Raw genomic sequence first — 144,179 nt, 5'->3', positions numbered from 1 at the left:
ATTGCAAACCTTAAATCTCTCCTGCTTGTTAAACCCAGACCTTTGATGGCATGTATTTTTGTGAAAGATGACATCTGTCTAGTATACATTTTAAGAAAGAATCGATCTGCATGTTGCTAGTAATCAGATGGACATCAGGGCTGAAATCAGAAGTGGTGGACATTACCTCTAGGTATTTTTCTTCTTCTTTATCCTGATTCTCAAGTGGTTCGTTTATCCTCCGTGTTACAGATACTTTTTTTTATCTCTTGCTGTATTTGTGATGTGGGACAGCGAGTTCAAACAGGCTCCGTCGTAGCACTCTTTTTCCATAAACACCAGGCAAACAGGCTTGTTTGACTAATAATGTTAACATTGAATAACATCTGTTTATGGGATGTTGAGAAATTATGGAAAGTTAAAACGACACGAACTTTAATAGATGCTTAAAAACAGTCCTGCAGGGAGCTTTACCGCTCTTTTGAAATATCTGTTTGACAATCCGTTGATTAAATCTGCTTTCGCATCTGCTGCATGGCTGGTAATGTACACAATAAGAGCAATATGTCAGAGACCGGGCTAACAAAAAAAGTAATAAACATGAAATCATTCTTATTTCAGCTAATATCTTACCAGTATATGCTTTACGTCCATGTCAAGGTGAGAGAGCAAGCAACCAACAAATTTTTTAAATGTGTATTTTTATTCCTTACTGATTCTCTTTATACAAAAGTAATAATGCAGATAATCAGAAATGCAGTCCAGATCATTATACAAAACTCAGTAATATATTCCAATTTAATTACCATCTATTTAAAAGCCACTTACTGAAGTATAAAATGATGTACTGACAGCATTTTTTGGAAAATAAAATCCTCCCAGCAGAGGCCATTGCTTACTGTCAGCTTATCGGCTTCTGCTGTTATTTATCCACTTATTTATTCATTCATTTACATTTTCTCTCCTGCTCCGGCAAAGCACGCTGCTTAAAAACGTCTGATTTTCATGAACAATAAGTTCAAGAGAATCTCTTGCGAAACTGATGGTGCTTGCCTTTGCAAAAGGTATTTAAAATGTTCCAAAGTGTAAGAACTGTTTGTGCAAATACACAATCACTTAATTCTCTGAATTACTTCTACTGAAATACTGACCTTTTCTGAAAGATGGACCGTGTCTATGACCATCAACAAAACACAGAATGAGAAGAGGAAGATTGTGTTCATCAAGATCATGCTAAATCTATACCAGCGTGTGCTGTGGCTCAGGCGATTAAAGCTCTGGGTTGTAGAGTCAAGGATTGGGGTTCAAGCCCTAGCATTGCTAAGCCTCCACTGTTGGGCCATTGATCAAGTCCCTTAACCATCACTGCTGTCCACCAACTTCTGAAGTTGGGATATGCAAAAAACAAAAGAATTTCACTTTGCTGTAATCTATATGTGACAAAATGAAGGCTTCTATTATTAAACCGAATTTGTTCAGATGGTATAAAGTTACATTCTGTTGTTTTTTCCTTTAATTTGCCACCCATCTCGATTGGACAGTTTGATACAAGACAAAAAAAGTTTGTCTGGTGATTCACTTCTGATGAAATGGTACACATAGATGGCTGTGGGTCAAGATGGGGAATTGTTATAACACAGCAACAGTAACACAAAGAGAAAATCAACTAGATATTTCACTGCTGTGTTAATGACTACGCTGTTCATATTAACTTTGACCAGCTCATTCAGGTCATATATAAAACTTGAAATGACTAACATCTATATTTTGTGGAAGACACGCAAAAACACGCCTCAGGTTGCTGCAGCTCCACGTTTCAGTGATATATTCTTAAATAGTTAAATACCTAATTCAGGCCTGTGTTTGATTCATTGAGGAAATAAAAGTAGTTCCTGGTAAGTACTGAGGTATTGGGTGCTTCTGTATGTGACCAGCTCTCTGTGAGTGCCTGAGAAAACCAGAAAGACGTCACATGCTGTGACAGTATCACTCACTCTGGGCTGCGTCACGTCATGTCACGTCACACCAAACCACACAGTGCTTTCTCAACAAAAAAGAACTTTTATCACACATCAGTTTGCACATATGATTACAATGCTGTCATCTATTAACGAACAGCATCTCATGCTTTTTATCCATTTCTAGTTACCTCTTCAGGACCTCATTCCTCTTCTTACTTACATTACAGCAGTTAGAAACCGTAGATTTTTTTTTCTCTCTCCTGAAGTTAATAAATCAAACATATCGATGCAAATGTTGTAAATAATGGCAGCACGAGCGTTTAGGATCAGCTCTGTGAGCTCGGAAGATCTCCTCGCTGTTGAAGAGCGCAGAAGCTTTTCCAAGCAAACAGTGTAGCAATGGCGTCCTCATCTGGCTGCTCAGCCTCAGGCCATCTCTGGTTTTACTTTTCACTAGAGTCTGCCTGAAAATACAAAAAAATTCAACAATTTTAAATTTCTAAAATTCAAGAAATCACAAATACAAAAAGCTTTAAAATTTTTATGAAAAATTCTAGTTTTATTGGTCACTTTCATAACCATACAACGGCATGCAGTGATGGGTTTTTTTCTGTCTGTGTCATAAAAAATAGAATAAAATAAATTTAAAAAATAGACTAAGAAATGGACTACAGTAAAATAGAATTTAACTGTGCAGGTAGAATGTATAAACATATAGTTTATGAATGCAGATACAGTCTGACTGATGTGATAAGAATATGATGATATGAATACAGTATAAATATGAATTTTTTATATATGAAATATATAAAAAAAAAGTGCAAATATGTGAAAAGTTAGCAATGTCTGCAACATACAATATGATAAAATCTGGTTTAGGTAGTGTTGTGGTGACAGATTCATCTTCTTCTCCTTTATATTTATTATCCAATCAATCTATCCATTTTCTGACCTTCTTATCCTACACCTGGAGCCTATCCCAATGGAGTCATGTCTTTTTACTGGGGGAAGAAACTGGAGAACCCAGACAAAACCCTGAATCACAGGGAGAACATCCAGATTATTATTATTATTATAATTATTATTATTATTATTATTACTTTTACTTACATTCTATTTCAAGTCTGTAATTAAAATCGGCTGCTGTAGGCCTGATTACTGAGATGCTCCGTGACAGCCCAGGTCCATTAAGCAGCCGTGGCACAGTTGGCAAACTCACCCAGGCTAAAACAAAGTGACAGGACCTGTGTCCTCTGTATTGTACTCCTACTATCACTGGGGAATAAAAAAAAAGTTTTATTCCTTTTTAGTGTTTAATAGATGTGTTTTTAAAGAGGCATTAAATTTACATATTGAATAAAGTGCAGTCTAAGATTATTATTAATATTGATAGTACTAGTACTAGTACTATTATTAATAGTAGGCATATTAATAGTAGTAGTACTAGAAGTAGTACTAGTAGTAATTATTATTATTAATAGTAATAATACTCGAATCATTATTATTATCATTATTGTTATTATCAGTAGTAGATACTTTATTATAATATACTGTATTAGTAATAGTAGTAGCAGTAATAAAATCATTATTGTAGTATGTGCATCATTAATAGTAATAGTAGTAGTAGTAGTACTAGTAGTAGTAGTAGTAGTAGTACTAGTAGTAGTAGTAGTAGTAGTAATAGCAGTAGCATTAGTAGTATGTGCATCATTATTATTATTATTATAAGTAGTAGTAGTATCATTGCTGTAGTAGCAGCAGTAGTAGTAGTAGTAATATGATTATAATTATTTTTATTGTTGTTGTTGGTAGTAGTAGTAGTAGTAGTAGTAATAGTAGTAGTAGTAGCAGTAATAGTAATAGTACACATTGCAAACAAAGAAGAGCAAGAGAGAAACAGTCTCGTGACACTGCTTACAATGGCCTGATCGCATGAACAACCTCAAGATACATGAGATTACTGTAGATGGTGCCAGTTAGAAACCATGAAAATGGCTCTGGACTGCAATTTGCTATGATAGCTTCAAGACTGCAATTGCCAAAAAAAACAGTTCCTGCACTCAAGAACAGTTCAACCAAATAGACATCATGTTAAACCTGGAATGAATTTTCCTCTTACACAAATGGCACATTTTGACCACAGCACAGTACACAGTTATAGAAAGAAATGATTTATAATCGCACTATACGCTGTCTCCCAGATGATATGATCCTTATTGCCACCATCTTCTCTGGCTTACTCATTAGAGGTTATGTTATAAATTCATATCCTGAATTTATATATTTCTGTAAAGCTGCTTTGTGCCCATGTTGTGCAAATAAAATAGAATTGAATTTAAATAAAATCAGAAATGAACACATTGATGCTTGAAGATTTGAAGATATCTTGTAGCTGGTGTGATGTCATGCTATTTGCAATAACAGCAGTGTTTTAGTCCTCTTATATCGCACCAACTACCAACTATTACAATTTGCTGTTGAATAACATCATCGTTTTCTTTAATCCATTTACACAGCGGTTGAATTTAACGTCCTCAAAACAAGTTAGTTCCTGTTATCACTTCTATTATCAGAACTTCATGCAGATATTCCCTCCCTTTTTTATTCTAATGATTTAATATATTTATATAGCAAGTTGTTGATGATGTGAGAAACACTACGTCCTCTATCCTGAAGATTTTCTGCTGGCAGCAACCTAAAGGAACAACCTCAGCACTGATACTGGAGACTCCTTACAGAGATTTTCATCATATCAAACAGTGAGACATGTCCCCTGTTTTCCTTTCCTTTTTCTAACAGGTTTCTTAACCTGTTTTTATTTGGCTTATTAGTCTTATTTGGAAAATTCTCCATATATTGGCCTGTGAAAACCTGCGATGTGCTTGCAGCTGGCATCACTGTCAGAGCTGGTATTATAGGACACCTTCAGACTAATCAGATTACATATAATAACTAATCATTACACTATTTTCTAGGACGTCGTATACATATATAGGTGAATTTTTGCAAAGAGTCATAATTTTAGATTAATTTTGCAGACTAAATCTCTTGCATATCTTTCTTTTTTTTTTCCTGGCGTGATTTTTTAATTGCTTAATTTAATTAAAGGAATAAATAAACACTGTATTCAGCTACTTTGGGTACAAAGAGTACTTCTGTTGATGAATTGATTGACAAAGTGTATTCATCTTCATCAGTATTAAATCTTTAAATTGATCATTAGTAAATATTACTGTTGCAATTCTACAGATACAGACAATATATTTAAATATGCAATTGGAAACTATTTTAAACACACACACACACACACACACAAAACTTTAAACATGTAAACAAATGTAGTGTAAATGTGCTGCTGCTTGTTTCAGTATCTAATCGAATCCTCCGGAACACCAGAGGGCAGCACGTGCACTTGAGTCGTTTGTTTAATCAAGCGAACAAAAGTGCTGTATTTCAAATCCCCTCATGTTGAATAAATAGTGCACTATGTACCGTGTGGAAGCCTTTGTTTTTATCCCTTTAGTTAGTGCGCGTATATAGCGAGTAGTTAGCTATTTAGTCTTTGGCCGAGATTTGTCGGAAAAGTTGTCGCGTTGTCGTAAAGTTTCCGTCTATGTAAACATGCGATACTTCAAAATGGGGAGAAGAGTTAATATGTGCAAAATCCAAATGTTTTTAATGTATTAACTTCACACTTTTAGCTATGGTGTAGAAGTGACAAATGGCATCCTTCAGCCGAGAAGGTAATCTTGTTTTTCCTTGTTAATGAAACCGTTATAGCTGAGATGTATACACATCTGAGTTAAAATATTTGGTCACGTGGTTAAGCGTGGATCACATTTATATAGATGTAGTGTGATGCGCCTTTACAATGTGCACGTGACTGATGACTTTTTAAATTACTGTTATTAAGTTTTCTCTCTCTCCCCCCCAGCGATGAACCATTTGCTGATGGAGGTGAGCCCTGACATCCACATCTGTGGCTTCTGCAAGCAGCAGTACAACAATTTTGAAGTGTTTCTTGCACACAAGCAGAATGGCTGTCAGCTTCCTACCACAGACATCTCAGTCACAAGTACTGGAGCTTCTGGTATGATAAATACACTGTGTGTGTGTGTGTGTTGTGCTTGTTCAGTCCTTTACTGTGTTCTTTATATCAGGTGCCTGAAATACTAGATGCTATGATGTATTTCATGCTGTGAGATTATGCACAATGACCCAGAGCACAATTTGTCAGGAAGGTTGTATTGTATCAGTATTGGTTGATCTCAATATCTCTACTACCCCAAAGTATTAACAGTTGCATTCCTGTGATAGATGTACTCATGCTCGACGCATGTGAATTAAAGAGGTCTTTGCGTGTTGTGATGACGCACGTCTTGGCACAAACCTGCAGAAAATCTGTGGCAAATTTTTACAAAAATCTCCTAGATTCTACAAAACTCCTCCGAATATCACGGCTTTGTGTTAACTTGTGCGATCGCAAAATCACTGAGGGACTGATAAAGAAGTAATCTATTTAATACTGTGGAGGCAAAACTTTAGTTCTAATTTCTTGAAGCTCCTAGAATTTCTTTATTCCTGTATTGCACAGAAACTGTGCAAGAGTTTCATTTGGAGGAGACGTTACAGACTTGTGTGTCAAAGGCAGTGAAGAAGACGGTAAAAACCCAGAAACCTGCCTCCAAGAAGTTGAAACCTGCACTCACTCAAAAGCGTCGCATTTGCAGCTTCTCAGGTGCGTGTGTAGTGTTAGCTAACGCAATACACACCATGAGATCTTGTTACTTTTTTTTAATGCATCACTTTCTCGTAGGTTGTACATTCAAAACGCAGTACGGCCAAAAGGACATGGAAAGGCACATGCTGACTCATACTGGTAAGAAATCAGTTCATCATCCATCATGTGAATAACAAGCTTAACAGTATGAGTGAAAATTCTTCTGGGTCTTGTCCAGGCGACAGACCATTTGAGTGTGAGCTGTGTCACAAGCGCTTCAGTCGGCGGGACAAGCTGAACCTGCACAGCCGCTCACACACCGGGGAAAAGCCGCACAAGTGCAAGCACTGCCCGTACGCCGCCGCAGACAGCAGCAGCCTGAAAAAACACCTGCGTGTGCATTACGACGAGAGGCCCTTCAAGTGCCAGATCTGTCCATACGCCAGCCGCAATTCCAGCCAACTCACTGTGCACCTGCGCTCACACACGGGTCAGTACACACACACACACACACACAGCTCCTGGGAATACTTTCTTTCATACACTAAAGAACTACTGTAATTATACTGGATTATCTTTTAAGATGATGCACTAAAAAGTATGGCCAAAAGTATGTCAATGCTTGACACCTTGACACACCCCATTCCAGAGGCATGACACTAATATGGACTTTGCTGTTATAATAAACTCCACTCCTCTGGAACGGTTTTGTGATCATTCAGCCACACCAGCATTAGTGAGATCAGAGACTGATGTCGGGTGAGGAGTTCTGGGGTGCAGTCAGTGTTCCAGTTCATCCCGAAGGTCTTTAGTTGGGTTGAGTAAGAGTCAGGGCTCTGTGCTGGGCACTCAGGAATGAGCAGGAATTATAATGCCAAGTATACATTGTAGACACTCATGTGCCTCCTTTGGGGCAGAGGTCAGTGCATTGCTTGATGTGTTTGGTCATTTGATGTCAGTCATTATTTTAAAGGCTTGTTATGACTTGACATGTTTTTGAAGCCCTTTTAAACAGAAGTCTGCAACCAGAGTTTCAAACCATTCAGTTTTCTCCTTGTCTTTATTTAAGCCAGTAAAAACACACTGAAACCTTGAAATACTTTCACTTGATTGTGTAGCTGTGTGTGAAATCAAAATACAGACAAAATAAGAAGTTTATTCAGTGTCCCAATGTCATTTGCCATGTTTTGAAGTAAATACATCTGAAAGAATGTTGGTTGTCCACACCCCTAATGTTTCCCCAGACATTTTGGGTGTTGGTTTCCTTTATTTAAAAAAAAAAGTGGATTGGACAGAGATGACATTTATGCAGCTATGAATCTTTTCACACAGTTCTGGACTTTCAGAGAGATTTTTTGCAAGTTTTGTCCATAATTATACATAATAATCCATATAAAACATAACCATAATCCATATAACATAATAAAACAGTGGTCCATAATTTAACCATATAAAATGAGTCAAGGTTAATTTATGTGAGCTTTTTAGTCCTTGTTTGCTTCAGTTGTTCTTAATGCATAAAGAGTAAAGTGTGTTTAGTCAGTGATTTGGGTGAGTGTGTCTAAAATAAGAGTCACGGCATTAGTATTTGAAGTTTTTTGGTTATTCTGCCTTTCAGGTGATGCTCCATTCCAGTGTGGTGAGTGCGGTGCTAAATTCAAAATCAACTCAGACTTGAAGCGTCACACACGTGTGCACTCGGGCGAGAAGCCGTATGCGTGTGAGCTGTGTGATTACCGCTGTGCCATGAAAGCCAACCTGAAGTCACATGCCCGGCTGCGCCACGGTGCCTACTCCTGCACAGAGTGTGACTTCCGGTGCACAGCCAAGGCAGCACTGCGTGCACACTCCCGGCAGCACGCGCCCGCCCGCCCACTCCGCTGCACCTGCTGCCCGTACTCCTGCACCAGCAAGGGGGCGCTCAAGAGGCACGAGCGTGTGCACTCGGACGAGCGACCGTTCACCTGCCACCGCTGCACCTTCGCCAGCAAGCAGCGTGCCAACCTGCTCGTCCACATGAGGAAGTGCCACGGTGAGAAAGTTGTCGAGGGGCACAGCAAGCGTTCTAAACGAGGAAAAGCAGAAGATGAGTCTCCCAGTCCTGCAGGTTCACGGTACCGTGTTAAGCTCGAAGCAGCCCGGGCGTTTCGCTGTAACCTGTGTGATGCATCATTTGTGAGAGAAGATTCCTTGCGAAGTCATAAGAGGCAACATAATTACATGGAAAAACAGCTCAGAATCACAGAGTCACACACTCAGAATAGTACCGCAAAACAAACAGATAAAGAGCCAGAGCAGGTTTCACTGACTCTCACAAACGGGTCCGTTCAGTCCTATGGAAACACGCAGCTGAAGATTTTTGTTGCACCCCCTTTAGGTCAGGAAGGATCATTCATCCAGGCAGCAGTGGACATCCCATCTTCTAAACCTGGAACGGTTCTACTTAGTTCAGAAGGGCAGAATGTTATTCTCAACCCTATAATACAGCAGGTCAGTCTGTTAACCCCAGTGCAGCATATGACCCCACCAGAGGGCAGCCTCGAGCACCAGACTGTCTTACTAACTCACATCAGTGGCAGTGATGAAGACCCTCTTCTGCAGAGAAATGTTTCTTCTCAGGCCCCAATAGAGCCTCAGACCTTCATCAGTTCCACTTCATCTTCAGAAAGCAGCCACGCGTTTATCACAGCATGCTCGGACCTCGACAGCCTGCACGCACTCATCCAGCAGGGTGGCGCTGAGGTCACTGTGGTCACCGAGGGTCACACTTCCATCACTACATCCACAACAGCAAACTCGAACTTCGAATCTCCACTGGACGTTGTTGAAAGACCAGCTTCTGAGGATGAGATGAAGCAGTCAGAGGAGGGAAATCCAGATCTGGACGATGCTTTAGTCGTGCCTGATATAAACGTTGAGCCATCTAGCTCCCTTCTTGTGCACAATGTTACTTTGTCAATCTCGGAGCAGGATCAACAGGCTCCCATCTACCAGCTCTCACCCCATCAGATCTTCTCTGACTCTAATCCTCCAGACAGGATTGAGGACTGAGCATGTTTCTGGTTCCTAATTCCTTTAATTTGTTTGATTATGTTTGTTAAAGAGATATTTTTATACACATTCATGGCATGCTGCTGATCTAGAGCTCTTGTAAGTAACATATAAAGTCGGATCGTGGAACGTAGAAATTTTGGAAAGAAAATTTTTCTAAAGAGTAAAATTGTTTAATCTTTACTTTTGTAGTTTTTACTGATCTGAACTGTCTAAATAGCTTCAACAGATACTGGATATTCCTGACCAGCAGATATGGATAAAGATATATAAATATATACAAATATACTCAGTCTCTGGACATTTTAATAGAAACACCTACAGACCTGCTCATTTATACTATTATCCAATCGACAAATCATTTGGCTGCATGCAGATTAAAAGTATTCACGGCAGACATCGGAATGGGATGTACGTCTGGTCTTTGTCCAGTATTGAACAGTCCAGATTTCTTAAGTCTGTGCCCACTATAGCCTCAGATTCCTGTTCTTGGCTGACAGAAGTGGAACCTGATCTTTTGGTCTTCTGCTGTTGAAGCACATCCACCTTGAGATTTAATGTCCAGCTCCAACTATTCTGGACATTCTCCACATCTACCCACAGAACTGCTGGATTTTTTACATTTTTCATTGTTTCTCCCACCAGTATGTGTAATGTCTATAGACTGTTGTGTATGAAAATCACAGTAGATCAGCACTTTTTGTACTAATCAAACCACTCCTTTTGGCACCAGCTACCAAGATCACTTTTTTTCTACTGTAATATTTGATGTGAACATTAGAGGAAGCTCTTGATATGGTGCAGTGTCTGCATAGTGCTGATACCACATGATTATCTGATTTAATAATTACATGAATGAGCAGGTGTAAAAATGTTCCTGTTAAAGTGGCTAGTGAGGGTACATTACAATCATACACATTATACGTATAAAAAAAAAACCCCGAAGAATTCTTAAAGATGAATGTTATGGTTGCATTTTTAACATTAACATAGACACATAGGATATACTCACAGTCAATTATGTTAGCATGACTAAGCGAAGTCTCCAGTGGTAGCTTAGTTGTCCACTCAGCTGCCACTGCTAGGCCCTTGAGCAAGGCCCTTAACCCTCACTTACTCGGTTGTATAAAATGAGGCAAAATGTGCCAAATTCCAGATATGATGATTAACTCCACAGGAAACAAGATGTATGGATTTGCACAGACACTGAGGATGAGGATAAAGTAAGCCTGCGATATGATATTCCTACCTGTATATCTTTCTCTGTGAGTCCTCTGTGAGACCAAGGTGGTACAGATCAGTGATGATGGTTTGTCCTGTGACAGAGGTGGGTTTCTAGGGGGTCAGTTGTTTTGAGTTTCTTTACTTTTCTTTCTCGTGAAGCTGATTGATCTGTCTTCAGTAGTTAATTAAGGTTCGGTATTCTGAGGTGATGTTTTTTTCCTTACTGGGCACGGCTATAATCAGTACAACGTGTAGTGAAATGCTTTTTAGCCTGCCTTCGTTAGAAAAATAGGATTACAATAAAAAATATAAAAAATATATATATAGTAATGCAGATCAGTGGCAAAAACAGCATGAATTATGTGCAAATTTAGTAGAATATATGCTGTGCAATTTCAGGTTGAGGTAGAGACTGACATCCAAAAAAGTCCTAACTCTAAGTGTTGTTCAGGTTGAGGCACTGAATGTCTTACAGGAAGAAGCTCCTCCTCATTCTCTCAGTGTCTGACTTGTGGGAGAAAAAGGAGTCCATTGTTTGGCAGAAGTTAATGCCGTCTGAAGTGTTTCTAGACCAGTTCAGTCGACACATTTGACACATGTCAGATCAAGAACCTGTATGATCTGACCAGCTCCTATTTGATAAACACTGAAATACATTAATCAGGGATGTAATCCAGGACTGGCTGCTTCATCTTAGAGACATTCAGGACAAGTTGTTTTTTTTTTTTCGTTTACAGCTTTAGGTTACTGAGCAGTCAACAGGAGCAGCATCAATTCAATTCAATGTATTTTTACAATGGACATTGTCTCAAAGCCCCTTTACAAAAGTAGAGAAACAGATCCCTTTATCCCTAAATTTATCTCTATTTTATCCCTAATGAGCAAGTCTGTGGCGACGGTGGCAAGGAAAAGCCTCCTGTGATGATATGAGGAAGAAACCTCGAGAGGAACCAGGCTCAGAAGGAAACCCATCTTCATTTGGGTGACACTGGACAGTAAATAATGTAACCATAACTAAATAAATCAGGTAAAACCTGGGCTGACGATCTGTAAATGTTTGTATCTAGGTGCAATCTTTGACCACACACTTTAGTTTGAATTCCATATTACACTTTCAGGTACTAAACTCCACCTTTCTCATTGAAATATTCATTCATTCATTCATTCATTCATTCATTCATTTATTTATATATATATATATATATATATATTTATTTATATATATATATATATATATATATATATATATATTTACATATATACATTGATAGCTACTATGCTCTGATAAACAAGCTATTCAAGCAGCCTAATTCATGATAACTTTTTATTTTAGTTGATAATCATTACTCAGTATTGGCTCAAATCGTGCAGCTCAAATGTTAATTCAAGAAATCCCCTGTAGATGGCAGTAAAAAAGACTTTAATCCACTAATAAAAGCTGTCGCAACTGATTCCAGCTGTTTCAACTGAAATGAAAGATCAGTGCTGAAGCTTTAGTACCTTTGTACATCAGTATTTTATAATGCTGAAGCCATGAGATTTTAACCAGATGAAGAACGTTCCTGTCCTGAGGTTTTAACAAAGAAATGACGGCTAGCAGCCAACAAACAATTCATCTTTTGTCAGAGATGTATCATTAAAGACATAACATAGCTCTTGATCTGGTACAGTGATAAAAGTCCACATCTGAACAGTTGCTCTGCGTGTCTGCGCTCAGGAACATGTGTGTATCTATTTTCCTGTGTGTTGTGCAGTGACAGTTATAAGATAAGATCTCTGAGGCAGTTGCATAGATGCTGAAACAAACACATGAAATATGACTGCCATATGTCTGTGCATCGTCCTGACCACCAGACTTCATATCAGACCTGTTTTCCTGCACCACAAGCGCAAGCACACTCCGAGCAAATCCACCTTCGATAATATTCGCGGCCTCTTCCTCTGTCTGACTGCGTGACAGTCAAGTGCCAGAAAACATTGTGGTTTGATGAGACAAAATTCAGAAACTGTAAACAATTTTTTTTTCCTTTTAAGTTTAGTAGGTTGATATTACTGCAATAAGATACCTCATCTGTGTAAAACAGCATGCTCTCAGGGGACAAATTAAAAGAATTTAAAATCCAGTGCTTAGAAGTCTCTAGAACAGAGACGATGATGATAGTTATGGTGAAAGCTCTGTCTAAAATTTATCCAAGAATGATATTCAGCATTACAGATATAGCCATGATTTCTGTTGTTCTGTATTAATGTTTAAGAATCCTTTATCAGTTTATTACTTCAGGGTCACCATAAAATTTTTGGTCTTTATTGTTCATTGCCTCAGTGAATCATGTGACAGCAGCACGATCCACAAAACCAATGCATACAAGTCAAGCTTCAGTTAATGTTCAGATCAAACACTGGAATCAGGGAAAAATGTGTCATGGTTGTTGTTGCCAGATGTGCTGATATGAGTATCTTGGAAACTGGTGCAGCTCTGCAGGGAGAAATGGTTTCGAGCTGACAGGAGGGCTACGGTAACACAAATAACCACTCTTTACAACCATGGTGAACAGAATAGCATGTCAGAACAATACAGAACAGAGGTGTTTGGGCTACAAGTGCAGAAGAACAGCCAAGAACAAGTTATTACACTGGACAAAAGATTGGAAACTGGACATCTGAGCATTAGAAAAATGTCACCAGGTCTTTAATAAAGTTGACATTGATTCTGTAACATTGAATCAAAATAAGACTACTCCAAGACACATCACTCACTAAAAAACACAAATGTTAAATTAGACTCTAATTTAATTTCTAATGAATATTGAAATGATTATTTGCAACATATTATTCACAAATGAAACCTACAGCTCTTTCGATTAAGATATATCAAATCAAGAATTATTCCCAGTACATAGAGTTTTGTTCATAGAGTTTTTAGCATCACTCTGTTCTTACTTCTGTAGAACTTTTAGCACATGATAGAAAATGGACATGTTCTTTAGGACATCAGCAACTCAAAAGAAGTTCATTATATTTCTAAAAGCTCTATATTGAAAAAGGTCAATATTTGGTGACCTTGATGTCACTTTCTACAGAACTACAGAACAATCATTCAGGATCTTGTTAGGAAACAGAGGCTCCATCTGAGTGGGACTCATAGGGGACAAGTGTGCATTGATTTTTCCACCACGTCTTAGCAGCTCAGTTTGACCTCTCTCTCTCTCTCTCTCTCTCTCGCTCTCTGTCTCTCTCTCTCAGGACATATGTTATGCCTCTATACCTCTATACAGCAAAAGTAAGGGACCTATGTTAGCATATCTTTGATCAAGTGAATAAATGTAACAGCGAATGTAGATGATATAATGCAACATATTTTACCTGACATGCTCATGGGTATCATTTACATTATATAGTACGAACATCTGACACGACATAATATACACCGACTAGTTTTAGGAGTTAGGGATGAAAATATGATGGGGGCTATGCTGTTAGGAATATCAGCATCAACTGGCTGGTTTGACGTGGCACAAAGTTGATTATTCTTCCATCTAAGTTACGTTTTATGTTTTGGAATGTCAGCGAAAAGTTTTGTTTCACTTATATTAGCAGCTACTCACAATTATTGGCATCAGTGTCTCTTGAAGTTAATTAGGAAAAAATGCAGCTCATCATTTTACTAAGAAATAATAATAATTGTTATTATTATTAATATTAATAATAATAATAATAATAATAATAATAATAATAATAATAATTATTATTATTATTATTATTATTATTATTATTATTATTGTTGTTGTTGTTGTTGTTGTTATTATTACTATGGAAGAGTGTCAGTGCTTTGTAACAGTCTGGACATTTTATTATTTTTATTGAAATATGTTCAGTACAGATGACTTTTTATACATATTTAATGATTAAGCTGTATTAAGAATTCAACAGCACTGTGATACAAGTCATAAGAATTATGATTCATCTAGTGTCTTGTGAGATCTGTCTCGCTTTATTATTACAAGAAGGTCTGTGGAGTATTATTTTAAATAGAGAACCTTGGGGACGCTGTAAAGTCTGTATCATTTAATTACACTGCTTTATTATACAGATTTCTACTGAGTGACATGACTCCAATCTGCCTATAGGTGTCAGTAAGTCTCCACTGTGAACACATTCCTCACCCAATCACACTGATCAGCTCTGAGTAGAGGGAAATGTTGGAATGTGACCTATCATAATCTTTCATTTTTAGATTGCTGGCTTTTTTTTCCTCCATATTTTCTGGAGTCCTGCAGCTGTTTACTGTGTTCACAATTCCTCTAATTCGTAACAGACAACCGAAAAAGTACTAAGTGAGCTTTAAGACAGGCTTATTGATTGATTTTGAGTGGCCATTTGCTACGTATTCATACAAAATGGACTTTTTTTTTTTTTATCATCCTGTGGCTTATTGATCCATGTGAAACTTTTTTCTGCTTTATTGTCCCAGATGAATGGCTTGTTGCCCCCGCAGTAAAGCACTCAGCCCTGAGCCCTTGTAAAACACTATTAAGCGTAAAGATGATTGCTCCATGAAGGGAAAAAAACAAGAAGTTCTCTCAGCTGCATCTCTTTGATCTATTATCTTGTAGACTTCCAGCACCTAATCCCAGGCATCCATAAGGAAGAGGAGTTTTTCTTTTTCCCCCATCTCTCCTTTTCTCTCTCATGTTTCTCTTCAACTCTTTATATATTTATGGTAATGATTTTTTTTAAGTAGGCTTGGGAAAAGTGAAAAAAAAAAGTTCTCACACTCATGCATTGTTTTTACACCTTTAATGAGTTCCATCTTTGGTTCTTCTTGACTGAACTTAAGTGTTCTTGCAAACTACAGTCCATAGGATGACTAAATACAAAGCATTGTGAGACTCTCCAGCTCCCAGGAATTAGGAACAGGAATTCTTGGTCTCAATATAACCTCTTTGATTATCTCCAGCAGGAAATATCGGATGTGAAATATATATTGTCAGCATGTGCTCTTTGGGTGTTTTAAGTCTGGTTGAAAAAAAGGATACAGGAAGCAGAAAAAAAAAAACACCATGGCCCTCTTGATACTGTAAGGCCCCTTCTCTTGGTTCCTTCCTTCCTGTGTGTGGAACAGTAGAGCTTGAATGGGGCCGTAAACAGTTTCGGAAAAGAACCCAAGTCTCTTCACAGCTGTCCAGAGCTGTGTTTTTTTTTTTTTTTTTTTTGCTGCGTGTTCACGCCTGACGTCAAAAAAAAACTTGAAGATATCCTGGAAAAGGAATGACAGGAATGACAGGAACTGTTAAAGCTTTGCAGGATGAAAGGGAAACCACTTGTTTGTTCTTCATTCTATGGATGTTGTCATAGCTTTTTGTATTGTTCTGTATGTGTTATCTCTATTTTTTGTTTGTAATGAGTTTTTTTTTTTCAGCAGGGCTTTTTGGAATCAGTGGGAAAGAGGGAGTTCTGCTTATCAGGCATTATGCAACAACATGGGCCCTGCTCTTTTCACAGCTTGATAACAATATGCTTTTGACCTTTGTTTTGTTTGCATGCAATTTGGTGGCCCATTACCAAAAGGTACTGAATGGCTTCTAATGTAATTAACTGGTCTGGTCAATGTTAATATGGATTTTTTCTTCCGTCCCTCTTGCTCTCTCTCTCTCTCTCTCTCTCTCTCTCTCTCTCTCACTTCATATAAATGCCTTTCTGTGCTGGAAAATTGGGAAATTGAAGTATTGATATGTTCCAAGAGGTTTTTCAAATCATTGGCTTTTAAAAGAAAAAGGTTAAGGAAAACATTCTGGACTGTTCCCAAAAGCATGCCGCGCTTCACCATGCAATCAGCGGCCTACACACGTTTATTCCACTGCAGATCCTGTTGTAATGGGATGCTTTCCATTTACATTTATATTACGTTTATATATCCGGAAAATTCCAGACTTTTTTATTCATGTGTGAGTTTTTTTTGTTTGTTTTTTTCCCTCGCATATAAAGGCCAGGTGTGTTCTTTATTAGTCTCTATTACGTTAATAATTTTTCATGAATTTATACGTTCACTGATATGATTTAAAAAGCTTTTTTTTTCAGCTTTTTAACCTGAGGTCATCTTCCTGGGAATTAGCCACAGATTGTTTTATGACATTGAAATGTAAAATCGCAGAAATATTCTCTTTGCCATGTTAATTAGATTTGCTATTTGGAAAATTCTTTGCACCTATTGTGTGCCGGTGTATTCATTGCGCTATTGTTTCACACTCATCCTGGGCTTTCAGGATGTGACCGACTCTGTTGTGGTCTTTCAAGATGGGGAGCAGTGTTTTAAAACAGTTGCTCAGGGGGTAGAAAAATAAGTATGGTTTTTGGGACAATGAATAGGGCCTGACTGTGCTGGTTAAACCCCTATAAAAGTCCTTTCATGGACAAAGGAATGCTATTCCACACTCCAGCATAGCAATGGCATTCAGAATGGCCTGGGCTCTGTTTAGATTTGAAAGCCCATTTTAGTGGGATACAGTGCTCCATACCTCTAGTAGTGTCAATTATTTAAAAGAATATATCAAGCTTACCATTATTACACAGATATTATTACCAGAGTTGGTGGTTTATTATATCAATAGTACAGATATAGGAAAATGCATACAGAGAAATTGTTTGTGAGAAACTATGCCAACAGAAATACAAACAACATATCCCAGAGGAATCTGATATGTCTATATAGACTCTTTTTTATATTTTCTGAGAAAATCTGAATGATCTTCAACAAAATATATAAAATCTGCACTAATATTCCCAACAGAAATCAAAAGTGATTTCTAAAGAGAAATCTTGTACAGGACTGAGTGTATTGCCTAGATCATGTAATTATTAAAAAAAGTAATTAATTAAATTATTATTATTATTATTAATAATAATAATAATAATAATAATAATAATAATAATAATAATAATAATAATAATAATGTTTGAGTAGAAACACTCAATTAAGTTGATAGTCAGTTTTGCCTTTTATGTTGAAGGGGTGCCAATGGTTCTGGTGGTTCTATGGTTCTATTGTGTTAATAATAATAATAATAATAATAATAATAATAATAATAATAATAATAATAATAATAATAATAATAATAATATTGGTGGTGCTGGTTGTTCTTTGTTTGTGGTGATGTTTTTATAACATTCAGAAAATATTTCAGAGCATTAGCTGTGAATGTATTTGGCTCAAAGTCCATACTTTTGAATATACAACAGTTTGGTGCTTTTTATTTATTTATTTATTTTATTTTTTATTTATTTTTTTTTATTTCCCATTACCATATCCATGTCATATCCATTGAGATACAAATTCATGTATTGTGTTTGCAGGTTTGTATGCCTGTATTACATTCTGTGTCCCAGTTTGCCTTTACTTTTGACGTATTTCTTCCAGTCAGCAGCTTTTTTGTGAGTTTGCTAAGCAAAAAAGCTTTTCTTATAAAACACAGCACCTTTGTTATCACTACAAAACACACAAAGAGAAAGAAAGTGACACAGAGAGAATCAGTGGCAAGTTCATTGTAGAGAAATTTGGAAAAAAAAAAAGTTTTGCTGTGTCAATCACTCAGTATTAATTGATTATTATTAGCATCAATTACGATTATTATTGCTGTTTGGCTTCTTAACATCCAGCAGCTGTGTGAAGGTAAACATCAGGCTTCAACTGATACCTTATATCCACATTAATGGAAGGTCAAGTTTACTGGGAAACGTTTGCAGTTTATTTTCATAAACAAAACTAATATCTGTATGCAAAACTAAACTGCACACTGAGACATGTGGTCAGCCTCTCAGACCTGGAGCTTGGCCAGTTTGGTGAAGCATGCAGGAGATGCTGGTAAGCAAACAAATTAACATTAGGCTTTTTTGAAGATTCCATTGCAGTTGACAGATGGCAGTGGTGAAGGCCAATATTTTCTTTGCCTGCTCATACCTTATCCAAGAAAAACAAACACAATGGAAATATGATCTAGACGCATCTCAGGCCTATTGTCCAACTGTGTCGCTAGCTGACTCGCAGCTGTGCCGTGGTTCGAAAGGCACATTTGCTTTTATCCAACTATTCCACAGAACTGATTTGAGATGAAACACAAGCCTACTATCTGCAATATGGGACTTGTTTCGATGAATGAATTCCAGTTAAAGGAAGAAAAGTTGAAACACCGCAATTGACCCTCAGAAGATTTCTGGCTGAGATTTTAGAATGGGAGAAAATGAGAGATTGCTTTTATTCAAGGAAAGCACTTCAGCTTGTTGTGCAGGAGTGCAATTAGTCTGCGACTAAAACTGCATTTTGTATATCCATGTACTTAAGAGTATTTTCTATAGAGTAAAGATTTTTTTTTTTTTTATTTATCGATCAAGTATATTGTACAATTGTACCAAGTGCCAACAAAAATTGGAGAAAGAAATATGCGCATTTATATACAACTTCTTTGTATTGAAAAAATTGGAAAGATTTCATATAATCAGTTTTGCCCTTTATGTTGAAGGGGTGCTATATATATATAATAGATAGATAGATAGATAGATAGATAGATAGATAGATAGATAGATAGATAGATAGATAGATAGATAGATAGATAGATAGATAGATAGATAGATAGATAGATAGATAGATAGATAGATAGATAGATAGATAGATAGACTTTAGTAATCAATATGATCTCTAAGGGCAAAATGCATTAATATATAAGCAGTCTTCTAAGGACACAAAATTCACCCATCCAACCCCCAACCTCCACCCAATACATCATGAAGGCAAACATCGCCTTGGCCTGAGGGATCAAATTGCTGTAAAGGTTTGGAAGTAAGTTATAACAACTGCAACTACTAGTCTACAACTATTGTATGTTTTTAAAATTAGAAAATCAAGTCAATATTTTAACCAATGTTAAAGTACTCTATAAATAAAAACGCTCAGTGGATAACAAACATGGATTTGAATGTACTAACAAATTGACTGATTATTCACAATATAATATAATCAATATAATCATTATAATCCTTGTGTAGTTGCTGTATGTGATCCATTGGACGTCTTTGTAGACCTTTGAGTGGACGGTCATAAGCTGCCTTCCAAAAGAAGGGCAACAATTTGTTTTTATAAGCTGCCTGGAATGTGTCCAGCACTGCAGACATCTGCCAGATTAGCATATGAGATCCCTGGTCCTCATCCCCCACACCGTTTTGTTCAAATTTGTTGGTGGTCTGATGAACTCATGTGACCAAATGACATTGCTGTAGGAAAAAAAATGAAAGAAACAATGGCAAATTTGAACAATTTCATATTAATGGGGTGGAGTTGCTATTATTGCTTAACCCCGCTTCCTTGTCCAACGCTTTTAAGACGAGTCAGTTCATATGTTTACTTATACATTCATACATACACAAAACCCAGCTTTTCTTTCTATGAGTTCCATCACTCAAAGTATTTAGATTACAAGATGAAGTTCATGGCATCTCCACCAGCTGCAAGGCCACAACACTCTTTATGTCCAGCTCAATTAATGTCTCCTTTTCCGGGGGGTCCCTGGGCCTCCTTCCTGTTTGCACAGCTTTAATTGCACCGAGCCAATTAGCTTATGAAGAATGTACTGTTTTTTGTGACACTGATAAGGATCACGCTGAGACACTCACTCCTGGTCAGATATCGTCTATTAAAAACGAGCGGTGTAACCCAACACCCATGAAGGAATGCACTCAATCACTCCTATTGTTTCTGGTTACATACAGTTCCCTTTTGTGTGATAAGTACGCCTTGGCCTGAGAGATAACAGCGTCGCTTTAAAAGCTCTGAGGAGACAGCGGAGTGTCAACAGCTCAGTGCACAGAATTCCACAGTAGATTAATGCCGTGTGGTCTATGTAAGGTCTATGTAGGATGGTTATAATGAGGACAGATTCATTGTATACACATGTTTAGTTCATGTGTGTTAATGTGTGCATCATGGTTTGAGTGGCTCAGTCTTGTGATGTCTGGCCTTCCAATTTTTTTTCAGTGGTATTTATATTTCAGACATTTTGAAAATCATGCTCTAGGGGACATTTTGAAAACATCTATGGTTTGTCCTTTTACTATGTACTGAACAAATAACAGTCACAAATCATTCTCCTCTAGACTTTGCCTAATGGTCAGTAAAAACCTTTTTAAATTGCTGAGTTTTCCCTTCACATCCATTAACAGGTAAATCCACCATAATCCATGTGCACCCTCAGCTTCCTTCCACTACCTAAATCTCAGCTAAGGACTTCACCTGACACATTGCAACACACTTCCTCGGAGAGTAAAAACTAATTAGCGGCTCTGAGATGGAAGGCTCCTACCTCCCACCTGGCAAAATGAGCAAAGCAGTGTTTATTCCCGGAGTGAGCGTGCCCCCTCAGGTTCACTCTAATAGCACAAAAAAAAAAACCTTCAGACCCTCCCATATTTAGACTGCCTAAATGAGTGCTATAAAGTGACTCAAACATGCAGTCAAAATGGCCCATGTTTGAAGAGGCAACATCAATTTAATGCCTGAGTTGTTGTGCCTCAGGATGTGAAACCTCTAGGCTTTTAGGGTAGCTGTTTCGGATGAAAACAGCAGGAGGAAGCTGAAAGAGGATCTGTTTACATGTGTGCTTATTGAAGAAAAATAATGGGACAGTAATTGTGCTACTTGTTGCTCCTTGTTGTGGATCTGAGATTATTGTCTAGCTCAGTGAGAATCAACCAAATAAAGTTTTGATAAAAAGATACGTCCCAGCATTTGCGGGAAAAAAAAGTTCATGACTTTGTTGTAGACACGTGCACTCTTTTCAGTTTATGAGGAATAATTCCTCCCATATGCAGGATCTTATGCGCATTTAACAAGGTGTTAATTGCACGGTTTGTGAAGGGAAGTGCTTCTTACTTCCGTCTTGTTCTCTTTGTAGTGACACATTTTGTGCTAAAGTTCACACAGGAGCAGGTAATAATTCTAAATTATTCGGATTACTGCTGAACTGACCATCAGAAGAAGGGTGGGATCGCTACTGCTCCCACAAGAAGAATGGAAGTGAAAAGAACTGATTTTACTGTCGATTATGTTTAACAGTATGGAGACTGAAATTTTAGATTTCAAACTTAATGCCATGGTTCTAAATGTGGGGCCCAGGGACCAGCAGGCAGAGAAACATAGCCAATTAAGCTTGTAAATAATGTCAATTTGAATTAAATGAATATTTTAATAAAAATAAATTTAAAACATATTGAATAATATGAATATTATTATTCAGAAATGTATATTTTATATACTTTAGATATAGACATTTAAATAGTAAATCTTTACTGAAGGGGGTTGCATTATTATTATTATTATTATTATTATTATTATTATTATTATTATTATTATTATTAAATGTTTGACAACCCCCGACCAAAAGGACTCAGCTAATTCATTGGCAGAGGAAGAATTTTTGATGTCTGAATCAACCATGGGTCAAACAGGTCAACTATCCATCATCCACACCAGCTGTCCATAAGGCAGTGTGTAGTAAGAGCAATAAGGGGTCTGTGTGTGTGTATGTGTGTGTGTGTGTGTGTGTGTGTGTGGGTGGGTGCATGTGTTGGTTAGAGGAAGGTGGGGGTCTAATCCTGAGCAACTGCAACCCTCTGGCAGCAAGACAGTGGTACGGTTTAGCTGGGGGGAGGTGAGAATCCTCTCCATTGTCTTCGATTGTTTTAATTATCCCCCGAGTGGGAGTGTGAGCTGAACGATGCAGCCTTTCAATAGGGCCGTCAGATTCATAGGCGCGTAACACTACACAATGCAAAGGTAGGGAACTATGGGTGAATACAAAGAAGCCAGGTCATGACCTTAGAGCAAACTTTTAAAAATAATAATTATTTAAAAACTGGGTCATTTATTGAATAGTATGCAAAAATATCTGTGTAAGTTACATGTTTTAAGAAGATGTAGAAGATCTACACTGAAGAAAACAAATGTTGGTAACTAGATCACATCTACTTTATCATAATTCATCAGATAATTAATCATATATAAGTGTGTTCATGTGGTTTCAGTACACAAACCTGTAGTTCTGGCCTACTTAAATCAGCAATATTAATAATTTAAGAAAGAATAGTTAATGATAAACATTCATTGGATAAACATTCATTGGATAAACATTCATGAGGTATTCGTGGATGTTTAGATAAAGTATTAATGCTGATATTACATCTTACATAAACCTTCATGATAAATATTAATAAAGTATTGAATTTTAGTTTTTTATTAAATTTTATTTATTAAATTTTATTTATTTATTTATTTATTTACTTACTTACTTACTTACTTACTTACTTATGGATTTGTTTTTTAATGATGTTTTTCTTTATTTGCTTGCTTGCTTCATTTATATATTTATTTGTTTTATACTAGGGCAATGTACGTCATGTGAACTTTCATGGCTTGATCTGCCTGTAGCCTACTCAAGCATACACTCTTGCGACAGATGGTAATTGTTGTATGTTAAGCTTTGTAGTTCATTGGGGTTTATTTTAACAGAGAAAGGAAGGGTCTTCCCCGAACTGCTGCCTGTGCCAGCAAGGGAGGTGACAAGAGGGCAAGTGCCTAAAGAAAGCTGCTGCACTGCCTGGAGTCTGGAGTCTGGAGATGAGATACTGAGTTAGTGAATTTAAGGTAGTGATTTTTTTTTGTGCAATATTTTGAATATTCTTCATAAATGGTTGCTTTAGCATTAATGTAGACTAATTCAAACCTCTTACTAATCTTTAAATCATTATTATTAATCACAGGAAAAGAACAAAATCAGCTTTGAAGGGTGTATATATTTTATAACATGCTGATCCATCAAGGTCTTCTGTAGAGCTTGTGTAATCATGGAATGATTACACAATAAACTAATAAACACTTTCACAAATTCTTAAATATAAATATGTCATTGCATCAGATTGAACACTGATATGTCTCTGAAATAAAGGAGTATGGACTCTGAAAGCACTCCCTGTGGCCACTCTGAAGTGCTATCCAAAACCAAAGAACATAGCTGCATATTTTCTCCATAACACTGACCTCTTGGAACAAGAGCACATCATTAAAATCTGAAGTTTGACCCCTATACTCTGCTAGCCATAGAAATTCCAACCCAGTGACTCAATGACAAATAAATTGAGATACTGAGATACTTTTATGTAAAGACAGTGGCTTGAAAAGCACTTGATATGAACCTTCATTAACAGATCATTGAAAATAAGAGAGGTGAAATAATCAATAGAGCATTTATGGGATTTTTTTTATGTTTGTTGGTGCACCAAACCCCCCTCCCAATATTTACCTCCCAAGTCAAACACACCCTTCCCCCTGTCACCCCCCTGCCCCTTCTTCATAGGAGGAGGGGTGGTGTAGAGAGATCACAAACCATCTGAAACTCTTTTAACTGAGTGCCCATAGAGAGCTGAGAGCAATTATTCCTCCATGATGCATTCCTTCCCAAAAGAGGATTCCATCACTTTGCGAGATGGGGAATGCAGACTTCCAAAGTATGGCTACTTTCTGATAATGCCAGTTCTGTAGATAGTGACCCTAAGATCATATCTTGAAGTGATATTCGAGCATTTCTCACCATTTGCATCAATTTGCAGGAGATTTCGGTCTAATTTCAGAAGCAATGTCCTTTCATGTGCCCGAGTATGTTTTTTTTATGGGAAGGGGGCATTATTACTGTCATGGCATGACTTTTGCCAAACTATGCATGGACTTCTGTAAAGTTAGCCCCTTGATAAAAATGGCATTGCTCTCATTTAGTGGAAACAGAAACCTACAATTAGGAAAGATTAATAACCACTTGTTCTAATGATGCCTCCACCCTGACTAGTCCCCTGAGGCAAAGTTCTGTGAGAAAAGTGTTTGTTTGTTTTCTTTTTTTTTCTCGAGTCATGCTGATTATGAGAAACTAGATCCACATGGAACCTGGACACATGGAATTTCCATTATTTTTATTTAATTACCCATGCATTACTTGGTTGCAGAAAATACCGGGATTTGTGCATTCCTTACATTTCCATGTCAAACTGTTATTTTTAAAGCAGCATTGCTTGATGCTGGGTATGTGAATGATATCTTGTCTGAATATATTTTCCCTGTGTGTGCTTGTGTTTATTTTTAAGAATTTCAATGTCAATGTGAGTCAATCCTACTTAATCACATAAGTGGGACTAGCAATTTATTTATTTTGTTTTAAATCAGCTCTACTTGATGTGTGTGACATATCTATTCTGAATATATTTTCCCTGCTTGTGCTTCTATTGAATATTTTGTTTAATAATTTCACCAGCAGTCAAAACAATGTGAAAAAATCCTACTCGATCACGTAAATGGGGTTCGCAGTTAGTATTTGGCTCTAGGTGGTGTGTAAGGATGTGTGAGATTCTACTCAGCTGTGTACATCTGCGGTGCTAAATTAACCAGAACCCATCCTGATTGCTTCAGCATATTTTTTCCCCTCAAACATGACACCCTTGGGTATGTATCATTCACTGTCACCTCTATAGTGTAAGTGCTCCTACTGAGCCATGGAGGACAACCCTTACTAGTTAAATACAAAAAAAAAATGATATGGATGATACTTGTTTTTGTCTCATATGTCTGGGATTTTATCACAGCATGTGTTTTAAGTTACATTTTTAAGATGATGTCACAAGAAGCTATAAGCCCAAATGAAAATCTCATTCAGGTTTTCAACAGGAAGAGGAACTGGACTGATTAAGAGGCCTTAGGGAACATCTACAGTGGACTGGCAGAAGAAAGAAAGAACCTTTTAGTTATGACGCAAGCTCAGACTACTACTATATGATTGTCGGCATCACTGTATGAGGCTACCTGTATTTATTAAAATGTCTACCCAAGTGTTGTTGAATTCTCTAATCTGAGTGGTCAAAAGTTGTGCTATAACAACTACAATATAACAGTATGACTCTGACAATATTCTAGTGTTTCTATAGTAACAAATAATTTGCGTGTTGCGCATTAGTCCATAAATAATCATAACATTCAATATTCAATTCTTGCTGTTTAGCTGATCAGCTGTTTTTATAGGTTTTATTTATTTTTATGTTTAATTAACCTAAAGGTCATGGTATCAACTTGAAGTCTATGTTTTGCACTTTAGGTATTACTTTTGTTCATTCATATATAGTGATCATTAAAACAATCTTTGCAAATAACTAGGGAAAAAAATAATAAACATTACTTTTTTAACATACACTTCATCAATAATATCTTGAGACCTACAAGTCCTGAAGAAAATCTGAGAAAGGCATCTTAGTAATGAAGACAATAATGGATAGATTTAAGATGTGCTAATTTGATGTGGTCATTTCTATTGCCGTTTCGCTTGCATTCTTATGATTATAGTGTAATTACATGTTGTAATATAAAAATCTTCATTAGACCAAATCATCGCCCTAAATGTTTTATCTACGCCTAAAGCAAATGGAATTTATTCCCTTTTTTTGGAGATGTGTTGTTCTTACCAAATTTTCTTTATCCAGCCACTGTGTACAAGCATGTTTGGAGAACGTTTTCTACGTTAAAATAATCTGTATGTAAATTATGTATTTGTATCCATTGGAACAGCAGGTGCCATGAGCTTAGACTATAATGTAAGAAATGTTTATAAGACAAAAATTCACATTTGACACACGTGACAACATCATGGCTGACAACTTTAGTAAAGTCTACTATAACAATCTTCAAGGGTCTCCTGTCCCTGGGAGGGCCCCTTTTATGAGTTTTTTTTTCTTGGCCCTGACCAGATGGCTAAGCTATCAAAGACTTTTTATGAGAAAAATCTGCAGCCAAGAGAGGAGTGCTATATTTTTTTTTTCCGTTGTGTGGATCGATCTGACAGCTCAAACTGGAACCTAAAGTAAAACTTCAAATATTGCTTGCAAGAAAATTTGCATGTCCTTTAACATAGTGATATCCAGCAAAAATTGTGTTGACACCACCCACATTCAATTGACCAAGATGAACAGAAATATATCCTTCTATACAGATCAATGTGCAGATTTCTTTTCTGATGAAAACAAAAGTTTTTTGGTCTCAGCAAATGATAGTCATGTCTTGATCTTTTTGTCCATATAGGGAATAGAGTCAGTTAACTTTGAGGACATAATAATCTATGGAACGTTTGTCATGATGGGTATTTTTTTCTCTCTCTCTCTTACATAGTACCTCACACAGAGAGGGCTACAAGGAAAGACCTGACAATACTCTTAACCAGGAAACATGCAAAAGTATTGGGTCATTAGCAAATGGGCATAAACTAGGCAGAACCAAATGAAACACGAGTCAACACCAAAGAACCATACATGCAAAGCAACAGCTTAGTAAAGTCACAAATGCCAAAGTGAGACTTGTTAACTAATGTTGGACAGTGCAGAGTATTTAAACAGATTGTGCTGATCAAAAACAGTTGTATGTATCTAGAAAGCAGGGATAGGTTGTGTGCATTGATCATGTGACTGAGGATGGTGTTCGTCAGTTGACATAGAGGTTGGTCGTGTTAAAGGCCTAGGAGTTTCTCTTAGAGCAAGCCCTGGGTCATGGAGCGGGATGGTTCAAGTGGAATTCTCAGGTTAGTGCAGGGACCAAGTTGTCCTGTGAGGGGAACCAGCTTCGTTCTTCAGGACCATAGTCCTCCTTGACTTACTGATGTTTCTGTGGCAGCAAGAGTCCAGGATGACCGTGTGTAAGCTGGGAGCCCGTCAAAGTCCAGTAGTGGTGGTAATGGTGCAGCTGGGGTTGCCACATCCAACATCCTGAAAAACTACCGGTTAGAGAAGAGATTTATTGAGAGATTATATTGACATGGCAAATGCAGTTTATACATCACTTTATTTATCAGACAAGAGGATCTGTCAATGGAGACATCAGCTTTCATCCAGTGCAGAAGAAATTGGATATCTATACATGATCCTCTGTTTTTTATAGGTTGTTGTTTTTGTGGTTTACTGGTCAACAAACACTTTATGCAAATGAATAGCATGTTCTTGACATCTGTGGGCCTACTCCCAGGCCTCTTCACTTTCAAGCAAACACTGAAAAGTGTCATCAGTCTCGCTGAGTGGCGGAGTTAATTCTGTGCAGATTCTGTCTCCAGAATCTTGCTGTATGCTGATCGGCTCATTCTACTTGGCCATTGGCTTCCCAATTTCTCCATAAATGTCCTTAGTCCTTTCACATTAATTGCAGAACTCTCTCTAACACAATGTCTTTGGGTATGCCAGAATATCTTGCACCTAATTTGAATGAGCTGATTTCAATTATTCAAGGGTTGGCACCAGCTTGGCAATAACACTCTACTTTACATCACATCACATCACACCGTTTTTAATCAGTGCACCCTGCCTTGTTTCATTCCTTACATATTTCATATCAAATGGTGTCTTATTATATCATAAGCACATACATATTAGGCAGATATTAGAACACTATTCATACAATATTTTGATGAACTAGAACATTTACATTTATTTAATCCTTTATTTGTAATATTCTTGTTTTCCAAGCCAGATCATTTAAAGGCAAATGCAAAGTGATAAGCAGCCTCAAGATAATACTGATATTCAATTCAATTCAATTAGAGGAAAGTAAAAATTTAGACTAAAAATTACATAGTTTAAAATTTAAATTGATATCGGTTCCTAATGAGCAAGTCAGAGGCAACAATGACAAGGAAAAACTTCCTGAGACTTTCTATAAGTTTACTTTCTATAACTGTATGTAGTCAAGGAACAGGGAACTTTTGGGCAAGTATGAGCATCAGCATAATTTCTGAATACTTTATAGTTTTAACATGAATTCTTTCCTGCTGAAGCCATCAAATTTTCACTGTCTTTAGTCTGTGGAGACTTGTCTACAGAAGCAGGTGTAGCAGAGCCCACAGAGTACACATGTTACAACCTATGTCTTCCTAAATGTAAAATTCATTCGAAATACTTAGTAGAAGTACCACTTATTAAGTGACAAATAGTCTAAAACGTTGCTCTTTGACAGATATAAGCTATAACATGTAAGGTTGCTCCGTAAACATGGAGACCTAATTCTGTCCAGTTCTGTCCTCTTTTAAAGTATCATGTTCTCACATGCTGAGGTTGAGCAAGCAGTTAAAATAATAGCAGTTAACCACGTAATGGAGGTTATAAAAAGTGTTACCACCATGACGGATACAAAAACCCCATCATAACCAACACGTCTATGGCTGCATATTTTTTTCCATTGCTTATGCAGTTGCTTATGTGTGAATGAGATTGTAAAAGTGCCTAATGAAGGCCCTTTGTTCACGTCCTATTTTCCTTTCCCCACAGAGGGGCTCTCACTTTTGTATGCACACACACACACTCCCAAACACCTGAGTGCATTGAGCACTAAAAACGGGATGGAGGGCAAGGGGTGGGTTCAGGGTGGAGCAAATTTATGACCCAAATTGGTGAGGGTCATTGCAACAGCACACCAAGCCTCTGTTTCTGCTGCCAGAGAAAGCCAATGGTCAATAATGATGTTATTCTCCAAAATTATGCTGCTTTCCTTCTGGTCCTAAGAATGAGACATCAACTCTATCATTGATTTTAAATAAACAAACATCTTAAATTATGTGCATTTTAGAATTTTCTGCAACTTTTACATTTGTTAGTATTATGTTTTGCATGCTCCACCACGAATCATATGTTGTTGTTGTTGTTGTTGTTGTTTGATCTTCTATAGAGGTTTTTTATGTATTACTCCTGGCTGATTTTTAGTGTTAAGGATGTTGTTGATATTTTTTAAGGAAAACTACATTGTTACTGCAAACTTTTCCCCCACCAAGCAGCTGTAAACTTATATGCAATGAGATTAATGATTAATAAAGTCACCAGTGGTGGCTATGCACATAGGCCAAGGCCTTTGTCAGTTACTTCTGGCTGTGCATTTGTGACCCTGCACTCTACTTACAACATTCACAGGTCTCAAGTATCTCCAGCTGCAGTTTGTTCAGCAAGTGGAGGCTACACCTGTTAAACTATGCAGCCAAATCCTTATGACTTGAACCAATCAAAATAAGTTTAACTAACAGTTTAATTGACAGGGTACATCTTGTGATAAATCTTAAAGATTGGAATCACAAATGCATTAAAAAAATTGTGTCATGTTATTTTGTCCTGCAAGTAACAAGGTCCTAAACTGACTTGTATTTTGAAAGAAAGAAAGAAAGAAAGAAAGAAAGAAAGAAAGAAAGAAAGAAAGAAAGAAAGAAAGAAAGAAAGAAAGAAACCTCAACCTTCCATGTCTTGTTTGCATGCAAAGACACTCAGTAGGAGAATCTTCAATCATATGAGTTTCGTTTAAGTCCACGTGGATTATTTGCCTATTAATTAATATGAAAATTCAGTATACCATATTTGTTTATACAGTGAAAAAAAAAAGAATTATCGGATGATTTTAAGAAGTGAAGAAGTGTAGATTTATAACAGTGTATATTTAATATTAAAGCAGTAGAGAAAGGTTCTAGTGTTATAGTAATATATAAGAAAATCCCTTGACTTAGAAGTCGCTGTTGTTGAACTCGAAGCACCTGCCAGCTTTTCTTCTTTGATTCCTGGTTTGCTTTCTAATTTTTTTTGTTACTTCTGAAGGAGCATAAAGAGCTTATAAGCGCAGGCCAGCCCACCCCACAGATGGCCGAATGATCAGAGGCTGTCAATCCACTGAAATGAACCAGGCACTGGGTCTGCCTCTCCACAGGGGCACAGGCGGGCTGAATGGGGCACTTCCACTGGCTTCTATAGCCCCCCACTGGGCATTTGTGAAATGATTTGTGGCAAATTTGTTGGATCAATATAGACAGCAGAGGGTGGACACCCTCCGTGCAAAGTTGGGCTCGGCTTTGCATGACTAGGCACATCTAAAGTCAAAAGCGCTAGGCTAAGATGCATAAATGTGTGGTGACAAAACTGGATCTTCGAACCCGTACTACACGTTTTATGGGCAGAGATGGATTGAGAGCCATGTTGGGTTATATCAGTGTCTGAGCTTCATTGTGGGGGGAGAGACAAGGTTTTTGACGGATTGTATTTAAGGTGACTCGTGTTTGCTTAAGGAGTTCATGAACCTTGTGAGAGATCACATGGCAAAATGAAAGATAATTCAGAGCAGATGAAAAGCCACTTTGCAACCTTTTTTACATAGTTTTTAAAAGTAAAATGTACTTAACCTCTGTACTTATTCCAAAAAGAAAAAATTGCCAAGGTATAAACACACCATTATTTTGAACCACTTCATCTTTCTGCATTTGAATTTGTGTAATGTTTAAGAGAAGAAAGCAGGTGGCTTGTATACCTTCATTCTTCCCCTGCCCACCACACTCAGATGGAATTAAGCACAATGGATAGATGCATGCGATTTGGTACAACTCTTAAATATCTTTTTGTCTCCCCTTTCAAGCAATCTCTTTCTCTCTCTTTCCTCTCTCTGTCCATAAGCTGCTGGCCAGCTGAGAAGTACAAGGACAAAGGCCTGAGCCATTCGCTCTGAATTGACCATGGCCACAGGCCATTGTTCCTGCGGTTCAGTGGGGACAGTACACTCATCTCATATATACTGACATCAAAAACCTGTTGCTGGAAAAGTCACATTCACGATCCTTCATTTACACATGAAAAGGTGCAGATAACGCACAGACACCTGATCCATTTGTCTGCCCTACCGCGTATAACTTTTTGTGAATAGGGACATCTGTTTGGGGAGCTGAAAGCACTAGTCATGCCTCGGCCACAGATTTTATTATTTTTAGCAAGATTATTATCAAGTTTGTATGACAAATCAAAATAATATTTTTTTTTTATCGTTATGAAAACTGTAACAAAGTCACAAATGGTTTTTTTTCTAGTTTTACATGGACCTGACTCATTCATGGTGCTCTCAGTTAATCTGAGGTGAAAATGTTGCCACAAGCCACAGTGTTTGCATGCCGGCATTCCCCCCTCCTTGTCTTCTCAGCATGTGGTTGCCCAGTACCACAGTCATTTATAACTTCTATATTGAGTTATGGCGGGGTTGTAACAGATAATCCCAGGGCTTGTGTGTGTAAAAACAAGTCCTCCCGCAAAAAAAGAAACATTGAGTCAACTCAGGCTTTATTGTTGTGCATGTATTCAATGGACGAAACAACATGCCTTTAGTTCGCTCGGTACACAAACTGACTAAAAAGTGTAAATAGTGTGACATGTTAGACAAGATCAATGAAACTCAGACAATCTATGTGCCATTTCATAAAATCATTTCAATTCAGCTCTGTAAACAAAAAAAAAAAACATAATTCTATGCTTTCTGCTTTGTTTCCTATACCTCAAAAGAGTTCCAGGCCAAAACGGTCATTACCTTTAGTTCTAGGGCTTGAATCAATCATTCAATGCACTGAAACAGAAGTTGGCTTCTGTCCAAAGTGCACCCATTTTTCGCCGCCTGTCTGTATTTGAAGGGGCTTGGAAGCACAAAAAATAATCAGCAGAACATCCCATAAGTGTGAATGCAGAGTGGCAGATGTGGCCAAGAGAGAAAAAGGCTCTCGGGCCATTGTTTGGCCCCCGGGTGCCATTTATTTGGTTGCCGTGACAACAGTATGCAACCTTTATCCATTTCCCCATGCTGGACGCATGCTAATGGGAGATCATAGCTTGTATTGACAAAGATGAGAGAAGCTGAACAACAAACAGAACGGTGTGGATGAAAGCCAGTAATATTCAGCAAGCTTTCATGGCCGAGGTGCAAAATAGAGAGCTTTTATTATTTATCATCACTGAATATGCTTGATTATCATTTCATGTTTTTAATGTTGAACAGAGAAAAGGATTCTGAGGTTGCTTAATGCTTAAAGATGCCCGTCCGCCTCATTCCATCAACCTCATTAATTACGAGAGCGCACTAATAGTAAGAGCAGTAATATTTCATGGAAGGCTTTAGAAAAAATAATGATAATGATGAACCTCGATTTCATGAATAATTTTCTCATCCAGGATCATCCAGAGATTCTGGTAAACCATCAAATCTCTGTCTTGGTCTCTCTCTATAGATAGATATCTGCGTGGGTGCTCATAAATAACTTGGTTTTCTTTCTGGCAATGATGCCATGATGAATGCCAGTGTCTTTGTTGCAACCCACCACCTTTCAAATAACTTGATTTACTGCCATCTGTGCAAACAACACCCATACAGCTCACAATAAGGGACAGCCTCACTGCGACCACATTATAATTCTTACATTTATATTCAACAATGAGCAGAATTCCATCAGCCAGATAGCTGCAGAGAAAGAACAAGCCCAGAAAGTGCTACTACAAATAATACATTCAATACTCTGGTGCAGTCAGTTCAACTACACCATTCCTCTATTTAATAACACACACTACTAATAACGATAGAGTAATAAATGCAACTGCAACGAGCACAGATTTATCGGGGAAAAAAAAAACCTAACTGCCTATCAAGAATGAGCACATTAGAGCACACAATAGACCGAGGCAGCGGACCTGAAGAAGGTTCTCCATCAATATTCAAGTGCACTTAGAAGATCTGAGCCTCCATGAGTTTCTTGAAGGCTGTGCACGAATCTGCAGCACGGACCAAGTAATTTAGTGCACTATTGTGAGCGTTAATTAAAATGAGTCTATTTGGCTGTAACGATTGATGTAGGCGTCTCATCCTATAACAGCACACAGAAGGTGATAGAATATGCATATGTATGTCTCAGATTAGTTTAAATTTATGAATATTAGGAAAGCTCCTTCACAAAAAGTTTCATCACTCAAGCATGAACGCTCTCAGAGTCCAGAGCAACTTATTGGACAATACTGTATAGATGTCTAGGCAATCTGCGGTATATTTACTTTGTATGAAACGTTTGCTTTCTGTTTACTTGGCATTCTTAAGCGGACTGATGCAGTTCTAAAGTAAAGAGTGCTCACGCTGGTCCAAGTACGTTGCATTCATTTGTTTTTCATTTTGAAATGATATGCAAATAAGATGCTCAGAAGAGCTTCCAACCATAAATTTTAAAGAAAGCTCTCGTTTCCCTGCTTGGCTTGTTTTTCATCATTTTACGTTCAATTAACAAACGCTCATGACTGTCCTGGAAATGTATCATCGATTATTTTGTAGCACAAAGGATAGAATAAAAATATTAATTGGGTTTTTATATCATCTTTTCTGAAAACAAAGGATCTGGAGTTCACATAGTCCGTAAAACAGCCTGCTTGTACTTTTTGGGGTTGGTTGTGTACACAATGTCAAGCAGTAAGAGTTTTTTTCATATTTGGATTCATGAATATTTGCTTTCTAGGATTTATGTAGTGAAAGAATAAGAAACTTGTACAGACCTGCCGCCAATTTGGGTTTGATTTTTTTTGTTTGTTTGTTTGTTTGTATTTGTCTGTATGGACATGATGTTATATGTAAAAAGTTCTCTAAGCATCTTTGCTGTCAAGATTTTCCAAACATGTGACTACTGTATAGTTTTGGATAAATTTGGCTTCAAATCCTCTTTGTTTAGTCAGCGTCGTGTGTGGCATGTCTTAAACTGACCATAAGCAGGTGTTTAAAAGACAATGGTTCGATTCATTTTCATCACTTCAGGTTCATCGGCATAGGTGATGTGTCACAACACCCTCACCCAGGCCACACCTGCAATATTCAAAGCCACAATACATATTTGCCTGTTGATTAATGCACACCAGCTCATATACTGGTCACTGTGTTTTGCATGAAATGTATGAAATGCCATGGATTCTCTTTCTGGAAGTAAGACTCATGAAACAGTAGTAAATATGCACCAGGTAGAATGAGCTGGATTTTTATTTTATTTTTTATTTTGGTAGAAATAAATGTAGCTACTGCAGTTTTTATCGTTGTGTCCACATGGAATTATCAAACTTGACATTTTGTTCTCAGTAAACTGATTATCTGGACACACATGTAGTGTGTATACAACAACTTATTACGAATGATGATGCTTGCTTGTTGATGACTCAGTTAAGTGATTTTGTTTGCATATTTAAAGACTTAAATTACTAGTATAAGTATAAATATATAAATAATGTTTTAACCAAAGTATATTTCATTTTCATACATATTACTGTCTGATATTATCAGCTAAACATTAACCCTTTTTACCAGTACAGTAGTGTTTTATATTGACCGAAAAATAGAAATCAACTTATCAGGCATTTTCAATCAGGAATCAGTAATGAAGAAATGATTTTATCGGTGCAAGTCTGATATAAAATGAATCAGGACACTGCTGGCTTTCAGTGTGAGATGTTTTTACCTCTGTTGGATAACCTTACACAGAATTTTAGTGGTTGAAGATAATGCCTTCACATTTTAGATGATTATGAAAAAGAATTCCCAATCCCACAAATGAGTTTGATATAGAAATACTTAATAAAATCTATGAAGAATCACGAAGAAACCACACAAAGACAATTAGTGTGTATGGATATGAGTTTGCATATGCAGCAATAGCATGCATATGTGCCTCACCTAAACTCTTGCAAGACAGAATAAACATAACGAAAATGCCAAAATATGTATAAAATTCAATAGGAAAAATATTAGAAGCAATATTTCGTAATCAAAATTTGGATGTGAATTAGTGTTTCTGTGTTATAGCCAGTAAACCATGTGCACTCATGACACCAGAGTAGGAAGAAGCCTGCTTAGTTCTAGTAATATTTTATCAAAAAATTTCATCATTGATGTATAAATAATAAAACACACTTGGTGTATGTTGTAACTATCCTCAAGTAGATTATTTTCCAACAATAGCATGTCACAAAGTGGATTATTTCTCTTTGCAATTCAACAACAATTAAAAGTTTCATTAATAAAGTCGACTCTCGTTATGTACTTATATACGTTATATATTTGTAATTATATTTAATGTTGTAGAACGTCTGTTATAATCAGTTGTTCCTTCACCAGGCTCTCTTTTTTTTCTCTGACTTAGAAATAAATGCAGCCCATCATGAGAAACCCATGAACTCATCCATTCTGGAGACCTTCCAGTGTCAGAAAGCTTAAAGATACAGCTTTATCGCTGACTGGTAAATAAACACCTTTTCACAGATAAAACACCCCCATATTAACAATTAACAATTAAATTAACGTTTTCTTTTTATTTCTTCACGTCTGTGTTTTCTGTTGCTACAGAAACAATAATGTACTAGGATGATTTGCCTTAGCAATGATACTTAGCGCGATATTTATTCCAAACGTCAAAGGCTCCTCCTAAATATTTGCCTAATTGTTAACAGCTAAAGCTGAATGTATTCCTGTGTGCTCATTGCCATTTTTTTTTTCTATCAAATTGTTTTAGTATCGAATCATACTATATGTAAATAAAGCAGTTTCTCTGTGCTGATAGTGGCAGTAAAATTGTCTCACTGTAAAATAAGCAGAGATTATGATCAGTCCAGATCGAAAAAATCAAAGAAGCTGTCTGCTAGAGATTCACACTGAGTCTCATGGAAAGTCTGTGACATCTTCTTAATTAAATCATGGGACTTTTTAGAGTGGGATTTAATGCAATTATGGCTAAAACTTTGTTTTTTTGTGTGGTAATAAGCTGATTTTCTGTGCACTACAGCCAACACTATCCATCATGACCATGAAAATTGACATTTTGCTATTCATTATTAATCTGTCCAGTCTATATATATATGAGGATCTTTTCAAATCAAATAGCATTCCAGTAACCCAGACACTGCTTTTTTTTCACTTGACAAATGCAAAATCACAGAACAGCATGTTTGTATACTATGGATAATGTATATGTAATGCCTTGAATAAGTATTCACCTCCTTTGAACTCTTCTATCTTGTATCACACATTGCCTACTTGTGCACTGACAACTTTTGTAAATTATTTGTAAACTATTTTGCTGTGACATCATGGGCAATTTGATGCAGATTCATGACATATAATCCCAACTGAGTCCACTTTAGTTTCAGGTTATAACACTACCAAATGGGAAAAGGATCAAGGGGGTGAATACTTATGCAAATGTACGATTTGCATGGTGTATGATGTGAAATCTTGTTTCTGATCAGCTACTCTATATCACTTCTAATGTATAGTAAGGCTAAAATTATCCGGTGTCCCTCGGACGAAGAGGAGTTTCCTTTTGAGTCCTTCTTCCTCATGTTATCTCAGGAAGATTTTTTATTGCCAGCATTTAAAAATTGACACCCGGAATTTATATATTTCTATAAAGCCCATTGTCCATTGTTAAAAATGCTATTCGAATAAAATTAGACACAATAATCTATATAATCTATATAGGGGTATAATCTTACCCCTACTTTGTATACATTTTTAAAAGCAAAAGTTTAGTTCTTTTGCTATAACATCTCTATCGATTCCTCCCCAGTCAGTAAGTGTTTACGGCCACTCTCCTGAGATCATGGATCAGATTTGAAGGATTGGCCCCCCATTGGCTCACAGCTTGATGGTGACTGCCTGACTGTGTTGTGTGTGTGTGTGTGTTGTGACTCAATTTCTCAACTTATCCTGTTCACACCATTCCTACTTATCCAAGAACATAAAAGCGGCATCAATCCTTTTTTTTATCAGTGCTTCTCAAAGTGTTGCCCAGGGACTTCCAGCAGTGTATGGAGCATAGGCAAGGGGTCTGTGACTTTCTTTTCCTTTATTTAATTTACTTTAAGGAATGCCAGAACCAACTGTTATTACTTGTGAATTAACATGTTACATTAATCAGGTTTAATCCAAAACTCATTAACACAAAAAGTAGGTCTATAAAAGACAAGTAAACTTGAGCCTAATGTGTGAAAATGAAAATATCTATAGCTCTATATGTCCAGGTTATTATTATTATTATTATTATTATTATTATTATTATTATTATTATTATTATTATTATTATTATTATTACATACTGTATGTACATTTAAAATAATAAGTCAGCATTTTAACAGTTGTACTCAATACTGTATCATGGGTCTATAGAATTTATTTTACAATCAAAAGGAGTTTGAAAACTTCTGCATTATAGCACAGTCAGTCCACTTCAGTAATCTTGCATTGTTTACATGCTGATAAGAAGCAGTGATGTGCTGTGTTGACTTCTTTTGGCTGGCCATAGTTCCTTATGAATTTAGGATTATCAGGGAATGTGTAAACACATTCTGATTTGCCTTCTGTACTTTTTATTTACTCAGCAGTTTTTTTTGTATCCTTCCCTCTGTCTGTGTGTGTGTTGTTTGTGTGTGGGTGTATGATGGCTCATGGTGAGAAGGCCTCTCCATGGGGGGCAGGGGCTCTACTCACACATTTATTGTTTGTTGATGGAGGCAGTTGTCATACTCCAGGAATGACAAAAGAAGCGCTATTGTCCCCACGTTTCCCTCTGTACAGGAACCAATGGGCAATTCACTCATTCATTTACAGCCATGTCTGTCTTTATGTACACAGGTGAAAAGTACTCATGTACTTTGTTATACATAAGTATAATTTTTAGGGGAACTGGATCTTTCGAAATCAACCCAGTTACATTTCAGTGAATGAAAGAAAATGTTTTTATTCCTGACATTCACATTTAGCTCTTCTAAGTACCTCTAGATCATTATTCAAGTCATTTATAGCCTCATTTTCTGTCCCTTGTAATTTCATCTTTTTTTTAACTGAATTCAACACACACACACACACACCAACCAATAATTTTTGCTTGCTCGCTCGGTTCTTCATTAATTAAAGTTATTTCAATTAAACAGGAACATTGACAATGCATATATTAAATATATATATTAAATCAATTATAAAATAATAAAACAAATAAAATAATATATTTAAAAAACAACTGACATTAAATCCAACTTACGGGGAAACTGTTAAATAAAAAAAAAAACTCAAACCCTAACCTGTTTTCAACCTTAAATTTGCCCTGACTTCTAATATCCTTTAAAATAATTTACTTTATACTTCTGTGTATAAATATAAGTGTAATTTCGACTCATACTTCCACATAAGTGTATTTATTTTATTTATTTATATATTCACTTCTGTTTCTTTGACTGTATTGCAGATCATTAAAAAAAATACAGGAAAGAAAAATATAGATTTGTGAGTAACATTATGAGTCTATGATAGTTATGGTACTTATTGTAACTTAAGTAATAATTGTGTGTTTTAGAGGGTCGAACATTACAGCCTCCAGTTTAGCTTTTGTATTAATAAAGAAAGAGATGCTGAGGTTTTTTTTGTTGTTGATTTTTTTTAAATAAAGTCAATCTGGTATCTAGAATTCTTTTACGCTTAACCAGTGCAGATAAAATGAAGAAAGGAACTGATTAAATGCATGTGGACTAATTTAAACATTGCTTTATAGCAGAATTTCTGTTATGTGCGTGACATAATAATATAATTATAAATGTGTTACAGACATTTCTAGACTTTTATGCAATGTTCACACATTCAGTGGTTTTCACTGCAAGTCACCAGGCGCTGTACTGTGACGTCACCAGTAGGCTTGTGAACATGTGTGAACACACACACACACATCAACCAATAATTTTTTTCACAAGCACTTATTAGTCTCACTTGCTCTGTTTTTTAATAAATAAAGTCATTTTAATTTAAAAAAGGAAACCTTCCAATGTATAAAAAGTATGGCAATGGCAATAAACAAATTATAATCAATAAACACATTTATATAAAATATTAATTACATTAAAACTCACTTAAATTGCAAATGCTCTCATGAGATATTCATATAAACAGGGCAAGGTCATTGACTTTACTTTATACTTTGACTGAATTACTTGACTAAATTTTATACAAATTTATACTTATAAATTATAAATACTAACCTTGATCCTTGACCACTTTTTAACCTTAAATTAGCCCTGACTTCTAACATCCATTAAAATAATTTACTTTGTCTTTTTAATTCATTTAATACTTTTTATTTCATTCATTGGTGGACACATTTTGACTTCTTTTCTGATTTTTATTATTTTTTAAGTTTTGTGAATAAACATGAGTATTTGGTCATACGGGGAATACGCTTTGTCATCGATAATAATGTCCTTGCGTCTGGCAGGCAACATGCTGACCAGTCATTAATTATCAAAGTTAAACAAAACAGTGCCATTAATTAAGCATCAGTGGCTTCATCGTGTAAGATGTTGTAAAGTCAAGTCGAGTCAAGAAGCTTGTATTGTCATTTCAGCCGTATATAGCTAGTGATGTACACAATGAAATGAAGCAACGTTCCTCCAGGACCTTGGTGCTACATAAAATACAGAACTACAGGAGACAATACAGAACTAAGTGCACTGTACTACATAAAGTGTACAATAACTGACAAGGGACAGAGAAGTAGTACACAGTTTTGTAATGAATAAACTGCAATACATATGAATATATAGTCGACATGAATACAAAAGACAGATAGCAGCAAAAAAAAAAAGATGCAAGTTGGTTTTGTGTGATACATTTGCTGTAAGCTGTCCTTATCCAGAGCGTCTTAATGTATACAAATGAGCAATTGAGGTTTAAGGGCCTTGCTCAAGGGCCCAGCAGGGGCACTTTGTTGGTCTTGGGAAACAAACTCATAACCTTCTGATTAGTAGCCCAACATCTTAACCACTTCCATGCTGTAGCAGGGTTGTGTCCAAACTCTATGTGCAGGATACATCGACTCTTTTTATTAAAGAGTATGTATGATGTATGAAAGCAGTATGGTGCTGTTGAAATGCTCTAATACACTTCAGAAATATGAAAAGAAACAGCAGTGATGGATATGTTTAGATGTACACACACACACGTTCCTGGTGGAATAACAAACTGTTTGTTCTGTTCAATCCGTTTTATTCTATTTCTATACTTTCGATACTTAAATAGATAATTTAATCAGTTCAGAGCCATTCTTCAAACGACTGACAACAAATCAAGAGACGTCCAATGAAGTAATTTGATTTAAACCCTTCTGATCCATTATAATCAGGTGAATCGTATGAACGAGTGACTTGCGCTGGTTTAGCTTCCTCTTGCCATGGCCTTGATGACAGACTGGAATGCCATTAATGCAGAGGAGCTTCAGTCGAAGACCAAAGGTGTCACAAAAGCATGTTTGTTTGAATTTGCATGAGTTAACGTATATGAATGATTAAGTAACCACAGAATACTGGATTATCTGTCATAGCTTCATGTGAAAACGGAAGTAGTAGCTCACAGGTTAAGCTGGTCCGTAGGTTGTGAGTCCAAGTCCTGGGATCACCACGCTGGCACTGTTGGGCCCTTGAGAAAGGCCCTTAACCCTCAGTTGTATAAAAAATGTGATAAATTTAAGTCACTCTGGATAAGGGTGTCTGATAGATGGAATGAAATTACATAGATGCCTTACATTGCAAATATTCTCAGAGATGTTTACACAGTTTTAGGTTTATTTTCATTCACAATCTAATATAAAACCGTTCCTTCAAATCTTTCTGGTCTTGTACTACAGTACATTATTGACCTTCCCCACCTCCAGAAAGCTAAAATCTTGTAACTATTTGCCACATTGTCATACAAATACAAAGGGTGATCAAATCTTTGTACTGTGGGTGGTCCTAAACTCTGGAACCATTTTCCGTCTTTTGAAACGTATTGTTATTCTTTGTCTTTTCATGCTATTTAATTTGATGTTATGTAAATTGAATTTGTGTTAGAAATAAAATTTGACTTGATCTGACTTAATAGCAAACAGCTTTTGCTATTATGGCAGGTTTACTTTTAAGCTTCCTTTATGTGTGTGAGAGTGTGTGTGTGTGTGTGTGTGTGGTAGCAAAGTAGAAGTGTAAAGTGACATTTCTCATTGTCGAATACAATGTGAGAAAGTGGAAACCATGCCAGAATGCTAAAAGAATCCAGGCTGACATGTTGATGTGAAAAATCCCAGCGGCCTTTGGATTGCTCTTCGCCTTTCATGTTTTACACCGACTCCAGGAACACATGTTCAATTTACAAGTGCACTCCAAGTGTCGCACCGTTATTGTCCAGTTGCTATTAGTCATAACCTTTTAGGACCCTGGTAAAAGAAAAAAAAAAGGAAAAGGCAAGACCATCTGAGATAAAAAAAAAAAGGCTTTTCATAGTTTAATTAGACATAGCTAAAAACCCAGAATGTGTTTCTGAAATGAGGGTAAAACATGTTTATCTAAACGCTTTCATTAAGCAATGAGCAATATGAAATGATTTATATCAAAAACAGGATTACGAATTTGTGTGAATTTACATAACAGCAGGTCTTATTATCAGCTTGATCTGTATTTCACCAGAATTAAACTAAATTAAGCATTTGTTATTAAGCTGATTGTTTTTATCCACATCAAATCATTATTATTTTACTTATTATTATTTGACTATTTTGCTCATACAAACACAGTCTTGGTGAATGCTCCCCTTCTACATCCCTTCAACTGAGCAACTTTTCTGAGGTAGATGGGCAAAAGTTACAATATTGTGGTGAACAAACAACTAACAAATATCCTTCCTATCCACAGAAATAAAAGTGCAATGAAACAATGGAATATTTTAGCGAACATGGAATTAAAAGGCCCTTACTTATATCTTCCCTACATTCTACAAACATACAACCTGTTTTTGTATTTGTTTTATTTCGTTTCTGAGCTAAAATTGGTGCACTCGAACAACATTTGCATGGCATAACCTCTCAAACCTAATAATCATTTCCGAAACAGATTTGTTTAAAAGTAAAACTATGAGCAATCTTGCTTTTTTTTGGATAGATTCCATGGTGAAATCTTTGCATGAACATGTTTTTCAGACAGGTACATGAAACTAAACTGATACAGTCAAACATTCATGTAATTAGACCCAATGGATTAGACACAATTAGACATTTTTACACATGCAGACACAATTTAATTTTTATCTCGCTTTCTAAAAGTGTTCTTGAGCTTGTGAGAAAGGACAGAGATAATGAGATCCTCTAGGTTTAAAACCACTCCCCTCTGGAAAAAAAAAATGTGAAAGAAAGCATCTGTCCATTCTGAAAGAGGACGAGTGAGGAGATGAAACCTCTTTTCGCCCACTACTTTGGGTTTATTACTCAAGCTGTGAGAATTGTTTAGCTTGAGCGCAATCAAGGCACAGGTTGTAATTGACGGCCATAAACTGTCTAGACTGCGCTGCTTCTCTTTCCTACCTTTGGTCACATCAGCCTGGACGTGATGGACGTCTGTTTTTATATGTTTTATAAGCGATGTCCTTCTGTGCCATGGCATTTTAATGACTCGGTTTTATCTCAGTGTAATATCCGAAGAAACAGTGGGCTAGGTGGCTAGTTTTTACATGGATGTTGGCCCTTTTTTTTTAAATATCTTTTATGTTGATAAAATATCTAGAAATATTATAGAGGAAATTTACATAAAGTATGTATATATATATATATATATATATATATATATATATATATATATATATATATCTATATATATATATATATATATATATATATATATATATATATATATATATATGTATATAAAACAACTTCAGTAAATCTTATCAGCCCAGTCTATCAATCATTCAAACAGAAATAGACAAGCCATATATTATTAATGAATACAATCAATATATCAGGATTCCAAGGATCTTTGATATTGACAGCCAGAGGTCACTCATATACATGTATAAACAAAATTCTTGGCTGCAGTTTACAGGTGGTGGTTATTTTGTGTATTTATGTTACTCCATAGAGATGAATGAGTTTTTTTGGCTCCTCCTAGATGGCACAAAGAGCAGATAATAAACATGATTGTTTTAGAAAACAAATGTATTGGGAGATTTAAAATATCAAATATATACTCATTTTAATTAACTATCTGTTTGCACTTATATATGAGATGAAACAAACATGAGCTCTGTACACAGACACACAATGTAAGCCAGTAATAATGTTTATATTTATAACAAAACCTACTCTTATGCCATTTTTTTAATTTCATTTCAAACTGCCAAATTATACCCTAACAAATAAATACACTGATTCCTTTTAACACACAAAGATCTATATCACATTCTCATATCAGATTTATTTTTGCCAGATGCAGGCTGGTGAAACGGCCCATTCCTATTTCCTATCTCAATAGGCTTCAGAGCCATCAATCTACTTTGTGATAGTGTAAGACATAAACAATTGACAGAGAGAGATGTATTGGTAATGGCTGGGCCATCTATTGAGGAAGGCAGTAAATTCCTTCTCACTCCCTGAGCACTTACCACTCTCTCTCGCATTATGCAAACGTGAGCGGGGGTTCGAGGATTAAAATCCCTGTCCATTTTGAAAAGACATACTAGTGATAGATTGAGAGCCATTTGCTGGGCTATGCCATCTATGGTTTTTGTAGACCTTAATATAATGGATAGAGCAATTTACTGTTTTTTTTTATATTTTTTTATTAAAAACAAACATATATCACAAAAAAATATATACCTACATCTAAAAACAAACATATATCACAAAAACTATATATAGCTACATCTTGTATCTTGAAGACTTTGGCCAAAGTCCAGTGTTGCCTGTGTGTTTGATATAGAGCACTATGAACTAAACATCAACCTCCATATTTGATCTTGTTGGGACATGTGATAAGGATACTGTGATGATCAATGCACCACTCCTAGATTATTTTAACCATTTTACACTATAAGCTGTGTATGCTAGACGTATGTATACACAATATAGTCTTTGTGATCAGCAAAAATATACTTTCACATGTCTTCATGTTATCTGTAGGTTATGGTTTTCTTCCTTTAAATGAGATATTACACACACACACACAAAAAGACCTTGAATCCAGTATCACCTTACATGTTGAAGTGATGACAAGAACTTTGATTTTCATATTTAAATCAAAGGACGATGACGCACAAAAAGATTTGACTTCAACCTGAGACTGTAAAAACAAACTGGTGACTTTTTTTATGATCATTATTTTAAATGAATTGCACCTACTTTTTCTCCTAGAAGTGTGTTTTCTTCTATTGCATATGCAAACATGGGGTCAGCTAATGTCAATCTGGCTTGATTGTGTAAAAAACAAAACAAAAGAAAACACATATCTGTGTAGTTTCAGATCAGATTTCAGTTCTTTAAAAAAAAAAAAAGAAGTCTGTGTGTGGTCTAAATCTGATGGGATCCGAGTTTGAACCTTTCTATATGTAATGAGAGAGAGAGAGAGAGCGAGAGAGATAGAGAGATTAATGAAGGGTGCATGCATTATAAAATACAAATTTCAGTAGCCTGTAAAAATAATGTTTAATTTTTAAATCCAGACGTTTTGGGAAAACACACTTGATATACAAAGCTCTAAATTGTTTAATTAATATACATAATTGGTTACTTTAATTCAATATATGTTTAGTTATTTTATTATTTCTATTATGAATCTTTTATGTACCCTAATGGATCACTCACTGTTGTGTATACACTGAAGTTGAGCGTGCTGGAAAAGTTTATATACAAGATCGCTTAATAATTATAAAGTAACACTGACCTCTTTCTGATTTCTGATCCACGCCTTGCATGCCTTTCTCTCCCCGCCCTCTGAACACGCCCCCGCATTTTGATTGGCTCTTGCGAGGTTCTACTCCCGCCTCCTTATCGCGTTCTGCTTTCCTCATCAATGAAGCCTATTTGAATAATGTGCAAGCACTTGGACTGGAGCCAATCAGCTGTCAGGGCACCATGATAAATCGCAATGCATTATTGATAATAATAATTACTTTGACATGCGCATTTCTACTTGAAGGGCTAATTTCGGCCGACCTGGAGAATTTACTAAGGCGAAGGAGTAAAGCGTGTTACTCTTTGCCCCAGATGGTGGTGTAGCCTGCCATGTCGCGACGCAAGCAGTCCAAACCGCAGCACATCAACTCCGAAGAACCCAATTCAACAGAAAATGGTAAGAGCTGGTCAAAAAAAAAAAATTATTATGTTTATGAAATTAATTTTTTTTTATTATATTAGTGTTTATGTCGAACTTGAAGCCCGTTCTAAAGGCTTAAAGTTTTTTTTTTGGTGCTGGTGATACTAGGTAGTAGTAATTGGGATTCATTTCAGTTCAGTTGTTTGATTAGAAAAGGGCTATTTATTATTATTTTAATTAAAAATTTCATCCATGTTTGGATGCCGCTCTGTTGTTTAGTGTTCTAACGTGTTCTGTGTTGGCGCACACTAAAAACACACTTTTTTACATTTTAGAGTTAATAATTTATTTTCACCTCTTATTTGTCGAAATATTGTTCCTAACAATATATTTTGCAGTTTGTAACTGATCTAAAAATTATTTATATATATATATATAATAATCTCATCTCCTCGGGTGATCCTCGAGTGAATTTCGCGTTAATCTGCGGTATTTATTTTTTTTTATTATTATTTTTTTTTAAATCCTCATTTCTGAATGAAATCTTTTCTCCTAACTTTTAACCGAGGCGATGAACTGATGCTCATGCGGTCAACTGAGGGGAAAGTTCTAGCGTACTAATTTCTCCTTAGGTTATTATGAGTATTTCGCTTTTGAGATGCAGTTAGGGGGTTGTTCCAATTATAAATACATAGGCGATGATCAATACAAAGGCGATCAACAGGTTTCTGCACGAAACTTGATTCCAGGGACAAACTGGCCACAAAAGCAATAAACCCCCCACCTCAGTTGAAATGCATGAGTTTCTTTAAGCTTCATATGGAGTTTGGGGGATGGGGGAAGAGTATTTGTGAAGGTGGGGGGTCAATGGCTGTTCACATATGTAAACTGTAGCACCACTGCATGATCTCTGGCCAGGTTGACCCCTTTACATGCGCATTTGCCTGGCTATTAATTACCACAACAAAACAGAAAAAAAACCCAAATGTAATCTGAACGATTAACTTGCATTTAACTCCATAAAATCATAGTTCCTTTTTAATCACCATGAAAAACTTTGAGTATTATTATGTAATTTGAGTAAATGTGACCCAAAAGGACTCCTCATATTCCCCTTCTTGGTCAACGCGCCCCCTTGTGGCGATTCGGTTCTTATCTGATTTATCTTCACCCACTTGAGGATTTATTCATTTTAAGCGTTGTTTATTACTTTTCGTGGTGATTCTATTCCACTAAATATTTCTATATGAACGACCTAACACAATATTTTGTACTTCGTTATCTTGTATATTGCATTCGGCCCATAAGTTGATCCAAACTTGATCAATTTCTCAAGTTTTTTTTTTCCTCTCACAAGTTAGTTAAGTTTGTTTACATAAATCACAGTTTTGTGCTTCGTCACCTTATTTCAGAGTCCCCATATAACACGAGCTGCAACTTGTGTGGTATCTGGTTTTTATGAACAATAAAAAACAGGATGCCTGGTGAGCAATTAATGAGCCTTTCTCAGTTTCGTTGCTGGAATGTTAATGGCCTTCTCTCTTTTTTTTTCATGCAAAACGGCAACATTTGGACGACAAGGTGGCTGAAAAACGTAAAGGCTAGACTGCTTGTTTATTCTGACAAACTTTTTGGAAAAACTGGCTCAAAGAGTGAGATCAGTCAACATAGTTTTTTATTTATTTATTTTTTTTATTGTCCATATTTGGGACTTTGGTAATGTGGATGGGCCTTTACAAAATATGGTACTTTTATACAGTGATAAGGCAAAGTAATGACATCCTTTATAGACATAGCCTCAATTAAGATACCGGTATCCTATCTGAAGTTATCAGCTGAACCTTTCAATATGATCAAAGTGTTATGTACAGTGTCTTGTAACCAATACCCCTTTGGTCAGTCCTGTAACAGTGCAGAAGCTGCTATTATTAATATTATGTATGTTGATGCATCAGATCTATTTGGTACATGCACTGCTAAAATTTTTCACTGATATCCACATCCATTCAATCATCTCTCTCTTTTTGGATTGCTGTTTGTTTATTGCTGCAGGGGTTCTACAAGATGTCCGTACAGAGGATGGGAATGAAATCAAGAGGTGTCGATTGGAGGAGACAAGAGTCTGTGAAAAATGCTGTGCCGAGTTCTTTGATGAAATGGAGTTTCTTGAACATGAGAGAAACTGCACCAAGAGTCAACAGGTTGTCATTATGAAGGATGGGGAGGGGGGTGAAATACCGCTCGAGTTCTCACAACGCTCTCCTGAATTCCAAAGTGACCACAGCGATGGGCGGTCCAGCAGTCATTCTCAGTCAAAGCACAGCATTGACTCAGCTGACACTACTGAGGATGCATTGAACCTAAACGGAGACGGAGACTCAAAACAATCCCAGGACGATATGTCCAACAGCCTTGACATTGGCTACATAACTGCTTCCAAATTGCAAGACTCTAATGTTACTCTTGAAGCCATGCCTGCCACCAGAGTAGCTGTAACACAGCATTCATCTAGTTTAGCTTCTCAGAAGTCTCCCTCATCTCAAGATGCCCTTCACGCAATACCCATGATCCTCGAGCAACTGGTTAGTCTTCAGCAACAGCAACTGCAGCAGATTCAATTGACTGAACAAATTCGGATACAAGTGGCCATGATGACACCCCAGAGCATCCAATCTGCAATGGGAGCCACAGTGGATCCACTGAAGGCACTTGGTGCACACCTTTCTCAGCAGCTCTCAGCTGCCGCAGCTCTAATTGGAAAACGTACAGGCACGCAGAGTTTGTCTTTGGAAACTATGAAGCAAGGTAAATTAACCCAGTCTAATGGCATTCCCACAACACATGCTGGAAGCATTGGCTCCATACCCCTGAAGACCGATACAAACAAAGGGCTCCCAGATCTAGCAAACAGACTTCCAGCTTTACTTCCTCAATCACCAGCAGTTATGGCATTCCAGAGCCCATTTACCAACATTGCTGCAAACTTGGACCCCTCCAAAAAAGGCAAAAACAAGATGCATGGCATAACAGAGTTGAAGAATGGTGGTGGTGAGCAGATGTACAAGCATAAATGCAAGTTTTGTGGAAAGACCTTTGGGAATGACAGTGCCTTGCAGATTCATTTACGCTCACACACCGGTGAAAGACCATTTAAATGTAACATTTGTGGAAACCGTTTCACAACTAAAGGAAACCTTAAAGTGCATTTCCAGAGGCACAAAGAAAAGTACCCACACATTAAAATGAATCCACATCCTGTACCAGAGCACCTAGATAACATTCCTACAAACAACGGCATTCCCTATGGCATGTCTGTGCCCATTGAGGAGTCCAATATGGTAGACAGCAAACCAGTGCTTGGGCTCCCTTCCACAGGCATCCACTCATCAGTTCTCCAGGGATTCAAGCCTACTTTTGATGTTCCACTGACTGGGGAACTGTACACACAAAGACCCTCCTCATCTGGCAGTGATGGTGCGTCCATTTCGTCAGGCATGTTCAATAGTGAGGTAGGACTGGACCAAAACAAAGAAGCCTCGGATTCACTAGGAAGCCTGCATCAAATAAATGGTAACAGTGTGCTTGGTGAGAACGGGTCTGGCACAGCTAAGCTTCAGCAAATGGTGGATGGCCTGGAGAAGAGGACCAATGACCCCAATGAATGTCTGATCTGCCACAGAATCCTGAGCTGCCAAAGTTCCCTTAAGATGCATTACCGTACCCACACAGGTGAGCGGCCCTACAAGTGCAAGATATGTGGTAGGGCCTTTTCTACTAAGGGCAACCTTAAGGCCCACTATGGTGTCCACAGGTCAAACACTCCTCTTAAAATGCAACACTCCTGCCCAATCTGCCAAAAAAAGTTTACCAATGCTGTTGTGCTACAGCAGCATATTCGAATGCATATGGGTGGCCAAATTCCCAACACTCCATTCCCTGAGAACCAATATGAGGGCCCTGAAGCAATGGATTCCAGTTTGACCGAGAAGAACATTGACGGAAGTGGGCTTGAGGAGAGCATGGAGGAACAAGATGTGGATTTTGACAATCAAGAGAATCCAAACTGCTCTGAGCCTACTCCTGCACATGCTGCCAAAGGCGATCAGCCGTTCAGTGGCTCAGCTGCCATGTTCACTGGCATTACGGCCCTAGAAAACCAAATGAAAAGCCTCACATCTACCCTGAACTTGCAGCGACCGAGCAGCACTGCTTCCGAGAGTGATGGTGGGCCCAAAGAGTCACCGTCCACAGCTGGAGAGCTGGAGTACAAGAATGGGCGCAGTCCAGTTGCATCAGATTCTGCTTCATTTCACTCTTCATCTCCAGTAGATGGACAATTGGAGAATGGACAGGCAAAATCTCCAGAACCTGTAAACCCAGATGATTTGAACGGAGGAACCGTCAGAGCGGAGTCTGATGGAAGTCAGGATTTCAGTGAAACAAATGGAGCCCTGGATTTGACTTCCAGTTTCAGTACAAAGGCCATCAAAGAAGAGCCTGGTCTGTCATTGTCCAATGGAGAATATTGTGAGTAGACTTTATTTATTTTAGCTCAAATTCTATTAAAATGCAATAACTATATGGAATTGGTTTGTTAAATAAGCCTTTATGCTTTACAGCTGCTGGTCACATGCCATTCCTGAGGGTGCCTCCAAGCCTGGTTAAATTGGAAATGCAAATTCCCTCTGAGAATCCAGTTGTTGCCAATAATCAGCATGGTTCACAGCCATCCCAGGCAACAGGCACTCCGCCACCCAGCTCAAGTGCTTCTCGCCGTTCTGCCAAGCAACACCTGTGTAACGTATGTGGCAAGGTCTTTTCCTCGGCTAGTGCACTGCAGATCCATGAACGTACACACACTGGAGAGAAACCCTTTGCTTGTACCATCTGTGGTAGAGCTTTTACAACAAAAGGAAACCTCAAGGTAACTCATAACTGCATTAGTCTATATGCTTATTTATGGGCATAAATGTTCAAGTTGTTATGAACCTATAAGCATCTTGTTATTAGAGGTTTGTTTTGCTGATGTCCTTTTAACTTGTTTATCGCAGGTCCATGTTGGAACACACATGTGGAATAATTCAACAAGACGTGGTCAGCGATTGTCTTTGGATAACCCTATGGCATTGATGGCCATGGGTGCTGAGTCCAAGATGATGCCAGAGATGTTGCAGCCCCCGAAAGATCTGATCTCCTCCCCGATGAACTTTGACCCATCGGTATGGAACCAGTATGCTGCTGCTTTCTCGAATGGGCTGGCCATGAAAGCCAATGAAATTTCAGTCATCCAAAATGGAGGAATCCCACTTCCTGGAAGCCTTGCTGGAGGCCCTTTGGTTGGCTCCACAGGAGGCTTGATGAAGATGGACTCTCATTCAGGCATTCCGGGCACGGTCGCTGAAATGGAAAAGAATGGCTCGGAGAGTGTCGTAAAATCACAGTTCCCACATTTTATGGAGGAGGGCAAAGTGAATTAAGACCAAACTGAGCTTCTCTCGGTGATTTTCGAATGACTTTGCTCCTCTACCAACTTTTCAGTAGGCACAATCAAATCTGGTTCTTTTGTGTTGCTTTTATTTTTTTTTTTGTCGTTGCTTTCGTAAACTTGTATAAAATGTCCTAATACGAGCAACACTTGGATTTGTGGACTTCATCTGAAACTTTAAAACTGATGTAACTACTGTAGTTATTACTGTTCCTTTTTCTCTAATATATGCGGGTATTTGTCAGTAATGTTTTCTAGAAGTTGAATGTAAGTTTTACTTGAAAATATCTTTCTTCCAGAACTGTGCTACTAGTGAGAATTTGCTATGTAAACTACACTTTTACCAGCGCTCACAGTAAATCGGTGTAGGCTGCAATCTTGCCATTTATTTTAAGTCCCATTCTTGTAGTCCCATGTTCTTGTTGGTGCTCAGAGATGAAACGTAGGACCCATTTATTTTACATCTAATCTTGGGCAGTGTAGAATAGTTCGTTTTGCTTGAAGTTCCTGTTAGTTTCAGACTTACCTGTTGAAGTGACTGGAAACTAGATTTCATATTAACTTATTCTATTGAACTGCAGTGTAGCTTCTATCTGCTCTACCAAAAATGTAATTTAAGTGCCTCTATGTGGTGCATGTTTTTAAATAAAGCACCGCACGATTATAATGAAGGTTCTTTTGCAGATCTTTTTGTTTATGACCAAAGTGTACTATATTTTTACATGTAGCTTTAGACTATTGTTTGAGAAATCCACAAGCATTTAATGTGGCATTTGGGCCTTTATTCCCATCAGTGGGATTGACCATCCATTATTTGAAAACTTTAAGGTTTTCCTTTGTAAGGGCCAATACAACGCTGAAATCCCTGCACTTTATTTCTCTACATGCGGCCAAGATTTGGTAGATTTTAACTGGAACATCTGTTGACCAGGGAGCTGTTTGTTTGCTGTTATTTTTAGTTTGTCTGTGTAATTTTTTTTTTTTTTTTTCTGCACAGTGTTTCCTGTTATCTTAATTTTATCCATGTAAGCTGCATTGTTGTAGATGTCTGGTCAAAATGTGCTACTTTTGTGGTGTATCAAAGGGAACCCGCAAACAATTTGATAACTGCTTTGGTCATTTTCTTTGAGACCACACCCCGTTTTTCTCAGAACGATTTGTATGCTTTAATGTTTGTCGGAAACATCAACTTGGGTCAAACGTCTACCTCAATTAGATGCCTTTTTTTTTTTTTTTTCCTCACTCTACTGACTTGAACAGCCGTGTAATATATATCTATTTTTATTTTTTTTCTTGTCAAGTGCTCTGAGTAGGTGATGTTAATGGTTACAGTCTTTCCAGAACCTGCTGATTTTTCTTCCCCCACCCCCCCTTCTAGTAATGAATGTATCACTGGACACTTTGCACAACTCTTGCTCAGACTAGAACAAGGTGCCCTCAGAAAGACTCCTGTACATTTTCTTTTGTATGCATTGCCAAGTTGTGCCTTTTTGTGATTTTGAAAAGGGGGAAAAAAAAAAAAAAGATTTTGTCAGATCTTGGTCAGAGGGATCTTGTGTTCTTCAAATGCTGAGTCTGTTTTAGGTTTGTTTACAGTGTAGCCCTTTTTTTTTTTTTTTTTTTTTGTAAATGCTTGCTTTTTCCTCTCCCTCTCTCCATCCTCTCTTGATATTTTGAAAAATAAAATAAAAAAAAAAAAAAAAAAAAAAAACAGGATCTAAAACGAAGCCTCTGTGATCTCAATTTATTTGAGGTGTCTATTTATTTATCTAGGTGAGGAGAGATGCTGAGTAGAGGAAAGTGTTCAGCTGGGAGTGTGCGTGAATGTGAGTGAACAGGTGATCTATGCCTTGGACTAGATTTATCTCCAACTTCCCAGTGATCGGATCCATGCCATAGGTTAATTTTTTACTCCTCTGCAACTATCATATGGATGTCAGGAAAATGAATATCGGTCATTATAATCGTGGATGTGCGAGCGATCATCTCGTCCCATTCGCGCTCATGTGTCAAAAGCTTTATTGAATAGCCGACTCGGAGGCTCTGACGGCTCTAGCTGCTGTTAGCTTCCGCCCCTGCTGGGAGACACGCCTGGGCCGAGCTCACAACCGCTATCAGCCCGTAATGGCCGGAATGACGGACAATATTCCTTTGCAGCCGGTACGGCACAAAAAACGCCACGACAACAAGCATAAAATCGGGTAAGAGTAGCGATCACTGGCGGCATCCGCGTTTAAAAACGGGAATTTATCTGGTCTGGATGCTGGGTTTTAGCTTGCTAGCTTGGCTGCTTATGTGCTAGCAGGGCGGAAAAATAAAAGCGTGTGGATATCTGCTTGTTTATCATTTCATCTTTTGGTGTTAAATTCGCGAAATGAGCCTTTTATTCTGCCAATTGTTTTAGCTCGGAAAATTTACCGAGCTAACGAATGCACCGACATCCTTGTTCCGGGTTTAGTCGGTACGTGCAGGTGCATGTTGTTGTTTTGTTAAGACAAAATGTGAGAAACGTGGCGGATTTTTCTTTATTATAACAAGCTTAGCATTTCGGTGAACCAAGTGAGACTGGATGTGTATGAAGCTGTACGTGTGTCTGGCAAATAATAAACAATATTCCATTCATCTTATCTGTTTGGAAAGCTTTTGTTTCAGCAATCGCAGTTTCGAAGCTAAGAGCCTTGTCATCAATCACTGCTCTACACAGTTTAAATATTTTTTTTTTTAGCCTAATCATCATGGTATTATGCTAATCGTGTACTCCCGGTTTAATATGGAACTGAAGATGGGCGTGTATATAAACACATACAGTGTATTGTCTCATTCTGTCATTTTCAGTAAGCCCTTGTAATGGTTAGAGACTAGACACTGGGAACACCCTGAATGGGACACCAGTCCAACACAGGGCATCAGACAATGTAAGACTGTATACAGTAAACCCGAGCTCAGGATCAAACCATGGGCCCTGCAGCTCTGCCTACTGTGACACCATGTTATCCTATACAAATCTAATCAGACTACATTTTCATCTGCCACCTTTATTTTACATAAAAGACACCGTATAAACACATGCACGTTCTGCTATTACAGTGACATGACGTTTAATGAGATAAATGATGCTCACATGGATGTATCAGCAGGCTAATGCGCTTATTTAGATGTAAAAGGAGACTAATTAAAAAAAAGTTATTAGCAGGTGTCAAATACAGCTACCTTGCATGAGAAGAAATGCTGCTTATATACTGAAGCGATGTGAAATGTCCTTTATTGACTTGGCCTGTGATTTTGCCAGATTCGGGATTCTTTCTGATACCTAGATGTTTCTGAGAACTGATTTATTCATATAACTATATTTAAACAGATGTAGCCTAGTAACAAACTGTGTGTGTGTGTATTGTTACTTGAATTACACTTAGGTGTATTCAATGTCCCTGAGATAAGCAGTGGAGCCACCGTGACCCAGTCCAGGATAAAGCACTTCTGTTGTAAAATTAATGATTGAAGAATAATAAGAAGAAGCTTGTATTTGTAACATAAACATTACAGCACGGGGTCAACCTTGATACCCCGGAAAAGAGATGGTCAAGGGCCTTCATCAAGAGCCCAGCAGGGCTTGAATCAGACTAATAAAATATATCTTACAAGCAAGACATATTAATACCCAGGGTGTTACTGTTTACATTAAATAGAAATTGCTTATTTTTAAACCTGCGGTCTTTATAGGTTGTTTACACACTATTTTTTTTAAAAAGAACTTTAGAGCTATGTGCATTCATAAGGGAGCAAATGGAGGAAAACGAATATTAGCTCTTGCCATATCTCTGTCATGCACCACCATTTTCTATTTGCATTGGAAATTATTTAAAAGAATAATGCACTTCATAATGCAAAAAGGGAAGAACATTATAATTTTTTTTTTTATGCCAAATTCACATCACCATCTTCATTTCCATGAAGGTGCTTTGGTAAGTGGCCAGAACACTTAGCTTATTATTTGCTTCTGCTCTATATTATATTCTGATACGTACAAAGAAAACGCTGCGTATTTGGAAGGTCCTTTTTTTATTTAAATAGGATCTGACACAGAACTCAGAGCCAAACATGATTGTCTTAGAGATGAAGTTTGTTTGAGAAGGGAGGCGGTTAGTAGATAAATGTTACACTATAACACTGGCTGAAGGAATTTATGGTGCCTGGTTTGCGAATGGAAGAAATGACCATGAGTAAAAAAAAAAAAAAAAAGTCAAATAAAAGTCTGACCTTTGAAGTAAAAGACATGTTTTGTTACTAGAAAACCCACAGCTTATTCCTTTCTTAGTGTCTTTCTAAATAATCTCTTCCGCCTATATGATAGTAGTTTTTGTCATGGCTGTTGCTTATGGTTCTGAGATTGCATTGTTCATAACATTCTTGCTCATATACCAGTCTTGTGTAGCTCTCTGTTCTTGCTTTAGTTTTTTGAAGCTGGTTCCTACAGGGCGACCTACAGGGAGTTAACACAGCAGTCATGGTGTAATCGGGCGTGATCGTGAATTAACAAACTGAGGAAATGAGTTAATGTTTTGATGCTACTAACTGATCACGGATTGTGCAACTGAAACTTTGTCACCACATATTGTGTAACTGGAGCTTATGTATTGTGGGAACGTCTTACATAGCGTAGTTAATTATTTGAGAGCGAAGTCACATAAGGTGACATAAGGTAGCTAATGTCCATGCAATGCAAGTGACTTTAATGCGAGTGTGACTTTATACGTCTTTCCAAAACATGTTATTAAATCATCTCCCTGCTGAGGTTCCTGTAGCCACAATGGTGCCATTAAACTTGTAGATTCGATTTATTAATTCACGCCCGTGGGAAACTTAAATCATGGACGCAGTATGTTATCTGGAGGCCTTCTTTTGTGGTCATACCGTATTAAACAAATCACCACCATTTCCCCTCAGTGGTTCTGTAACAGCTCCAGAATTTTAGTTATTTAGATATATAGGAAATGAAAGAACCTAAAATTACCAACTGAATTAGAAAAACAATACACAATGACTGCAAGGTTTATGTGTACAGAGAATAGATTAAGCCACAGCATTTCTCTGTAAAATGAAAGGATATATATTCTCTTTATTCACGTTTTATTCACTTTCATCTTCAGCCAAAAACTTTTCCAGCTATGTGCACTTCATAAACGAACAAAGGAAGAGAATATTCAAACCTGATTCAAAACTCAAAGTTATGTAAATTACTTTGCCATTTTAGTAGTCACTATATTTGTGCAAGATGTAGGGAGCGCAACTGAAAGAATATAACTTTGTGGCATGATGAATAAAATAAAATGAAATAATAAAAGAGGAATTGATATATATTTCAGGTGCTGCCCCTGGTCGAGGTGCTGTGGATCAGGGGAATTTCGCCCTCGGACAGTTTGGCTGGGACACCCCGAGAAGAGGGAACAGCGGTACCCGAAGAATGTCATCAATAACCAAAAATATAATTTCTTTACCTTTCTGCCTGGGGTAAGGCACACTAAATGCTCACCCAAGAGTACAGCTTATTTTTTTTGTCTTTTGCAACTAATTACTACAGGCGAGTCACTTCAGACACACGATATGTTTTCCATATTTTCCACAACCCAGCTAATCTTGAGTGATTTTCTTACACAGGCTCAGATTTTTGTTTAAAAAGAATTTGCATGGCAAATAACCTTAGATTACCTATAGGTCTTCTGGATGTAAGAATAAATCTGTGGCTGAATATTGAGGCACTACGATCATTTAAATCTCATTAAAAGACTTTGAGATTAAAATTTTCTGAAAAAGCTTGAGCTAACTCTTTTAGGTGTCATTGAATAGACGGAAGAAAAGATATATATTAACAAATGACCAATTTTTTTGTTAATAATGTAATTAGTGCTGCTCTATGTACTCAGGCCATTTTATTAGGAGCATACGCACGCCTGTAGCCTTTCTGTCAGTTTGTACCGTTTGCACCAATGTAGTCAAAGACACCTAGATTTCTGATGTTTGTTGTGAATGTTATCAACATGATTTCATGCACTGCACTGCTGCAACACAACCAGCTGATTGGATAATTCCACTAATGTTCCTGTTAAAGTGGCCAGTGAGTTACACCTTATTGCCAAAGGTTTTGGGACACCCCTCCAAATCATTGACTTCAGGTGTTCCAATCACTTCCATGGCCACAGTTATAAAATCAAGCACCTAGACATGCAGACTGCTTCTACAAACATTTGTGAAAGAATGAGTTGCTCTCAGGAGCTCAGTGAAATCAAGTGTGGTACTGTGATAGTTTTCCACCTGTGCAATAAGTCCATTTGTTAAAATTTTCTCACTACTAAATATTCCACAGGTAACTGTTAGTGGTATTATAACAAACTGGAAGCAATTTGGAACAACAGCAACTCAGCCAAGAAGCGGTAGGCCCCATAAATCACAGAGTGGGGTCAGTGCACGCTGAGGAGCCAACTTTCTGCACAGTCAATAGCTAGAGACCTCCAAACTTCATGTGGCCTTCAGATTAGCTCAAGAACAATTCGATGGATGAGTCTGGGTTTGGCAGTTGCCAGGAGAACGGTAGTTGCCTGACTGCATTGTGCCAAGTTTTGTGAAGGGGGGAATTATGGTGTGGGATTGTTTTTTAGTGGTTGGGCTTAATGCTACAGCATACTAAGACATTTTGGACAATTTCAAGTTCCCAACAGTTTGGGAACAGTTTGGAGATGGCCCCTTCCTGTAACAACATGACTGCGGACCAGTGCACAAAGCAAGGTCCATAAAGACATGGATGAGTGAGTTTTGTGTGAAGGAACTCACATGACCTCAATGACCTCAGATAGAACAGCTTTGGGATGAATTAGAGCGGAGACTGCAAGCCAGGCCTTCTCGTCCGACATGAGTGTCTGACCTCACAAATGCGCTTCTAGAGGAATGGTCAAAAATTCCCATAAACACACTCCTAAACCTTGTGGAAAGTCTTCCCAGAAGAGTTGAAGCTGTTATAGCTGCAAAGGGCAGGCCAACTCCAGATTAAAATTCATGTGTATGTAAAGGCAGATGTCCCAAAACCTTTGGCAATATAGTGTATATCAGCACCTAAGTTCATTAACAGAATTAAATTGTTTTCATAAGATCTTTTAGTATTGTATGTTGACGCACAGTGTACATGTAGAAAAAAAATGCTCTGTAGTGAGCATGAAGTCAAGTTTTTAGTTTTATTATAATTAGCATAAGGTTTACTTGTTTTGAGTGTTTGACCTCAGAGGCAGAAGGTGTTGTATTTTACTTGAAATCTTCACTGTAGAATAAATAGTTTTGTAAATAATGGCATTTGGTCATGTTTTATTATAAGAATATTTACCAGCAGCCATAAGCATTGAACATTATGCCATGGTTTTTATTATAAAGATTACAATATGAGCCGTTATGTTTGCAGGTGCTGTTTAACCAGTTCAAGTACTTCTTCAATCTGTACTTTCTGCTGCTGGCCTGCTCTCAGTTTGTGAATGAGCTCAGACTCGGGGCTCTCTACACATACTGGGTTCCACTGGTGAGTCGAGGACGTTTTTGTTTGCGGTGTCTTTTATTGCTTTTGAAATATGTGCAGCCTTTTAATGCATATATATTTTTTTGTTTGGTACAGGGCTTTGTTTTGATCATCACGATAGTGAGGGAAGCAGTGGAAGAAATCCGATGTTATCTGCGGGACAAAGAGGTCAATTCACAGATTTATAGCAAGCTCTGTACAAGAGGTGAGCTGTTGTTTTCACTGCAACACCATGCAGCTGGATGAGGACTGGCAGTGTTTGTCTCAGAGAACAGTTTATTGTGAATGGACATGTAGAAGCATGTGAGGGTCTGTGTAGACATTACCTAGTGCATACTAAACAACTGTCTAGAAAATATCAGCACTATTATGCTATTGTTAGGACTTAGACAGATATTGTTGAAGGTTATAATCTGACCTGATTTGATTTGAGAAATGTTGCCCATCTAATATGCTGACTTTTACATGCAGTAAGCATATGATACTGCTGAAACACAGATGTGGCAAATGAAATAAGGACAAAAAAATCTGTAAAGAATTCTTCTATAATTTCTGTCACATTATGTATAACAGCCAGTTGTTTGTAAATGTATGTATATCAGTATCACATATCCGCTGATGCTCAGTGATTTGATATTACTCTCTTAAACAAATGAGTTTTATTAACAATAGTCCAACTGACCTGTAACAAATGCCTATGATGCATTTACTGTTTTGAGTTTGTCTTGGCACCGTTTACATTCATTATGCATTCGTCCCTGTTGCCAGCTCAGAGCCATCTCAGGAGACGACGGTTACCAAACCTGCGTTGTATCCGTTCCACCATTTCCGCTCATAGGAATGTCTGTAGAGGACATATCAAGCCAGAACAACTCATTCAAATGACAGCACAGTGTTTAAAGCCTTCTCTAATTTTAAGCAGGGGAGTCTTAAGAAGAGAGAAGTTTACACTGGCATGACAAGCTGTTTATTAACTTGAAAAGCAAGGGAAAAAAGGATGAATGTTTATAGCTACTAGAAGGTGCCTAATAACAGGAATAAAAAAAATGCAGTGTGTCCTCTAATAGTTAAAACAAATTGGCAAATTGCAGTGGAAAACATTATTGGAAAGTAATCATCTTTGCATCACACCACACAGTTATTGATTATTTTCTTATAACAGCACACCCCATTACATAAAGGCAGCATTTCTGTTGTGAAACGTCTGCACATGTAATGCTCATGTCCTACTTAAATATAGTTAAATTTGAAGCATGGCTGTGTCATATGAAGTCGAAAAGTGGAAACGGTGCATTGTGCATTATTCTCACATAGCAGGCTTAGGGTTTACGACAGCTAAGCTACCAAGCAGAGCCACTAGCTACCTCACTCAGGGTAGTAGTGATGAAAAATAAAAAGTCAAAGTGCCCCATGCTCCAGTTTTTGAGGTATACCTAAGCTCTGGCACATTCATCAGTGAAGGTTTTTTTTTTGATAAATGTTTTAACAGAGCTTTGGGTTTTTTTTCAAAAAAAACACACAATACTATTAAATTCCCATTTTCCATTTTCCAACTTCGCTCTGATTTTACGTATCACGGCAGAATACAATGACTTTTTGATGGCCTCAGAGCACGTAACCTGTATGTGTACGTGCTAATGTTTTGCATATGCTTTGTATGAGGTCCCTACACAGGTTATAGGTCGCTGACCTTTTCCAAACAATTTTCGTCATTAATTCGGAGTGGAACGAGAGCGTGTTTTGCCCACTACCAGAACTCTTGTAAAGACTCATAGGAGGGCATTGTTGAGAAGTAAATGGAAACCTTGAGGTCTGGGAAATCTCAACACACACTCTTTAAGTGAAATTGAATATGTACCCATGAATATCCATATGTTAATGTTTTTGTCACTGAAATAGTATTGAATAAACGCCAAAAATATTAGACACGTCTATGGAAATACATATGACGATTCGATCTATTCTATAGATGTTACTATATAAAAGGATACTTTAAGGCAACATGTAGGATATTTTCAACAGTCTTCATTCACAGAGAATTAAGGAGTTTGTTGCCTTCACTAATCCTTTTTTTTCTTCTCCCAGGAACCATGAAGGTGAAAAGTAGTGGCATCCAGGTCGGAGATCTTATCATCGTTGAAAAGGTTGGTGTGTTAATCAGTCCTGTCTTTGTAAAGGTTTGAGATCTTGTGACTAAGGGCATCTTTTCCTAATGAATGCCTGAGCTGTTTTCCTTCCTTTAGAGATTTGTAACTTGACTCTTAAGCCAAACATTATGATTAAACATTTATTTGTAAAATGAAAATAATTATTAGTTACAAAGTCATTAAATATGTATAAATATCAGTTTAAATATTTAATGTCCACACCATCATATCCTTGATCAATATTCAGGTAAGAATATACCATTTTTCTGTTTTATCTTCAACGATAGCGTAATTGCCTTTAATGAGTTCATTGTGAGACTAAATCGTGTAGCCTGGGGCCAGCGGTTGCTTTATTAGTAATCCTTTGTAAGTCCTCTCTGGTATTTTGCGTCACCTTTTGTTAAGCAGTTGCCTTTCGGTCTGCAGCTTGCTGTAAGAAGATTTGGTTGCCAGGCTTGTAAACTCTCAAGATGTGCCAGAATTTTCTTCTGGAACCCTGAAGATAATCTTCTTCAGTTAGCACAGCTTTCTGCTGAAAGAGTTCAAGTCAAGAAGCTTTTATTGTCATATATAATCATATATAATTCTATCATATATAGCTGGTGCACCACACAGTGAAATGAATACAGCGTTCCTCCAGGACACTGCTGCTACATGAAACAACACAGGACTTAGTAAAATTTAAGACAGTTTCACGTAAAGTGCATGTGTGCAAACTTCTGCAAATACTGCAAGACAGTACAGAAGTACATGCATAACTATATACATAACAGCACATTCGCACATATCACATGTTCACACTAATTTATGCTAAATTCATAATATGAATTTTATTTGGATATTAGTTATTTATTTACAGTTAACATACACAAGAAGAAAAGCCTATTGCTTGTTGTCTTCTGGGAAAAAAACAGTGTTTTCATTTGATCTGTAGCCATGTTCAAATTAACACGGGACATGGAGGTTCTGTAACTACAGCACATCTTACGAATCCCACCACAGATACACTGAGGTGCGATGATGCTGTCAGTCGAATGCTTTTTACCTTTTTAAGCGGATTAATAAAGGATCTTTACAGAATCAGGGACAAGCAGGTGTGTGGAAACATCACATCACTGTCAGCCAGACTCTAATAATATCTTTTTCATATGATGAGGAGAAAATAGATAGATAGATAGATAGATAGATAGATAGATAGATAGATAGATAGATAGATAGATAGATAGATAGATAGATAGATAGATAGATAGATAGATAGATAGATAGATAGATAGATAGATACCTTATTGATCCCATGAGGGAAATTCTTTTGTTACAGCAGCTTAGTCAGTTACAAGACACAACATACAAAAAAATGACACTAAATCTCATAGCTGAACGAAATTTGAAATTTTGTTAGAAGATAATTCTTGTCTAAAATTAATATATACTCTCTGTTATAGTACATATTTAAAATAAAGGCTTAATTAATGCCTACATCAGTTCCACAATTTATTTTCGTACATCTGACATGGTTTGACTATGTATATTCAAAGCCCTGAATAAAACAAAACCACAAGCCTACATCTTAGCTGAGACTGTTTTGCAACACACACCTCAGCCGCTATACTAGTCTATTGTTAATTGCCTTTTAATATACTACATTTATAGTTCCCATCAGTGCCAATATCCTCCTGTGATTTCATACTGGTTTACATTAATACTACATGAACTGATCATGCTCACTATATCATTCAGTCTAGTCATTAGAAATCTGTTTGTATAATAGTATAAGCAATGAAAGTATTTTTATGCAAATAATACTTAATCATTTCTTAAGTCTGACTAAACACTGCCTTTTTTTCCAGTGTAACAAACTAGCTCGCTGTACCTTTAACACGTTTTAGCCTAGATAGTTTCCAGACATGTAATAAAATGGACAACTGGACAACCGTTGACTGGTGTTCTAGGTCATGTGCACTGTTTTGGGGCTTCTGCAGCTTTGTTGTACTTTAAGCAACAGTCAAGGCAGTGTATAATTTCTCGTAGGACTCGCACACTAAACACAGCCAGTGGATGTAATCAAAATGCAAGTTACTCTAGTTAGTATAAGCGATACTGCAGTAGCTTGTCATGTCTTTTATTTGTAACCATCTCTCACCCATGCTTTCCCACTCCACTCTAGAACCAACGTGTTCCTGCTGACATGATCTTCCTACGGACGTCTGAAAGGAACGGTAAACATCCATCACCTCATCCCAGTCTTCCCATCAGAAATAAAGGGGAAAGGCCAAGCAGGGTTGAAATTAGGTGAAGGGTTTAGTTTAAAAGATGGACACCATTTTGCCTCCGAAACCTCACTCTTGTGTGAAGAGATGGCATGACAGTGTCATGCTATGGTTTCTGAATCTTGATCTAAAAAAAGCTTTTGGCTGCTCAGCTTGTTATGGCATGGAATAATCAAATCTCATCTTGACTGAGATTTCTTTTTGTCTTTCAAATGGCAAAGGCAGTTGGCGAGGAAAATCAAGACATGCAAAGCAATGCAGAAAATCGAAGGAATACACAAAACAAACAAATGCAAAGGGCAGAAGGACAGAGTATCATCTGAATAAACAAATGACCAAGAGATTGAAATTTGTTGCGTGCTTGGCAGAGTGTTGTTATTTCTAAAAAGTTCAACTGCAAGGTCATCCGGTAAAACAGTCTGTGTTTGAAAAAGAAGAAAGTAGACTTTAACTAGAAATTAGTAAAATGTCTGAAGGAATTTTTTTTTGATCTTTCAGACTATTCAAATCCAATCCTGAATAGTTTTGCAGAGAGTCTTGAGTGAAATCTGAAGTGTTTCTTTAAAGATGGGGGTTGAAGCATGCCTGCTTGATGTGTTGGTTTTACGGGAAGGGGTTGCATTGTTATCTGCCCTGCAGATGTAGACCATTAGGTCAATTATAAAGAGCCTAGGGTTCCACAGCCCCAGCAGGATGACACATCTTTTAAAATGGGGGCAGGGAGGTGAAAATCTTGCCTATAAACCAAACTCTAGTTTCAGTTGGATCTGTGCTTTTTTTTTTTTTCTATTTAATAGCATTTAATAACATTTAGAAAATTTTAACTCATACAGATAAACAATAGCTGCATGATGATGATGATGATGATGATGATGATGGTGATGATGGTGAGGAGGAGGAGGAGGTGTGTTATAGGAATTTTATACCTTACTGCATAAAATCTATAAAATACACAAAATTTTCAATGGCTCTGGTAGGACAAAGGAATTATGCACCACAATGCCCTCTAGAGGCTAACAATGTACTTCAACAGTTTCAGTGTAAACATGCTTCATGTAAACCAAGAGAAACTGTAGCATCTAATCCCATGTACTGAACGAATGATGCACTTTCAGTCCATCTCTGATCCGCCTGTTCTTCTCAAGGCTCGTGCTTCCTGAGGACTGACCAGCTGGATGGAGAAACAGACTGGAAACTGCGCCTCCCAGTGGCCTGCACGCAAAGACTTCCGACTGCAGCAGTGAGTTTTGCACTAAATTTCACCGAGTTCAGAGCTTGAATGTTCCAAGCAGCATTAAACACACACTATGTTCTTGCTTCTAGGACCTTCTACAGATCCGGTCATTTGTGTACGCTGAGGAACCCAATATCGACATCCATAACTTCATCGGTACCTTTACCAGAGTGAGTACCGATGTGCTCATGCAAGGCGATGCTTTCTAAATGTTAAATCAAAGCACATAAACTCACCAGAAAACTGTCTCAATTGCTGCTTTTAGGAGGACGGAGACCCTCCTGTCAACGAGAGCCTGAGTATTGAGAATACGCTGTGGGCCAGCACTGTTGTTGCCTCAGGTAAGTAAAGTTGTTACACCTTTTCAATGTATTCATGTGGGAATTTATTCTTCACGTGTCCTATTCTGTGCTCATTACCACTGTTTCTGTGTCTGCAACTACAGGTACAGTGATAGGGGTTGTGATTTATACCGGCAGAGAACTTCGCAGTGTTATGAACACATCCAATCCAAGAAATAAGGTACTGTTTACTCGAATATTTTTAGGATGTATAATAATAATAATAATAACAATAGCAACAACAATGACAGTAATTAATATTGCAAGCATCATTTTCAGGGGCCAAGCACCCAGATTATGTGAGCCACACATTAACAGTCCTACATATGTTGCCTAAAGCAATCAAAGAATAGCAGAGAAATAATTTTAAATAAATGGATTCTTGAGTGATTTGCAGTTTTGCTCATGATTTGACCACAAACAGAATTCTCTGACCTGTGATGTTGCCACTTTGAGTTATGGTTGTGCTATAGACTGTGTTTTTTTCCCTTGCAAGTTAAATACACCTAATGTATTCATTCATTCATTATTCGGTACCTTTTTTTGTGCAAGTATCTGCACCAAACTTACATCTGTCTTATATTTGACAAAATCCAAGAAAATCAAATTAGACGGAAATTTGCATCAGAGTTCTTTGAACTCGTCTTGACTCAAGGAATCCAGGGATAATCGGCTTTGAAATGTAAATTTTGGACACACGGTTCAAAAGTTAGGATCATATACATACTTCCCAAAGCTAGGCCCAAATTTGACCCGATGGTGGCGCTGGTAGCACTTGGTCAAAATTTGGTCAGATTGTTTCTTAGACCCTCCACAATCAATGTGCCAAACTTTGTACCAGATGGTTCTATAGGCGGAAAACAAAAAAAAAAACCCACATTGGGTGTATAGTCACTTTCAGTGCTTGCTCTAATAATAATATTAATAATATTAATAATAATAATAATAAAATTTATACATGAGTGCTACTGAATTCTCTAATCTCAACTGCTTGAAAGTTGTTCAAATCAGGTTTATATTAATTTGCTCGTATAGTAACAGCTCACTCAAACGACTTGTAAGTATACTTCACACATGATTTTTGTCCCATTTTTTATGTCACAGATAAAAATTCTACATTTTAATAGAATTCTGGCAGTATCTTACATGTTAAAAGCCACCACTAGGAGGATTACATAGGCTTACACAAAAGTCACAGCTACAAATACGACAGTGATGAAACATGCTAGTTAATAAAATGGACAGAAAAGTATATCCCCAGTACCTGAAGCTCACTTTGAACAGTGTTTGTCTTTATCTAACCCCATTTTCTAGCACAAACCGGTGGTGCTGATTGATGATGTAAGCAAGACGTAATAATGGTCCTTCGTTAAAGGGTCATTGTCTTATAGTCTGACTTGGAGGACATGGTATCGGACTCAGATGTCAAGATTTTATTACGGTCATCTTAGACACATCTTTTAGCAATAATCAGTATTAAAGACCTGCTTAAGGCTATTTTTTAATAGATAGAAACAGATAAAATCGTATAATCAGCCCAGAAAGTCTTACAAGCCTTCTGTAAAATGACAATCCGAGGGATTTTTTTTGTTGTTGTTTATTAACTTGGAAAATTAAACTTCAGTTTAGTGAATTGAAAATTAAACTACAGCACCAAGTTGTGCTTTTTATTTAAACACATGTGAATTTTATCCCCATTTGCTGCTCTAGATTGGGCTTTTTGACCTGGAGGTAAACTGCTTGACCAAGATTCTGTTCGGAGCCCTGGTGGTGGTTTCCCTGGTCATGGTGGCTCTGCAGCACTTCGCTGGTCGCTGGTACCTTCAGATCTTCCGCTTCCTGTTGCTCTTTTCCAACATAGTGCCCATCAGGTGAGGGCAACTGGTGTAGTTGACACAGTCTACACTAGCATGACAGAATACCATGTGGAAGATGTGAATTAGTTTAGATTTTGTTAACACTATTGTTGTACAGTAGCATACTGTGAATTTGTGTAGTTTACAGTGACACGATAAAGATAGATAAATTAAACATGAAAATTTGAATATTGTACAGCCTAACACATTAAAGAGCACACATATTTGTGGCATTTATGATAATGCTAAAAATTATGCCAGCAGTAGCATTCTCCATATTAATTGTTCAACGGCATCTGGTTCTCAGTTTGCGTGTGAACCTGGACATGGGGAAGATGGTGTTCAGCTGGATGATCAAGAAAGATTCAAAAATCCCTGGAACTGTGGTTCGAGCCAGCACCATCCCAGAGCAGCTTGGACGGATCTCGTATCTCCTCACCGATAAGACAGGTAAGAATCAGATTTTGAGAATTTTCAATTTTCTGTTTGTAGATTTACATAAATAAATAGGAAAAATTCAGAAAAAAAAATTAATTCAGGAAAAATATGATCAATTTTACATATATCCTTAATGAGTAAGCGACAGAGGTGACAGTGGAGATGAAAAACTCCCTGAGACGACGACATTAGGAAGAAACCTTGAGGGGAGCCTGAATCAAAAGGGAACCAGAGAGTGTGTTTCATAAAAAAATTTGCAAAACTGTTTGTGGCAATTGCAATGCAAAGCCATTTCCATGTTTCTAAGTGGTACCATCCACAGCAATCCCACGTCCCTCTAGGTTGTCCATGCAACATCAGCAGCAGCAAAGAGCATCCACCAGTTTATCAGACTCCGAACAGAAGTAGGGTGTCAGGATGGATCAGGCAGGTCCAGAAAGCAGTATCACTGGTCCGTCTGGACAGTATCATAGTAATGATGATAAAAGTGAAATAAAATACTAGGACTACCACAGTAGGTGGTCCAACTTCACATTCTACTCAGCTGTCACACATCAAATTCCGTGCACTACACGGCTGCTTCAATAAATCTGGCATATGAAGGAGGAACTAAAAGACTGGCTAAAAAAAAAAAAATCTTTTTCAATAGTACTGTTAGCATGTAGTGTTTTGTCCTTAATCCGGTGAAATATATATATAGGACCGTATAATATATTTAAGTCTCTGGGCAAGTAGAAAAAAGCTGTTTTGAAGCTAGATTTATGCTCTATAATCCAGCGACTACTTAAGAGCGCCCCATTTGTGAGACTGAAATAAAAGCAGTGTGTGGTTTGGTGTGAAAGCCGATAGCACTGAAGTGACTTTTAAGGACAGTAGACAGTAGCTCAAGGTTAGTTCATATCCCTTCAGCGGAGCTTAGGTGGTGCGCTCTCGGCAAAGACGTGTCACTTATTACAATTTAAACCCGACTCGAACCTTTTAGGTTTTTTTTCCCCCTGACCTCTCTTGTTAAAATCTCCCCTTTTGATTTATGACACAATGATAGATGCTTCCTATGTAAAGGGAAAGAAAAAGCTGTAAAGTAGTGGACAACGGAAGTGTGACTCAAGCATGGGTGAAACACTGTTAAGTAGAATGCGATCTACTGAGGTGTCAGGAAACGCATACTAAGCTTTTCTGCCATTTCTAAGCCTGTTCAGATTTTGTGAATTGAAGAGCATGGGAGTTTTGGGACTGGGGCCAAACCAGGCCCATTGTACATTATCTTGAATCCTTTTCCAAGGAAAGTTAGGGCTGTTTTATGATAAAACTTGGAAGAATGTAATGTTTGTTCATTCCAGGTTGCGTACAGGAATTGGTTACAATGACATTAATAGTGGAAAAAATCAAATCACCATGACCATTTCTTAATAATTTGCATGCAGAATCATTACCTTTATAACTCTCAATTTTTTTTTTTGATCTTCTGAGCCATAGTAACCTATTTAATTTTTTGACATTTTGTTATATCTCTGCCACTTGCTATTATTCTATTGAATTTGACCTCATTCTTAAAATTGTTTTTAATAGTAGATTATAGGATTTCTTTCTTTCGAAATATATACACAGTCATACCTTCAACAACCTCTCACTATTTTGCTCCCTTTAAGCCTGGAGATTGTTGCAAAGCACTGACACTCAAGATTCCATCCAGAAGCAAGCAAGCAGATAACTTTTGTTTTAATAAGAGCTGGTGACGACGAGAAAAGTTTAGTTGGTGAAGTGATTACCAATGGGAGTGAAGTGCGCGTGATCCGTGGCAAAGAGCGCAGACATACACTAAAGCTTAAACTGAAATTGAGCACACATTGCTTCTCCTTCATCTCATATGATGTGATGCTGAATTTTATATGCAAACATGTTTCATTTTAGTTGCATGTCGTTACTATGGCAACCAGTAGACATGAATCACGAGGTGATGACCAATCAGAAATGAGAATTTGCTTATTATACCATGGCACCATGATTGTGATATAATTCATAGTAAAACTTCAGGAGTTATCATAACATCCAGGTTCATACTGGTAGCCCTGTTTTTTTTTTCCCTTTAAGATATGGTTAATGTTTACATATATTGTAAATGACAAATATTTAGTTTGAAACATTTTTCCATTAAGCATGTGTACCTTCACAGAAAGTGTTTCAGCTATAACTGCCATCTGTATATCAGTGTTTTAATTTACCATCTTCAGTTCACTGTTCTGAGTATTTGAAGGTTTTTGTCTTGGCAGGAACTCTCACACAGAATGAAATGGTGTTCAGGCGTCTGCATCTTGGCACCGTGGCATATGGAATGGATTCCATGGACGAAGTGCAGAGTCATGTGTTCAGCGCTTACACTCAGGTAACAAGATAAAAATATTGACATGTAAATAAGTAAAAATCCTGGTAAGCCTGTTAGACTGGATAATGCAGATTAGGTTAAAGCTATAAAGTGTACTCATTGTTTTTTTGGGGGGGGGGCAAAAAGAAAATAAAGATGAATAAATAATGTTGTATATTACTTCTAGTAATCCTTCAAACTGCACATTCTTAATCTGGCCTCATAGAGAGATGATTTATCTTTCGCAGTAAGTTCAAGTTGCCAGAAACTTTCATAATGACAAAGAAAAGGGCTGTTTAGAGTATAGGAAAGCGAATCACATGTGGCCAGTCCTTCAGCATGTGCCTCATAACCCCTTAAGGACATGCTTTGTCCCTTTGACATCTGAAGTCATTAGAGCAGGAAACAGGATTTGCTTGTTCCCTGCCTCTTAGTGGCTAATTTAATAACTCTGCCATTAACCCCTTAAATATACGGCCCAAAAATAGCCCGCAAAATGCTATAGCTTATTGTTTCAACTTTCTGATACATCTGGGAGCTTTTATAAATCCTCTCTGAGGACTCAAGAAGGACATTTAGCTGAGACACAGTTTTATCATTTTGTCAGTGGGGTTAGTAAAGAAGATTAGACCTCATTAGTTTAGTCAATGAATAAGTTTAGTCTGTTTATAGCATCTGCCATTAAATTATTTATTTTATTATTATTATTATGCAATGAAGAATTGTGTGTTTAAATATGCCCCCCCCCAAACTTGCCATTGGCAGTATTATCTTGTTGAATAGTTTGACATGTTTTCTTTATTTAAATTCTCATTCGTTTTTTGTTTCTTACCTCAACCAGGCCTGCATTCCTCAACATTAATATCATGATAATAACTATGATAGTAACTCCCCCCACCCCCCGCTTTGTTTCGTAGCCTCCACATGACCAGCCAGCATCCAGGGCACCAGTCACGACTAAGGTGAGGAAGACGATCAGTAGTAGAGTGCACGAAGCGGTGAAGGCCATCGCCCTGGTGCACAACGTGACACCCGTGTACGAGGGGAACGGCGTGACGGAGCAGGCGGAGGCTGAGCAGCATTACGAGGACACATGCAGGGTGTATCAAGCCTCCAGCCCTGACGAGGTAATTAACCACATTACAACTTGGTCAGAATGCTCAGTCTTTTAAAGTACACAGCAATACAAAGGGTAGGAATACTGTGATTGGTTATTCGCATTCAAGTGGAAATCTCTTGTAAAAGTTTCATATGAAAGTACGTTGTGTATGCGAAGGCCATCAGCACTGTAACTATAACTGTGACAGTCATCGATTTGTGTAACTCTTGTCGCTGTTTTAACACTGTTTAGCACTGAAAAAAGCGACATGTCTACAATGCAGGTTTACAGAAATCAAGATTTAGCTTTGGAATCGTTCTCGCAGGCCTACTGAAAGATACAGCCTATCTGTCTAAGACTAAAACTTTCCCATAAGCTGGAGTACATCTTTGCTGATTGGCTTAACATATGTGGCCTTTTGTGGTTACCGGGATTAAGACAAGGTCAGTAGGGAAGTGTGGGTTGGTGGTGACGCAGACCAAGCCTACTCACACACACACACACACACACACTCTCTCACTCATACTCATACTCACACTCACTCTCACTACAAGCAAGACAGTTTGTGGTACCAGACTATGACTAAACATAGCCTCACGTAGGTCTACTTCTTGTTTCTGGAAAAGAAATTATGGATATCAGATGCAGACAAAGCTTCTAAATATCAATATTGTTTATAGTTTTATACTTCCCACATGATTTGACAGACAGAGGCTGTCTCACATTTCCAAACCCCCGATCCCTCAGGATTCACAGTGACATGCCATTTACAAACACATATCTTTTGTTTGAGTGTGAAAATAGATATGGCTTATTTACCTATTCAGAGGTAACTGCATCAACCTCAGCCATGTTGTAACCTTTTACTAAACAAAACACGACAATCCCAGTGGTCAAACGAAAGCAGTAGGATCAGGCCTCATTTGTTGACTGTGGTGACTGTGGTGGATGTGGTGTAGTAGTGGAGCCTGCTTATGTTTTAGCCTCTCTCTAGTCCATCTGGATGCTGTGAGATATGTCATTAGCAGCTAGTTGCAAAGGGCATAAGAAATAAGGTTTTTGATCTCACCCTAACCTCTGGTCTGGAAGTTATTGGGCAATAACTTCTGCCTCCCAGAAATCCCCCCTCCTCCCCCCAGCCCCTTCAGCATTACTCTAATGGATGTCATCTGGTTTGTCTTATCTTCACTGGTACACTGAAATGTGGCTGGCCATTCAGTACAAATCCATGCCAACAATTGTGATGTTTATTTATACTGCATAAGGAATGTTCTTAAGTACACTCTTGTTGGTTCTTAGAACTTTCTAAATCTCAGCATAATTTAACACAGTTATGATTCCATGACTTTCAGTTCTGGGTTTTACTATACAAAAGTAGTAGAAGTTTGATGCTACCAGAGGCTTTTAACAAGATTTAGTCTAAATGGCTTTTTTTTTCCCAGGTAAATTCATTCTTTCTTTCAGTTTTTTAGTTTTTACCTTCTAGAGTACCATTTCTAGACTGACAAAATTTTGACTACATTTTCTCAGGTTTTCTAAACTAAAATCAGACTAAATTCAGCTTTTATAAATTTTTAAATTCTTAATATTTTTTCTAGAATATATTCAGGCTAAATTAATTTCTTTCTGGACAAGATTTTTTTGTATTAAATTGCAGTTAAATTCATATTACATATTTTATTAGCCATAAACTAAATTTACTAAATTACTAAATTTACTACATTTTGTAAACTTCTTTCTACTAGTATTTCAGCTTTCTTCCAGATTCTGACAAAATCCTGTTTTTTTCCTGTAAATGTAGACTACATAAATCCATTGTAACTTATATCTGGGGGATTTTTAGAATAAATCCTAAAATAAATTAAATAATCTCTGGAATATTTATTCCTTGGATTTCTGGGTTTTAATATACATTAGTTCCATACCATCATTATTTTAGATATTTTGTTTTTTAAACTAAATTTAGTTAGGTTTTTTTTTTTTTGGTTTTTTGTTTTGAGTAAACTCTATTTCATCTAGACAACATTTCTAGTCTAAATTGGTTGTCAGACAAAAACATTATCCCCCAAGTTTATCCTCCAAAACTTTACTAAATGACTCCTAAGCATTTAAAATGCATCTGGATCCCCGAAAGACTCCATAGACAAATGCAATTGCACACTAGTTATTTAAAAGTAGAAATGCCAAGGTTTCTCCTTGTCTTTCTCTCTCACATGTGCTAGGTGTCACTGGTCCAGTGGACAGAGAGTGTTGGACTGACTCTAGTGGGAAGAGATCAGTCCTCTATGCAGCTGAGGACCCCTAGTGGTCAAATCCTCAATTTCACCATCCTGCAGATTTTCCCTTTCACCTATGAGAGCAAGCGCATGGGAATCATTGTGCGTGTAAGTATCTCCTATTAGAGCTAGTCATTCCACTGCAGTAGATAATGTGACTCGCAAAGCAACGATTATTGAATATTTTTCAGGATAGTCACTCGCACCACAACCTATCTGCCATGTTTCTTTTGGGAACTTCGCTAAGAAGACAGACGCACAGAGTTATTTGTTTTGGCTAGGGGTGATCTGAGAAAGCAGTTCCCCTCCTCTGAACCTGATGACTAACTCTCTCCAGCTGAGAATGGCTCACTATTGTTGCTGGCTTGGACTGGAGCCTATATTAGTATACTTAAGGAAACTAGAAATTAATGGGGGTTTCCTTTTGATATCCGTTCAAACACCTCCAAGGACTCTCGAGAACATGCAAAATAAATCTTTCATGCTGCGAAGTGAAAAACAAGATGCACACATATGTATAATTCCTGTAGTGTATCATAATCATCATCATAACTGTTGTAGTTATAATATTCTTGAATGCAGCTGAAAATTACACACTTAAGGCAGTTGCATTTACTATGGAAAAACACATTTCCAAAACCCAAGCCTTTTAATATATAATATCCTTCATTCTTCATTCAAGTTGCACGCTGCTTTTAGAGTTAATGAACATATTGACATAAAGTATTATATGGAAACCAGTTATATATTTGAACAACATTTGAACATCATAGACACTTTTTATCCCTCATTTCAGGATGAGACTACTGGCGAGATCACATTTTATATGAAAGGAGCTGATGTTGTGATGTCCGGAATAGTACAATACAACGACTGGCTGGAAGAGGAGGTATTTTCACTTTCTTGTTATTATATATTTCAGACTAATTCATTTTGTTTTGCAGTAGACTTGTAGACATTAAAGTTTGAAATCAAAACATCAATATGAGAATAGAGGTTAGGATCTCCGCTTTTATTTTCCTGGTATTTATTTGCAGATGTGTCCGACGACATAGAACAAAGCACATTTTGTATAAGACCACCCGGGGTGAGCAAAAGTATTGAAACACCAGACTGACAGGTGTTTCTTGTTAGAATGACTCGTAACAATAAATAGCTCTTGGTTTTAGACTTCAGGTTCACCTGTGAAGACTGCATTTGTTGTTAAAAGGATGGGCCAACATGCAGATCAGAGAGCTGTCTGTGGAAGAAAAACATTTTGATAGAGACAAGAGGAAAATAAATCAGAAGCATTACACAAGCATTGCGCATAGCTAATACAACAATTGGGTAAGAAAACACTGATGTACTGAGCAACAGACACCGAGCAGGTTGGCCAAGGAACATTAACAACAGCTGATGACAGAAACATTATTGAGAAGAGAAGAAAAACCCAAAAACAATAGTCAGTGACATCACCAACAGCCTCCACAAGGCAGGGGTGAAGATATCACAATCCTCCATTTGAAGAAGACTTCAAGAGCAGAAATATGGAGGCCATACCACGAGATGTAAACCATTCATCAGCAGTAAGAACCTGAAGACTGGTATTCACAAAACAGTAGAGATGAGCTACAGAATATCTATCTACAGATGAGCTACAGATTCTCTATCTATGTAAAGGCCAAAGTATGGAGGAAGAAAGGATCTGCTCATGATCCAAAACATACAAGCTCATCTGTGAAACATGGTGGTGGTAGCATCCTGGCTTGGGCTTGCATGGCTGCTTCTGGAACAAGCTCACTAATCTTTACTGATGATGTAACACATGGTGGTAACAGCAGAATGAATGAGGAGCATTTTGTCTGACGAAGAAATGCATCCAAATTAATCAGGAGAAACTTTATCATGCAGCAAGACAATGACAAAACACACTGCTATCTCAACAAAGGACTTTATCAGGGGTAAAAAGCAAACGGTTTTAGACTGGCCAAGTCAATCAACTTGACCTTAACCTAAACGAATTGCACTTCACCTCCTGAAGGAAGAAACACCCCAAAACAAGTAACAACTGAAAAAGGCTGCAGTAAAAGCCTGGAAAATAATAATAATAAAAAAAATAAATAAATAATTTGCTAATTTCAGTAAGTCACAGCCTTGATTCAGCAACCAAATATTAAAGATTACATTAACATTAATGTTACTTACTTAAATTTACTTCAAGATTTCTCTCTTTTATACTCTTGCTCATCTGAAAACTACGTGGTCTAATACAAAAGGCTCCATGTTGTCTAACACATCTAGATTTAAAGGCAGAGAAATAAAAGCCGAAATCCTAAACTCTCAGCTCATATCCATCTTTTGTTCTCAAACTCAAATGTCTTGCTTTCACACGCAAACACGTGGCCTTGCTGGAACAGGCCTTGCTGTTCCAATAATTTCAGAGGAGACCATATAAGAAAAACAATCATCTGCCCAGTGGTGTTATGCAGCCTGAGGTGAAACAGTGTGATTGTTAATACCCTGAAGTTGATTATATTCCTATAACAGCACATTATGAAGTGTTTTAATTCACTTCTATCACCTCAGTTTTCCACTGGTTGCAATTTTACAATTTTATCCCCATTCAAATGATATAATAACGTTATAATATTAGCTGTTTATAATGTGACAAGTTATTTATAATTTCATGTCTTATCAGCTATAAACATAACAAAGGAAGCACATAATCCACTATCCTGAGAACATAGTAAAAAAAACATACAAATACAAATCTCTGACTCTGGAGACTCCTTTCATAAAGTTTAAGTAAGAGAAATTACAGAACCAAAAGTCACCAGAATTCACCACAAAATTCTCTGTGAATGAGTTGCTACAGAAATGATAGTTTTAGAGTTATAGACTGTCAGAACTGTTCTGTTACAGAAAATTTGAGAATTTATCAGCGCTGTGGTTTTAAATATGAATCCACCATGGAATGGCGTAGGACAGTAATGTTTTTATTCATTTCTATTGTCTCTCAGTGTGGGAACATGGCCCGTGAGGGGCTCCGAGTCCTCGTGGTGGCTAAGAAATCTCTGACAGAGGAGCAGTATCAGGATTTTGAGGTGAGGTTTTTAGTAAATCATCTTTAAAAAACCTCATATTCGAGACTTTTAACAGCTTCTGAATATGGACGTCTGAATATGGATATTATGGATTAAATTCAGATTAAGCGTTGCACTATGGGAAACAAAGGGAGTGTTCAGACTGTTGAAGCTTGATCCGGTTGACTGATGGTGATTTGACTCTCAAATAACACACACCTCAGCTGACCTTAAATGTTTATTTCCAGAATAATCCATACAGGAGCATTTGCTAAAGACATAAGTGAGACACCGAGTTTGTAATATATGAGCGAGTCACTTGAGCAGGAGTTATGGGTGCAATAAACACAGCCACCTATGGAAAAGAGTGCTGATATCTGAATACTGAACCTGTTGCTCTAATTTTCAGTTCTCTCTCTCCCCCCCCCCCCTCTTTTTAATTTCCCTTAGCCAAAATATCCAGGTGCAGGTTTAGCTTTAGATATCTTTGCACGTTGCTGAGGAACCATACAACATCAATAACAGTTTCAAAACAAGAGACACAGCAACAAGTTTTCCATAGGGATTGCCCCAAAATGTCACAGTATTGGTTGCCCAGCCTATACACATGTGTACACACACACACACACACACACACACACATACAGAGACACCCGCCCACACAGAAGACTTTCTAACCCCCTTTTCTAACTGCTAGAGTGTATAATTGTGTGTGAGCTGGTGGGCGGCGAATGACTCAGTGTGTGTGTGACTCACCAAGTGAGAGTGTGTTCCTGTGTGACTCATGCACACATTGTGTTGCCTTTATCTCATTCACTGGTTAAGGGCTACGCCCTCCATGCTGCAATTTGGCATTTGGCTGCTGTGTATTACGGCACTGGACATTGCTTGATTTATAGGATCGTTCGTGGGCTGAGATTAAGTACATAGTCAACTTCAAAACAAACACTCTAGTCTTGTTCATGTGGTGGAGTTATTTTTTATTTTATTTTTTTTTACAGCTTGTCGATTTCTCTAACCCAACCTGCAGCAAGTCACTAGGTTTTAAGCAGTCACTATTTGACATTGTACGGTGACATTTTATGTGGAAATGTGTGTCACTACATGTGTATGTGTATTTCTGTATGTAAAAAAGTATCCTTCAGTATATAATCGTAACCTCCTGAATCTTTATGCTGAGTGTTGCTGAAAGGGTGTCCTAAAAAAGGAAAACATAAATCATAATAAATGTATTTATGTATGTGTGTTGCAAGTGAACATGTTTCCAAAGCATTTGAGACGATACAGGATGACTCGCACATATTTTTGGACCAAAACCTATTTTGAACAAACACAACTATTCAACTAAAAGCCCTGGGGTTTTGTCAGATAGATTTCAGGACATGTTTGTGCCCCGTAGGCCCGCTATGTCCAGGCCAAGCTGAGTGTCCATGACCGCTCACTTAAGGTGGCTACAGTCCTCGAGAGCCTGGAGATGGAGATGGAGCTGCTGTGTCTGACTGGGGTGGAGGACCAGCTGCAGGCTGATGTGAGGCCAACGCTGGAGATCCTGCGCAATGCTGGCATTAAAGTGAGACACTTCTGTTTATCCAGCATTTACTGTTTTCTTCCAGTGCTCAGCCAAAGTCTAATAGTCAGATTCAGTCCAGACTTACCGGCACCTTTCTAGAAAATTAAAATATGTAACTCATACACTAAGTGATTCAAAGTGAGTCTAAAGTATAGAGATGCGAAGAAATACAAAATTTCTTGTTATGTGAGAATTATGTTCACTCTTTGGACCTTTTGGTACCGGAATTGACCTGGGATATCATTGGTTTTGTACTATATTGCCTTTATATTAATCCCAAATAATATAAATAGCATTTGTAAATAATGTTTGCATTATTAGATCTAGAGCTACTAATCACATTTAAGTAGATCACATTTAACAATACGAGTATCATTCATTTTTGTGATGAAGTTATAATTTGTGTAACAAAATATTTTAAGACATTGGTAGCATAAATTCAAACAAAAAAACATTGACGTAATTATGTTTCATTTATTGTTTTAGTTAACAATATTTTAAAAATGTTTCAATTAATGTCTAGACAGACAAACAGACAGATTCTATCTATAGATAGTTCTATCTATCTATCTATCTATCTATCTATCTATCTATCTATCTATCTATCTATCTATCTATCTATCTATCTAAACATTAATTTAGTTTATTGTTATGAACTGATATCATATCCAGATGATGAACAACAGAAGCACAAGAAACAAAAGATTATTGCAGTCACTGGCTATGAAAGAGCTCTTAAAAATGCATCTGCAAATGCAATTTTTTCTGAGAAAAAAAACCCAAAACAAAACAAAGAGGCTCCTGTCAACGAGTACATCCCCAAATGAACATTCCCTTAAGTACATGTTATAAGTACTCTTTTCCTGTTATGTCTTAGATAATTGGAGAACACTTGAGGAGGGATTTTAGACACTCTTCCATGCACCTGCAATTTCCTTTTTAATTCAGAGCACAGGTTTTCATTGTTGTTTAATTTAATTTGTTGTTTAAAGAAATGGATATTGAAAAATACTGATTTTGTGACCTTGAATTAAATTCATTGTTGATTTTGATATCAGTGTTTATTATGTTTGAAAGATGGCATGTTAGTTACTCGTGAAAGCTGAAATGATTCAGTTCAATTTAATTTATTTGTATGGCGCTTTATAATAATAAAGTTTAAAGTCATCCCTAATAAGTCAAGCCTAGGGCGAAAGTGGCATGGAAAAACACCCTGAGATGATATGAGGAAGAAACCAGGCTCATAAGGGAACCTCATCCTCATTTGGGTGACACTGGACAGTAAATAATGTAACTGTTGATAATATCCTTTCTACAACAGCAACCAAGAGCTCTTTTAGGTCTGTGTAGTATCTGAGTTCATTATAGACTCAGCACTAATTCCTTCCTGCTGAAAGCTGACTGATGCAACGGGCAGTTCAAAGACGGCGTTATAGTCTCCAAGTGGTTCTATGCAATCATTCTAATTGTTTGAATGGAAACTTTATGGCATATACAGTAATGTTTATTTTATACAGTCTCATTGTGGCCATTCTGTTAAAAGGTGCCAATAATTCCGCTGTAATTGATTGTACAAAGGATTTCTCTTGGTCTTGGTCAAATAAAGAAAAACTAGTTATTCAGTGCATTACAGACTAACCAGAGGGAGGGGTGTGGGAGGGGTGTCAAAGATGCATTAGGCAAGATATGTCCAGATTTGTCAAGATTAAGTCTAGTTAATCTCCTTGATTTATTAACAATTCACTGCTTTATAAAGATTACATCTGCATACCTGACCAGAAGGAACATTGCTAATTCTGCATCTAGTTTCATCACCTTCTCATTAATCAATTACTTAATATATCCCTTTTTCCCCTAATCACTAGCTTTGCTTGGTGATTAGCGCTATGTTCTTTCTTTCTGAACAAACTAAGATGGTTGCATGGGGTGAAGGATCATTAGACAGTCTATAACAATAAACACCATCACAACCAAACGCTAATATACTTTTATATTAGCGTGCCATGCCATAAACCATTTTTTATCATGTTCTACATATATCCCAGGTTACTTGTAGTACTAAAAAAAAAAAAAAAAACTGAAAACATCTATTGCACCTTTTATGCACAGAGCTGCTTGATGCCTGATTAAAGGCAATGAGATGTGTCAGAAGGCTCAGTGCAAAATGAAAGCTTTTGGGATTAATGGTCGAGCATTATGGGAGAGATGATCTTTAGTGAAGAACCAGAATTTGATGGAATACAGCTGGGAAATTTGTTGGAAGATGAATGAGGAGAAAAATGTGCTCTTCATGTATGTGATTTTATAGATGGTACAATAGCATCTCTTCCTTTTATTTATTCTTTCAGATAAATGTTTGTCTGTTGTTTTTCATCATTTAAATAAAAGATTCGAGTTTCAACAGTTAAATGTATACAGAATAAATAGAATTGCATATAAATTAAAGGCTAAGATTTGAACACCACCCAACACCTCCTTTCATTTCTGCATGCTTTTACTATGTGCTTTTTGTTATGCAGCATAGTGCTTTAGATAATGTTTTAGTTTTCTGTTTGAAAACTGTTTTTTGTCTTGATTATCATTTTATTTTATACAGTAGTTTATATATATATAGATATTTCCCTTTATCTCGATAAGGTTGCAGATATGATAATAATATGATATGCTACTTGTACCTTTGATGAATCATGATGCTATATGCAGCCTATTATAGTGTAAGCTGTGGCATCTTTCTCTTGCAAGGTTTAAAATCATTTATGCCTAATGAGTTTATCAACTGGCTTTTCATTTTTTATAACTCCACTTATTGTATAAATACCCTAAGTGACTGTCCACCTCTGTGTTTCTGTGGTAAGGATCAGTGTGTGATTCAAAGAGCAAAAATGCCCCTTGCCCACTCGATCTGGATTATAAAGATATGTTTATAATGTACAATGGTGCTTATGTTCACAGAATACACAATGGAGTAAGTACGAGTTATGTGTATATTCAGTGTTAACATGCAACATCAGTGTAACAGTCAGTAACGTGTATCTTTGTTGCTGTTTGGAAAGGTATGGATGCTGACAGGAGACAAACTGGAGACAGCCACTTGCACAGCCAAGAACGCCCACTTGGTGACCCGTAATCAAGATGTCCACGTCTTTAGGCCTGTAAGTGTTTTCTAATGGTGATTACTGTTGTGTATTGGTCTGTTAAAAATACAGCACAGATTTTAAAGCTGGGTAATGACCAGGTTTTTCAATATCATTGGTGATTGCTTGTTTGATTCCTGATGCCACCAATTGGAATAGGAAGTGCAGGTGAGTATAATTGCCCTGCTCTTGAGGGAGAGAGGTATGGCATTGCTCTCTCCCATCTCATGTATACAGAAGAGGACAGATAACCTCTCCTCCATAAGCTCTTCACACATACCAACTTCTCCAGCACGTGTTCAGCCGATTTGTATTGGTACATAAGCAGCGTTGGAATCATGTAGGATCGTGCATATGCCCTACATGGGGTTAGCTAGTGATATGTATAGCTAGCTAGTGATGTCTGTAGTAGTTTGTGTATGTGTGAAGGTTGTGTTCAACCTTTTTGTCCAGTCTAATGTTTTGTCATGCTTCCCACCAATGACAAATCAAAATTTCTGAGTCACTTTTCCTATATTTTATATTAAAATATTAAGATGATTATCTTACTTATGGGCAGGTTTACAGTCTTTGGCAAAGCCGCCCGGTCCGTGACCTGCGACCATCCTAATTTAGTTACACAGCTTAGATATTCCCATAGGGGTGTCAGAGAGAGGTCTGCGCCTTTCCTTGTACCTGCATAAGTGTGTGTGTGTTTGTGTGTTCCCTGTGGATGGCTGCCAAAGCGGAGGGAGTCTCGGCCTTTAGGTTAAGCCAGCACTGTCGTTACCCGAAAACGAAGACAATGTCTGGCACAGCATTAAAAACAACCGCGCCACCCCCGGAGGACTGGGGCGCCCGAGAGGCCCTGCATCTGGAGCAACTTCCTCTTTAAATACAAATGGAATCTGGATATGAGTCTAAATGTGTTTTGAAGTTGACAGATGGATGGCCAAAGTGTGTACACAAAACATCCTTTCCTGACCAAGAACTGCAGATGGATTGATGAATGATTCTTTCTTAGATTTGTTGGCAATGTGATTTCATAGTCAGCTAGAATAAACAAAAAAAGGAGAGTAATTGCACTGTACTTCATTAACTTGAAGCTTAACTTCATGTTCATTATTTTGACTTTTCCTGTTTTCTTTCCAGAGAGGTGAAATATTAACTCTCTCTCCTGTTATTATGTTTCTGTGCAGCCCTTAATAAATTTGTCTCCTGAACTGACACACTTGTAATGGAACCAACCTCAGGCCTATCTGTTAAGTTCGACCTAACAAGCCCAGTGCCTCATTTCCTTTTTGAAACTCTTTTCCACACGAGAGTAGCAGGCAGACATGACCGTGTGACAGTTAAGCGGTTGGCTTGGGTCATGGGCTTTTACGAGAGCTGACAGTTGAAGTCAGCAGCTGTATTCTTCTGCGTTTGGTGTGGTTAGGCTCTCTAGTTTATTTGAGTGAGATTACTATCATCATGTGCGTGCTTAAATGTGTGTGTAACCCTAACTCAGCTGACAGTGTATTTTTTTTTCTGTGTTTGCAGGTGACCACACGAAGCGAGGCCCACCTCGAGCTCAACGCTTTCAGGAGGAAGCACGACTGTGCTCTGGTAATATCAGGAGACTCTCTTGAGGTAAACCTCATGCATAGCCAGTCATAATGTGATACCACTTTCAATTGTAGTAGCATGATGTACAAAGAGCTGCCAGGAAGCAAACAACATTTGGAAGTTGTGAAAGAGGATGGCGCATGCTATTATAGAAAACTAATCTAACCTTGAAATTCATTAAATTTCCAATAACTCATGTCACATCCTGAAGTGTTTTATTCCTTTTATACCACAGCAATTTGTAATTTTTAAGATATATTGATCAAGGCAAGCACAGCATGTTCTACTTTTAACCATGTATGCATGTAATATAACCAATTATATTTTAACCAAGCTATGTTTTTAATGTTGTGGAACCTTCAGCGAAATCTGGTTCCTTTTATCACTTACTTTAGAACAGCCAAGATTTCCCCCCCTCTCTCTTGAAGGTAATCTCACAAAAAAGGCAATTTGCTAACTGGATCTCAAAGCTCTTCATCCTGAAGAGGTTTCTGTATCAGAAAACTTCATATCTGACTTATAGAGCACTGACACTGCTCACGATATCAACCAATTATACACCTTTTAATAATGTGTTTATGTGGAGCGTCTGCCATGCAAGTCCATGTTTACAGTGTTGCTATAGAAACGATAAAGAAAGAACACTTCTAGGTAAATCCTGCTACTTGAACTTCTGTCTGAGTTATAGAAGATGTATCACCATTTTATGAACAAGGTATATTAATACAATTGACACCGTTGTTTATTTACCGTTCTTGTATGTTAGACAGTCCTCCAGATAAAAGTAGTTACCACCATTTCCACTTACTCAGGTCATCTGTTTTGAGTTTATTCATCATTATCATTTTTAATGATGCACAAAAAAAGCTTAGTGGTCATTCTAATGGTAGATGTGTGTCTGCACTGGTGTTATAATGTGTAAATAATCCAGAGAGAGAATGTGTCTTTTTTTAAATGCATTATTTGCCTTTGTTAGTCATTACTTGTGTTTATTTAGATTAATTGAGTAGCTTTACTAGATAAAATCCCTCTAGATTCACCTGCTTTATTAATACAAATTAGATTTCCATAGCTACTATAAGTCATATACTTGTTTTTTGCTGAAGGAGAAGATATATTTGGTGATGGATTACTAGCCATGTTTGCTGTAAGGAAGATATTAAACAGACTGTTCCTGCAGGTGTGCCTGAAGTATTATGAGTATGAGTTTATGGAGCTGGCGTGCCAGTGCCCGGCTGTGGTGTGCTGTCGCTGTGCTCCAACCCAGAAGGCTCAGATCGTCCGGCTGCTGCAGGAGCGCACAGGCAAACTCACGTGTGCTGTGGGTGAGTACATTGTTGTCCATCACTGTCACAGAAAGCAGCATTCCCCTGTTGTAGAGTTGTGGCACTGAATGATATTTCAATTTAGCTGAATGATATTTTAATTTTGTGTATAGTGCATAATATATATGTAGGTTATATCTACATGTTGGTTAAAGTTACAGCACAGATTATTTTTCTGCTTCAAGACACCACAATTACTAGTAAATTACCCAGTGTGTTAGAGAAGAAAGATCACTGAATTTAAATGACTCTTAGGCATGCTAGTCAGCCTACAACACACGGATTTGGACTGGGGAGGAAACCCCCTAAAGCACAGGGAGAACATGCAAACTCTGCAAACAGAGCAGAGGAGGAATCAAACCCCCAACCCTGGAGGATTGAAGCAAATATGCAAACCACTAAGCCACCATGACCCCTTACTTAAAAAAAAAATGAATACAAAATTTTACCCTTTAGGAGAACAGCCAAAAACTGACAGTTTTCCTTTCAAATGAGTAGAGAAGCCTCTTATCTTTCACCTGGCAAGAAAAACTTATTCTCATTTATTTGTCTTATTATTAAATTAAATAAAACGATTTACCCTCAATGGTACTAGAGTGAGTTTTAAAAGGGGAACAAACTAGAAATAATTCATATTTTTTTCTAGAGGAATCCAGACACTTGTTAAAAGCTAAAAGTTAAAAGTTCATTGACTAAAATGGGGAATATGTAGAAAATGTTTGTCACTTCTATGACACCTATTTGGAATAAACAATGCAAAATTGAACCCTCATACTGGGATAATGGGCTAGATTTACATCTTGGGTGTACATTTGAGATGTACAATGGTCAAAGCAAATTTTAAAATATCTCAAAATTATCTCCAAAAATCTACAGTTTTTAAATATCTGAATTGACAAACATATTCTACCACGTTCATTTTTTGTCATCTCTTTACACTAGGCATTGGCTCATGGTTGTATACATTATTTAAGATTTTAATGAAATAATAACAGTGAAATATCCCTGCAATGGACTGGCGACCTGTCCAGGGTGTACCCCTGCCCTTGTCGCTGGGATAGGCTCCAGCAGACCCCCGTGACCCTAATTAGGATTAAGTGGGTATAGACAGTGGATGGATGAATAACAGTGAAATATGACAACAGTGTGTTGCACTGCTATTTAAAACCTTTCCTACATCAATCTCAGCAGAACTGGTCAAAGCACCTGGGTTTGTCACTCAGCCAACATTGCTATCTCTCTTTCTGTCTCTCAGGGGACGGAGGAAATGATGTCAGCATGATCCAGGAAGCTGACTGTGGCGTGGGAGTGGAAGGCAAAGTAAGAGCCACTGGGTCTCCTTGCCTCTGCACTGTCAAACGCTTTGTCGCACGCATCCACAACGATCTTGCCATGTGTGCTTACCGCATCATTATCACATACTCCACACACTCGCACATCTGGACAAAGATTTTCCACTCTTCATACCTAACTTGTGGAATTAGTGTGCAAGTAAAAGCCACAAAACGGCGTGAATCGTTTTTGACCTACATCTGGCTATATTTGTCTGTCATTGTCTATGATTTGTCTGTCGGTGAAGACACAGACGGAATGGGATCGTTGAAACATCACTCTGCTTGTAGGTGGTGGAGAGTTTCAAATGTGCTTTTTTCGTTTTTACGATATTGAGTGTACAGCGACTTCAAACGCTGCAAAGTCTGAATTGGCTTAAGCCAAATTTTGTGGTGGGCCAAACGCTCTTTCCAAACACTGAAAATGAGACATTATGAGTTGGTTAACTGATATTGACTCACCCATGACTAACATAGCACAACCCAGATTAAATTGGCGTGGTTTATGTGGGATTGTAATTTTTCCCTGAAAAGTCTGTAGCTCTCTGGGCCGTATGATTTCAGTGTCCAACATTTTCATTCACATTTCAGATAAATCTAGCGTTCCTAGATATGTATAAAGTATGTTTTCTATTATTCTTCGCAGAGAGGAAAAGCAAACTAAAATGTTGTGTGTTTATTTTGTCAGGAGGGAAAGCAGGCTTCGCTCGCTGCTGATTTTTCAGTGACTCAGTTTAAACATTTGGGCAGACTGCTCATGGTGCATGGCCGAAACAGCTACAAGAGGTCGGCTGCCCTCAGTCAGTTTGTCATTCACAGGAGCCTCTGTATCAGCACAATGCAGGTACACTGTGTGTGTGTGTGAAAAAGTAAACCACTCCCTATGTTCATAAACAGATCTATGTTTTCAAAAAAACTGCTTTTACTTTCCAGCTTAAAAATTAAGAAGAAAACTATTCTTGATCCCCAAAATAATCTTTCTACACACCCAAGCATTGGCACAGACCATACTATGACTCAGATGTTAATGAGGATCTGTATTAATAAGTAGATTATGCTTCCAAAATTTTCAACAGTAGTTTGTTGAACAAATGTTGCAACACAGTAAACAAATTGTGAGGTTACTCTTCTGAGTCATGCAGTTAAACGCAAAGGCTCGCTCTTGTAGTCTGTCTTATTTAAAATACATCTGGATATTGTGGATACATTTCCATGACTCTGCTGGGAACATTGCACTTCATTCTTCCTTTGACCTTGTTGATAATCCTGAACTTGTATCGTCAGCAAAAATAAAGATTTTTGTTTTTAGTTTACATTTCGTTGAGTTCCTAGGCATTAGAGATTGCTAGGCATTTTTCCTGTGTACTGGTTTCATTGCTGAGTACAAAATAGCAAATATATCAGTGCTATGTCATTCCCAGCCTTTCAAATTCTCATTAACCTGATTGACCCCGAGTGGCTTGGTGCTCGTCCACTTAGTCACAGATCTATGGTTACATACAGTACTTCCTTACATTCTAGATCGCCAGAGGTCTTGTATCCAAGCCGTCACAAGGATTTGTTGTGGAATAGCCCAGTCACTCGCTTGGACAAGCTTCAGTATTGTTACTGTAAAATGAATTTGGCATCTGTTCAGTTGTGATGGATGAAGGATTCAGCTTCGTCTTCTCCAAGGCAGCCCTAATTCCAGTTTGCAGCACATTTGCTGTTGCTGCTGTCATTGAGCCACACTCCCATTATTATGTTCTGATGGTCAGAATTGTCTTCCTCATTATGTCTGATGGTCAGTAGACTGTGATACACAGCTACTAGGTGCAAAGCAGAGTCTGTCTCTGTATGAGGCAGATGTGCTAAAATCCTAAAACCTGCTACCAGCTCCTTTATAACTGTTTTCCTATACAATAAAAGGAGTTCCCCAAGATGTGCATGTTAATTTAACACTGCAAAATTAGGCTACTTAGTGAGAAAGAATACATGATCTGTACTATATGGGCAAAAGTTTGTGGACACCTGACCATCCTGCACACTTGTTCTTTTTGAACATCACATTCCAGATTTAGCCCCCTTTACTGTAATAATAACCTCCACTTTTTTGGGACAAACTAGATTTCGGAATGTGGATTTGTGCCTCATTCATCTACAAGAGCCTTAGGTCAGGTACTGACCTAGGGTGAAAACAGTGGTTCATCCTAAAGGGTGTTTCTTTGGTGTTGAGGTCAGGGGTCTGTGCAAGACACTTGAGTTCTTTCATCCAACCTAGGCAAGCCATGTCTTTATAGTGCTCACTGTGTGCATAGAGCATTTTCATAGTAAAACATCTTTTGGCCCCTTATTCCCAGTGACAGTAACTTGTAATGGCACAGCATACAGAGACATTCTGTACATTTGTGTGCTGCAAACTTTGTGTCAGCAGATTGGGCAGGCCCCTGGGTGTGATGGGTAAATATCCACAGATTTTGGACACAATATATTTAGCATATTTTCTCAAATCTTCAACAAGATAAGAATGGGAAAGCAATTCTTAAGCTATTTTCATCCAGTTCACAAACCCTCATAATGGGACCTCTCACAAACCCTGATAATGGGATTGACATACAGCGTCAACTAGTTATGAAGGAAACAGTAACTTGTAGTATGGAGCATAAGAAAGTAGAATGGACTGCCAGGCCACCTGGGTCACTTGGGGTGAGAAGAATGGCCAAAGGTTGAAGGGGAAATATTTTGTAATCTCCGCACACAGAATTACAGTCACTAGATTATGAATTTGTTCTTAGTATTTGCCAAAGAAACAAGCACACTGGAATACTCCACAAATTCTCAGGGCACCAGCCATTGCAGTCAACATTTCGTGCTACTGTCTAGACATTCTTTTGTAGTGGTAGCTCACCACAAATTGCTAGCTCATTGTTTAGGACCTTGTACTACTGATCATGACCTTAAATCCCAGGACCACCAAGCTGCCACTGCTGGGCCATTGAGCAAGGCCCTTAACTCTCATAAAAAAATACTCATTAGTAAGTCACTCTGGATAAGGGTGTCAGCTAAAATGTCCTAAATATTATTTGAGTTTATGCATGTTAATACAGTTAATGGGGAGTGGATAACAGGTTTGGAGTACATGTATAAGCCAAAAATGCTTTTGATGAACTACCTTAGCTATAACACACGGTATTAAATATCTGCTTGAATCTTTCCTAGGCTGTCTTCTCCTCCGTTTTCTATTTCGCATCAGTTCCTCTCTACCAAGGCTTTCTCATCATCGGGTGAGTGGCATACTCTCACAGCTGTGGTGACTCATCCCGCTCAGTGAAATCTCACTGGCATTTCAATTATGCATTGCATACTGCTGTGACATTTGATTTGAGCTGCAGTATTGTTACGGTGAAAAAAGTTCGAACAGTGCTGACTACATGGAAGCTGATGAACACCAATAGTTCCTTTGTAATGCTAGAAATTATGAGCTGAGATATTCATTTCATAGTTGGGACAAAGTTTTGTGTACTGTGTATCAGCGTTTCTAAGGCATTGTGTGGTTGAAAAAAAAAAACTGACCCATAGTTTTCTAGCTGTGAGTCAAGGCTAAGAAACCATCCGCTGTTTTCAATTGTTGCCATCATTTGTCAAAGCAGGGATGAAAGGAGTTGCAAACTTAAAATAATGAAAGAATATCTTGTCTATAGTCTGTATGTTGTAAGAAGAGCTTGCTATTAAATGAAATAGTGGTTAAAAAGCTACTGTTGCTTTCGTTCTCATGCACTGCTCATTGCTTATAACTACTGTCAGATTGTCAGATACAAATCAGCGTATCCCAGCAGGAATAGACATGATCGCCCCGTTTATGGCAGTTAGGAGCATCATGCCTATTTACACTTTTTACATTGATTTACTGGGAAATATTTGCACATCTGGAAACTGACATTTTTTTCCCTAGTCTTCAATGAAAGTCCAGTACAATGTTCTGGAAAAGTATCAGCAAAAGTTGGTTCAACAAAATATCCCAAACTTTGGACATCCACGTGCCCTGAGCTCAATTAAAACAACTGAGCTCTATTATTAAAACAATAAAAATATGATTTCTCTGAGTAGTCAGAAAAGCTCCCCAAAAGCCACGGGTAACTCTGCAGAAATCCACAGGACAGCCATTGACCGGAAGCTCCTCAAAACTGGGCTTTATGGAACAATGGTGCTAAGAAAAGACATAATCTGAGACTTCTAATATGTTCAAAATGTTCTCTGGTCTGATGAGACCAACTTTTTGGCCTTAGCACAAAGCATAGTATTTGGTAGAAACCCAGTACTAGTTAATGACACTGGTAACATCCCCACTGTGAAGCATGGTGTTGGTTGCATCAGGTTGTTTTATCTTCAGCAGGGACTGGCAAACTGCTCAGAATTTCTAAGACAACTTGTCCCAGTCTGCAAGAGAGTTGATATTGGGACCAAAGGTTCACCTTTTAGTAGTTCAAAGACCCTAAACTTACTGCTACAGCTACACTGGCATGGATTAAAAAAACAAGAAGTAGTAAGATTTGAAAATTGCTGTCTGTACAGTCTCTGTACAATATGTCAGTGCTTGAGCAAAATTTCCAAGAAGAATGGCCAAAAATATTAGGATCCAGATGTGCAAAACTGATAGACAAATCCCGGAAGAGTTGCAGCTGTAACTGTAGCCAAAAAGGATTCTACCAAGTATTGACCCATCTGCTGTACAGTGCTGGGACATATGCAAGGCATTGTTTAGCAGGTTTTTTTATTTACTGAAAACATTACTGATAATTCTTAACATATGTTTTTTCCACATTCTGTAGCTACTCGACTATCTACACCATGTTCCCTGTTTTCTCCCTGGTTTTGGATAAAGATGTCAAATCTGAGGTGGCTATGCTTTATCCTGAACTCTACAAGGATTTACTAAAGGTATCTGACTTTCATTGCTCATGTCAAATTATAAAAGGAAAGCTTTTATCACGACTCTGCTCAACCTTCTTATTATTTCAGGGTCGGCCTCTTTCCTACAAAACATTCCTCATATGGGTTTTGATAAGTATCTACCAAGGTAAGCTGATTTGATATTTATTTTATTGCACTGTGAAACCTTTTGCATGCGGTATGGCTAGCAGACCTCACAGGACAAGGCACTGGGTGTTCTAAATTGAGTGAACTATTTATTTTTACCTCTAAATGAAGCATGACTTTGCAACGGCAACGCAGCGGCTTGCTAAGAAAACACAGAAACTCCAAGTCGAGACAATGTGACAGAACTGGGGATCTCATACAGTGAATGTTGTTTTACTCAAACAAAACTCACCCACATGTTTCTCCTGGTTAGCTTAAATACTTTATTTGTCTGTTTATGTTAAATAACCTAAGGTGGTTTTCCACTTTTACCTTTTGTGTCCTTTCAAGGCGTGTTACATGGCAAATCAAGTGCTACACCCAAACCTCACCTACCCACATTAATGTTTCCTTTAATTGTTTGGTGTCTTTCTTTCAGCTTCTTTGAAAATCCTTGTTTATTTTCTCAGGCAGGTTTTCACTTTTTTGAGGTATTCCCTCATGACGTAAATTACCTTCTGGATCATTTTTACTTGAAAAGTGTTTCACTTTTTATCAGTTAAATACTTCACATTGAATCATATTTTTTGCTTTTAATCCCTGAACAAGTTTTTGTCCCGAACTCAGAAGTCACATTAATATTTTATGTCCGGAAGCTGTGAGGGGAAACAGCAAAAACATGGAAAATAGCTCTTTTCCTGTTTCTGAAAGACAGTAAAGCACTGAGTCTCAAACATGAAGTCTCCTTTTTTGTAAAATACATCATATGGCCGAATGTTTAAGCACACCTGACCTTCACAACCTTTTATGAGGTATGGCACACACAAAAAAATGGCACACCACCAACCAAAAATTTTACAAAATTACCCACTGTAGCCTAACACAGTATATATAATGAAAAATTTAATCTCTCAATTTGTTTATACTCTCTCAGTGTGAAACCTGGGCTCTTTTTTTTTTTTTATTTATTGAAGTTGCCTGTTTCTCCGTGTGTTCACGCAGGTGTACAAAATAGTCTGTGTTCTTGTTTCTTTTGTCGTGAATTAACAAGGTCATTATTGCACTACTTCCTGATTTCACTACATTACATGCACAGGCGTTCAAAAATGGCTAATTATTTGTAGTAGGTAAATAATAATTTTTTTGGACCAATTAAGTGTAATTGGATAATTTCCCACGGCACACTGGACAATCTCTCACGGCACACTTGTATAATTACACTATATGGCCAAAAGGTTGCGGACATATGACCATCACACCCATATTTGGACATATTGACCACAAAGTTGGAAGCATACAATTGAATAGGACACCGATTTTCAACCAGGCACACAAGTGTGCCGTGAGAGATTGTCCAGTGTGCCGTGGGAAATTATCCAATTACACTTAATTGGTCCAAAAAAATGATTATTTACCTACTACAAATAATTAGCCATTTTTGAACGGCTTTTGAATTTTAGTTTGCTAAGATGACCTAATGCTTTTACATTCAGTGATTGTTCTAAATTTCAGAAAATTCTTTTTACATAAACTTGCCAGTTCATTGATCTTAATATATAGTATGACTTAAATTGGTGACTTTAATAGGCACTGTAGCACATATATTGGTAAATGACAACTTGTTAACACCCCTTACACCCTGTCTATCAGTGGAAAGGGAGCACTGCTGGTACCACATTCAAGTGTTCGCTTTGTAGGGTAGAGGAGGGTGACAGTTAGATTTGGAATTTCAACAGTGCTGTGGTATAAAAAATATAGACACTAATATAACGAAGCACTTCAGTTGTTTGTTTGTAGGCCCTGTTAGAAATGTGTTTTGTTTGGTCTCTGTGCTCTACAGGCAGCATCATCATGTATGGCGCTCTACTGCTCTTTGAGTCGGAGTTTGTGCACATCGTGGCAATTTCGTTCACCTCACTGATCTTGACCGAGCTGCTCATGGTGGCACTTACAGTGCAGACGTGGCACTGGCTCATGATTGTGGCTGAGCTCCTGAGTCTGGCATGCTACATCGCTTCACTCGTCTTCTTACACGAATTCATTGGTAAGAGCACAAAATACTTCCTAAAGTTTATACAACATTTAAAATATACTGTCAATACTTTTATCATTGTAATATCACATTATTAATCACTTCTAATTTTGATTATTTATTAATGTTACTTTATGAATCCATTAAAAAAAAAAGTCACTTGTTTATCAATGTTTATGTCCTTCAAATTTGTATGGCAAGGTCAAGGTCTTAAAGCAACTTTGCAACGTGACACATCCTCTTGCTCTTAAACTGTTCTGACGTCAAAGTTTTAAACCAGGTGAAGGAATGCGGTCACATTCCTCCTCACCATTTCCCTTTTACCTCAGCCAAGAGTTCACCGGAAAACGGCTTTCCCCTAACACTTTGCTGTTTTCTCAAATTGATGCTTGCCACTATTCTACGCTGCCCACACAGACTGTGAACAGTGCAGTGGACACCATAATGAAGGAAATACCACTCGCCTCTGCTCGTTTCCTGCTAGACCACTACTGTGCCCAAGGTCTGTGTGTTTATCACACGACCTGCGTAAGTGGTTTTTTAACGCCTGAAAATACCACTGTTCTCTCCAAGAAGATGTTTTCTTTCTGATTTGATTTGTTACAGGTAGATGGTATTTTATTGTGGAATAAACAATTCTGTCTGTGGTTCCCCAATTGGACATCAACATCTAGGGATATTCCATATTTTTATATTACATAGTGTTTCGAGTGTTCATTAAGAGCACTTTAAGTATCTATAAACAATGAAGTTCTTCTGCTACAGTTTCAGACAGTGCAAAAATCATAAGTGGCTGGTACATAGTGCAAAAAGTGGCTAACAAGTAAAATATTATTAAACTGTGAACAATGAATGCAGTCCTGAAGTAACAAAGTATTATTGTGTTAAAAATACAAGTATTCTTTAAGCAGTATAAATCCTGGAATACAGGTTCATAATACAAACAAAATTCCACATAGACACAATAGCCCTATATTTGGACATCTCAAGGACACACTCCTCATGGCACATGATCCATCATACAATACAAGGTTTGTGCTGTATATGAACATCCAGCTTTTTTTTCCTGGTCCAAGTCCTTCCCATAGTGCCTTAATAAACCTTCAATTTCTTCTACTACAGACACTGAAGGGTCGATTTTGCCCAGGCTTTGGATTGTTGATACTGATGCATGCAAGTTTTCTTCAAGAATTCTCTTCTGCATTTGTCTTGCGTTTTTAAATGTATTTCACTCAACCCCAAAACTACAGAGACCACCCCAAGCTTCATGGTAGGGGTGGTTTGTTTCTCATCGCAGGCCCTGTTGACTGCTCTCCAAACATAACGTTTTATGGTGGTGACCATAAAGTTCAATTTTTGTCTCATCACTCCATATTACTTCAAGAGGTTTTGAGGTTTCTGTTGATGCTGTTTGGCATATTAGAGGCAGGATATTTTGTGGTATGGGCACAAAAATGCTTTTTTCCCCCCTTCCAACTCTACCATGCAGCCCGTTTTTGTTTAAGCGTCTCCTTACTATCAGCCACACCACTTTTTCAGAGAAGACCATGTTTGGGTTAAGTTGCTTGTGGGTATTTTGTCGCAGCTAAGACATTTTTTCCTGGCAGCTGTCACAGAAATCAGAGGTCTACCTGATCCACAAAACCACTGCTTTTCCACTACTTTATCAGAATTTATATAGTGATGCTTGGCATGCTCAAATATTTTCATATCTTATTAGAAACTTTTCCTAATTTATAGTGTGGAGTTCAATCCTTTCTGCAACAGTTCTGTAGGTATACACCACATACACTATATGTAATAACGGGTCCAACATATAAGAGCAGGTTAACACTAAAAAGAAGTTTTTGCAGAACTGTTTTAAACTCTGTACTATCTCACACTGCTAGTGTAAGTGTTGTCTGTGCTTTTTCTCAAGGTCAGTGGAGAATGTTTTGAGTTCACTGAAACTTTCAAGCGAAACCTGTAACTTTTCTGAGCTATATTTAATATAATACATGGAAAGATAACTCTACTTAGTTCCTCAGGAGCTCTTGGTTGCACAATTCCTTGTGACTATAAACTCTTGAAGAAAGGAAGTTATTTACATTTACATTATTTACTGACCAGTGTCACCCAAATGAGGATGGGGTCTCTTCTGAGCCTGGTTCCTCTCAAGGTTTCTTCCTCATATCATCTTAGGGAGTTTTTTTCCTCACCACCATTGCCTCTTTAGGGATAAATAGTAACAAAACTATAAGCTTTAATATTTTTATTCTATGTTTCTATATTACTTTAAAGCTGCTTTGAGACAATGTGCATTAAAATGGTAAATTGTCACTGGAGCAGTAGAGCACTGCTGTCTGCTGAGTAACTCAGAGATTAAATCTGGGTTTATACCATGTAATCAGAAACACTCTGACTTTTGATCAGACTATACACGGAGAGTTTGATTTTACATAAGTCATCCATAACTGGTCATTGTCTTTGGGGAGTTTTTTTTAAGGCTTATTCAACCGGAATAACACAGTAGGAATGAAGCCTCGACTGAATGAATGAATTAAAGTCTATGATCAGGCATCATAGCCATGTGGACATGTCTAGACTACAGATGAGTCTTCCAGAGAGTTTAACAGCTTATACACCAGGGGTGGGCGGTATGACAAACATACCATATGTTGATACTTTAAGGCATTTCTGCGATCTCTAATATTTGGAAATAAACTGACAACAAAAACCTGTGAGTTCACTAATGATTTATTTAGAATAAAAAAAACAATCTCTCAAAAATGAAACATCAAATCAGCTTCTTCCAATCAGCGTAAGAAAATGAAAATATACATTTCATATCGAATAACTGTAGGCAACAATTCCGACACTATAATTTGAGTACATGATTGTATGATTAAGCATCATATACCTTGTTATATTGTACTGATTTTACACTGCTTGTATTTTCTAGATTAGGACATACTTGCATGTAAGGTCAGAGTTTTCGATTTGAGATACAGCTCATGACAGCAATCACAAGAACAGCTTCAAAGTAATAAAAAGAAATAGATTTAACCTCACTGTGCATAAGAACGCTAAACATGTTCCAGTTCAGCTTGGAAACAAATCAGATAGGGATGTCACTTTTTATTCTTAAGATCTAAATGCGAATATGTAAAGGTTTTAGATTTTAGATCTTTTTTTAAAGATATATACACACTCTTTTTATCTTTGTCTTTTAATAAAATGGTCTTAGAATATCCAAAATGCAAGGATACTGTAATTTATCAGTAAGCATGCTGTGATAATCTTGAGCAGTAATCCCGAAAAAGGTCTCATTTTTGCTTCAGTGGATAATCTCACCTCTATATTGAACCTAAGAACTGGTGTTATAATCATAGAAGCTGTTCTGTGCTCATCTCAGAACTCACAATGTGCGTATATTAACAGCATGACTTGCCTATTGAGTCTGGATTTCTTCGTCATGTCATATCAGGGAAGGTTATTTTTTTGTTTGTTGTTTGCCCTCACCAACAACTCCTCAGGTTTGCTCTTTCAAGATCTAAATAATAATCTACATCCAGATTTCCATAAAAGCTACATTTGCAGCTATTGTCTAAAGGTGTTACACAAATAAAATGTAATTAATAATTCAGTATTGTTTCTTATTCTTCGCTTCCTCTCATCCACCCACAGATGTGTACTTCATCACCACGCTTTCGTTCGTTTGGAAGGTGACCGTCATCACGCTGGTCAGCTGCTTGCCCCTGTACATCCTGAAATACCTGCGCAGACGCTTCTCGCCTCCCAGCTACTCCAAGCTGACCTCCTAGATCCATTCAGCAAGAAATGTAAACAGAAAGACGCATTACCTGGGTGTGTTTGTTTTGTTTTGTTTATTAATTTATTGTTGTGTGGGTGACAGAACCGATTTGCACAGGCTTTTGTTTATCTAGATGCAGCATTAAATGAATGTCAATGACCGTTGTTGATGGTTGTCTCAAACATAATGCATGATTTTGTGAAGAATCTTCTCATTTGTGCCATTTGTAGTCACACCACAGCTATGCAGCTGAGCTGGGCTCCTAGAGGGTCATCAGAGCTGAATCACGAGGGTACTTTTATGCTTGATTGCTTGAGTGAGTCACTCGTAAAGGCTAAACATGCGGGTTACTGTAGCTACGGTTCGCACCGGAGCCTTCGAGAATCCTGAGAGAGATTAATTTTGGTTTCATGTATTTTGCAAACAAGGTAGAGAAAAGGGAAACGAGAGGAAATGAATTAATTTTGGTTGAGACTTGACCATTTGAAAGGTATTGCTGTGGAAAGTATTCTTGAAATGAAATTATGTTGAATATAAAGTGATTGTGTGTGTGTGTGTGTGTGTGTGTGTGTGTGTGTGTGTGTGTGTGTGTGTGTACCCCTCTAGTTTAGTCGAGCTGTTTTGATTAGCATGTTGTCTCAGACAGTGGTGTAGGCTTGGGCGTAAGGTTACAGAATACCACTGTGTTGTGTCTAAAGACCATGGTGAGTGTAGCACCACAAACAAAATGCTATTTTAGCGCACAGCTCCTGTTTCTGCTCCTTCTAACCGTGTCCACTCTTGCGGTGACCTCTGGTTTCCCTCTGTCTCCGTGCATGAATGAGTAGATTTCAGGCAAAACACTAACCACTTTTCCTACTTCTACTACACTCAGTCTGTGTCTTTCTAGAACACGCACTCACAGGGCCGAATCACTTTGCGCGTCTACATTTCACATCAGGTGTGTACATAAGCTAAACGATCTAATGTATGCACTTAATATCAGTTAACTGTATTTCAGTGTGTGGATTTGTTCAAAGGTAATTTTTTTGTAAGATAACAAGAGTGACAGTTTGCCATTTGTGCCACTTTGACCATGTGCCATATTGACCACTTTTCTTGCAGTCGGGGGTGCCAACATTTACAGTTTTGCTATAGCTTTTATAATTTTTGAGCTTTTATTTGGGGACACATGAACACTTTTTTGTTATTTTAGCTATAGCAACAATCCAAGCAAGAGTAACATTCACCGAAGGGGAAAGGACATAGGGCGTACAAGTAGCAGCCGAGTCTATTTTTTTTCGACGTTATGCACTGTTTAACTGAAACTTTGGGGGGGGGCAAAGAAGAAAATGGCATTCCTACTCGGAAAGTTGTGCTCAACCCTGAGTTCAACATGGCTGCTCACGCTGCTAACACTAAACCAAGCAGCACTTTTTCATTTTTGAATGAGTTCAGTGCTGTTTCTAGTATTTCCTTGAGACCAGTCAACTTCAGAGTTAAAGCTAGAACACTGACTATATAGTGCACTGTTTCTGAAGGAGAAAATACACAGTTAGCCGAATACGGAGGCGTCCATGTCTGCTTTTTCCCCAATTTGTGGCTTGAACTAACAGATCAAAAAGTTCCAACTACCCACTTTTAAGTTTAGGTAAAAGTAGTGTTATTTTAGGTGAACTTTAACAAGTGTATTCACAAGCCTCAGTTTTATGAATCTAAAACAAGAAGGTGATGATGCGGTCTCTGACCTTTAAAAAAAAAAAATGCAGGATTTTTCTCTCTGATGCTTGTTGTTAGCAATGTTGGCACCTTTGCATGCAAAAAGTTTTCTTTGTCTTTTAAGGACTCCTGGGTACAATAAATTACATTTCAAGAAGGGAATAACTAAAAATTTAGAAAAACCTAAACATAACAAATCACTGTCATGCTCTCCCAAAAATAATCATGTGTATTACAGTAAATAGTCACTAAATTAATAATAATAATAATAATAATCATTCAAACAAGCAAAATATTGTCAAAAACAAAGTATCTCTCTGCTTTGATTTTTGTTCACAGACTTTGTACTACTGCTGACTTTGCAGTAAAACGTAGACTAGAGTACAATGCCATGTGTTTCCTGTGATTTCTGTTGCTGTTCTTGTTATTTGTTTTGTAAATGGCGGGACTACTTTTTATTAGTCAATGAATTGTGAATTGCTGTATTGTAAATAACAAAAAAATGGATTTTATTTATTAACATTTCTAATTTGCGTTGGAATTTGCACACTTATAACTGCAGAACAAAAAGGGACAAAATAACTGAGTCGCAGTGGCGTTGAAATAAAGATGGAATTTTCTTATCATGGATGTTTGAGTTTGAGGTGTGATTTCAGTTCAGTGAATTTTTCCTTTTTTAAAATTTAATAGTATTTTTTGTATTTATGTCACATGCACTATTATACACAGTAAGACATGGAGTGAAATGCTTTTAGGACTGTCCTTGTTTGAGATAAAGTCAAGATGAACAAAGGTATTTAAAGTAGAATTTAAAAATAAAATATGATAAAATACAAAACTAAAATAATAAGGAAATAAATTTCCTTTCCACATATTGAATCACATATTGAACATCTCTCTCTCTCTCTCTCTCTCTCTCTCTCTCTCGATATGTTTGAAAGACAGAAAAAGAGAGTTCACCAGGAGAGGGAGTCTCCGATGCAGTCAGGTTATTGACGCTTGATCCATGGTTTGATTATGTAACGTAAAACGTCAAATAAGGAATAAATTGTAATTCTATGAAATCTGTGCGCAATTCACTTTAGCATGTCTGCAAATAGTTTATTTATTACTTTCCTTAACACACTCTAATAATGGAAATGTTTCTTTGGGCTGTTGGCGTTGAGCTAAATTTTAATCAGAACCATAACATCTGTAACTCCATCTCCAAATTAACAGCTAGGCCCCGTAATTGTTTCAATCCTCTTACGACGTGGAAAAGTACTGGAGTGTGCAGTATTGCACTGATGGGTGACTCCACATGAATATACATGTAGCATGTCGGCCACTGTAATGTGACGTTTTGAGCTGGATAAATCAATTAATAGTCATTTTTACATTACAGTACTGGGTTGCATGGCTATATCGTCTTGTTTATTGTTTTGCACCAAGCTCAATTTTTGAGTAAAAAAAAAAAATATCTGTAATAAATGCTATTATAATGTTTTTTTTAAAAAGTACTTTGCATCAAGGGATATTTTAAAGTGTATTTTTGTCTTGTTACCTTCTCTGAGCTTATTATACTTTTTGTTGAGAATTACAGAAGCCGAAAGGTTACATACATCTAGGCCAAAATCTCCATAATATTTAATTCTCCGTCCATTTTATGTTATCTTGGATTTCTGTTGGCATTTTAATGAAGTCATCTTAGGTCATTTCAAACCAAATGATTGGCAACAGAATTATTTTAGCTTTAATTCACTCTATCAGAATTGTAGCGTGTTACATCTCTTGAAACAATCTGGAACTTTGCAGAAATTAAAAAATGTAACGTTTAGAAGCGTCTGGATTAGTAGTTAATTAGGAGTGTACCTGCTGTAGTAAACGATCTTAACTAAAGACAGTGCCTTTTTTGCTCTTGGAAAATCCAACATCCAAGCAAAGAGACATTTATGGACCTCCACAAGTCTGGTTCCTCCTTAGGCACGACTGCCAAACAAATAAAGTTACCGTGAGCATTGTGTAAAAAACTATTTTATGCAAATCTTTAAAAAGTTGGGCCCACACAGACACTGCATTGTTCAGGGGGGAAAAGAGGAAGTTCGATGCATGAACAAACTTTGGTGCAAATAATTTAACTGAACTCAAGATAACAACAAATGACCTGGTGAAATAGTTTGAACACAGAATAGACAGAACATCAGGTACGACATATGTGATGCTGTGATTACATACTGTAAGTGAGACAGAGAGAGAGCACAAGAAAAGGTGTTGCTCAAGAAAGAAAGTACAAGACACCCAGCAAGCCCAGTGTTTGCAGGTTATAACCAAGACGAAGGCCTTGGAGGAAAAAGGTTGAGTATTTAAGGGCAAGATCCCAGCTATTCCTATAATATAGCTATTCTTAAGAGTTTGAGTGAACCAATTTTTCGGGTACAGCTTCCTAGATTTCTTACATCATTTCCCTTTAACAACATTACATATTGTCATGACATGTAAAGTCAAGTGAGTGAGAGTGAGAGGGAGTGTGAACAGAAACAGTGGAATCCCCATCACCGCCCACACGAACATGCCGCTGTCATCTTTTGTACACAGCACAATAAATTACTACAGTATCTTCACAGACGGATTTGGACTTGTCCTGTTGTGTTGCACTTACTATCACATTCCTCTCCTCATGTCCTGACAAAAACAAAGGATTTGCTTGATGACAGCCTGCTCAAAAGAGATATTTGCACACACCCTAGACCTGATCTATTTATAGACTAGCAGAGCTAGAACGCTTTGATTTTCCTTTACGCCTACTCCTGCTGAGGAAAACCCTCTCAAGTATTTTGCCCATTGCTTGTAAGATGGAATAACAACATCTGGTGCTCTCAATCCTGAAACAGTGGGGCAGCATTTTGTTTCACTGTCACAACACATAACCTCACAACACTAGTATTTGGAACAAAGTTGTACAACTCTACAACATCATGATTAAAATAATTAAAAATAATACACAACTATGCACCGCTGAATTCTGGATTCTGACTGATCATGGGGTGTTAAGTAATTATCAAACTTTCTGTATATATATATATATATATATACACACTATATTGCCAAAAGTATTCGCTCACCCATCCAAATAATCAGAATCAGGTGTTCCAATCACTTCCATGGCCACAGGTGTATAAAATCAAGCACCTAGGCATGCAGACTGTTTTTACAAACATTTGTGAAAGAATGGGTCGCTCTCAGGAGCTCAGTGAATTCCAGCGTGGAACTGTGATAGGATGCCACCTGTGCAACAAATCCAGTCGTGAAATTTCCTCGCTCCTAACTATTCCACAGTCAACTGTCAGCTGTATTATAAGAACGTGGAAGTGTTTGGGAACGACAGCAACTCAGCCACGAAGTGGTAGGCCACGTAAACTGACGGAGCGGGGTCAGCGGATGCTGAGGCGCATAGTGCGAAGAGGTCGCCAACTTTCTGCAGAGTCAATCACTACAGACCTCCAAACTTCATGTGGCCTTCAGATTAGCTCAAGAACAGTGCGCAGAGAGCTTCATGGAATGGGTTTCCATGGCCGAGCAGCTGCATCCAAGCCATACATCACCAAGTGCAATGCAAAGCGTCGGATGCAGTGGTGTAAAGCACGCCGCCACTGGACTCTAGAGCAGTGGAGACGCGTTCTCTGGAGTGACGAATCGCGCTTCTCCATCTGGCAATCTGATGGACGAGTCTGGGTTTGGCGGTTGCCAGGAGAACGTTACTTGTCTGACTGCATTGTGCCAAGTGTAAAGTTTGGTGGAGGGGGGATTATGGTGTGGGGTTGTTTTTCAGGAGCTGGGCTTGGCCCCTTAGTTCCAGTGAAAGGAACTCTGAATGCTTCAGCATACCAAGACATTTTGGACAATTCCATGCTCCCAACTTTGTGGGAACAGTTTGGAGCTGGCCCCTTCCTCTTCCAACATGACTGTGCACCAGTGCACAAAGCAAGGTCCATAAAGACATGGATGACAGAGTCTGGTGTGGATGAACTTGACTGGCCTGCACAGAGTCCTGACCTCAACCCGATAGAACACCTTTGGGATGAATTAGAGCGGAGACTGAGAGCCAGGCCTTCTCGTCCAACATCAGTGTGTGACCTCACAAATGGTCAAAAATTCCCATAAACACACTCCTAAACCTTGTGGACAGCCTTCCCAGAAGAGTTGAAGCTGTTATGGCTTCAAAGGGTGGACCGTAGTGTGTATATATATATATATATATATATATATATATATATATATATATATATATATATATATATATATATATATATATATATATATATTTATACTTTTATTTAATGAAGCTGTTCCTTTTTATTTTCAATAATGGAACAACTATCTCTGATTTTTTCATAATTATTATGTTTTATAAATGACAACAAAACACAGAGCACAATGGCATGCAAGCTGCCCTTCACTGCCATACTCTGGATCTGGGCTAGCTCAAGCGATGTGATAGGTTGGGGGGCAGATAGTTTTAACTGACAGCTTTATAATTAGTTCTCATGACCTCATTGCTCTTATTCCAACAAATTATAAACACTCGTTTCTGGTAAAATGGTAGAAACTTAGTTATGCTGTTCGTGTCTTTGTCAGCTCACATGTGGTTGCCTTTGGATTAAAATGTTTACCAAATTAAAACTGTAGTCATATAGTAAGGCAGGACTGGTTGTGTTTCCGCCTCACACCCAGTGTTTCAGCTGCGGATCTACCAACAACCTGACCAGAGTAAAGCAATTACTGAAGAAGAATGAAAATATGCATATATTAGGACAATTTAGTTGATGCTCTGCAATTAGCAACATTGTTTGGGAAAATTACCACTGAGCAAAGCACCCATTTTATTGATATATATTTGTAGTAATAAAATACACCAATCCATCCATTGTCTGCACTTCTGAACCAATCGCAGCACACAACACCATCAATCACACACACACACACACTAGGAGCCTACAATGCATCTGTTTGGACTTGGGGACAAAACCAGAAAAAAAAACAAAGCATGTAGATAACAGGCTTATAGGGTGAAGGCTGGAATCGAACCCCATAAATGTGTGAGGTAAACATGCTGACCAGTAAGCCGTTGTGCCCAATCCCTTTTATTTGTCACTGGCAACTTCAACAGCAACACCTACACCCTGGTTTATTTACGCATTTATCCCAATCAGCCAATCATGTGCATAAATTCATGCAGATTCAGGACAAGAGCATCTGTTAGTGTTCACTTAATTTACTTTTATGCCATTTGGCAGACACCCTTATCTAGAGGATCTTACATTTTTATCTCAATTTAAACAACTGAGCAATTAAGGGTAAGGGGCCTTGCTGAAGGGCCCAGCAGTGGCAGCTTGGTGGACCTGGGATTCAAACACACAACCTACCTAGAGGGTACTACATCAAACATCAGAATAGTGTAAATCTGATGAACTGTTACTGTTGTTAGTGCCAGATAAAACCACTGACACAACAGTTTTCACAGAGTGGTGCCCAAAAAAATTCAATAAGAAATAATTCTTCGAGTGGAAACAGGTTGTTGATGAGACAGATCAGAGAAGAAAGGCCAGACTGGTTCGATCTGACAGGAAGGCTACAGTAACAAAACACATCAGGTTCAGCCAAAAGCAAGAATCTGAGGCTACAGTGGGCACAGACTCACAGCCTTTCTGACACCAACTGAGCAAGGCTTTTTTCTTTGTGATGTTATGCATTGTGCTGCTGCCACGTGGTTGGCTGATTGGCTAATTAAATAAATATTCAGGTGTAAATATGTTCCTATTAAAGTGTCCACTGTGTATACTGTAATATTTTTTATATCCTTCTACCCACACCCACATGTTTGTGTTTTAGTATCAGTATCGAATTTGACTTGTCCTGACTAGGTTAAGTGTCCTTTTATGTATTTAGCTTTTTTTTTCCTATCAACACTATCCCAAGGGTGTGACAGAAAGAATCGTTGAGGAGTGACACTGACTGGTGTTTGTCTCTCCATTTCACGCTTTCTGAGTTTCACCACTCCTCGAAAAAAAACAGCCGTGGAGGATAAATCCAGAAACAGACACTTTTTGTGCATTAATCCCTGTGTGGGTGATCGGGGCAGACTCGTCTTTTACCATTCACACATTAGAAACAGGTCAGGATTTTGAATAGATTCCTTTTGTGTGAGGGGATATTAGATTTTATTTCAGCAGCTTTAAATGATCGTTCCTACTGGTGTGGAAAAATACCAACTATTTCATTTTTTCCCAGTGAAGCCATGCATTAAATTTCTTCACACAACCATTTGCGGATCAGCTTTACCAGTTTTGGACAGCAGCGTTATTTCTTCCTGGACATAATTGACAGAACTCAACACTGAAAAATGCTTTTAGTCACTTTTGTTCCAGTTTGAGTGGAAATCAGCCTTACTCAGCTTGGTTCTTTTTTATTCTAAGTAACACCTGCGTATTAAGTGACTCTCCATGACAACACAGACAGGTTAAAGGGACAGTGTATTAATTAGGATGAACAAATGCTGGGCATGATGCTAATGTTAGTTAATACTGCTTTACAGAAAAATGCTTTCATTCCAATAAAATTGATTCCGTCTGAAGTAATGCAAACAGAAGCATCGCTACCTCACAGCTTGAAGTTCAATCCTGAGCTTGGATAACTATTCAATGGCGTTTCATATGTTCTCTTTGTTTCCGTGGCCCTGTTCACACCTGGTATTAACATCCATTTCAAGTGATCTGATCCCAAGCAGACAGTCAAAACACATAGCTATTTACACCTGGCACATTGAAAGCATCTCCAGCGATTGGATTTCTTACATCATTTCTGCTGGAGGAAAGTATCACGCACATTTATTACACCAGTCTTTCAATGCATTTGTTTTTAGCCAAAAATGTCACCTGAATTCTCTGAATCCTAAGTAATATAACTGTGCAATTCGATCACACGGTCTACTAATGTAACTTGTGAATGAACTGGAGATAAGACAGCGAGAGAAACCTGAATATGAAAAGCAGATGTTTACTTTGCTGTTGTTATAGCATCTCAAATTTTCATTAGCCTAGCTGTGGAGACCTCCACCATTCAGTTCTCCCAGTAATTGTGAATTTTCTGGTTAAGTCAGTTAGACGGACCTTCAGTCGATTAAGTGAGTGCATTGAGTTGTTTTTGCTTTCACATTACAAATATTACACAATCATATGTACAATATATTAATTTTCATGTTTTATGCATACTTTCTTTGCCAGAAAGGAATCCTAAGATCCCACTAAACCTTATGACCTGGTTACCTAACCGTCTTGTACCTAAGCACATAAGGCAGTCAGGAAGTGAAGTGAAGAGCCAAACAATGCAGGCTCTAAGATTTACATATCAGTTCTAGAAAGTGACATTAAAAACAGGAAGAACAAATTTTGAGGATTTATTTTCTCTCAATGAATTGTTACCATAGAAACTTGTCAAAAGAGTACATTAACATAAATATGCAATGAATCTTACATTTCAGCTTAAACTATTGTTATATAAAGTTAATCAACACCTTGTGACCAACCAGAATTGAACAGTCAACAGGTTTAAGATAAGATTCCAGAAAGGAAATGTAAGAAAATAAATGAAACTAAAGGGAAATGTAAGAAAGATTTCTATGGAAATATTATAATAAATATTAATAATAAATATTAGAAGGTTGTGTTCATTTCGTATACAGAGAAGTCAGTATGGGAAGCAACATATTGCTCTATTCATCTGAGAGAAACTCTGTGACATATCATTGCGTTTTCCAGCATAAACTTTTTTTTTTTTTTAAACAGAGCTCAGCCAAAGGGGCCTAGTCTCTGCCCTAAGCTCTGTGTCATTTATCTTGGCTTGTGATGATATCCCAACATTCAGCAGCTTCCTCCACAGGGCACTGCGAGAAGCTGTTAATGTGCCTCATTACATTTTCTTGAAACATTTATTGTGGAAGATTACCAGAACACATTTATTTGACTTCTTTGAATTTTAATGACTTGCAAAGACTATCATTAAATGTGCTTCAAAGACAGAGAAGGGCAATTTGGCTTTATGTCAGTATGAAACTCCTAGACTGCCTAGAACTCATGAACAATTGAAATTTCAGGAGAGATTATGGTATGCAGTATGTAACTTCTTCTTATCATGGTATAATATGAATGCACTGTTTCTGATTTGCTGGTAACTTGCCAAGTTCAATAAACAGGATTGAGATGAAGTAATACTTTCCAGTGAGCTAAATAAAAATGTTGGCTAAATAAATAAAAATACATGTTTGACAAGAAAGCAGTAACACGCTATGAAAAATCTAACAAAAATTTAAATGTCAGAAATGTGTTCAACTAACTTGAAGATCGAAACCCTTATAACTATTTACATGATGTGAAATTGTTTTCTGAAATTTTGTGAAATTGTTGAATGTTTTCTAAAATTATAAATCTATTCAAATCCACTCTATTTATATTGGAGCGTATGTGAACTTTGCTTATTTATTAAAACATTGGGTTTATTTTTCTTTTACAAATGTGAATACTTCTCGAATGAACTCAAAGTATTAAAAATAACTTAACAGTCAATGTTTAAAAGAAAGTGTACTGAACTGATTGGACGGATGTTGATTCTGTTGTCACGTGGCATATGAAACATCATCAAATGTGTGATATGACAACATTAAACAGCACAAGGTTCAAATATTGTATCCAAATTATGATTACAAAATAAAGTGGTCTGATGTGAGTAATGAGAGTAAACTTTATAAAAGTGTTCATAGTTGTTTAGCACATGAATAAGGTTGCTCTTCCACAAACTAGGAGAACCAAAAACCAGAGTAGGACTAGAGACTATATTAGGGTTTGATATCAGCACAGATATTTAAATTGGAGTCACAGATGAGAGCAGAAAGTCTCATTTGTGGATTTCAATGTCCAGTGACGGTTAAAGGAAACAATATCTGACATGATTGGAACTGACAAAATTTCAATCAACATTTCAGATTAGAGTTTCAAAAACAATTCAAGCTAAAAAGCTGTAGCTTCCTAAATGTAAGAAAAGCTGCTTGTAGGCTTCTAGATCCATAGACACCTCAAGTGTTCTTTCAGGAGGACTAGCCAAAGAACCGACAAGGGGTCTTGATGTAACATCAGATGGCATCATCAGAAATATTGTAAAATAGAACAGACATCTCTAGCAGTATCCTTAACCAGAAATAAAATACATCACATATATGTCAAACTTCTGTCATGTACAAGATATGGTGTAATGATGTGTGATTTTATTCATATGTTTTACTGTTTTATTTAGTGTGGCAGTAGTGTTGCCAACTCATAGGTACAGGCTCCTTTGTTTGTTCAGGTTTCTCTCTGTGTAGAGTTCCGATTGTTCTTCCAGTGTCCTTACGGTTCCCTGAGTTCCTCCAAACTCCCAACAATATACTGGTAGAATGAGTGTGAATGAGAATAAGAGGGTGTATGTGCATGGTGTCCTGTGATGGACTAGTTTCCCTTTCAGGGCATATTCTTGTCTAAAGCCTGGTGTTCCTCTGTGTGGAGACTCTGGATCCACCATGACCCTGACCAGGACCCATAACTTTTTCTAGAGACCTTCTAGCTTAAAGACCATAATTATTAATGGTATATTAATACCTCAAAGAACAAAGATCTTTGTCATCGTTTGGTAAAATTAATTACCACAACAAATTTAGTTACACCAAACTTCTCTGAAGAAAGCTGGATGTGTGTTGGCTTTGCATATTGTTTGATACTTGTGACCTATTTTTCCATACACTATATGGCCAAAAATGTGAGGACACCTGACCATCACACTCATATGTGGGTCTTCCCCAAAGTTTGAAGCACACAACTGTCTCAAATGTCTTTACATGCTGTAGCATTAAGAATTCTCCTTTACTGGAACTAAGAGGCCCAAGCCTGTTCCATGACGACATCGTTTGCTAAGGTTGGAGTGGCAGAGCTAATGCGACCTGTACAAAGCCCTGACCCCAACCCCAACAATCACCTTTGGGATGAACTGAGACACAAGACCCTAATGATCTTGGGGCTGAATGTGAACAAATCCCCACAGCCATGTTCCAATATTTTGAGGAGCAACTTCCTAGAAGAATGGAGGTTGTTATACCATCAAAGGGGCAGTAAAACTATATGGGGTAAACAGCAAGGGCATGTGATTGTGATTGGACTGGTGTCCACATACTTTTGGCCAAATATTGTAGTTTATATCTTTATGTCATTTTGTGTGAATATGTAAAATGTCAAGGCACACCACTGACTGTAAGACTGGGAATTCAAGTCCTAGTACCAGAGCTGCCAGTGTTGGGCTGTTTATCAAAGCCAGGTTTTTTATTATTGTATAAAATGTGTCAGATACATGTCAAAATGTTTTCTGTTTGAAATGATATTTCGAAATCCTTGATATTTGGTGATCATATCATGAATTCTGCCATACCTTTTCCAGCCCTAGCTTGGACATCACACGCCCCCCTTTTTTTCCAGCTGTGGCTTTACCCCCATCCCCTGCATCTCTAAATTTTTCCATTAGGAAACACTGTCCTGAATGGAAACTTTGAAATGAACGAAATGCAGTAACGTAACCGAATCAATCACACTATTTTCCTTCTTCTCGCCCAGATCATGAAAGGCATGGCTGTGTTAGAGTTCGCCGTCCGAATTTAAACCCAGCTGGGACTAATTCGCATTTTTGTGTGTATGTATTTAAACATGGCTCCTGTTTTCTCCCTTTCACTGATTTCCCCTCGATCTACAATGAGCTTCTTGTGCGCAAGCAGCGCGCGAGAGCGAGGGCTTCATTGGCGCGCGCGCGCACCGCCTACGTCATGGATTCCTGAGCTGTGTGGGCTCCGCAGGAAAAGCCCTGCTGCCTCCGACATGGAGCCGCTCCAGGGTCGCCATGGAGAAGCGCATAAACAGGAGGAAACACTGAGGGAATCCCGTTATTTTACAGCATTGGCCCATATTATAAACAGCCCGAGCTGAGAAGGAAGCCGCTTTCGGTGCTCACAGTAAATCCTCAGAGCAACAGGGGAAAGAAGTCAGTTGCAGTTCCACTGCATTTTTTTTATCTACTCATCTGAGGGATTATTTTTTTTCGCTCGATTCTTTTTTTTTAATTTCTAGTTTTCTACCTATTATGACGTGCAAAGTTTTTTAATTTTTAATTTTGAACTGTATTTGCCTCCAAATGTTTAAAGAGACTTGGAGACTGGCGCAATACCACAACATGAGGTCGATGGATCAAGGTATGGATGGCGCGTGCAGAAGTGTTGTGATTAACTGGTAATCAACGTATTTGATTTTTTTTTTGTTGTTTATTTCTCATTTGCTACATTACATAAGACATCCACAGCTAAAACGTGAAAATATAATGCCTAACAGGTTGCATGGCGGCAGGACAGAAGCAGGATTATGTAGAGTTTTGCCTGCATGTTAAGAGAAACTTGGTGAAGGCTACGTCATCCGGGATCCGTTGTAACTGCGTGTGTGAACAGGAATCTCCTACAGCATAACGTTTACAGATCTGACACCTTATATAGAAAATGCACTGAGTTTATTTGACCTCACACGTGGCTCATCACTTTACTACACTTTAGTATTGCCAAGCACTTGGTTTAAAAACAAAAAGTCTTCAGAGACACGCAGGGCTTTATTTTGTCTTGTGTCTGGTGTATGCTACGTGTCAGTAGGTGGTCAGGGAAGCCCGTTGCTTTTATAGCGCACAGGACGCCCACCCGCGCACCTTGCGTTTGCTTACGTGTGTTGTCTGGCACGAGGATGCGTATTAAAACTACACGAACGAACACAAGCAGGGATTATTTCTCCCAGGCTCTTCGCGTGAATCTTCAAGCGGCAAATGAAGTTTGCTTCTCCAAGTACTTCATTTTGCTGCCGCGTGCTGACCTCTGTCCGTCCGAACCGAGATGCTGCGGGTCCAGGTGCGCTTCACCGACACATACTCAAGGAGTAACATGACATGAGTGCAGGTAGACATGGACATGAAGACTACTCACTTGCTTGTTTGTTTATAGTGCTTCATCTACTAGCATACGGGTCTTGATGGATGGATCATTAATAGAGGATTTTTGTAGACAGATCTGATGCTATAATAATTTGTTTGTTTACTGAACCAAAAAAAAAGTACATTATGGCTTATGGCACACCCCTGTCACTATGACCTGTTATATAGGATGGTATCCTGTAGTTCCTGAAAACAGATTGCTGGATGTTGAGGTTGCTCTGGAAAATCAGGAAAATAGGAAAATGTTATAGATTTATATGATGATTTATTATGCATGACACACGAGTGTTATCCAAACGTGACATACTATTAGTGTATCATAAAGCACATCTGAACAGCTCAGTGTCAAACTATGAACCTGTGATGCATTTTATTATTTAATAACTTCATGCCCTTTTCTGTCAATGTTTTGTGTTGAACACTCGGGGGCAGCAACACGTAGGGTCACAACCTGCGCTCAGAAACCGTTAAAATGCTCGTTAGGAAAAAAAAGAAGTGTCAGATGTCAACAGGAGGCGTTCATTTACCACTTACTGTATCTCCACTACTCACGGACACGCCCACTTTCTCTATCCTCTGAAACTGAGAGCGGAAGTTAGTGTTTGCGTCTCATGGCTTCATCACTTTAACACACAGAGCGCTTCTGGTTCCCTGATCTCCATAATTATACTCCACGTTTTCAGTTTCCGAGGCCGTTCTTCTGTAATTTTATGGTCCAGAGGTTGAGATCACTTGCAGATAAGGCAGATGAGCTCTTTTTACGGAGAAGAAAAGGAGTGCAGTGAGTTAAGGCTCTCTGGAGACCTCACTCAAGTGAACTCCGAGGAGCTGGAGTTTGATTACCTGTTTAACTATGAGCCACCTAACAGCGATTTTCATTCTGGAGATCTTAAAGGTCTGTTTTTACTTATGTCTCTTATGTCTATGGTTTGTGGGAGGTTGTGTGTGGGTGTGTGGAATAGGTTATTGATGTTTAATTGCAGTGCAGTGGCAGTGCAAACTGTGCCAAAGTGCTTTGGGAAGAACAAATAGGCTATGCAATGTCTCTTAGTTTTGGAATTTTACTTTTGTTGTTTATTTGTTTCTTTTCTGTTTAGGGTATAGTATGTGATATTCAGGACTGCTAACTTTTTAATCAGTTTGAGGTGACCACATATTCTAAATATTTGGAAATACCCAACAGCCATTTCTCATTTTCTTGTTCCCTACATGTATTATATTTTTTAAAGCCAGTTCCGAAATTGAAGTTAAGAACAGTAACATTTTGTACGCGCTCGACTCTGTCAACACGTGCCCTTTCACTCTTTTACTCTCAATTTGATGGCGCCAAAAATTCAAAGGCCACTGCATGTCTGCATGTTTTCTGTTGTGTTATTGTTTCATGCCAACTATTTCAAGTTTTCAGTCAAATGATCTAATATTTCAAAATACACTATTTTTTTCATGATATATGTTTATGCCACTGTCCGAGTTTACAGTAACAAGTAGCTGATTAGATGGTGAAATAAATTTTGCCATTTTATTTTCCTGCTTTTCCATGCCATTTGTTAATGATATATTTATAGATGTTGAACATGGTTATATTTGGCTCAAACCTAAAAATTTACAAAACCAAATTTGTAAAATGTAAAAATATTTTTAAGCATTGTCAGATATTTTTTTTTACCATATTGTCCAATCCTACTAGTTATCATATCAATCCATGTCCTCTTTTTTTTTTTTAGATGACACCAATCTCCCTCTACACTCACATCCTTACCCCTTGGACGAGCCATCCCCCTACACTGAAAGCAGCACTGAAGCTCTTTCTGCCTATGAGCACCTGGAGCCTAAAAATTACGTAGAGCAAGTAAGATCTGGGCCCCAAGCTGTGAGTCCCAGGATTGAGATCACGCCATCACGTGAGCATCATAGCCATGGGTCCAACTCACTCCATGACCCGCTGGTGAATGCCAGCCCCAGGCCTACACTCACTGTGCCTGGTCTGGATTGTGCCATCTACCGTGAGCCTCAGTGCCTGAGCCCAGCGAGCAGCAACTCCTCAGCCTCGTGGCACTCTGAAACATACTCGCCTTTCGCATCACCCTGTGTGTCCCCAGGTAGTGGGCAGGCTGTGGCTGGTGAGCTGTGTCCTCGCTTCCAAAACATCCACACCGGCTCCCCTCGCACCAGCCCAGGCACATCACCTCGCACCAGCCTGACTGAGGAGAACAGCTCATCCCCAAGGCCCAGTTCTCGCTCTACATCGCCTCAGGGCAAACGCACCTACGAAATGTACCGGAACCCAAATCTGGTGGCTGTGGCTCGATCACGAAGTCCTTCGCCACATGGCAGCCATGATGACCGTCATACCGGCACCCATTATGGCTCCAACAGTGTGACAGAGGTTGTTAATGGGTTTGGGCCAGGGTCAGTACCCACAAAGATTGTGAGAACCAACCAGCCAGGCTACACTATATACCCAGATGGCCATGGAGAGAGCTACCTGGTGGAACAAGACGTCAAGACCAAAGCGGAGCAATACTTTGTCATTCCATCAATCTGGTCCAAGCAGCTTGTGCCTGGGATCTGCAGGTAGATTCCAGTCAGCTCCCAGTGCATACTATACAGCACAGGCAGATACTGATCTTCACATTCAGAGTCAGACCATTTAAACACTAAACATTAAATGTAACACATAGAAAACATTTCCTGAAAGACATAACTGTATCTGCATCATTCCAGCACTCTTCATTTCAGTAAGTAATTATAGCATGAAAGTTTTGGGGATTATGGTAAAAAAAAATCTGAGTGTGTTTTTTGTTTCCCCACAGCATCCCTATAGCCTCTCTGCCACCTCTGGAGTGGCCTTTGCCCAGCCGTACAGACCAGTATGAGCTACACATCGAGATGCAGCCTAAACCACACCACAGGGCACACTATGAAACTGAGGGCAGCCGGGGAGCTGTGAAAGCTATGACTGGTGGGCATCCAGTGGTCCAGGTATGTGATTTTTAAAGCAGTATCATAATAATGAAAATAACAGCATATTGACTTTATTGTAATATTATATAATACAGTATAGTAATCTTATACAGCAACTGTCATTGTTATTGACAACATGGGTGAAAAATAGAATCTTTGAAATATTTAGATGAGTCTTAGAGCGTAGTATTTGGTATATCCTGTTTTTGCTTTAATGACAGTGTACACTCAAGCTGGTATGGACTCTACAAGTTTGTGCAAGACCTCACAATCCATTTTTAGATCAAATCCATCAGAGTGTCATCTGAACACATATTTCACTAGAAGAGATTGATGCATGAGGAAAATCTGACCAAAGCAGTTAACATTGTTGAATGTTTCTTATATTTAAACAGGGATGTAGTTAAGATTCTTGAATATTACATATTCAGTATACTGAATATTGACTTTCTTTGTTTTAAATATTTCAGAATTGTAAAACCTTCTGTTTGTTTTAAATGTTCACTGTGGTCCTAGATGTTGTAGTTCCCGAGAACAAGTCACAAAAAAACCCTAAAACAAACAAAAAAGTCTGCGACAGATGGAATAAAAAACTGCTTTGACGGAGAAAAACATACGCAAACAAACATAAGTGGGAGTGGCATGGTGTTAGTTCAGAGTTATGGAAACTTTGGTCTGTCTTAGTGAGCGCTGCTTGTGGTGGGTTGGTGGGTTATACATCTCCCTTGGTGTCTTACTTTAATCAGACATACAGTATGCTGCAGATATCAGATTTCGTTGCATAATATATTTGAGAAAACAGCTAGATAGCTAGATTTAGATAAGCAAGCCAGATGTAACAGTGGTAATGAAAACCTCCCTGAGATGACATGAAGAAACATTGAGACTCAAAAGTAAACCCATCCTTTTTTGGGTAAGCCCAAGTGTGCAGTTATAAATCAGTACACTATGGAGCAGGTATAGAGTAGAGTGTGTTGAAAGGTTGAGCAGCATGAGAATGAACGAGCACAGATCAGTAAATATGATTACATAATAACAGCAATTATTAGCTCTATTCCACTGAAGCAAGGACTCATGAGCATGAATTGTTTAGGAAGTGAAAGTTTTTGGGGTATACACTGTGGTATCCATAGCAGAAGTGTCACAAGTATGAAGCTCTAAGCAGAAGTAAAACATCAGCATGAATCAAGCAGAGGTCCAGAGGTCCTTATTTCAAGTGTTTACATTTACAAAATTATCTGGCATGACCATGTTAAAGCCTGAAATTAGTTTTTATCTTTAGAAATAGGCTTAATGGTCTTATGTTAGATGACTTATTCTTCTTAATATATCATCCTTTTTAATATATTGTCATTAAAATATTAAAATGTTTTTAAAATGTCGAGTTTTTCTCATGGTTTAGCTACCCAATGCAGCAGGTATCGTATTTAATTTGAGATATCTATATTATTCAGCTTGCTGTATAATCAGTCCCTCCAGGACTTTTTTTTATGATTGATTTTGATGCATCTTTTTCAAAATAAATGTTCATTAAATATTTAGCATTTTTTTAAGTAGCACAAATGACATGACATAAAAGAACTCTGATGAAACTTGAATGGGATCCTGAATGTGATTATATGTCCAGAACCATGTGGCATTGAATAGTTTTTTTATTTGATATTCTATTTACAGGTCAAACATATTATTATTAAAAATGTAATATCTACACAGATGCCCGTGTGTGTGTGTGTGTGTGTGTGTGTGCGCGTGTGCCTGGTAATCTTATGTTCGGCTTTCTCTTGATATCTTGAGATCTTCAATCTGTTTGCACCTTTAATCAGTATTCCTAGAACCACAGCTTAGTCAAGACCTATCTTGTTTCTCTTTATTTTCTCAGCATAGAAATCTCTGGCATTCTCACACACATCTGATGCCATATCTAGGCTGCTAGATCTGTTCTGCTATTAAATACACACAATATTATTATGAATGATTATGCCCGTGAAGTGACTTTGTCTTTGCTTTGGATTTTGTTCAGCGTTTGCTATTATCTTTTTGTGAATTTGGCGAGTATTTTAGTAGCTTGATTTCACTGTCTTAGCTTTCCCACCGTTATACAAGTTGTTTATCTTGATGCAATTAAAATACCGTATGGTGACGATATTGCAAACTGATACAAAGTTCTACTAAAAATACTATGTGAAAATGTTAATTTTGCAAATAATGAGTCATGCTTCTGGTTTAGATTGCTATGTAGAGTGTTTGTTTGTGTGTGTGTGTGTGTGTGTCTTCATGGTGACCAAGCTCTCAGGTGGCACATGCAAACATCCATGTTTGCTCAGTTAAGACAGAGGAGCAGCTATTACCTGTGCTTTCAGAGATGATTTTAGAGGATACAGAACCAGTAAAAGCCAGCGTTCACAAATTCTTTTCATGACGTTTTTTTTATTCAAACTGGAGTTTACACTAGTTTTAGTATTGGCATGGTGAAGTTGCAGTTCAAATCACATCACATCACATCACATGCCTCACCTGTCTTACTCTATGACCTCCTTGACTGCTGGATCATGTGCTGTGCCTTTTCATTGATTATATTGTTGGTTCAGGAGACAATAATAATTCTCATGTGTGCTGTTTATATCCTGTCAGTATAAATGCAAAAAAGGTTTAGCCACTGTGCATTTGTGCTTCAGGGGGTTTGATAATTTTAGTTGCTACTTCATGCTTTGTGGTTTTTGCACACTTCCTTCCGATGTAGTCCCTTGGTTTTTGTTGACTGCTGATCTAATTCGTGTCTAGTTTGTATGTGTTTGTGTGTGTGTGTGTGTGTGTGTGTATGTGTGTGTGTGTGTGTGTGTGTGGGAGGGTGGATGTGTATGTTACAGTATGAATGCCCTTCTCAGAATTCATATGACTGTCTCTTAACTATTCTCAAAATGCCATGAGTTTTTATGAATCAGGATGCTGCTTTATTTTGATCGGTGGCCTTTGTTCAAATTGCTGATGTTTTTTGTTTTTATTATTACCTGCAGGACAGTAATTCATAAGCTGAATTTAGCAGAGATATCTTGAGCACTGCTACAAAAGCATTCACAATGTACTTGTTCTTTTTTTTTTCTGGCCAACCGCCACCTGGTTTATGTTGCAGTGTGTGATGTGTAGCTGTATGGTGTATGATTGGATGTGTACAGAAGTGCAAAGGAGAGTGATATGGCTGTGGTGATTGTGTTGTGTTGTGATTAGTGGTTGGTAGTCTGATAGTGATGACTGAATGACTCTCAGCTGATCTCTGACAATTGTGCTGGCTGTACACGTTTTACATTAACGTGCTTGCTCTATATAACTTACACAGAGATGTGTATAATAATAATAATAATAATAATAATAATAATAATAATAATAATAGTAATAATAATGATGATGATAATAATAATAACAGATTATAAAATAGTATGTTAGTATGGGATTTATTTAATGAGGAAATGTGAATTATAATCCTAGAATATGGTGAAGATTTCTGGTGAAGGAGTTTATTTAATGTGAGTTTGGTCTCAGTTATCTTCAAGAGAGGAAGAAAACCATGCTGATGACGTAATAGCTGCTCTAACATAAGTGTTAGAGTTTTGTGTACGCTTCACAACGTAAAATGTAACTCTAAACCCATTAAAACAATTAACTGACTCTATTTAAAGACATTGTTTAATTGACATAAAATAGAATTGGTGGCTATTTCGTGTGGAAGGTGAGGAACAAAACCCTTTAGGATGCACTTTTCAGACTCATTTAATTCCTACATATTACCTGTTTTTGTTTTCCTTAGAAATGTATCATATGTACAGTACATCTGTCTCCTAACCTCCTTTTAATATGTTTTGACCATCTCCAAAGACAGATTTAAGGAAGAAAATGTTATGCTCCTGTTCTATGCATGAGACCACCAGGAAAGTTTGAAAGACGTGAAAGAGCTGAGAAATACGTTTCATTTTCATCCTGTTGCTCAATATTGTGTTGCTACTCTAACTTGTTGCGATTAGTTTTGCTCTGCTCAGTTGTTTTTATTACAGAGGTGGCCATCATAGATGTTTCCTCTGTCACAGCACTGCCATGCTTTGCATATGAAAATTCCCCTGTTCATCTTTCTGTTAAACAGGGACTTTTATTTACTTTAAGGAGAGGAGGCATAAAGAACATTTTCCTAGTTAAAGTGTTAATATTCTACTAAGAGAAAACAAAAGATTAGAAATTAACCCCCCCCCAAATAGCATTTATACATAGTTTTATACATAAATAGGCTAACAAAGTATTTTATATATTTACAGTACATTATTACAGACGTGAGTCTATCTTGGTCTAATTCTTGCATTGGTAATACTGTTAAGTTACAATGTAGTGTGTACAGATATATAAATAGTGCTGATTTCCTCCTAGTTATCAGGTTATTCCAGACTAAATAGTAGTTGTAATAGTAACGAAGGCAGGGAGAGCTTTTCCTGAAGAGCCCTCACTAGTGACCTGTGGATTTCCTGCAGACTTTTAGAGATTAAGGCACAGCAAAGAGAAAACATCTGTGGCCTGTAAGACAGTACAGACTCTCCTGGCTTGAATTCAAGCTCGTAGCAGATACTGAATTTTCCAGCAGTGGGTCTGTTCAACCACATGTGCAATGTTCGGGCTAAATTAGTACACTGGCAAGTACTGTGCATTGCAGCTCACTGCTCGCTCAGAGGGAGTGTAAAGTGCATTGTGTCTGAACGTCTTTGCAGCTGAAATCCTCATTTTCACCACATTACTTGGTGTCAAAAAGGAAAGTCTCTTTTTTTCAGTAACTTTGAGCTACCCTTTGATTTTAGCTGAGCTTCGAATGATAAAAGGATGTTTTGTAGATAGCTGAAACCACACATCAGGCCAGATGTTTTATAATTTTGATCACATGATTAGAGACACAAATTTTTTTTTTTTTACTTTTTTCTCTCCTTTAGCTACATGGATATAGAGGCAAAGAGCCGCTGGGGCTGCAGATCTTCATCGGCACGGCAGATGAGCGGATCCTGAAGCCTCACGCCTTCTACCAGGTGCATCGCATCACAGGCAAGACGGTGACAACAACCAGCTACGAGAAGATGATCAATAGCACAAAGGTGTTAGAGATCCCTCTAGAGCCAAAGAACAACATGAAAGCAATGTAAGCCAGACAAGCGTACATGGTATTTAACTTATCACAGCATACCACAGGGTTTAGTCTCAAGCAGAGTTGAAAGTGAAAACGGATGTTGACCCTTCATCTAGTGCAGTGCTTGTGATGTGTGTGATGTGACACTCACTAATCACTCACTAGCTTTGCAGAGAATCTGAAATTTATGGTTCCTTAGTAGAGTTGACTAGATGCCAAAATTCTGAAAAATTAGTGTCACAATTCTCAAAAAACTAAACTACACACACACACACACTTGCACAGATACATAAAGAGTGAGAGAGGGAGGGCATCATTAAACACCCCAAAAAATATATTCTAAAATATAATTTCAATATACAGTGTGATTTTTTACCCAACATAAAACATTAAATGAAACAAATAAATACTCCATTCGGTTACATTTCAAATATTCGGAGCTAATCATTTGGGACCCTGGTCTGATCATCAAACATCCCTAGTAGCAGCGATTGTATGCCTTATACTGTATGACCTCAAATGCACCGCTATCAAGCTAAAAATAACACTGCTCAAGTAGTAAGTAAAGTCTCAATGAAAGGATGGTCAGCAAGAATTTTTTATCATTTGTCTTCAAAATTGTTTAAAGTTTGTGATGAGTTTGTGATAAAGTTTGTGATCGCAAAGAAATGCTTCCCGTGACACTACACAGGAAAGGCAGTTTATCGTAAACCTGAATTAAATTCTCTATAAAAATGTTTAGCTATTTAATCTGCCTTGAAGTGACGGTAGTTTGTCAAACAAACCTCTTCCCTAGGGGGTTATTCCCTCCCAGTTTTTTATCAGGAAGGTAATCAAAATAGACCCAGAGACTTTTGCATGATTTGCGGACCTGAAACTGCTCCTGGAGCCACTGTGTTTTGTACATTTGAGTCAAATTACCAGCGCAAGTTAACCAACCTAGAGCCAAAATATGTCAGAGTAATATCCAACATTATAGAATGATATGAAATGATTTACAGCATTGTAGTAATGTGTCTATGAAATTTTCTATACTCAAATCCCAAACTCCAAGCTAATGGTTCAGCTTTTGCTTCAAAGAGAAAATTAATTTGTGCCTCCTTTTCACTATGCATTTTGTCAGCAAGCTAAATATAGCCTTCTTTCAGTCTATAAACACAAATAAGACCTCTAATGTAACAGTAAATTACATAAAGAAAGCTATAAGAAAATCTATGGTCCTTGTTTACAAGTATTAAATGGTTATCTGAGCAGGAGAACAAGCTGACAGGGTTGCCTTCATCAGTGTTGATACAGGCCAAAACATGTTTTTTTTGAAAACACCATCTACATGAGCAGCTGCCTCCTGAAAGGTTTCAGTGCTTGTATGCCGATGATTTATATTTACAGCATGTTTACAACATGAATGAAATCTCATGTCATTTTCACAATGATTTTGATATCAATTAATCACGATTGACAACTCTGTCCTAGAATTGACTGCGCTGGGATTCTGAAGCTCAGGAACGCGGATATTGAGCTGAGGAAAGGCGAGACAGACATCGGGCGGAAGAATACCCGTGTGCGACTGGTGTTCCGCATCCACATTCCCCAACCAGGAGGTCAATATGTGTCTCTCCAAGTGGCATCTCAACCCATTGAGTGTTGTGAGTAAAAATCTCATTGTGTTTGGAATATAATTCAGATTCCTTTTAATATTCATAGCATTCGCTGAGATGTAGTGTATAGTGTTTACTGAATAACTGGAGTAGCAGTGTTCCTGTTCATACACTGGGCTTCTGTGCTTAGATTAACCTGCTGTAAAAAGTATTAGCATGGAAAGTTCAGATTCTGGAAAATATTGACTTTGCTATCCTAGATTTTTGTGGATTCTGTTATATATATACCCCTTAAATGTGTTATTTTGTCATTTTCAGTATCCTGTGTCAAATGAGGAAAAGACAGGATCTGGCTAGCATATTTCCTCCTTGGTTAGGAGCTCTGTGTTTTTGTTGGATTTGATTTAAAGTAGACCGAAAAACAAAATTTCAGCATAGACCATGTCGAACTTCTTGCTCATAGAGAAAGCTTATAGGTATATCTTTAAAAAAAAGATATGTCCTCTGATTTCACTTGCTCCCAGAACAAAAATAGAGGAAGAGAGAGGGTCAGTGACAGTGAGTAGAAAGAGGATGCAAAACCCAAGCTTCATGAATAGGGCATCACCCAGATAACGCAATCTGCTGTTTGCTCAGTCCTCCCGCGCAGGCCGGCCATCACTGCCTTATTTAGGAGCTCTGTTTCCTATTATTCACATGACTGACTCAGATCATAGTGTGCCTCACACATCTGTCCAAAGGTCACTGCTATTTGGTTGAATTTGCTTCAACGGATATTGAATTGGACTTGTGAGACGATAAGCCAGGAGAAGCTGTTTCATGGTTGCATAGCTTCAGCAGTTGACAGCTTTGCTTTTTTTTGCTGAACAAATAAGAACAAGTTGTCACAGCTATGAGGAACAGATTTGGCATCCTTTAACGTGATAGCAAGCAAACACTGCAGAGTCATGACACACTGGCAGAAGCGAAGTGATTGTTGCGTTATAGTTGCCATAGTGCAGACAAATTGTTTACTTCTGTTTTCTATTGTCAGCCATGATTTAAGACCTGCCAGGACCTAGTACCAGGATGCGTTATCCTGAGATTAATTTATCCCTGATTGATGTTGTATAAAACTTTCTTCGAAATCCAGTGGTAATAGATCATACAGTAAGAATATGTCTACAGAATTGACTGTAATTATCATCAGGTCAGTGATTTTTTTTTAACTTTGAGTCAGTTTACACTCATGTGCTTAGCTGTATGCTTTAGAAGGTTGTTTAAGTAGGTACGGAAGTGGATGTTCGTTAGATTCTCAGTAATACTACAAAAATATAAGAGCTGTCTAACAATATGTGTGCTTTAAAACAGTCAAACAAGAACTTTATTCATTGAACCATCCATATGTGTACCTAACCACAGCCCAAAGATCTGCACACGAGCTGCCCATGGTGGAGAAGCAGGACATGGACAGCTGTTCAGTGCTCGGAGGTCAGCAGATGATCCTGACAGGCCAGAATTTCAGTGCTGACTCGAAAGTTATTTTTACTGAGAAGACCCATGGTAAGTAGCATCCCGCACACTAGAGGCCATAATATATAATGTTATAATCTATGCCACTGGGCACTAAAATCATTCTGTTTTTATTTCCCATTTTAATTTGTCATCTGCTTGTTTAGTTCTAGTTACATGTAGCTAGATACGTATAGGGAGTTCATTATATCATAAATCACCTTTAAAAGATGATGCAGCATTCACTAGAGGATAGATGGATGCTAGAGTATACTGAATATATTAAATTGCGTTACATTTTATATTATCAATGATGTTACTGTTGAACCTTGTACATTTATATTCATAGTTCAGAAACAGCCTTGGGTCAGCCTAGGGGATTGGATTTTGCTTTTGAACATTATTAAACCAATTAATAACACATACCTCGTGTTATACACTGATATCTAATTTCCAATCATTAATCACATTTACAGAGCGGAAGTTAGAGTTACTGCTTAGTTTTTGAAACAATTTTTAAGCTTGGCCTCAAGCTGAGTTTCACATATCAGTGCGCAGGAATGACATTTGAATCGTGACCTTTTCTAATCTTCCTCACTCACATTTGCATGACATTTAGATTTCTGATACAATGCAGTCTTGTGCTCAAACAGGCCATCGAACCCAAAAGTCTTTTTACACTGTATTGAATGTACAGAAGCCAATCAATCAATGCATAACTTATTAAGTTGCTTCCTTACTAACTAAATAGGTTTATGAAGTATTTTTGTCCTATGAGTAGGTGGTCATGAGTGATGATGCTTGTTATCTGCAGGTGCCATTGTTATTGTGCACACATTTGGTCCATCATGCATGACATGCTATGGCTGTGAGAAACGGTTGGATTGAATGCTGCTTTGCCCTTCATCTAAGTTGGGATAGTTTTAAACAGGGTGTTAATAGAAGCTCTGTTTAGTCACGTTAATTGCATTATACCAAACACTAAAGCTCTTATTGAGGGCTAATGATGAATTTCTACAGCATACAAACCTGGTTTTGTTATTGCATATTTTTGCATGCATTACTCATAGCTTGTTGTTTGTTTTCTTTCAAAAAAAATCCTAAATTTGCTGTCTTGCGTATCCATGGAGCGTTGTCTAGTTTCTGTTTGTTGTCTGGCTTATGACTAGATTTTGTTTATGGTTCTCTGAGGTGTTTCAGGATACAGGTCTATGGTAAGGTGCTTAGTCTGCCGGTCTATAGCTGTGACTCAGAGAATCCAGAGACCGTCTGTTCGACACAAGGGCAGCTTTGAGACGTTTAGACATGAACCCTCTGGGGTCTGCTTCAACAGGAACTCTTTCACTCTCCTGTATGCTCCCTCGCTCGTTCACTCGCTCGCATTTAGCAAAATATTTTATGGGGTTCCCTCCTGCATAATTTTACTGTACTGTAATAGCTAATTTTGTAGAAAGCAAAAAATCTCAAGGAGGGATTGCCTTTGTTTTGGAGGGTTTCTCTGGATGACAAAATAATCTGGAACAGTATGCCTCTGAAATCCCCCTGAATGGAAGACAGCTGTCTTTGGCCAGCACTTTTCTTTTGGCTTCGACTGATGTTGCTGTACTCAGTGAGCCAGCGACTACGCCAAAGCTGGGCTTCCTTCCCCTAAAAACCTCCATGCTGCATTATATTAGAGGAAAAAAAGAGCTCCTGAGAAGGAGCTTTGGAACAAACTGCAAACAAACAAAAACACCAAGAAAACTGCGCTCGTCACCTGTCGCGAAATGGAGCAAGTTGATCGTAAAACTAATCTTGAGAAGTTGATTTAACCTGGCAACATCTCTGGAATCCCCCCCATCTACTGCTGACTCATTTGAGCCATATGCATCTCATTTTCAACCATAGAAGGGGTTTCCCAGAATTGATGAAAAAAATATATAAAAATGATTACTGTTCATGAATAATCCTATTGGAATGTCGTATTTGGTAATTTCATGCTTTTAAAAAATCATCTTAAGATCTATGCTTATAGAATATTGGCATATAGAATTATGAATTATAATCATCTATTCTTAATGCATTATTGCGTTTATCGACATTTGTAGGGAATTTTGTGACGTGCAAATTCTCAGTTTATTCAACGCTTTCAACGTCTTTGAGCATAAATCAGTTTCCTTTGTATTTAATGTCCGACTCACTGAGGAATTCCGTTAGAATTCACAGCCTAAACATGCCGTCTAACTTCAGGTGAATCAGGCATGTTAGAGGAAGTGGTTGAGTTTAGAGATATGATCTCTCACTCCCATTTCTATTGTATTAGGCCTAGGAGACAGGCGACACTGTAAGCTGTGGTACTGACAGACAAATGAGAAAAACATTACATGCATTCACCTGTCATAACAAAGATTAGGAGTTGGCACACTTGTTACAGTGACAATACATATTAGTTTGTCTTTTTTTATATAAAGGTTAAAACACCAAATATTATACTGTAATATCCTATTAGCCTATATTTACCCATACCACTGAAACTACAGTACATATATATCACCTAAAACTTTTATTTGTTGTACAAGATACTGAGTCAGTGCTCATAGTATAGCTAACCAAGAGGTAAACAGATTTACATGACAGGTTTATTTACAATAGGTTGCAAATGAATGGAAAAAGCAGTGGGTCTGTTAAGTTGTGGTGATTTTGCTGGTTTGCTGGTTTGGGTCTACTTTGCCCTTAGATGCCAAAGTCACTGCAAATTACTACTTCTGATTGTTCTGATCTCCTTTGATGAAACATTTCTATTCTCATGGGAGAGTCTCATCTAGGACGCCGTATCCACAGTGCATAAGAGCTCACTGAATGGTTAATAGGTATAAAAAAAATGGTGTAAATCATATGTAATGTCGTCACAGTCACCAGAACTTGACCTATGGGAGATCTTAAAAATGATGTTCATCCTGCCCATACAGTGTCAGTACAATCCTGTATATCCTCTGTGTTGGATTGATCTTCCTAAAACAAGCCTTAATCAATCCCTTGTTTCCTTTCTCTTTTTCTCTCTCTTTATTCCATTTATAGATGGACAGCAAATTTGGGAGTTGGAAGCCACAGTTGACAAAGACAAAAGCCAGACAGTAAGTACAGTGAAGGCAAATGTGAAGTACGTTATATACATATTATATATGAAGTATGTTAATTTTTACCAGCATAAAACCTCATAACTGACTGATGCCTGCCCCTTAGTTAATATTTTGCTTGATATTTGATTATTGAATTGATGTAGACTAAGGATCATTGTGGAAATTTTGAGCAGTTACAAATAGAAAGCCACAGAATATACATGTGTGAAGGTGTAAAGGTGAATCTAGAATGATGAAACATAAATGGCACAAAGTGGTTCACAATTGTCTTTGAGACAACAGGCTACAGACTATTACACTTTATTTCACTTTGAATTTTTGTCACTATCAGTATTTTCTTACAATATTTTACATTCAATCTTTTGCCTCGGAGACACTCAAGACGTAACCATGATAAGATCAGAGAAGATGAAGGCTGTCTACATGAATCACTAATGCAAAAAAACCCTCCTATTTCTTTCTCAGAGCATGCTGTTTATTGAAGTCCCTCCTTATAGAGACCCAACCATCTGCCATCCTGCTAAGGTGAACTTCTATGTGATCAATGGGAAGCGGAAACGCAGTCAGCCTCAGCACTTCACGTATACACCTCTGCCAGGTACTCTGCTCAAGTCAAGTACTTTTCATTCCTAACCACTGCAGCGAATCTGAAGGCTTGTTGTAAAAAATTGCTTTTGTATTACATTCCACAGTTTCTTCCATAAAAACAGAACCACTGGATGAATATGAATCTGGACAAATTGGATATATGATGTCCCAGACCTTGGGAGTTTCCCCACACTCCTATTACCATCACAACCCCCGTTCAGTCCTAACCTCGGATAATGGTTTACTCCCCAACATGGCTTCCTGTCACCAGAATCATTCAGGAATCTCCCCTTCAGACCCCTGCTTTCAGCAGCACATTGTGTATCCCCGTGCTGAGAAGAACCTAGGGCACAGCTTATACATCCAAACCGGAGTCATGGTGCCAGAAGCCCATCGCTCTGTCCTGGTCCATACTGGTTCACCAGCCAAGTCCTCTCACTTGATTGGTCAGCAACCCGTCATCCAGTTTTCCCCCACCAACCATCACTTGTTAAGAGGGGCCGAAAATATAACTCCACCAGCCCAGGAACTTCAGAACCTCTACTGTGAGGGCTACAGCCCACAAGGAACTCCGACAGCAGTGGCTTCACGTTCTCCTGCTACACCACAAGCCCCCCAAAGTCAGCATTACTCCACTGTCATTCAGCAACAGCCCTACACAAACAGGCTTCCAAAGGACAGGTCCCCTCCTGGGCAAGTCCATCCACAAAGATGTTCCTCTGCTGAGGAACAGAGAGCCTCTCTTCCTGGACGAGTCACTGTCAAGCAGGAGAACCTGGACCAGGCCTACCTGGATGATGGTGAGTCTATTTGGCTTGTATTTAGTCTTGAGAATTTAGGCAAACCTTATTTGTAAATTTTCACTACTTCAGTGGATCATGCCATAAAAATAGTTTTATACTAATACGATGCCTAAAGGGTCTAATTAAGGGTCATTCTGTGGTATTCAGTGCTGACATGAAGGTCAACAGTCTTCAAACTATTTCATCAGTGGAAACAATAGCAGGAAACATGCATATAAAATCACACATATATATTTTTATTTCTGTCCCAAGCACAGAATCTAAGATAAAGTTTCCATTAGCCCCAAGTACAGAACAGTCCTGGCCCCTAGGAAGCATACTAAGCATTCATTAGATGTCAAATTTTCTTCTTGCCTTTCTTCTCACAGAATCATCCACAAAATTGTCATTGTGTTATTGGTTACAAAATTCAGACTCACACCAATAACACTTCAAATTTTATTTCAGATTATTTCTTTATTTATTTTATGTTTTTAACTTTGTTCAAGCTGATAGGTGTTTTGTTTGATTTAGCATAATATGCATGCTATAGGCCCTAAAAGTAATCTAGAGTCACAGCTCTAATTAATATTACTATATTAATATATATTTATATATATATATTTATATATATACACTACTCACAACAAAAAGTTAAGGATATTTGTCTTTTGGGTAAAAATTATGGAAAATGTAAAAAGTTCACACTACAGTGATATTTTATCATGAAAGTAGGGCATTTAATTAGAAGCATGCAATGGTGATTTCCTCATCTCAAACAATTTATTGAAACAAAAGCCAACAACAGTGGTGGGTATACCACAACAAAAAATGTCAACGTCTCAATAATTTGTCATGTGCCCGTGACCATCAATTACAGCTTGACAACGACGTCTCATACTGTTCACGAGTCGACTTATTGTCTGCTGAGGCATGGCGTTCCACTCTTCTTGAAGGGCGGCCCTCAGGTCATTGAGGTTCTGGGGTGCAGGGTTACAAGCCTCTACACAGCGACTCAGCTGATCCCATAGGTTTTCTATGGGATTCAGGTCTGGAGAAAGTGCAGGCCACTCCATTTGAGGTACCCCAGCCTCCAGCAGCTGTTTCCTAATGATACGACCTGGATGAGCTGGAGCATTGTCGTCCATGAAGATGAAATTAGGCCTGTGTTGTTCATGCAGGGGCACAATGACTGGATTAATGATGTTATTCAGGTAGTATTGGCTTGTCACTGTACCATTCACAAGATGTAGGGCAGTTCTGTATTGAGTAGACACACCTGCCCAGACTGTAACCACAACAGTGGCTGATGCATAGCACTCTCCTTGACGTCTCCAACATCGTTGGCGGCCATCATTTCTGCTCAACGTGAATCGACTTTCATCAGAGAACAGCACTGAGGCCCACTGGTCCCTCGTCCAGCGTAAATGCTCCCTGGCCCATGCAAGATGTCTGGTGGTGTGGTCAGGTACCCTTGCAGGCTGTCTAGCACACAGACCACGATGATATAAACGGTTTCGAATGGTCTGACATGACACTTGGGTGCCTCTCACTTCCCTTAAATGTGCCTGGAGTTGAGTGGCATTCATCATCCGGTTCCGCAGGGCACTGTTCACAATGAAGCGGTCATCAGCGTGGGATGTGGCCAGAGGACATCCACTTCTATGCCTTTCTTTGACTCTTCCAGTCTCTCTGTATCTCTGGCGCAACCTGCTGATGACACTCTGTGACACTCTAAGCTCAGTGGCCACTTCCCTCTGAGAACATCCTGTTTGAAGCCTCGCAATGGTGAGGTACTGTTGATCAATTGTTAGGTGTCATCTTGGTCTCATGATGTCAAAATGTGAACAGCATGATGAAGAGGACTGTTTAAATATCAATTCTAATTGAACCAGAAAATCTATTGGTCGATTCATGGATCAAACACCAGTTGTGAATTTTGCCGTTAAGCACCTTGTTAGAAACACTGAACAGTTGGACATGTGCATTCAAAAGTGTAGAGAAGGTCACCTGTAAAGGTTATAGTGTATTTTAGGTGCATCCTGAAATTCCACCCGAAAGCCGAATATCCTTAACTTTTTGTGAGTAGTGTATATATATATATATATATATATACACTATATTGCCAAAAGTATTCGCTCACCTGCCTTGACTCGCATATGAACTTAAGTGACATCCCATTCCTAATCCATAGGGTTCAATATGACGTCAGTCCACCCTTTGCAGCTATAACAGCTTCAACTCTTCTGGGAAGGCTGTCCACAAGGTTTAGGAGTGTGTTTATGGGAATTTTTGACCATTCTTCCAGAAGCGCATTTGTGAGGTCACACACTGATGTTGGACGAGAAGGCCTGGCTCTCAGTCTCCGCTCTAATTCATCCCAAAGGTGTTCTATCGGGTTGAGGTCAGGACTCTGTGCAGGCCAGTCAAGTTCATCCACACCAGACTCTGTCATCCATGTCTTTATGGACCTTGCTTTGTGCACTGGTGCACAGTCATGTTGGAAGAGGAAGGGGCCAGCTCCAAACTGTTCCCACAAAGTTGGGAGCATGGAATTGTCCAAAATGTCTTGGTATGCTGAAGCATTCAGAGTTCCTTTCACTGGAACTAAGGGGCCAAGCCCAGCTCCTGAAAAACAACCCCACACCATAATCTCCCCTCCACCAAACTTTACACTTGACACAATGCAGTCAGACAAGTACCGTTCTCCTGGCAACCGCCAAACCCAGACTCGTCCATCAGATTGCCAGATGGAGAAGCATGATTCGTCACTCCAGAGAACGCGTCTCCACTGCTCTAGAGTCCAGTGGTGGCGTGCTTTACACCACTGCATCCGACGCTTTGCATTGCACTTGGTGATGTATGGCTTGGATGCAGCTGCTCGGCCATGGAAACCCATTCCATGAAGCTCTCTGCACACTGTTCTTGAGCTAATCTGAAGGCCACAAGAAGTTTGGAGGTCTGTAGCGATTGACTCTGCAGAAAGTTGGCGACAGAAAGTTTCTGAGCACTATGCGCCTCAGCACCCGCTGACCCCGCTCCGTCAGTTTACGTGGCCTACCACTTCGTGGCTGATTTGCTGTCGTTCCCAAACACTTCCACGTTCTTATAATACAGCTGACAGTTGACTGTGGAATATTTAGGAGCGAGGAAATTTCACGACTGGATTTGTTGCACAGGTGGCATCCTATCACAGTTCCACGCTGGAATTCACTGAGCTCCTGAGAGCGACCCATTCTTTCACAAATGTTTGTAAAAACAGTCTGCATGCCTAGGTGCTTGATTTTATACACCTGTGGCCATGGAAGTGATTGGAACACCTGATTCTGATTATTTGGATGGGTGAGCGAATACTTTTGGCAATATAGTGTGTATTATCATTATCATAAATTATCATTTGCTATACATGACTTTCCTTCTTTTCACTTATCTGAAAGCTAAGTTGATTAGTAACTGTTTTAGGCCACCAAACCAGACTAAGTAGTAGTGAGGGCTTTTTCAACCTTAGGTACATAAAAAAAATAAAAATAAATAAATAAATAAAGTAACAGCTGAGGATTTCTTGGATATGTTGACGCTGTTATGATGTGCAAAAACAAGTTCTATGGCAACCATTGTCGAGCAGTGGAATTGGCTGCCTGGCAGAGCTGAGGAAAACCTCTTTGTTTGTTATACTTGGCCAGGGTTTCCCCTTGGCCTTACACCCCTCAGTTCTGCAGGGGGAACCCACGAGAAGATTTTTTCCACTGAATGTGCTCCATCCAATGTGGCATGCAGAATTCCTATTTGCAGCTGCTGCGCTCCTCCAGAAAGCCAGCAAACTCAGTAAGATAGTGATTGTTTCGAACTCTGCAGGAAAAGGCACAGATGGAAAATATGAAGCCGAGGAGGAAAAAGAGGACTACAGAGAGAATTTCTTCTGGATAGCCAAATAGTATTTCCCTTAGTGAACAGCAACAGAGTTCTTGTTGCCACATTCATGGCCAGTTACTATGAGCGGAACACCCCAAATTTTAGCTGTTTTTATTGTGAAATGCTGGCAGTGACACTGTGTTATTAGTCACCATGCTTTCATGTCCAAAAGAGCGCTGTTTGAATTATAATTTTCTTCTGGATATGTCATGAGCCACTGTTTGGGGAGATTCCCTCGTCACATAGACACAGTGCGTTTTTAAACAGTGGTCTGTAGATGCTAAGTATTTTTAAAATAGGCTTTTATCATTACAGTCCCCTTTATACAGAGTAGCAGTTACTGTACTATATTGGGAAGGTCTGTCTCAAGTGACAGGAAGGATGAGAATTGAAAAAAAGTCCCCTATCTGCTGTTGCAGAGGTGTCAAGGTATTGGTTCCACCTACAAACATTTATGTGTTTGATGTCCTCCAAAGCCTTCACACAAACTTACTTTTCATATGAGTCATCCAGGCTTTTTCATTTTTTCATTTTGTTAGCAGCTTTGTTAAGGGGCATAAGGGCTTCTGCGGTTGTGTCTGATATGAAACTTTCTGCAGAAACTGTGTGGATTCATATTTCACTTTGAGCAATGAAGATGAGCATCTCTCATGAGATATCTCATAACTGAGATATCCAGCCTACATCACAAACCATTTTATGTAAAATTGTCTTTCTTATAGTTAGCTTTTGAAATAGAATTTCATATTATTAACTAAAATCTAAAATGGAATTGATATATTATGCACTTAGGTCATTTTGGATGTACGTTTCTTACTTGTTCTTGGATGTCTGTGTATATTAGTGAGGGGAATAAATAGGCCTTGCTCTCTTTTTTCCCTCAAGTTTTTTAAGGCTTTCTAGACAGAAATCTAACCCTGAAGCAAAAGAAAGGTGAAATTATTCCAGATTGAGAATGGGGTCATTTAGATAGCGCACGTAAAGGGTGCAACATTAGTTGCGGGTCATTAGCATCCTTCACAAACTGGGTTTAGGTTCCTCCATAACAAAACTTTAATGTAGAGAAAACTGTCTTGATTAGAAAACATACTTTTTTGAAAGTTGTTTGGATCTGAGGAAGTAGATGGGTTTTTACAATGGTGTGGTTATTACCAACAGGCACCACGTGGAGTCTCAATTAGAAAGCATTTAGGAAACACAAATTAACAATGATTTCTTTATTTACATACATAAGAGTCTACAGATATGGAAATTGTTATGGCGGCATCTCAATTTTAATTTCTGTAAACCAGAGTTCTCCCATTTCGGATATCATTATTATCTCAGAAATAAAAATAACAAAGAAAATTTTCTCATTATGAGGTGAACAGATAACACACTCTCATCTTAAGAATAAAACACAGAAGTCAGCATAGATACGCAGAACTCCTTATCGTACAGTATGTGGGCAGTCAGAGAATATCGGTCAGCCGATATGAGGAAAATTTGCCTTTAAAATATTTTGACATGTCAACAAATCATAAATATGTTTTATGTGTTTTTTATTCTGCAGATCAGGGTTAGTGAATAAGGAGCCAGTCAATGCCAGTCTGCCTAAAATGTCTGAATCTTGCTAACTAAATAATATTTCCTCAGACACTGAAAGTCACATCTTGATCAGGCTGTTGGCTAGTTATGTACTGTCGTGAAATGGACATAAACAAAACCACAATAAACTTTTAGAATATTTTAATTTCACTATCTGAAGTGTTTTCCCAGTCTGCCTCACACATTTAAGTTTTTGTCTTATTGGACTTACGTTAAAACATTATGTATAAAAAATCATACTCTTAATACATTTTAATCACACTAATTAAAATGATCATACTAAATAATCATACTAATTAAACTTATTTTTCTTACATGGGTAAATGTAAAGGTTTAGTAAAGTCTGCTTCTCTGTAGTGTGAAGGCCAAAACCCTCTTAAACTTCCTTTTTATTGTTGACATCATTATTGAAGAGGATATGGTCAAGGTGGCGGCACTTGAAAAAATAAATTCCCAGTTTGTGTCTCTAGTTTCTGTTTTTCGGTCTCTAGGACAGGTTTTTTTTTTTTTTGAGAAACAATGTCTACTGACCAGACTTGTGGTTTAGTTTCTTCCTGTTTATCACTGTCATTTCTCTGTGGCTTTATTTTCTGGATGTTCAGGTTCCCCGTCTTACACTCACATGCAACTTCTCTCTCTATTACACTTTTTCAAACAGGTCATGCCTCACTGGTTTTTGCTTTCAGACAAACCCTTTCAATGGTACATGCAGAAGTTTTTTTTTTTTCCCCCTTCCTTTTACTATATACATGGTGCATGGAGTCTGTACACATGATCTGACTTGCACTCCACCCTTGCTTTATTCTAGAATAAATTATGTATTCTAATTCTAATTATTTATAGAATACTTCTCTAGCCTTCTATAATCTTTCATTTTCATTAAAGGTGAGGGTTTAGGTTTAGGGTTACAGTTAAGGTCAGTGCCTGAACTCACTAATACTCTTGTGGTTGAAGGGCAAATCCCCTAAAGCTAGAGGAAAGCCTTCTGAGAAGAATAGAGGTTATTGTTACATCAAAAGTGAAACTAAATCTGGATTGAGATGCAGTATGAATGTGTGTGTCCACAAACTTTAGGCCATATACATTTACAGAATTTGGCAAACAGCTTTATACAAAGCAACTTACATTTATCTCAGTTACACAGCTGAGCAGCTGAGTGTTAAGGCCTTGCTCAAGGGTTCAGCGGTGGCAGCACGGAGAGTTGATCTCACAACCTTCCAACCAGTAGTCCTTAACCTCTGAGCTACCACTACCCTCTCTAGATGCTATGCCACAGGAAATGTTTTATATCAATATAAATATGAAAATCGTGTACAAATCTGAGGGTATAAATTAACCCAATAGCTCAATAATCTAGAATCAGGATTTGTTTTATAAAGATAGAAGCTTATAAAGTGTTGATAAATCAATATGTATGTGGCTTTTGAAAGTTAGTATAAAACACTTGAATCTTTAGTATCTTTGACATAGAAATGTGTATCTTTAAAGCTGTACTCCAAAAAAATCTAATTATGTATTATGTAAGTAAATATTTGCAAAGATGTAATCCATGTTTCCAATTGAAGCTTAAATATTAATTGTACAAAAGATTATGGTACTATCCCAACTACTGGGATACTAACCCAGCGACAACTCCAATTTAGGCCCCTTTTTCTGAGCATACACATGTTTAGACTATCCCTTACACCAGAGCGTATACTGTAACAGTACAATTTACTGCAGTTTTTTTGCTCCTTGTCTAATGATTATGGCATGAATATTACCATCTGCCTTACAGTCCACAGCATGTGACCTTATGTGGGTCCGTGCTAAAAAGGGAAAACAGTTAAATATTATGATCAGCCGGTAGACTCTCACCACAAGACACTCACTTTGTCAAAAGGGGCTTTCATATTCACTCATCTCTTCTTGATTGGCTGACAGCTGTTGAGTAGTGAGGTACACATTTGATTTGCGAGCATCGTAAATACCGGGCGAATAAACGTTAGTCGTAATGAAAAAGTCAAAATGTATGTAAGCTTATCCATTAACAGTCTCCAGCCCTGCCTTCTGTTCTAAATACTGCTCCACTTGTTTGCCTTCCATAAAATATTCAAATTCTCCATCAATAATTAAACCAACGCATCAGTCTGTCTTGCATAAATGTCACATACATGTTACACAATGTCAGTGACAACACAACAGTTTATTTTCTAACATGGTGAAAAGGGAAGTGATGCCTGAAGCCTATTATTGGTGTGGGCTGTGACCATCACTGATAATAGCACAGGCTTCGGCATTGTACTACAGTTCCAGCTGCTTGTAACATAAGCAGTGGCATCAGACATGGTGTGAGAAGTGGCAGGATACATTGAGACTCATATATAGGTTTTAGTAATAAAGAAGTATAATCATATATAGCTTTCAGTAATAAAGATTTCTTCATGTGATATATTTATTCACACTGTCAACTGATGTCAATTTTACATAGAAGCTTATCTGCTGTGTTTTATTAACCTTGCAATTTTTATGTGCGTTGTTCATATTCATGTTCCAAGGCATTGGTTGTAGTCTCTTCTGCATGACACCAGGTATAAAAATGATGACCACAGCAGCAGAATGTGATTTATAAGTGTACACAACAGAAGTAGAGCATCAGATAGGTCAAGAGGCTGAGAGGAGCCACAGCAATAGAAGTGTGTCAAATATGTAGAGAATAGTCCCTGACAGAAATGGGATTATTAGGTGTGCTCTTATTCTGCTGTGGGTTTAAATAGGGTTTTGACAGTGCCATTCTTCAGCAGCATGTGAGGGGTGTGAAGCATGTCCATGTTTTAGTGGTGGAAAATGTATTATGACACCTATAAATAATGTTAGGTGGACTCTAAGGAAAGTTTAAATAAAAATAGGTTCTGTGGGTGGACAGTTAAGGAAAAAAAATTGGGAGAAAATGTAAACAATGTGACAATTAAATACATTATTATTTCTATTAGAACTGACCTTACAGTCCAATGGACATTATTTATAGGCGTCATAACACAGACCCTCTGGACTTCACTGATTCCACATACTTTTGATGTATATATATATATATTCCCTATTTGTAAGCTTTAACAATGATTTTTTAAAAAAAAAAAAACACAACAGGATAAGAGCATACCTAATCCCATTCGCTTTCTGCTGTGAAAGTGTCCTTCTTACCCAGCAATTTTCCAATCCAATTTCATGTTTATAATTCGGAGTGAAAATTCAGTCAGAGACTTAATTCCCAAATTTCACACTTGTGGCAGATGTGTTGGATCATAATAGTCAGTTGAAGAGTATTTCTTCGCTGTTGAGTCCCCCTTCTCATGTGTCAGGATTATGCAAAGCACCTCATACACCTTGCTGCTATTCTTAGCATGCAGAAGCTGTAAAAGTTTCCATGTATGCCCTCCCTTTTAGTGAGGTTAATGGAACAAGTGGAAATGGAGCTGCGCTGAGTGAACTAAAAGTAAAATAGTGTGCTCCCTCTTCTGGCCAGTTCTTGTCAGTGCAACGTTAAATAATCCTTTATTTTTAGACAGAAGCCAGGAGATGTGGGGAAATATTTGTATTAAATAAATAAATTATTAAGTATGCTACATTTTTAATGGGAGAGGGTTTGTTATTGAACCCTGATAATAACTAGCATGGGTCTCTTGAGCATTGACTTTTGAGCATTTGTTCTCAAAGTAATGCAGTTACTCTTCATATTCATAATGACCCTCTCTCGTCTTTTTCTCTTCCTCAGTTAATGAGATCATAAGGAAGGATCTGACAGGAGTGCACGGCCGAGGGCAGACATAAAGGAAAGGATGCCACAGGAAGTATGTGGGACTTGCAGTAGTGCCTTCTTCTTTCCCTGGATCAGCTGCAGTTTTCAGGCACTGTCACCAGCGCTCACTTGGACTATTTCTATTCTCAAAATATTTTTGACCTCAGAACATTTTGACACCAAGTAGATTATGCATCATAGCCCAGGCAAACAAATACCTTTAAAACCAGCTTTTCTTTAGCAACAGTGTGTTCATTTATAAAGGCCTTGTAGTTTTAAAATCTAGTAGTTACTGCTCATGAAATACAGCCAGGGTTAACCTTGTTTGTCAGTTGTCGGTATCTTCTGCTCCCATAGCCTTAAAAATGACTTTAACCCATTTTCATTCTTGTTATTTCATATTTCATAGCTCACCTTGATAACCTCTCAGTTTAGTCCATCTGGAACAATTGAAAGAGATAATAACTTTATCTCCAATAAATTCATTCTTTTTTATTAGGATTCTTTGAGACAGTCAGACAGCCTCTGTTTACATTTGATATTTTAGATAATTAGTTAATGAAATAAATAAATCACAGTCCTTACTTTTGATAAATGTTACCAGTTTTTCTATCAAATCTTCATTATGATAAAAGCTTCACTTTTTTTTCAATTGCAACTAAATGCACTGTTCTCACAGAGAATCCTTTAATGTAAAGTGTGCACTTCTTGCCAGTGAATTATATTGACTTGTATATAGTTTCACTCAAAATTGGATTTTTATTGACAATATGTAATTAGATATTTTTGCAACATCTGTACATTTTTTTCTAAATGCATCTATAGGGGCTGAGAGGATACTGTATATCTACATAAAACTCCAGACAAAAAAAACACAGAGCTGAATTTATTTTTCTCTAGCTAACTATATTATGATGTTTTGTGCCTTTAGCTATGAAGCTGTAAGCAAAACCTTGGAAGCAGTTTACAGACGAGCAGAACAACAGTTTCATATCTTACAGAGCCTAGCGTGTCTTGCACTACATTCAGACTCTAACATCATCTGGGGTCCTCAACTTCATCTTGTACTTTGTATTTCTACCTATTGTCTTAAAGATATTGAAATGTCTATGACTTTTGACTATTTTTATAGTGATATTTACAACAGTTTTATAAAATCCATGGCTTGCACATGACGTTTCCTTGTTATAAATGTGTTTTGTTTTGTTTTTTTTTTTCTATCTTTTTACTAACTTCTATGCTTATTGTGTTTTATCTCAGAGTTGGATTTGCCATAAATAATATGCTGAGCATATGATATGACATGTTTAAATTGATTTTAATCATCTAAATTCAAATCTTATACATTGGTGTCACCTTGGTACATCACATTTAGTAACCAAATGCTGTTTAATTTTTTTTTTTTTTTAATATAAAATGTGAGATGTGAAATAAGAGTCTGAATCTGATAAGAGTAATGCTTTGTGTATCCATACATTTATTATTAATTTTTTTTTTTCAGAATTATTTCTTTATTGTATAATTATATATACAGACGGGTGACAAGTTAAGGATCAGTATTTTACCAGCTGATTACCTTTATCCAGATTTTTATCCGAATGAGAATGGTCTCTTTCAGGAAGACCTCGCCCCCTCTTACAGGGCACGAATGCTCCCTGAATGGGTTGATGAGTATGAAAATATAACTCAAATGATCTCCAGTGGGAGATTTTGGACAGCACTCTCCTGCACCACCATAATCCAAACACCAATTAAACCTTCATTCCTCTAAATACCAAATTTCCAGAACCTGTGCCAAAGATATTCTGGTGGCTTTTGATGGCCTACCAACTTACTAAGACACTTTATTTTGTTTTTTTCATTGACGTTTTTCACCCGTCTGTATGTATAAACTCATACTGAAGCCATTATCTAAGCATGGTGCTCTTAACATCATAGCAAACCCCTGAATGTCGACTCATTTTTAACTGTAAATACGCTTGCCTAAATATGTATAAAATATTTGTTTTACTTCTACTCTGTTATATTTTATGATAAGTCAATTGGAAGTGGAGAAAAACCTTAATTTTTTAGAGACAAATCATTTTTATAAACCAGATCGATTGGTTTCTTGCCATTTACCATCATGTAACCATGGTTGTAGTAATAATATATGAACTGCAGAATAGGTTAGCTATTTTATTAGATTAATATAAAACAGTGCCAATATTTGCCAAAGAGGAGCTGTTATATCATTTGTTAGCTTCATGTAAAGGCTTTATACCCGCCAGTTTTACTTAATGCAGTCATGAGGTGAATGTTTAATAGATGATGTCTGTCAAGAACATAAGCAATAAATCTGATTGAGGAACTGTTTCTATTTGTAATTGTTTTTACTCATGTAGCAAACGTATTGTTACGCCAGATTAAATGATCATTTCTTTATGGGGTGCACAGAGGCTTAGTGGTAATCATGTTTGCCTCACACTTCTGGGGTTGGGGGGTTTATACAATTTCATGTTAGTGAACAGAGAGGAAGTGAAAAACGTTTATTTCAAGTTAAATCTTCATAGATTATTTTACTGGAATTCTATTGTTTACGAGATCAGTTGATTTTATATCCCCTCCAAAATGTTTTCCTTATGATAAAAGTATTGTTTAATTGATTTGATTCTTAAAGGGTTGTGTTGTGTTTACTGATGTTTACTAGTTTATTTTTAGATGGAATATTAAATTAGCTACTCATACTTTGCTATGATTAATATAATGAATAATATCAGCTAGCTTACAAATAGTCAGCCATGACTCCCAGCTATTTTGATATTATATGGGTTCAGTTCTTGTGTGTGTATGGAGATTGCATGTTGTCCCTGTGTTTTGGGGTTTCCGTTTTTCTGCCCCAGTTCCATGACGCGTTGTAGGTGATCGGTATCTTTATATTGTCAGTAGTGTGTGTGAGATTGTGCCCTATGATGGGTTGATACCTTGTCCAAATTGTTCCCTGACTTGTGCCCTGTGTTCAACTGCAACCCTTTGGAGGATATGTGACACAGAAAATAGATAACTTCATCTAGGGAAGTTAATAGCTACCATAATCTATGGTGGGCATTTAAGAGAGAGCGAGAGAGAGAGAGAGAGCGACAGAGGGAGAGGAAGAGAAGCATGAATGAACCCACTGTTCAGGATTTCTCCAAGGATGACATCACTTCCCTAGCACAGATGCCCTAATGCTGTTCTTAGAATTACTATGGATATGAAGAGGAATGTAAATGTAATCAGACAAATTGCATTAAAGTCATTACACAAAATCAGGATAATACAGGAGGAGTTAGAAGTGCCTGTGTGGGCCAGTGTGGTGCAGATTTTTATTCCAACCGAGCAGAAGGCACACTTTAGCCTACTAAAACCAGACTGAACTGAATAAATATGTAATAACTGAATAAATATGTGGAATCAGGTGTGAATCCTGCTTGGTTGGAATGAAAACACACGCACACACACATACACCAGTCCTTTGTGGATAAGCCTGGACACTTTACATTTAGAATGTAAAGTGAATGGTTCGCCAGGAAAACCATTCACTTTACATTCTAAATGCCTTTGTTATGTAAAAAAAAATCCATGTATCCTCACTGTTTAGTGAAATAAAAAAAAACTTTTTTATAAAAATATAGTTTGTGCTCATTTTCATAACGAAAAATATATAAATGAAAATCTTGATTGTGGACTGAAATGTAAACAGCAGCATGCAAGTACAGGTTTGGGCTTTATTAAAATAAGGCACCGCAAACAAACCAGCAGGATCAGATATCATTCAAAAACCATAGACGGACAACGGGTCAGGTGATCATCAAATAGGCAAAGACATGGGTAAACAGCTATCTAAAACATGAAGCCAGATATTTAGTCAGTCAAATTTAAAGACTAGATAGCAAGCAAAACAGCAGCATGTTGTTTTGAGAGTCTGGACTGTAAATGTGTGTATAAACTGGAATTATGTTATTGTGCAGGTCTTGTAACTGAATATCAGCTCAAAGGAAAGTAGGCTAAGGACCATGGGTAATGGATATGCACAGATAGATGTAATGGAGCAGGGGAATGCTGCATCGGACGGCTTGTCAATTATTATTATTATTATTATTTTTTTAATAACCAGTTAAGTAACTCTTTATGTCTCTTGCATTAGAACAAGCTGTCTGTATTTGTATCATATATAATATGTAGCATTACATGAAGAACAGAGTATATAAAGTACTGAACTTCTCCAATGAAGTCTCACTTTCTGCAATATAATTTATTTCCTATTGAATACAAACTGGATTCTCTAGGACAGTGAGGATATTTATGTCTTTAACGAGATATTTAATGGGAATTTAATCGGCTCTTTTCAAGATGTAACATTAGGCTGCTTTCAATGCAGATGGATGTCGTAACAGGGATTCAAGGCCAAAATCTCTCTGAGGCCCTCTAGTGGCTGTCTGCGGTACAATTTTTAATCCCGGCCACGCCCATATTAGTGAATGAGGAAGAAGTCAAACATCCATCCATTCTCTATACCCGCTTTATCCCTAATTAGAGTTCAAAGTGTTTACTTGGCCTCCAGTCTCCCCAGATCTCACTCCAATCGAGTATCTGTGGGATGTGCTGGACAAAAAAGCTGATCTGATCCATGGAGGCCCCACCTCACAACTTACAGGACAGAAAGGACCTGATGCTAATGTCTTGGTGCCAGATACACAAGATATGTCTTGTGAAGTCCATGCCTTGAAAGGTCAGAGCTGCTTTGGTGGCATTAGGGTTATCTATGCAATATTAGACAGGTGGTGTTAATGTTATTGCTAATCCTGTGTATGCTGATCCCCCCGTAAAGTGCAAAGTGCATGATGTGATACCCATAAGACTCTAAAAAAAAAAAAAAGTCAAGTACACAGACAGTGGGTAGCAAAAAATGAACTTCATCTAAGGCATGTGTTTTTTTGGCTAAGGGCCATGTGCACACAGACCTGCCCATAATAAAATTAGTTTATTCATAAAGAAACATCATATTCTTAATTTAAGGGTTTGTTTTGGTTGGCTTTATGTATTTTTTATATTCTTTAATTAATGCCATTTATATAAAATGACTAAATATCCTCAGTGTTATTCGGTAGTCTGGGGACTTCTGAATAGCATGAAAATGTGTTTTTGATAGAGACTACAAAGCATTTCTATCCATTGATCTGGATAAAGGCATCTGCTAAGCGCTGTAATAAAAATTAATCAGTTTAATGATCCTCACCAGTATTTTTCGTACATAAAAGTGCAATAATCTATGCAAATTATAGAATTTCTACTCAGTCAAGTCAAAGCTTACTTTAGTTAGTCTTCTTATGCATAAATTTACATACACTCAGAAGCATGAGCAGAATACCAATGTTTTAATGAATTTATAGAATTTTCTTTAAAACCAGATTTCTAAAATTGATTTATGAATAAATCTGTTCGAATCCTCCTTAAAATAAATACCCAATGAGAGTAAATTGCACCACGATGTACAGCCATTTGGTGCTCAACATGGGGTCATCATTAAATCAATAGAATACAATAAATCTACATCTGTTCTATACAGCCACTCACTGATATGGACAAACAGCTTGGCAATACCATGAACTGGTAAATTCATTTCAGAATTGCTTTCAGGTCCTAGGTATAAAGTCTAGCGGTTGTTGTGGGATTGGTGATGTTATAAATGATTCTTATAATTGAACTGACAGTTGAAATATAAAATAAAACAAGGGTATGAATCAGGTATCCAGTTAAAGAAAATATGGTTACAATAGTCTTTTGACATTTTTATCCTATTTAGACTTTACTAGTCAAATGCTATACAGTGAACAATGACATTTAAATGTATTACTCCACTTAAGTAATATATGAAGGTTGATATTAAGCAATTTGTCATTTTCTTTTGTTGTACACTGTGATTTGTGGTGAAAGATGTCTTTCAAATACTGCAGATGCTTAGAGGATCCATGATTATGCCAAAAAAACACAATTATGTCAGCATTAGCTAACATTAGCCAAACAAATGAACATTCCTGTGGTGAATTTAAGCCAAAGACAGTTAGATATAAGCATAGTCTTTTTATTCAGATTTTCTTTTTCACAAAGACATAATTGAGGTCACAGGACACAATGGTTGAGAACATTTGTTCAGAATCAGATAACCAGTTACTATAAAACCAGAATAATGATAACTAGAAGAGAACTAAGCACAGGGAAAAATAAAACTACTTTAGACTCAAATACAAATACTTTAGATGTTCTGTGTTACCGGTAACAGGTTTGGACAGTGACGAGGTGGGAACAGTGATGATTTCATAACAGATTTATTAATAAATAAGATTTAAATAAACAGGCACAATAAGACTCATACAATTAATTGCTACTGACAAGATTTAAATCTGCCGCAGGAGAGCATGCACCACACACACACACACACACACACACACACACACAGTGCAGTATGTTAAGCTGTAAAAAATAGATAAAAACAAATTAGCTCTCTTAGTGGCTTTATTACAATATTTTATACAATATTAACATAAACTATATTTATAAACTATAGACTCATATATTTACAGGTGATCTGTGTTGCATATGTTGGAAAACTTCACACTTTGATGCACTATATTGCTTTTTTTCTTCCTGTCAGTTTTGGTTTCTCTTGTTCTGTTATGCCAGGTAACATATTATCAGATAAATATAATTGCCCAAAACAAAAAATGTTTTTTAAGATAAATAAATGTGGCATTTAGGAATGATGATGATGATGATGATGATGATGATACACTAGGTATGTGATCGACAAAACTGGATGACTTCATTCTGCTTGAATGAAGTAAATCTCACTTCATGCTTTGACATGACTGCAATCTGGTGTAAACAACATGGATCCATGTGTCAGTCTTGCTTGGTGTCTTGGCTATTGGCGATGCACTTGGATGGTGAATGTTTCCTTGGCACACATCAGGTTTTTTTTCCAGTTCCACATATCTTGAATGCATGCTACATGCATGTGATTAGAGTAGGTTAATATGACGGTTAATATAATGCTGCTAAGACAATACGAACCATATGTCCTGAGCACTTGGGACATCCAAAAATCCATCTTATTCAGCATTATCTGATCCAATTTACTGCCATTGCTTCTCACTTAAAATCAAATCCATCCAACTGCCATTAAGTGCCTTTTTAACATGTACATCACTATTACCCCTGACCCCTTCTACCACCTCACTAACTGGACAAATTAGAAAAGCATCTTCAACTGTCCAGTTTGGGTGAGCCTGTAGCTACTGTAGCCACAGATCTGACAGGAGTGGACCATGACACTGTCACAGCCATAATCATAATCATGTCCATGCTCAACATGTGTTTTTTTCACTCCATACTTTAAAAGATATTGTCATGCATGAAATTCCTGAACTACTTAAACCAAAAGACATTGAGCTCAAATTTTCAAAATATACAGTATACAAAGTGGTCATGAATTGTAATGACTGCATAAACTGTAGTCAAACAAACAAAAGAGCAATTTAAATATTTCAATTGTTATGAGAAGAGCCAAAGTACTGAAGAAATAGTTGAGATAGAAGTAATATTGAGGAGTATCTTAGAGAGTGAATTCCAAAGTTTTGAAGCAATGACAGCAAATGATCTACCACCCATGGTGAAGTAATGGAAATGTGGACTGGAGTAGGGCTGTATCAGAGGACCTAAGAGTCTGTGATGTGATGTAAAGATGGAGGAGCAAGGCTATGGAGAGCTTTAAATGAAGATTTTGTGTTGAATCCTTGATGCTGTAGTGCATCCATCCATCCATCCATCCATTCATCTACAGCGTGTATAATACTGGGTCATGGGGAACATGGAACCTTTCCCAGGAGACTCAGGGCACAATGCAGGGAACACCCAGGACAGGATGCCAGTCTATCACAGAGTTGTGTAGATTGTATAAAATGTAAGCAGATTTTGAGGAGCGGGTGAGAACCATAGCTGCTGAGATATGAATGTATTGTAGTCTGGTTATGGCCTTGGATGGTATCCCAATAAAAAGATGAAATGTGAGAAGTGCATGGACTAGAATTTCTGCATCTTTAAGACTAAGAATGTGATGGAGGCTAGTTATGGTGCAGAGGTGGTAAAAGGCAGTTTTCACAACAGAGCTGATGTGTGTTTCAAATGTGACGGAGGGATCGAAAGTAATGTCTAGGCTACTAACAAGTTTTAATGATAGATAGATAGATAGATAGATAGATAGATAGATAGATAGATAGATAGATAGATAGATAGATAGATAGATAGATAGATAGATAGATAGATAGATAGGATTTTATGAATTTGAATGCTCCAGCTTTGGATGTATTATAATTTTTATATTTTTTATAATTACTTATTAAATCCACTGTGGCTATACTGTGAAATGATGGACAGTTTCAATCTCCTAACATGATGGCAGATGGACAGCAGAGGGAGATGAAGTAACAACTCATGAACTTTTAATCTCTGCTTGAGCTCAAAAAACAATTGAGCAACAAATGAATTTGTATGAAAATGTTAAGTTTCTCTGTTTTAAAACAATATGTTAAATTTCACTTCACTAAACTTATGAATATATAAATCTATAAATGTAATTTATATACTTAAATATGTAAAGATTTTTTTTTTGAAAATCAAATGAATTAAAAGTGCTTTCTTCTGTATGAATTAAATAATAATATTTATTGATTTTTACCATTTTGCTATTATTTATATATTTCTTTCTGGGTTTTTTTGTTCTTCTGAACTCTTTACACTTTAGTTTAAAGTCATTTCCACCTGTGAAACAAAACTATCTCCTGTAATGTTTTCCTTTTGAATTTTACCTTTAGAAGCATTTCTTATGTTATTCTTTTTATAGTTTACCCAGTACTGAACTCCACCACACATGTTCTTTCCACCCACCTACAGTTCATTTCCCTCCAGGTCTGAGTTGGGTTATTTTACATAAAACCTATAACCACACACTGCACGGGTGAGCTTATGTGAGCTTAACAAGTCAAATGAATGTGAATTGAAATGTCCTTTCTTGGATTAGTTAGGTTAGCTTAAACTAAGGAAAGCACCTATATCTAAAATGCTTTTATACCACGATTTCTACCTGTTAAATAACCAATATCTAAATTTGCTTGTTAGTTATAGTCATGGGGGCTAATATTTATAAATCTGAATCCTGATAACTGCTACAAAATGAGGATTTATATACAAGGATATTCTTAAATAATATTTAGTTATTGGATTTTTTCGCTAGTACTAAGGCCTGCATACATAAATCTTGGCACTGATTTGCGAGCATTTTTATAAACAAACAAATAAACAAAAATATTTAAAAATGCTAATCTAACACCCACCTAAATGCTGTTGCTGCTTTTCTTTTTGTATTATTATTATCCTTTGATATTTTTATTTTTTGTGATATCAGCCATATAAACATCTTGAGGACTGACATATGCATTCATTCAAAGGTTGCATGCATGTTATAAACTTGCACTTGTATGAATTG

The 144,179-nt window shown here is 37.6% G+C and overlaps 4 protein-coding genes across 6 annotated transcripts; all 4 read left to right on the top strand.

The window, feature by feature from the left end:
- The first annotated feature begins 5,432 nt into the window (after positions 1 to 5,432).
- On the top strand, positions 5,433 to 12,014 carry zfp64 (zinc finger protein 64 homolog (mouse)). The gene is made up of 6 exons (XM_058410964.1): positions 5,433 to 5,683; positions 5,875 to 6,030; positions 6,535 to 6,678; positions 6,757 to 6,819; positions 6,899 to 7,150; positions 8,279 to 12,014. The coding sequence occupies exons 1-6, from the start codon at positions 5,662 to 5,664 to the stop codon at positions 9,709 to 9,711; spliced, it is 2,070 nt and encodes a 689-aa protein (XP_058266947.1). The 5' UTR covers positions 5,433 to 5,661; the 3' UTR covers positions 9,712 to 12,014.
- A 33,708-nt stretch (positions 12,015 to 45,722) lies between these two features.
- On the top strand, positions 45,723 to 53,057 carry sall4 (spalt-like transcription factor 4). The gene is made up of 4 exons (XM_058409522.1): positions 45,723 to 45,966; positions 47,983 to 50,457; positions 50,550 to 50,854; positions 50,982 to 53,057. The coding sequence occupies exons 1-4, from the start codon at positions 45,900 to 45,902 to the stop codon at positions 51,405 to 51,407; spliced, it is 3,273 nt and encodes a 1,090-aa protein (XP_058265505.1). The 5' UTR covers positions 45,723 to 45,899; the 3' UTR covers positions 51,408 to 53,057.
- A 171-nt stretch (positions 53,058 to 53,228) lies between these two features.
- LOC131365737 (probable phospholipid-transporting ATPase IIA) lies at positions 53,229 to 98,210 on the top strand. Its single transcript, XM_058409524.1, has 28 exons — positions 53,229 to 53,616; positions 56,779 to 56,923; positions 58,860 to 58,973; positions 59,067 to 59,175; positions 61,056 to 61,114; positions 63,282 to 63,333; positions 64,530 to 64,624; positions 64,708 to 64,788; positions 64,884 to 64,959; positions 65,064 to 65,140; positions 66,670 to 66,830; positions 67,123 to 67,265; positions 69,524 to 69,636; positions 70,533 to 70,742; positions 72,937 to 73,098; positions 73,787 to 73,879; positions 75,993 to 76,076; positions 77,455 to 77,625; positions 80,679 to 80,777; positions 82,281 to 82,370; positions 83,527 to 83,671; positions 84,927 to 84,991; positions 85,691 to 85,846; positions 88,201 to 88,265; positions 89,811 to 89,919; positions 90,001 to 90,058; positions 91,898 to 92,101; positions 95,756 to 98,210. Exons 1-28 carry the CDS (start codon positions 53,540 to 53,542, stop codon positions 95,890 to 95,892), a joined length of 3,150 nt encoding a protein of 1,049 aa, XP_058265507.1. The 5' UTR covers positions 53,229 to 53,539; the 3' UTR covers positions 95,893 to 98,210.
- Positions 98,211 to 108,472: 10,262 nt separating this feature from the next.
- Positions 108,473 to 136,972, top strand: nfatc2a (nuclear factor of activated T cells 2a). Of its 3 annotated transcripts, none has more exons than XM_058410411.1 (10): positions 108,473 to 108,873; positions 111,374 to 112,223; positions 112,463 to 112,631; positions 117,575 to 117,777; positions 119,239 to 119,411; positions 120,765 to 120,905; positions 123,912 to 123,967; positions 124,439 to 124,571; positions 124,666 to 125,361; positions 134,594 to 136,972. In XM_058410411.1, exons 1-10 carry the CDS (start codon positions 108,816 to 108,818, stop codon positions 134,647 to 134,649), a joined length of 2,535 nt encoding a protein of 844 aa, XP_058266394.1. In that variant the 5' UTR covers positions 108,473 to 108,815; the 3' UTR covers positions 134,650 to 136,972. The 3 variants fall into 3 exon arrangements, with proteins under 3 accessions (XP_058266394.1, XP_058266393.1, XP_058266392.1); XM_058410410.1 differs by lacking the exon at positions 108,473 to 108,873 and adding an exon at positions 109,432 to 109,566; XM_058410409.1 differs by lacking the exon at positions 108,473 to 108,873 and adding an exon at positions 110,168 to 110,544.
- The last annotated feature ends 7,207 nt before the right edge of the window (positions 136,973 to 144,179 follow it).

Source organism: Hemibagrus wyckioides, linkage group LG15 (assembly GCF_019097595.1).
Source record: "Hemibagrus wyckioides isolate EC202008001 linkage group LG15, SWU_Hwy_1.0, whole genome shotgun sequence".
NCBI classification, from domain to species: Eukaryota; Metazoa; Chordata; class Actinopteri; order Siluriformes; family Bagridae; genus Hemibagrus; species Hemibagrus wyckioides.
Note: the sequence above shows the minus strand (reverse complement) of the source record. Positions and strands in the feature narration are given on the sequence as shown.

What these genes read in the sequence shown, in the direction of transcription:
- zfp64 (XM_058410964.1), top strand. Translation starts at nt 5,662, where the DNA reads ATGGCATCCTTCAGCCGAGAAG. An exon ending in CACAAGTACTGGAGCTTCTG is followed by an intron (nt 6,031 to 6,534) that starts GTATGATAAATA and finishes TGTATTGCACAG; the next exon opens with AAACTGTGCAAGAGTTTCAT. An exon ending in GCACATGCTGACTCATACTG is followed by an intron (nt 6,820 to 6,898) that starts GTAAGAAATCAG and finishes GGTCTTGTCCAG; the next exon opens with GCGACAGACCATTTGAGTGT.
- sall4 (XM_058409522.1), top strand. Translation starts at nt 45,900, where the DNA reads ATGTCGCGACGCAAGCAGTCCAAACCGCAGCACATCAACTCCGAAGAA. An exon ending in ACCCAATTCAACAGAAAATG is followed by an intron (nt 45,967 to 47,982) that starts GTAAGAGCTGGT and finishes TTATTGCTGCAG; the next exon opens with GGGTTCTACAAGATGTCCGT. An exon ending in CAACAAAAGGAAACCTCAAG is followed by an intron (nt 50,855 to 50,981) that starts GTAACTCATAAC and finishes TGTTTATCGCAG; the next exon opens with GTCCATGTTGGAACACACAT.
- LOC131365737 (XM_058409524.1), top strand. Translation starts at nt 53,540, where the DNA reads ATGGCCGGAATGACGGACAATATTCCTTTGCAGCCGGTACGGCACAAA. An exon ending in TCTCCTCACCGATAAGACAG is followed by an intron (nt 67,266 to 69,523) that starts GTAAGAATCAGA and finishes TTGTCTTGGCAG; the next exon opens with GAACTCTCACACAGAATGAA. An exon ending in ATGTCCACGTCTTTAGGCCT is followed by an intron (nt 80,778 to 82,280) that starts GTAAGTGTTTTC and finishes CTGTGTTTGCAG; the next exon opens with GTGACCACACGAAGCGAGGC.
- nfatc2a (XM_058410409.1), top strand. Translation starts at nt 110,397, where the DNA reads ATGAGCTCTTTTTACGGAGAAGAAAAGGAGTGCAGTGAGTTAAGGCTC. An exon ending in TCATTCTGGAGATCTTAAAG is followed by an intron (nt 110,545 to 111,373) that starts GTCTGTTTTTAC and finishes TTTTTTTTTTAG; the next exon opens with ATGACACCAATCTCCCTCTA. An exon ending in ATCTCAACCCATTGAGTGTT is followed by an intron (nt 119,412 to 120,764) that starts GTGAGTAAAAAT and finishes ACCTAACCACAG; the next exon opens with CCCAAAGATCTGCACACGAG.